General features: G+C 55.2%; 5 protein-coding genes across 11 annotated transcripts; 4 read left to right on the forward strand and 1 right to left on the reverse strand.

Moving 5' to 3' along the window:
* Positions 1-3,450: 3,450 nt before the first annotated feature.
* On the forward strand, positions 3,451-6,449 carry LOC128841094 (epidermal differentiation-specific protein-like). The gene is made up of 2 exons (XM_054035806.1): positions 3,451-3,517; positions 5,301-6,449. The coding sequence occupies exon 2, from the start codon at positions 5,321-5,323 to the stop codon at positions 6,440-6,442; it is 1,122 nt and encodes a 373-aa protein (XP_053891781.1). The 5' UTR covers positions 3,451-3,517; positions 5,301-5,320; the 3' UTR covers positions 6,443-6,449.
* Positions 6,450-12,973: 6,524 nt separating this feature from the next.
* QARS1 (glutaminyl-tRNA synthetase 1) lies at positions 12,974-30,090 on the forward strand. The gene is made up of 24 exons (XM_054035706.1): positions 12,974-13,102; positions 14,932-15,079; positions 16,252-16,361; positions 17,124-17,199; positions 17,786-17,850; positions 18,150-18,203; positions 18,670-18,727; positions 21,463-21,534; positions 22,011-22,096; positions 22,667-22,753; positions 23,143-23,242; positions 24,270-24,348; positions 24,526-24,634; positions 25,004-25,134; positions 25,517-25,609; positions 26,235-26,372; positions 26,460-26,547; positions 26,626-26,769; positions 26,893-26,997; positions 27,362-27,454; positions 28,057-28,184; positions 28,640-28,706; positions 29,615-29,740; positions 29,848-30,090. The coding sequence occupies exons 1-24, from the start codon at positions 12,983-12,985 to the stop codon at positions 29,896-29,898; spliced, it is 2,328 nt and encodes a 775-aa protein (XP_053891681.1). The 5' UTR covers positions 12,974-12,982; the 3' UTR covers positions 29,899-30,090.
* Positions 30,091-38,437: 8,347 nt separating this feature from the next.
* QRICH1 (glutamine rich 1) lies at positions 38,438-73,537 on the forward strand. Of its 5 annotated transcripts, none has more exons than XM_054033782.1 (11): positions 38,438-38,524; positions 40,333-40,393; positions 44,716-45,045; positions 53,193-54,206; positions 60,217-60,394; positions 61,543-61,697; positions 62,943-63,057; positions 65,486-65,594; positions 65,972-66,123; positions 66,917-67,007; positions 67,974-73,537. In XM_054033782.1, exons 3-11 carry the CDS (start codon positions 44,737-44,739, stop codon positions 68,164-68,166), a joined length of 2,316 nt encoding a protein of 771 aa, XP_053889757.1. In that variant the 5' UTR covers positions 38,438-38,524; positions 40,333-40,393; positions 44,716-44,736; the 3' UTR covers positions 68,167-73,537. The 5 variants fall into 5 exon arrangements, with proteins under 5 accessions (XP_053889757.1, XP_053889762.1, XP_053889761.1 ...); XM_054033787.1 differs by having other exon boundaries at positions 44,716-45,039; XM_054033783.1 differs by lacking the exon at positions 38,438-38,524 and adding an exon at positions 39,092-39,570.
* A 3,683-nt stretch (positions 73,538-77,220) lies between these two features.
* Positions 77,221-96,093, forward strand: IMPDH2 (inosine monophosphate dehydrogenase 2). Of its 2 annotated transcripts, XM_054035799.1 has the most exons (15): positions 77,221-77,376; positions 78,088-78,136; positions 78,489-78,590; positions 79,496-79,570; positions 80,104-80,310; positions 84,398-84,485; positions 85,189-85,388; positions 87,770-87,860; positions 89,079-89,174; positions 90,646-90,717; positions 93,482-93,625; positions 94,561-94,705; positions 94,821-94,964; positions 95,437-95,520; positions 95,877-96,093. In XM_054035799.1, exons 1-15 carry the CDS (start codon positions 77,279-77,281, stop codon positions 95,896-95,898), a joined length of 1,617 nt encoding a protein of 538 aa, XP_053891774.1. In that variant the 5' UTR covers positions 77,221-77,278; the 3' UTR covers positions 95,899-96,093. The 2 variants fall into 2 exon arrangements, with proteins under 2 accessions (XP_053891774.1, XP_053891773.1); XM_054035798.1 differs by lacking the exon at positions 90,646-90,717 and having other exon boundaries at positions 77,222-77,376.
* Positions 96,094-96,745: 652 nt separating this feature from the next.
* On the reverse strand, positions 96,746-100,013 carry NDUFAF3 (NADH:ubiquinone oxidoreductase complex assembly factor 3). Of its 2 annotated transcripts, none has more exons than XM_054035802.1 (6): positions 99,944-100,013; positions 99,149-99,238; positions 98,506-98,698; positions 98,061-98,127; positions 97,545-97,645; positions 96,746-97,006 (listed from the first exon to the last, which is right to left on the reverse strand). In XM_054035802.1, exons 2-6 carry the CDS (start codon positions 99,232-99,234, stop codon positions 96,911-96,913), a joined length of 543 nt encoding a protein of 180 aa, XP_053891777.1. In that variant the 5' UTR covers positions 99,235-99,238; positions 99,944-100,013; the 3' UTR covers positions 96,746-96,910. The 2 variants fall into 2 exon arrangements, with proteins under 2 accessions (XP_053891777.1, XP_053891776.1); XM_054035801.1 differs by lacking the exon at positions 99,944-100,013 and adding an exon at positions 99,413-99,517.
* Between the last annotated feature and the right edge of the window lie 20,957 nt (positions 100,014-120,970).

The raw sequence follows: 120,970 nt of genomic DNA on the forward strand, positions 1-120,970 counted from the left end.
TTTAGAGATACACAGTCTCCAGCTCCCTGGCTAATGAAGTCCAAGATGCTGCTGAGGTGCGGCTAGCCAGTATTTATGTGCTCCCTGACAATGGACTCAGCTCAGTCAGTGGCGGGACTTTCCACTGCCCCCTCGGCTGGACAAAGACATCCACTCAGGGATGCATTCTTATACGCAGGTACAAACAAGTTACACATCCCTCCCGACGCATCGAGGTACAACTCCTCTGCGTAGTAAGGTGCCGCCTCTCACCTTGTACATGTTGGTTTAAACAAAACAACTCTATCCATCATATTCCCCTTTTGGCCCTGTCATTGGGATGGGTCGGCCTGTGCCTTGTGTGTGGAATGTACAAGTGTGCGAATGTTCTGATATCTGCTGTCCAGGACCTTGTAGGTATGTCTCTTTTTGCAGCATCAGACTTTTCCTTGGCAGCTTCTGTGAGCAGGGCCTGCCTCTGGCTCACAGCTTAACTTTGCTTTATGTTAGCAAAGTCTTGACCATTACTCTAGTTCAGGCCTTAGTAGGGTTACCATATTTCAGCAAGCAAAAAAGAGGACGGGAGGAGCCCCGCCCCCGTCCTGCTCTGGCCCCGCCCCATCCTGCCCTAGCCCTGCCTCTGCCCCTCCCACTCCCCCCCCTCAGAATTCCCAACCCTCCCCCGGCTCCTTGTCCCCTGACTGCCCCCTCCTGGGACCCCTTCCCCTAACTGCCCTCCAGGACTCCACCCCCTAGCTAAGCCTCCCTGTTCCTTGTCCCCTAACTGCCCCCTCCTGAGACCCCCCCCAACTGCTCCCCCCCAGGACCCTACCTCCTACCTGTACCCTGACTGCCCAAAACCTTATCCACTCCCCCACCCCCAGAAAGCCCCCCCGAACTCCTGACCCCCCCTCCCCGTCTCTTGACTGCCCCCTCCAAAATCTCCCTGCCCCTTCTCCAACCCCCTGGCCCCCTTGTTGTTGGCCTTTGCCTAACGTCTCTGTGAACTTGCTCAGGAACGGCCTGAGCCGCTCGTCCCAGCAGGCTGGGCAGCAGTGGGGGAGGAGCTCCAGACTGCCGGAGGCGAATGCAGGGAGGGAGGGAGGGAGGGAGTGATCTCTGCTGCAGGGGAGAGGAGGGGGAAGTGGAGGAGGGGCTCTCTCTGGCTGAGTGTCGGAGCCCCATGTAAGTGGCACCATCCGGCCGGCTGCCCTGTTAGCCGCGTGCACTCTGCATGGGGGGGGGGAGTCCGGACATTTACAAATTCCCCCCGGACGCTATTTTTAGCTCAAAAAGCCGGACATGTCCAGGGGAATCTGGACGAATGGTGACCCTAGGCCTTAGGCCTCATACCGGGCCTCTGATACCAAGGTTTATATTATTAGGGTTACCATATTTAAAAAAAACAAAAGGAGGACACTCCACGGGGCCCTGCCCCGCCCCAACTCCGCCCCTTCCCCACCCAACTCCACCCCCTCCCCAAAGTCCCCGCCCCAACTCCCCCCCTCCCCAAAGTCTCCACCCCCTCCCCTGAACACTCCGCCCCCTGCTCCTCCCCCTCCCCTGCTTCCTGCAAATCAAATGTTTGCGGGAAGCCTGAAACAGGCAGGCAGCAGGTAAGCTGGGGCTGGAGCTGCGGCGGTGGCGGTGGCGGTGGCGGTGGCGGGTGGCGGGGGGGGGGGCGCGAGGAAGCGCGGCCCAGTCCGGCCCCCCCGGCCGAGCGGTTCTGCCCCCAGCGTCTCCGGCCCCGCCCCCACCCCGGCCCCAGCCCCAGCGGCCCTGGCCCCGGCGACTCCAGCTCGGCTCGGGCCTCAGGGCACTGGCCCCGGCCGAGCGGCGCCAGCCGGCAGCCGAGCACCCCCAGCCCCGGTCCCAGCGGCTCCGTCCCGGCTCGGCTCGGGCCCTGGTTCCAGCCGAGCGGCTCCGGCCCGGCCCCGGCCCTGGGTGAGCAGCGCCGGCCAAGCACCCCCAACCCTGGTCCCAGCAACTCCGGCCCAGCTCGGCTCAGGCCCCGGTTCCAGCCGAGTGGCTCCAGCCCGGCCCTGGCCGAGCGGCGCTGCCCAGCGGCTGAGCAATGCTGGCCCCAGCAGCTCTGGCTCCGGCCCCAGCAGCTCCAGCCCGGATCCAAGCCCCACGACCCCTCCCTATTTTCCCGGACATGCCCGGCTTTTTGGAATTTCCCTCTGGACGGGGATTTGAGGACCAAAAAGCCGGACATGTCCGGGAAAAGCCGGACGTATGGTAGTCCTAGTTTATATCTCAGGGCCTCCTCTTACTACAGGTAGCGGGGTTGGGGTCTGTGAAGCCTACCCCCATGGAGCAGAGCCCACCAGGGACCCGGCCCAGAGAAGTCCCTGCTCCCCCCCACAGGTCTCTCAACTCCCGGCCCCTTCGCTCTGCCCCGCTCGGGCTCCCCAGCGGCAGCGGCTGGGTGGCGTCTGCAGGCTCAGTGACAGTGCTGGAGGCCTGGGGAGCATCACCTGCACCGAGAACAGTATTAACCCAGCCCTGGGGGAGCAGGAGGCAGGTGCAGGCGGTAGTGGGTCAGCCCAGTGGTATCTTCTCCGGTGCCAGGCAGTGGGGGCCTGACGCCCCCCATGGGGCCTGTGGCTGCCTGGCAAGCCATCCTGTATGAGCCGAGCTGCCCTGAGCCCGCGGGGTGAGGAGCTGGCTGGGAACTCCCGACGCCCCAGGCCAGGAGCAGGGTAGAGGGCGGTTAGACCCCACGTGAGGGCCAGGACTATCCTTCCCTGAGTCCCTGGGGTGGGGGGGCCGGGACTCTGCTCCACTGAGCCAGCCACATAGGGGGGCAGCCGGCGCCATCCCCACTGTGCCGAGCTGTGCTCCGGGACTGGAATCGGGGTTTCTCTCCCCGGTCCAAGCCTGAGATCTCCTGCCCAGTGTGTGGCACGACAGGCAGTGCCCGGTCAGCGTGGTGGCTGAGTGTGTGAGCTGGGCGCCTCATGGCTAGTGCTGGGGACTGGCGGCCTGGCTGGGGCGGCTGCACCCTCCCCGGGGCTCTGGCTGGCCTCGGCCGCTGCCTTGCCGAGGCACCTGGCAGAGTCACTCCTGGCTCACGGTTCTTTCTGCAGCAGGTGCTAATTCCTGCCTCCCAGCGGCCAGGCTCCCGCCCTAGGAGCGTGGGAACGGCTGCAAAGCCAAGCATGACATTAGTGACTCAGCCGCGTCCCCTGACTCAAGCCAGCGTCACTGCAGCTGCCCCCTTGTCACACGCAGCGTTGCACAAGGGCCTGGTGTGTCTGGAAGTGTCAGGCTCTGGCCCGGCTGGCGCCCCAGTGCAGGGGGTGGCCAGTGGGCTCATGGGTGGTGCATCCTGCTCCCCAGGGCAAGGCTGGCAGCTCCCTGGGCCGCGTGGGTGGGGGTGTTGTCAGCAGCCCTTGATTCAGGTCCCAACAAGATCAAAGCCCTTCCTGCTCCTCTTAAAAGGGGTGCGGAGGCGGCTGGCGCAGTGCTGGCTGCGGGCACGAGGGAGCTGGGACTGGCTCGCTCTCACGGGCAAGGGCTGCAAACTCCCAAGGTAAGAGGTCTGGCTGGGGCGAGGTCTGGGGGTCAAGCAAAAGTCCTGGCAGCCTCTGTGGGGAGCAGCTGTCTGTGTTGTGGCTTTGTCCAGCGGCGGGGGGTCCCTGACGGTAAAACTCACCGGAGCCAGGTACTGTTAGCGGTGCCGGGGCTGGGGCTGGGAGTTAGCCAGTAAGAGGCCATGGGCCAGAAAGTCTCTAAGCCCCCGAGTTCAGGCAGGGGCTGGCGTGGGGTTAGGGCTGTCCCAGGGCACAGCGCAGCCTGGAGGGCGTCTGTCTGAAACGCTGCATCCGATCACTTCCAAGGGGCCAGGAAGGGGCTGGCCACTGGGAGCAGAACTCTGCTGAGCTGGGGGACAATCGCCGGGGGTGGGGGGGCGCATGGCGCCGCTGGCAGCTGTCGAGGGCACCAGGTACCCACCTTGCAGCAGAACAGTCCCCTGGCCAGCCCCATCCTCCCTGTAGCCGGGAAGCTGGGGACGCCCCGAAGGGAAGCAGCTCCTGGTGGTGCTGGGAGCCGTGGGCAAACGCCCAGCCAGCTGCGCCAACGGCAGAGGGGAAGAGGAGGCTTCCTTGTGTCCTGCCGCAAGGCCTGCTCCACGGAGGGGAAAGGGGGTGCCACGCGTGGGCTGGAGGGGGACGGGGCAGCCAGGGAGCTGCGCGGGAGGGGGTGTGTGGACAGATGCAGGGAGTCCCAGGTGTGTGCAATGAGCTCAGCCAACAGCTGCTACAATACCCCCCTCCCAGGTTTAACCCTGCTCTGGGGTGGGAGGCTGAATTCAGGGCCGGCAGATGGGCCCTGCCCAGTCAGCCCGGACAGTCCCAAGGGGCCCAGGTCCTTGCAGCCAGCCCGAGGCACGCTGGCCCGGCGCGCTGCCAGGGTGCAGGGGCAGCGTCGGGGCCGCTCCCTTGTGGGGACTCAGCGATGGCGGGAGGGACCAGCCCCATGAACCGTCCCGGGGAGCAGCCGTGCGGCAGGCGGAGCAGGACCTGCGTTACTCAGCAGCATTCCTGGCCTGGCGGAGGCTCCGGGGCGCCGGGCTAGCATGTCTGCCCGCGGGCGCCGGTGGGAGGGGGCTGCAGAATACAGGCGACAGCAATGGGGTGAGGGAAGGTGGCCGGAGCCGGCTGCCCCCTTCCCCCAGCGCAGCCAGAGGGGCCGTGGCCAGCTGCCAGGCCTGCGCCCCGGGAGAGTGACTTTGCAAGCAGGGCTGAGCAGGCGTCCGGGGGCGGCACCTGGGCTGGGTTTCTGGGCCCATTTGCTAACTGCACAATCCGGTAATTCCTCCTGTCCCAGGGGAGGGGCCGGGAGCTCCTGGCTGGGGTAAGTCCCGCCTGGCCTGGCCAGTGCCCTGGGAGCGTGGGGTACAGGCCCTGGGGGGCGCGGGGCCCAGGGGAGCAGGCCCAGGCCCGAACAGAGTGTCCTTCCCCGTCACAGCCCCCCCGTCCCTGGGGCCGAGCGCCAGGCATGACAGGTCTGCCGGAGCTCGCTGGCGCTCAGGGACTCGCCTTTGCAGGAACGTGGCGAGTCCCAGGCTGTGAGGCCTGAAGGGCTCGGTCTGACCTGCCCTGAGCCGGCTCCGGAGCCTGCTGCGTCCAGCCCAGAGCCATGGGGGGCCCCGCTGGATTCCTGCCCACGGGCTACAGGCTGTCCTGGCGGGCAGGCAGGGCATGTCCAGCCCAGGGGTGGGGTGAAATGGTGGGGGTGGGCCAGGGCTGGGAACCCCCCGCCCCCGTGCTCGCTGAGGCAGCAGGTGACGTTTTGCACCTTCCCCCCGGCAGAGCGTCCCCCTGCGCCGGCGATGGCCCTGCCCAGCATTCAGCTCTCCGATGTGCAGCGGAATGAGCCCAGCCCGGCCGAGCGGCAGCACCCCGCACAGCCCGGCGTCAACAAGATCGTCGTCTACGAGCACGTCGACTTCGAGGGGCTGAGCCGAGAGTTCACGTCCGACGTGCCGGACCTGCACGAGCTGGACTTCGGGGACTGCATCTGCTCACTGCGGGTGGTGGGGCAGCCGTGGATCGCCTACACGGCCCCCAAGTACGAGGGCGACGCCTACGCCCTGGAGGAAGGTGAGTACCGGACGGTGGAGAAGAACAAGGCGTTCTCGGCGCTGCGGCTGGTGCACCATGACCTGGCCGACCCACAGATCACCCTGTACGAGGAGCCCGACTACGCGGGCCAGAGCAAGGTGGTGACAGAAGAGACCAACCTCACCTACGGCTACTTCAACGACCGGGTCTCCTCCCACGTGGTGCAGCGCGGCGTCTGGCTGCTCTACAAGCACCCGGACCGTGGGGGCTGGTACCACATCGCCTGGCCTGGCGAGCGCCTGCCCAACTACAAGCCAGAGCTGGGCTTCCACAACTGCCTGTCCCACCTGCGCCCGCTGGCGCCCGGCCGCCCCGCCGTCACCGCCCGCATCCTGTGGGACCAGCGGAAGGTGGAGGACGAGCGGGACGTGCTGATTGACGAGATCGTGGGGGTGAACGCCACGGACCTGGAGCAGACGTTCACCACCTGCAGCAGCCGGGAATACGTCACCACCACGCTGCAGAGCTTCCGGTTCAGCAACGCCACCAGCCTGCGGGCCGGGCTCTCCTTCACGCTGGCCGTGGAAGCCGCCAACGTCTTCACCGTGGAGAAGGGGCGCAGCGAGTCCACCACCCGGCGGGATCGGGTGGAGGTGCTCCTGCCAGCCAAGATCCCGCCCCGCACCCAGCTCACCATCCACGTGGTGAGCAAGGAGGCCACCATCTCGGTGCCGGTGGAGCTCACCATCAGCCAGAACGAGCGGACCAAGACGGAGCTGGGGGAGTACCGGTGTGTGTCAGGGCGCACCATCAGCACCAAGTACACCATGAAACCCGCCCTGCCGCCAGGGGGGGAGCAGGCCCCCGCCCCCAGCGCCCTGGGCCATTGAGGAGCGTCCAGACCAGTTCCAGGGGGAGGGGTTAGGGTGAGTGGGGTGGGGGCGGGGGGGTGATGGAGGTGAGTGGGGCAGGGGTGATGGTGGTCATGGGGCAGGAGGGTTATGGGGGGGTCACGGGGTGGGTGGGTGATGGAGGTGAGGGGGGGTCATGGGGCGGGGGTGTGATGGAGGTGAGGGGAGCGGAAGTGAGTGGGGTGACGGCGGGGGGTGATGGAGCAGAGGGGTGGGGGTGAGGGGAGTCGCGGGGCGGGGGAGTGATGGAGGTGAATGGGGTCGAGGTGACAGGGGGGTGATGGAGGTGAGTGGGGCAGAGGTGGGGGAGGTCGCGGGAGGTGGGGGGGGGCAGGCCAGTGGCTCCCCTCCAGGCAATGTCGATGAGAAAGGGCAGCCTGAGCGCTAACCCTGCCCCATCACACGCTGGGCTGCTCAGGGGCCCCAACGCGGCTCGTGATTAGCCCCGCGGTGTCTGGGCCGGGCAGCGCCGTGCTCTGCGGAGCGGCTGGTTTCCAGACGGTGCCGGGCGTTGTGGTCTGATCCCGCCTGTGCCTGGTAGGGACTGGAGGGCTCTGTCAGTGTAGGGTATTCACAGCCCGGCGTGGGCAAGGCTGGGCTCTGATCACACACTGGAGGCTTGATGTCTGCAGACAGCCCTGGGAACCTCAGTGGGTATCTGCTTGGTGGGGGCCCCTGGAGATCCTTGGAGGCGGTTTTGCTTGCCTTCTCACCCGCCTGCTGCATTCTCTTCGGAGCGACGTGCCCGAGCTCTGGCCAGGGTGTGACGGAGCAGGGAGCAGGGCAGATTTGACCTGGGAATGTTGCAGGGGGATTGCAGTGGGGATGTGGGACTTCCCTTGAAGGAAGCTACCTGAGCTGTAACCTGAGCCAGGAACGGGGGTGGGGAGAATTAACACCTTCTGCCCGGGAGACTGAACAAAGGAGAGGAGCAGCGGGAGGAGTTTTGAGTTAGTTTCGGTTTGGGCTGGGTGGTGCAACGCAGGGAACCCCAAGCTGGGGTCTAAGCTCCCTGAACCTCCCAGAGGGACCTAATTGAGGGGGTCTGGTCGTACCTACACGCTCTGCTTGAGACTGTGTTCCTGTCCTTAAATAAACCTTCTGCTTTACTGGCTGGTTAAGAGTCGCAGTGAATCTCGGGAAGAGGGGTGCAGGGCCCTAACTCCCCCACAATCCGCAACACAGGGGTCAGGCTGCATGGGGCCCTGCGTGGGGCTGCCCCCTCCCCTTGGCCTGGCAGCACTCCGAGCACCAGCTTTGTCACCTCTGCATTGTCCTTTACATCTGTTATCCCCCGGAGAACGCCAGAGGGAGCCCCCAGTGCTGGCCAAGGGTCACAGCCGGGACCAGTTCTGTGTGCAAGTCCCATGCTGACGGCGTGCGTGACACAATGTACCTGAGTCGAACCCTGCGTGGTATTGCAGTCATCTTTGTACAGGGTGTGTCTTGGGTGGTGTCGTTTGAAAACTCATCATTTGCTCGCCCATGTTGTCCTGATAAGTGTGGCAACGTTGTATGTGAAATATTCCACTGCATGGTGTTATTAGCACATCCCAACCTGATGCTGGCAGACAGGTCTGGCTCAAACAAGGGAATGTCTTCTCTGCTTGATTTGCATTTTAAGCAATACACAGAGGCATCAAGCAGGAAGGGGAGACAAAGGAAGATCAAACAGGTGAGAAAAAAGCAGCAGGGACCATCCTTCCACATTGACTTCGTGTCTCCTGGTGCCCAGCGTGTGTGTGTGTGTGTGTGTGTGACATACACCAGGCCCATTGAGTCTCTGCACCTGAAGCAACAGAGGAAGCCTTCGCTGGATTCTGGGAGAAGGGCTCTGGAGCGAGAGGGTCTGGTCAGTAAGATGCTGAGATGATGTGCTGAGAAACGTTGCTTGACTCTGATATTGTTTGTTAGGCAGCAGTAGCATTTTAACTTGATTTTCTTGTGACCATTTCTGACTTTTACACCTCATGGCTCGTTCTCAGTGACAATCTCGCTCCGAGTCGTTAATAAACTTGGTTTTTTGTTTAATCTAATCCAGTGCGTTTACACTGAAGTGTTTGGGAAACTCTATTGGGGGGGGGGGAAGTTGTGTGCAGATTATTTCTATAAAAGAGACAACAGACTTAGTATAACTTGTCCAGGGGAGGGCTGGGCAGTACAGGACATACAGGTCTGGGGGAAATCGAAGACTGAGGGTGTGTTGGGGGTCACCCTGCAGTATAACCAAGGCTGGGGAGAGCCAGGGTGGAGCTGGCAGGCTGCAGTTACATAGAGACATTCAGGGTGTGGCTTGCACACTGGAGGACTGTTTGTGCGTGGCCCAGGTGGGAGCTGCTTCAGCCAGACATCATAAGGCACCCAAGGGCAAGGGTGGCACAGCTGTTCCTTAGTCTAGTTGTACCCTGGTACGGCACAGGGGGTAGAAGGACGTTAGTCTGTCTTCACTGCCCAGTCGGGCAGGGGCCATCCTGTGGTTCTGTGTCTGTCCAGCGCCTGGCACAACAGGGGCCGGCCCGTGGTTCTGTATGTCCCTAACCCTAACCCTCCCTGCTGCAACCTTCTGCTCTGCTGTCCTCACCCTCACCCAGCCTCCCCAAACCTCTCCTCAGGCTTCTTCCACTGCATCCCACTGCCCCGCACCCCTCACCGGCCTGCCTGGGACAACCTCCGGCAGCTGCCTCCTTTGCCCCAGGCACACCCAGCTGCTCTGCTCTCCGTTCTGGACCCCGTGCTTGGAGCCATCTCCCCCTCCTGCCTGCTGAGCACTTCCTCTACATCACACCCCTCCATGCAGGGCCGGCTCCAGGCACCAGCAAAACAAGCATGTGCTTGGGGCAGCACATTTTCAGGGGTGGCATTCCGGCCATCTTTTTTTTTTTGTTTCTTCTGGTGGCAAAAGCCTAGAGCTGGCCCTGGCAACAGCAGTGCCTCAAGGTGGGGAGGGAGAGCCCAGGGCTGGGGCGGCAGGGGGTGCGGGTGGAGGGGGAAGAGAGAGACCAGGGCTGGGGTGGGGTGGGGGGCAGCCAAAAATGTTGTTCCTGGGGGCAGCAAAAAAACTAGGGCCAGCCCTGCCTCCATGAATGCCATGTCTCGCATGACTGCTTCCCAGGCAACCCCCCCATTGGCTGTGAGCCCCCCACACACACACACTCAGCACAGCAGTATCCCCCACAGCGCAACCCCCCACTGAGCCGTTTCATCTTCTCTCTGATTGCACGCTCCCGCGACAGAGCCCCTGTTGGCCCTGTAAGGCCTGGCAAGATGCTAAGCAATAACCTCGGGACATGTCCTTCGGCTGCCTTGCTGATAACAGCTTGGAACAGAGCCGATGGGGTTTTCCCCACTGGGGGACCATGCACCTGGTCAGTTTCCAAGCCCCCAGTTCAATACGTTAATGATCTGGAAAGGCAAGGGAGCAAAATGTGCAGCGGATACCAAGTTATTGATGTGAGTCGACGCCTGTGAGGAACTTCAGGGAGACCTCAACACACTTGGTGAATGGGCACCAGGATGGCAAGGGAAGCTCAGTGTTGATCATTGCAAAGCACTGCCCCTCGGAGGGGAAAGTCAAACTCCGGCACACCCTGCTAACTGCATCCGGACCTGGCCAGCGCCAGGGGAACTCAACGGAGACCTCTGCTCTGGGTGCAGCTGCGGGCACAGACACTAACTCGATGTCAGGGGACGTAAGGAATATGGAAATATTCTCCTGCCTTAATATAAATCAGTGGGGTGGCCTGAGGAGGGTACTGTCTGCAGGCGGGCAGCCCATCTCCCATGGGATAGCGCAGAGCTAGAGGGCCCCAGAGAAGGGTGATGAGAATGATCAGGGGGCTGGAAAACCTCCCGTGAAGAGAGATTGCCAAGACTAGGATGGCTCCCTTGGAAAGGTGAGTAAGAGGGGACATGCTGGAGATTAAAATCTGATAAAAGAAAATATCTTTCCACACACCCATATTACACTGTGGAACTCCCTGCCACAGGATGTCATTGAGGCCACAAACACTGACTCCTCCCCTCCACCTCACAACATGTTCTAACTGCCAAGTGCTATTTGCTTTGTATTTATTTGGCCACAGAGAGGCTAGCATGGCTGTGAGTCTCAGCCTGTGTCTTGTATTGGGCACCTACCCAGCCCTGTGCCATCCTGGGCCAGTGAGAGGTGTCCTTTGCTCAAGACCTAAGGCCTGGTCTACACCACACAGACTCTGATGAGACAGCTAGACTGTCAGCCTGTAGCGTAGACGCTGAGTACAAAGAGAGAAGGAGTTCTGTCAGCACAGCACCACCTCCTCTCTGACTCCCATGGGCTAAGCCCCCCAAAGCATTCTTCTGCGGGCAGAGCTGCATCTCCCCTGCAGATTTGCCAGCACAGCTGTGTTGGCTGGAGTGACATAGCCATGCCAACCTGGCCTAAGGGTGGTGCCCAAGGGCGAGCGCTGTGTACCTCCACCCCGCAGCTCGCTTTGTGCCCCCATCCTGTCTGGGGCTGTCCCTTTAAGGGCCAGCCAGCCCTGTTCAGTTATCAGTCCCAGCCCAGGTGGGGTCAAGCACTGTTCCCAAGGGCTGAGCGCTGCAGGAGGGAGGCTGTCTGTGCGGGGAGTGGGCGGAAGGTGCAGAGTACAGGGCGTCCGGCCCCTGCAGCTGGCCAGGGGAACAGGCTTGTTACTCTGGGAGGTTTTTGTCTGAAGTATTAAATTGTGCCCCAAGGGAGGGGCCTGAAGGAGACTTGGGCGAGGCATTAGTCCCGCCTGGCCTGGGGAGAGTGGCCAGCAGCGGGCACCACGCCCTCTGTTCTGCCAACAATGCCAGCCTCTGCTTTCCCCAGGTGGCCCCCGGAGCTGCTCCTCTCCCCTCCCTCCTTTCCCTCCTGCAGGCCCATTTCTCCTTCCAGGCTCCCGAGGGGACGTCTATACTGCAACCCCCCAGCAGCGAGTCTCAGAGCCCAGGGCAACTGATTCAGGCTCAGGGGCTAAAAATAGCCATGTAGACGCTCCTGCTCGGGCTGGAGCCCCGGCTCTGAAACCTGGTGAGGGGGAGGGTCTCGGAGCCCAGGCGTCAGCCTGAGCCTGAATGTCTACAGTGCTCTCTTTAGCCCCATGAGCAGGGGTGAAAGTGGGCCAGTACGAGACGGGACGCCGTACCGGTAAGAAGTTACAGTTACAGCTGACGTTACAGCTCTGCCGCGCTGCTGGGGCCAGGGCCAGGGCCAGGGCCATAGCCAAGCAGGGCAAAGGCCACAGGCCTTTCTGAGGCAGAGGAAGGTCAGATCGGCCCCTGTGATGGCTCATCTTTAGGCTTCTGTTGATGCACCTAGTCTGCAGGGAGGCTTGGGCTGCTTTCAGGTTGTTGACGTGACACTGCAAGGTGCTGGCTCAGTTTCTTTTTGCTCTTTGGACCCAGACAGGCCAGTGCTTTGGGATTCCCCACGTCAATTATTGACACAAAAGCCCAGCTGGTGGCATGACCTCTTGCATAACTGAAGTCCCATAAATGCTGGTGAGGGAGTGCTGCAGACACTAATGCACCCACCCACCAGGCCGATTCAGCGCCAACACACCGACAACAGCAGCAACCCATTTGGCAGGCTGCAGCCTCCTCCACAGAGGCCATGGCTAGACGCATCCCAGTTGTTTTGAGAAATGGCTAATTCTGTTGTTTGCTTCTGGGAAAACAAGCCATTCCCGAGGGCAAGGAGGTGGGCATTCTGGTACCAGGGTGTCCCACAGCCCGCTTGCCCCTTCTGAGAATGCCACAGACCCCCACGCCCAGGTGCCAGCAGCTCCACTGTCCCAGGGGGTTGAGCTTAACTGCTGCCCTGAGGGGTGCAAGCAGAGACTGGCCCTGAGGCCTTGCAGAGAATCTGGCTTTGCCCAGGAAATGAGGCGATGCGCCCAGTGGCTGGGGGGTAGCCGGGGCGGGGCTGGGGAAACCCACGTGCAACCGTAACTCTAACCCTAACCCAGCTCACTTAGCCCCCCTGTGCCCGGGTCCCCCTCTGCCCAGCAGGGCACTAGCCCTGCCCTCCCCACGGGGGCCTGAGGACACCCACATCACAGCGGGAGGCGCAGGCCTGGGGCTGGGGAGGGGGCGCCCAGCGCAGACAGAGTCAAGGACAAGGGTGAAGCTGGTGTAGAGGGGGCTGCGCCCCAGCGGCTGGCCTGGCACTTGGGACCCAGCTGGGGGGAGACTAGGGGGGTCCCAGGGAGCTGCCCAGCTCTCTCCCCGCCCCCCAGGAACTAGCCCCGCCCCGTCCCCCACCACGTGGCTCCCGTCTTGCGCTGGCCCTTTAAATGATGCAACCGGCAGCAATCCTGGCTCCGCCCCCTCCGGCGGCTTCGGTCCCCATTGGCTGGGTTGCGGGGGAGCCAGATCCTGCCGTGCTCCTCCATTGGCCATCAGGGCCGTCCTCGCCGCTGATTGGTGGCATCCTCCGCAGCGCCCGCCTCCTGCTCGCTGATTGGGCGGTGCGGGCCCCGCCCCCTATCCGGGCGGGGCAGCGGCAGCAGCAGCAGCATGGCGGCGGGGCCGGACGCGCTGAGTCTGTTCACGGCCATCGGCCTGAGCGAGCCCAAGGCTCGCGAGACCCTGAAGAACGAGGCGCTGAGCGCGCTGCTCCGGGAAGCGGTGACCCAGGTAACCCGTGACCTGTGACCTGTGACCTGGCCCCCGCCCCAAGCTCCTCCCCGAGCTATGCCTGACCCCCGACCCCTGTCCTGGCCCGGCCCGGCCCCCCGGGCCTCGCAACCCCTCCCGGAACTGTGCCTGACCCCTGACCCCGGCCATGACCCCTGACCCATGCAAACCCTGACCTTTTCCCCCAGCGCGACCCTTCCTCTAACCGTCCTAAGCTCCTCCCCGAACCGTGCCTGACCTCTGACCCCTGTGCCTTCTGTCCCTTGACCCCTGCCTCCTTCCCTCTGACCCTGCATCCTCTCATCCTGCCCCTGTGCCTTTCCCCTTTGCAGGCAGGGGCTGTGCAGGAGAGAGCCCCACCCTGGTGCCTGCAGGCTCTGCACCCCCCGAAGTCCCTGGGAGCTGGGCCTGCTGACGCCAGGGCTGAGTTTGGCCCAGTATGAGCGTGGTTCATGGGAAGGGTCAGGGCCTGGGTGCGGGTTGCAGATCCAGGCTGGAATCGTTACCATCCGAGCCTAGAAGCAGAGAAGAGTTTTCCTCAAACTAACCACGTTGGCAACTTCCTTGCATGCCTTCCCCTCCCGCTGCTCCAGCTCACCCCAGGATGAGGGCACAATAGCGTAGGTGGCACTCTTTGTGGCCCAGCCGTGCTCCTCTCTTGAAACACCCACAAACCCGTTATCTTTGACAACTGAGCCCGGCTCTGGGTGTGTGAAACCCAAGCCCTGCAGCGCTGGGAACGGGCAAGTGACTGCGTCGGCTTTTCATTGCCACGCAGGGAAACTGACTGGCAGACTCAGAGCTGGATTTGTATCATGTGTGTGTTAGCACTGTAAGACGTGGTCCGTGACCCGTTGTTTACAACCCAGCAGTTGTATCTGGATGTGCCCCTTTCAGGGAGGTTGCGTCAGTTTCGGTTCCCAGAATGCTTCTGTAACTGCCATGGCTGAATGCTGTATGCTAGTGCTTCTCCCTAGTGTGTGACAGGACCCCTAGGTGTGGGGCTGGGTCTCGGGGAGGGAGAGGGTGGCCTTGCAGTGTTCAGAGGTTTGGTTTTACAATGGGATTCTTTGCAACAAACCGAAACCGAAACGAACTCCTACCATACAAATCAGATGCCATTTAAAACAGCACTTCCTGGATAGCTCTGTCTGGGAGTCCCTATGCTGCTGATAGCAGGGCTCGGGTAGGACATTTGTAATGGTCATGTGGCCTGTCCTGGTGGAGAAGCGTGTACTCCAGGCGGAGAGTGGGGGAGAGGGAGCACTGCTTACCAAGCTGTGACCCTCAAACCACTGGGGAGCACAGCCCCAGAGCCCCACCAAGGCACTGCTGAGTTTGAGTTCTCTCCTCTCTCACCACCCTTCCTAAGACAAGGAGAGGGGTTTGCCCTGGTTGCCCCACTCCTCTGCCCTAGGCTGGTTTTCATTCTCTTCCTACCACACTAACTTCACAGATTTTTTCCTTTTGTGGAAACATCCCCTGCCCCTTCCATGCCAGGGCCCTGCTCGGCTCCCTTTTCACACTGGCTCAAGCCTGGTCTACACCCAAAAGTCAGGGTGACCTAGTGTTGCTCAGGGGCGTGAAAAATTCAACGCTGACCACTGTAGTTAAGCTGACCTAAGCCCCGGTGTAGACAGTGCTAGGCTGACTGAATAATTCTCTCATTGACCTGGCTGCCCCCTCTCGATGGGTGGGTTTGCTACGGCCACGGAAAAATCCCGTCTGTCGATGGAGGGAGAGTCCGCGCCCCAGCAGCATAGCCATGGCAACACTGGTAGTGAAGAGATAGTGTCGCTCTAACTATGTTCTTCCTTCCTGGGCTTTAGGCACAAGGAATCCTGGGCCCAACTGTTGACAAGGCGACTGGTACCCTCTTGTACAATGTGGCTTCCCGGCTTAAGGACCAAAAGCGTCTTCCTTTCCTTGTGGGCTGCATCACCAGCAAGAAGATCGTCACAGACTTGCAGCTCAGTGGTATGATACGGGAGGCGAGCAGCTAGATCTGCTCCCCTGCTTTCCCATGTACAGCGTGGCCTCTGCTGACCCTGCCTTGGCCTGAGATCTCGCAGCTCCCTGCTTTGAATTCCCTGCTCCCTCTCCCAGCCAGGCTGCAGCCTGCTCGGTGCGTGCAACGTGCTAACCCAGCTCCCTTTGCTGCGGCTGCGCCTCACCCCCTGGTGCCTACAGTTCAGTCTGAGGGGTAATTCCCAGCGTAAATCGGACATTTCAACCCCTGCCCGTTCTCTCCCGAGCCTCTGGCTTTCCCTACCTCAGCTGCCCGAGTGGTCTATCCCACAGCTTAGCCTGGTCACTCCAGGCACAGGCGTCGGGGGTCAGCGCCGGCTCTGCCCGCCCCCGGCAGTCAGCCCCCGAGGCTGTTTCCTTTCGGTCCTGCTTGTCTGCGCCTGTGTTAACAAGGAGGAGCGTTTCCTCTGGAATGGTCTCCCCAGGGAAGGGAGGGGAGCACCCGGCACGTAGGTCCTTTAAACAGCGCTGGACAAAGACCCGAGACACATGCTGCAAGGAGCATCCTGCCCTGGCCTCTGCGTGGGAATAAGGAGCCCCAACAAGTCTTGCCCTGGATCCCAACCTGTGCAGCGGGCTGTGTGAGCTGCTTGCTGCAGGGCTCAGATGAGGGTGGGAGTGCAGGGCCCATATTCTGGTGACGCTGGCCCCAGCGTGGATAGCTGGGCATGCAGTCCCCCTGGACCACCGCATCCCGTGTCTCAGCTGAGCAAGCGCGCTGCGGTGAGCCTGCAGAGCAGACCCCGGGACCCAGCGGCACGGGGCGGGGGCACTCTGTGAGCTTGGCACAGGCATGAGCCCCCTTAGAGTTCAGGAACTGGCCCGGGTTTGTACCAGGATCAGATCTGGAGGGAATGTGTCAAGTCCAAGGCAGCAGATGGGGAATCTGATACCCGGGGGATGGAGCAGGAGCCAGTTGGCCGATGTCCTGCCTTGCCTTCTGCTTTGCCCGGTCCGGGCTTGTACTGTGAGAGTGGGGTCAGCTGCTGCTGCCTGGGTGCAGCCATGTGTCTGTGAGACCCTTGTGGACCAGCAGGGAGCCCCGTGGGGTCTCCTGGGTGAAGCAGCCCACAGCGCTGTGTGGAAATACGCCCGCCTGAGCTGCCTGTTTGCCTCCCCAGCTGCCCTGGAGTACGTGCGGAGCCACCCGCTGGACCCCATCGACACGGCAGACTTTGAGCATGAGTGTGGCGTGGGGGTGGTCGTGACCCCAGAGCAGATAGAGGAGGCCGTGAGTACAAGGGCCAGGTGTGGGGTGGGAGCGAGCCGATGGGACTCCCTGCGCAGAGCTGGGGAAGGGCAGCCCATGGTTTGGGGTGCCAGGAGGCCGTGTTAATGGCACCACAGGCAGCATGTCCTCAGCGGGGTGCAGCCCTGGGGGGCTGTGGCTGGTGTCCCTGCTCCTAGCGGCAGTGGTGGGGGTGTGGCTGGCAGGAGGCCGTTCCCGCTACCGCGCTGCTCTCGGGGGCCTGGGAGAGAACGCTCCTGTTTCAGGACTCGCCGCTGGTCCTCCCTTGCACCTGAGGCTGATGCCAGCCTGAGACCAGAGGTGCCCGCTGTACTCGCAGGGCTGCTGCGGCTGTGTGCCAGCGAGAGTGGATGGCTGGAGGGCCAGATGAGGCAGTCCTAGGCACAGAGCAGATAGTGCCCATTGCTGTGCATGTCAGAGCCCCGCCAGCGAGGATGGAGCCAGCTCTGCGGACGGGCCCAGGCTGGCCTAGAGCTCTTCCTGCCTGGGCCTCTCCCCAGAGGATATGAGGGGCCCTCACTGCGGTGGGAGCTCCTTGCCGGCATGGCCATACCGGTAGCTCTCTCGGGTGTCTGAGCCCAGCCCGTCTGGCCCGTGCGGTGGCCCTGCTCTGTCCACGCCGGTGCCAGTCCCCCTCTCCCGTCGCTGAGAGGAGTTCTTCAGGGCACCGGTTACGCATGAGTCTCTGCCTTGCAGCCCGTGCTCCCGCTCGGCTCACCACTTGCATTCCCCTGCTTGCTCTAGGTGGAGGCGGCCATTAACAAGCACCGAGCCGAGCTGCTATCGGAGCGGTACCGCTTTAACGTGGGGCTGCTGATGGGTGAGTCTGCAGCTCAGGCGGGCCGGGGGGCTGGGTCTCTGGCGGGGGGCGGGAGGGGGACTGTGTGCAGTTCTCCATGGCATAGATCAAGAGGTACCCCCCACACGTGTCCCTTGGCTCTGTTCCCTCCCCCCAGGCTGGGCTCACTCCTTGTGCTTCTAACAGACCAGGTGCAGCATCTGTAGGGAGCTGTGCGAAAACATCCCTGCCATGGCTAACCTCTGCCCAGCCGCCCGGGGGGGCAGCGGCCCTGGGAGCTCCAGTGTCGTACGTGTCGGTGCTCTGCAGCCGTGTGGACAATGTGGCAGTTAAAGGCCTGGCAGCCTGTTGTCTCAGGGCTGCTGGCACTTGGGGGCTGCACCAGCTCCCCGAATGTAGGCCGGGGAGCTGCTGCACCTGGTGGCTTCGGGGCATTGTCCAGATTGGCAGCAGAGAGGCTGCTGGAACCTGCCAGCGGCTGGTGGCCTGAGCGAGGCTGCGGCCCTGACTCGAGGGGGAGGTGCCGTTGCCTGTCCTGGGGAATCCCTGAGCTGGACCTGCCCAGCCTGTCTCTTGCCCACACCCGTCCCTTTGTGCTCACTTGCAGGCGAGGCGCGTGGCAGGCTGAGGTGGGCGGATGGCAAGAGCATTAAGAACGAAGTGGATCTGCAGGTAGGTGGGGCTGGGCCGGGCTGCCTTTGAGCCCAGCGGGCAATGGGGCCTGGCTTCTGAAGGCAGCACTGGCCCCAACGAGCCCTGTGCCTGGCTCCTGGCCCGCGCGGGAAGTGCTGGGCGCAGGCCCGTGGCCCAGGCAGGGCAGTGGAGGGATGGTCCTGCTGGCACTGCCGAGGACAGGGACCACGGAGATCCTGGCTGGGCGCCAGCCCGAGTTTGGTCATGGGGGGGGAGCATTACCCAGACTCCTTGCCCCCTGTGCACCCCTGTTCAGGCCCCACTCCCCTCTCCTGCAGGTGCTGCACTTGCTGGGCCCAAAGACAGAAGCTGACCTGGAAAAGAAACCAAAGGTACCGTGTGAGCAGGAGGTGCACCCTGAGCCTGGCTAGCCAGGGGGTGTGCCCCGGGGGATGGGGGGAGGGGCCGGGCGGTTGGCGGTGCCCCGGGCGATGGGGGGGAGGGGCCGGGCGGTTGGCGGTGCCCCGGGCGATGGGGGGAGGGGCCGGGCGGTTGGCGGTGCCCCGGGCGATGGGGGGGAGGGGCCGGGCGGTTGGCGGTGCCCCGGGCGATGGGGGGAGGGGCCGGGCAGTTGGCGGTGCCCCGGGCGATGGGGGGAGGGGCCGGGCGGTTGGCGGTGCCCCGGGCGATGGGGGGAGGGGCCGGGCGGTTGGCGGTGCCCCGGGCGATGGGGGGCACGTATGAGGTCACTGGAGCTGAAGGGGGCTGGAGCCCTTCCCCAGCACGGCTCAGGGGCCCAGGGACTGGGCCAGGCAGAGCCTTTTGGCACTGAAGGCTGCTCCCCTTCTGTCCCGGCAGGCTGGGAAGGCCAAGCCGGCCGAGGCGGAGAAGCAGCAGAAGGCAGTGGAGGAGAACGGTGAGCTGCTGAGGGGGTCTGATTGTGCAGGGTCTGGGGGCTCCCCACATCCTCGTCTCTGCCCTCATGGGTAGCTGCTGAGCTGGGGGCCGGAACCAGCCCGCGGCTGGGCCTGCTGCAGCGGGGCTGGGGAAGGTGCCGCCCGGAGAGCCCTGGCCTGGCAGGTGCAGCCAGGCAGCGGCCGGGAGAGCTCCCCTTGTCCCCGCCCAGGGGGTCAGTGCTGGGGCCAGCAGGGCATTCGCTCGCCCTGGGGCTGCTGTGGGGCACCTGACCCATCTCCCACAGCCCCTGAGCAGCTGTCCAGGGCAGGGACCTCGCCAGCCGGGGCTGGGCTCGAGGCAGCCTGGGGAGTCCAGCTGTGGGCTGGGCGGGGCTCAGCTCCGCGGGGATTGTCCGTAGCGCTGGTGGAGCAAGGCTCCCTGCAGCGCTCTCTGGAGCCAGACAGTGCCCTGCGCTGAGCACTGCTCGGGTGCCCCCTCCCGCCCCGGGGCTGCCCACGGCAAGGCCCCGGCTGGGTTTCTGTAGGTGACGATGGTGCCCTGATCTCGGGGCCAGCAGTGCCTGCGCTCAAGGCAGGGCTGCAGCATGCAGCGATCCGGGTGCCAGGGTCACGAGTCCAGCATCTGTAGTGCGTCCTGTCCCTGGAAAATGCTGTTCACCAATCGTGAACCTGCGTGTGCCAGTGTGTTAGCTGCGGGGGGACTGCGAGGACAGGGCCATCTAGTGCCTGGCCACACTGGTCGGTCCTGGGGAACTGCATTTCAGTGTGCCCTCCCTGCCCCCGGGCCTGGGGCAGCTCCTCCTGGGTTGTGGGGCTGCCCCCCACCTACCACTACTCCCCCCTCCCCCCCAGGCCTCAGAGAGCTCCTCCCAGGTCGTGGGGCTGCCCCCTGGCCTCAGAGAGCTTTGGGGCTGACTGCCGCCCCTCTCTGGAGCACTAACCGCAGACGCAGGGTCCTCTGTGGCTTTAGGCTCATGTGCCTGCCCCACCCCTGGAGCTGGGAGCTGCCATGGTCAGTGGCCTTCTGTCACGGAGTCCCCGGGCGATGCTCTGGAACTGCTCCCCACAAAGCCAGTCAGGACTTTGGGGAGCCTCCTCTCCCTCGGAGCAGACTGTCTCCAGGGCAAGAAGCTCTCACGGCTTCACCATCCTGGGTCTGACCTTGGAGCATCCAGCATCTTCTGCCCCACCGTGCACTTCCCACAGCGAGTCTGCCCAGGCGGGGTCCTGAGGAAGCCAGAGGGTCCTGCCCCCCAACTCCGCAGTCAGACGTGACTCTTGGCCAGCCAGTAACACAGAGGTTTATTAGATGACAGGAACATGGTCTAAAACAGAGCTTGTAGGTACAGCAAACAGGACCCCTCAGCCAGGTCCATTCTGGGGCCCAGCGAGCCAGACACCCACGTCTGCCCTCACTCCCCGTCCCCAGCCAGCTCCAAACTGAACCCTCCTCCAGTCCCTCCTTTCTGCCCTTTGTCTCTTTCCCTGGCCAGGAGGTCACCTGATCTGAGTCAACAGTGTGCTCTTGTTGCCAAGAAGGCTAACGGCATTTTGGGCTGTATAAGTAGGGGCATTGCCAGCAGATCGAGGAACGTGATCGTTCCCCTTTATTCGACATTGGTGAGGCCTCATCTGGAGTACTGTGTCCAGTTTTGGGCCCCACACTACAAGAAGGATGTGGAAAAATTGGAAAGAGTCCAGCAGAGGACAACAAAAATGATCAGGGGGCTGGAGCACATGAGTTATGAGGAGAGGCTGAGGGAACTGGGCTTGTTTAGTCTCCAGAAGAGAAGAGTGAGGGGGGATTTGATAGCTGCTTTCAACTACCTGAAGGGGGGTTCCAAAGAGGATGGAGCTCAGCTGTTCTCAGTGGTGGTAGATGACAGAACAAGGAGTAATGGTCTCAAGTTGTAGTGGGGGAGGTTTAGGTTGGATATTAGGAAACACTGTTTCACTAGGAGGGTGGTGAAGCACTGGAATAGTTTACCTAGGGAGGTGGTGGAATCTCCTTCCTTGGAGGCTTTTAAGGCCCGGCTTGACAAAGCCCTGGCTGGGATGATTTAGTTGGGAATTGGTCCTGCTTTGAGCAGGGGGTAGGACTAGATACCTCCTGAGGTCCCTTCCAACCCTCAGATTCTGTGATTCTATCTCTTTGTTCACCTTTAGCTATCCCCTTGCAGAGGGGAAGGGCCCTGGCCATTTGTTGCTAGAAGACAGATTGTCAGCCATTTATGCACACCTGAGACTTAAGAAATGCATAGGGGAAACTGAGGCACCCACACAGTAGTCAGAGGAAACATGAAGAACAGTCCCACTTGGTCACACCTTCGTCCTGGCATATTGGTCTCCCTGCCTTCAGCTGGGAGCTGGCGTCCTGGGCTGGGCCCTGATTCCTGCTGCTTAGCGCCCCATCCTCTGGTTTTTCCTGCTCCTACTGTCGATGGGCAGGGGGCAGAGAGGACCAAGGCCCCTCCCCTGCTGGCTCCATGGTTCCTGCTGCATGGCTGATGGCGTGCAAGCTCCGTTCCCCACTTCTGGGCGGGTCTTGGCTCTCGGGAAGGGGAGAACGTGGCTGGAGTTCCCAGGCTGGGAACCAGGCTGGGCTGTCAGGGCAGTGTTGCTGGGCCGGTGCCCAAGGGGAAGGGTCTTGGGCTGGGCGGCACTGGAGGTCTGTGAGTGAGGGGCGGGGTCCCTGGGGCAGAGGCTAACATACCTCGCCCCCCTGTTCCCACAGGTGAAGTGACCCTGGAGACAAAGTCGCTGATGGAGCAGCTGAGGGGAGAAGCCCTCAAATTCCACAAGCCAGGTGAGTGCGGCCTGCCTGCTCTGGGCTCCTGGGGCCTCGGCCTGGCTCGGCCCAGCGCTGCTCTCAGCCGGCTCTGGAGCCGCTGCTCAGAGACTCAGGATGGGAGGGTCCGTCCCACGCTGGCTGGGCAAGGTCGGTCCTGCCCCCGGTGTTCTGGAGCCTGTGCTGGAGGCGCTCTATCTGAGCCTGGCTTCCCTGGGGGCTGGGCGGGGCACTGGAGCCTCCCGCCCCAGCCTGGCTCCAGGGCCCCAGGTGGGCAGCCCAGCTATGGAGCCCTAGGGCGGTGGCTGGAGCAGGCCCTGTGCTGCAGCTGAGGCTGGGTCCATTAGCGGAGGGGCGTGGTGTAGAGTCCCATGCGTCCCTCCCGGCCAGGGGCTTGTGCCCAGCGCCAGGGGCGAGGGCCTCCCCTCTCGCTGCCTGGGGCACTGCGCCCCAGCCCTCCCCCTCCCCGGGCTCACAGCTCCCTGCTCCCCCAGGTGAGAACTACAAGACAGAAGGCTACGTGATCACGCCCCACACCATGGCCCTGATGAAGCAGCACCTGGAGATCACCGGCGGGCAGGTGGGTCAGGCTCTCCTCCCAGCTCCTCTGCAGTGCCTGGGGCTTGCTGCTCCTGCCACTTGTTAACCACGGCTCTGAGTGCTGCCCGTCTATTCATTAACCCTCACAATGGGCCTCAGAGGCTACTAGGCCACATGGGGAAACTGAGGCACGGGTGGGAGATGTTTGGTGGCAGGGTCAGCAGAAGAGCTGGGGATAGAACCCAGGGACGGGACAGACCCCTCCAGGTCCTCCCCTGCTTGGTTTCGGGAGGACGGGGCGTCAGACACCACAGAGACCCGAGCGGGGCTGGGCACAGCTTGGAGGGGGAGAGCCCAGGGCACCGCCCTGCCCTGGCACTGCTGGGAGCTGGTTTCTTTCTGTTTCTAGGCCCTTCTCGCTCCATCACGAGAGCCCACTGGCCCCAGGAGCCGGAGGCCGCCTGGCCTGTGGGCCAAGTCCCATTGGGGTGGGGTGGGGGTGCCCACGAGGGGCATGAGGCTGGCGCCTTTTCACCTTGCATGGCCTGACCCAGGGTCGGTAACTCTCCGGACGCTGGGCTAGTGGGGCTGGGAACTCCTCTGCCCTCAGGTGCGGACGCGGTTCCCTCCGGAGCCCAACGGGATCCTGCACATCGGCCACGCTAAAGCCATCAACTTCAACTTCGGCTACGCCAAGGTGAGCTCCCCCCGAGCTAGGCACACCCCCTGGCGCTCCCCGGCTACGCCAAGGTGAGCCCCCCCAGAGCCAGCCACACACCTCCAGCTACGCCAAGGTGAGCTCCCCCCCAGAGCCAGCTACACCCCCTAGCCCCGTCAGCACCTGGAGCTGCCCTGCCCCACTGCCAGGTCCAGGCCCCTGGCCTGTTCTGACCCTGTCCTCTCCCCAGTGTGGTGGGCGTGGGGGCTGGTGGGGGTGGGCTGGGCTGCGGGTGCAGGGGGTGCTGGGTGGGGGGGCAGGGCTGCGGGCGCAGGGGGTGCCGGGCACTGATGGGGGTGGGCGGGGTTGCGGGCACTGGTGGAGGGGCAGGTGCCAGGTGTGGGCTAACCAGGCCGTGCCCCCTCCAGGCCAACGGGGGCGTGTGCTTCCTGCGGTACGACGACACCAACCCCGAGAAGGAGGAGGAGAAGTACTTCACCGCCATCCGGGACATGGTGGAGTGGCTGGGTACGGGGCCGGGGAAGCGGAGGGGGCTGGGTTCCAGGCATGGGGGTGGGGAATAGCTGGATACAGGAGGTGGGGGCAGTGGCTGGGGAGGTAGCAGGCTGTGGGGTCAGGGAGTAGGGGGTGAGGGAGGAAGAGCAGGAACCGCTGGGTATGAGGAGTGGGGGGTGACCGGGAGGTGGGGGGAGCAGCTGGGGTGGAGAGGGGACCAGCCAGGTACCCAGGGGCAATGCCAGAGCCTCTCCAGCTGCTCTGGGTGAACAGGGCCTGCTGCCCTTGCCTAGGGGTTGGGGTGGGGGGCGGTGGCCTGGCCCCTCCCCATTTCACTCAGCTGTGTCCCAGGAGGTCCCTGCATGCTGCCAACGGGGGGCAGGGAGTCCCTGGGCGATGCTGGAGCTGCTCCCTACGCAGCCAGGCAGGGCTCTGGGGGAGTCTCCTCTCTCGGAGCAGACTGTCCCAGGGCAAGAAGCTCACACGGCTTCACCTTCCTGGGTCTGAGCTCCGAGCACCCAGCCTCCCCTGCCCCACCGTGCGCTTCCCGTAGCGAGTCCGCCCGGGTGGGGTCTTGGGGCAGCCAGAGGTCCTGCCCCCCAACTCCACAGTCAGATGTGACTCTCGGCCAGCTGGGAAAACAGAAGGTTTATTAGCCCACAGGATCACAGCGTAGGGCAGAGCTTGTTAGCACAGAAATCAGTGACTTTCAACCAAGTCCATCTTGGGAATCCTGGGCCAGGCGGCCTGGCCTCCCCTCCGCCAGTCCCCCCACGCAGACTGCCAGCCTCCAGCTACCCCACCTCCGCCACCCCCATTGTTCCTCCCCCTTCTCTTTGTCTCGCTGCACCTGGTCACATCCCCCTCCTGGGTCCCCGGGTACGAAGGGCATCAGCCATCACCTAGTGCAGCTCATGAACGCCGTAACTTCGTCACACGGGGCAGCCCCCTGGCTCTGTGGCAGAGCAGGGGTGAGGCTGGTGCTCCGGGTAGGGGGCGGGGAGGGAGGCACTCACTCATGGGCTCGCTCTGCCCATAGGCTACAAGCCGCATGCCGTGACGCATGCCTCGGACTACTTCGACCAGCTGTACGCGTGGGCCGTGGAGCTCATCCGGCGGTGAGTGTGCGGGGCACGCGGGGGCGGAGCCGGCCGTTCTGGGAGGCAAGGTGTGCCTGGCTGCTGTGGGGATGGGACGGGGCCTGATGGGGATCCCTGCAAGCGGTCTAGTCCCCCCCGGCTGCATGCCCAGTGGGCGCATGTGTGGGGCAGGCGTGACTTCTCTCTCCCCCCCAGGGGCCACGCCTACGTCTGCCACCAGAGGGTAGAAGAAATCAAAGGCCACAACCCTCCGCCCTCCCCGTGGCGGGATCGGCCTGTGGAAGAGTCACTCCTCCTCTTCGAGGTATGTGGGCCTGGCAAAGGGACTGGGCGCTCGCCCTGCCCCCTCGGCGACCCCGTCCCTCCGCTGGGCGCTTGTCCCGCCCCCTCCATAACCACTCCGCCCCCTCGGCGACCCCCTCCCCCCGCTTGGCGCTCACCCCGCACCCTCGGCGACCCCCTCCCCCTGCTGGGAGCTCGCCCCGCCCCTTCTGTGACTGCCCCACCCCCTCGTCGACCCCGTGCCCCCACTGGGCACTCGCCCCCCCACACGGGGCCCCCCGCTGGGATTCCTTTCCCACCGCCAGGGCCCCGCCGCACAGCGCCCCCTGTGTGCGGAGGCTGCCGGCACTGGCTGATGGTCCCCGCTGGTTTCTCCCGGCTGTCGCTGCAGGGGATGAAGAAGGGGAAGTTTGAGGAGGGGGAGGCCACACTGCGAATGAAGCTGGTAATGGAAGACGGGAAGCTGGACCCTGTCGCCTACCGCATCAAATACATGCCACACCACCGAACCGGGGACAGATGGTAGGCTGGCCCCCACCCTTCGGCCGGGGTGAAACGGGGCTGGGACCTGGGGGGCAGGGGCCTCGCTTCCCCGGAGATGCAAGGACCTGCCTAGAGCAGCGCAGGGGACCTGGATGCAGGGGTGGGGGCAGGGACCCTGGGCTTCGCTCCTGTGGTGGGGCAGGTGGTTTCTGCGTTGGGCTGGGGCCTGAGTGGGGAGCTGGCGCTGGCCAGGGGCTGGTGTCTGGGGAGGGCTGGTGTCGGGGGTGGGGGGGGGGCAGCGGGTGCCAGCGAGGAGCTGGTGTCTGGGGAGGGCTGGCGTCGGGGGGGGCAGCGGGCGCCAGCAAGGGGCTGGTGTCAGGGGGCTGGGCGTCCTGCCCTCAGGCCCTGCCTTGCCTTTCAGGTGCATCTACCCCACGTACGACTACACGCACTGCCTGTGCGACTCCATTGAGCACATCACCCACTCGCTCTGCACCAAAGAGTTCCAGGCCCGGTGAGGCAGGGCCAGCAGAGCTGTGTCTCCTCTGCGGCTGTGGGGAGCTCGCTGTGATTGGGGGGGGGGCAGTGCCTGCAGCCGTGGGGAGCTGGGAATGGTTGGGGGCCAGCGGGGCAGTGCCTGTGGCTGTGGGGAGCTCAGCGCAGCTGGGGCTGAGCCCAGCTGGCAGGGGGACAGCAGTGTGAGCGGCAGGGGTGATGGGGGCAGGGTGTGAGTGGCAGGGCCTGGGGCGGGTGGAGGGGCAGGCAGGGTGTGAGCGGCAGGGCCTGGGGGTGGTGGGGGGGCAGCAGGGTCTGGGGCGGGTGGGTGGGGCGGGCAAGGTGTTAGTGGCAGGGCCGGGGGGGCAGGGTGTGAGCGGCAGGGTCTGGGGCGAGTGGGCCGGGGGGCGGGCAGGGTGTGAGCGGCAGGGCCTGGGGGTGGGGGCAGGCAGGGTGTGAGTGGCAGGGCGTGGGGTGGGGGGGGCAGGCAGGGCGTGAGCGGCAGGGCCTGGGGGGACAGGGTGTGAGTGGCAGGGCCCGGGGTGGGGGGGGGGCGGGCAGGGCGTGAGCGGCAGGGCCTGGGGCGATTGGGGGGGCGGGCGAGGCGTGACCAGCTGTGTGATTTCCCCCCCCCCCCCCCCCAGGCGCTCCTCCTACTTCTGGCTGTGCAACGCGCTGGGCGTGTACTGCCCCGTGCAGTGGGAGTACGGGCGCCTGAACCTGCTCTACACCGTGGTCTCCAAGAGGAAGATCATCCGGCTGGTGGAGGCGGGCGCCGTCAGGTGAGGGCTGCGCAGGCTGGTGGGGCGGGCGGGCGGGGGCGGCTCCACGCTGCACCCTGCTGGTCACGGCTGGTGTTGCCGTTTCAGGGACTGGGACGACCCGCGGCTCTTCACGCTGACGGCCCTGCGCCGCCGAGGTTTCCCCCCCGAGGCCATCAACAACTTCTGTGCGCGGGTAGGTGCCCTGCGGTGGGGGTGGGTGGGCGCTGGCTGCCCCTCCTGGGCGCGAGCTGAGCGCAGCCTGTGCCCACAGGTGGGGGTGACGGTGGCGCAGACGACGATGGAGCCCCACCTGCTGGAGGCGTGCGTGCGAGAGGTGCTGAACGAGCGCGCCCCCCGCGCCATGGCTGTGCTGGAGCCCCTCCGAGTCACCATCACCAACTTCCCCACCCAGAAGGTGAGGCTGGCGGCGCGGGGAGGGGCGCTGGGGGCTGGTAGGCCAGGGGATCTCCCGGCCTGGGGCGTGAAGGGGCCCAGCATGGCCCCGCTGCTGGTGCTGACCTGCTTGCTTCCCCACCAGGCCCTGGAAGTTCTTGTGCCCAACTTCCCAGCCGACGAGACCAAGGGCTTCCACAAAGTCCCCTTCCAGGCCACCATCTACATCGAGCAGAGCGACTTCAGGGAGGTGAGCGGGGGCCACCTGCATTGCCCTGGCTCCAGGGCTCCTCCGAATGGGGCGTGGGGGGAACGGGCACTGGGAGCTGGGGTCCATGCAGGGAGTGGGGCTGGGCCGGTCAATCGGGGCACCTGCCACCCACCAAATGGGAGTGCCCAGCCGGTCTGCACAGGCCAGGGCTAGGGCCGGAGCTTGGCTGACGGGGGGTGAGGCCGGGGCTGGAGCCGGAGCTCGGCTGACGGGGGGTGAGGCCGGGGCCGGAGCTTGGCTGACGGGGGGTGAGGCCGGGGACGGGGACGGAGCTCAGCTGACGGGGGGTGGGGCCGGGGACGGACGGAGTTCGGCTGACTGGGGATGGGCTCTCCCCTTGCAGGTGATGGACAAAGGCTACAAGCGTCTGGCACCCGGCCAGCCAGTGGGGCTGAGACACGCCGGCTACGTCATTGCTGTCCAGAACGTCGTCAAGGTGGGCTGGGGCCAGTGGCCAGCTCTGCCACTGCCTTGGGGTCGCCTGCAGTTACACTGATGTGCCAGCCACCTGTCCTGGCTCCTGGGGGCTGCCCGGTGCTACCTGCCTCGTCACCACCAGGGGGCGCTCCTTCCGATCACCGTCAGCTACGTGGTTGGGCGGGGGGGGAGCCAGGACGCCTGGGTTCTCGGGTGGGATGGGGGGAGCCAGGACACCCGGGTTCCAAGGAGGGTGGGGTAGGGGGAGCCAGGATGCCTGGGTTCTGGGGGGAGGAGCAGGGGGAGGAGCCAGGATGCCTGGGTTCCGGGGAGGGCTCGGCTGTCGCTGGGTCTCCCCTGCGATAAGGAGACCGGAGCTGGCCTGCTCCCCTGCACTCGGTCCCAGCCAGGCGCAGCTGCTGTCCTGGAGCCGCGGGAAGCTCTGCAGAGGGGCGGGAGCCGGCACAGGCAGCCGGTGGCCTTGGCTCTCCAGCCCCCAGCCGCTTGGCATGCGGCAGAGCCCCCCTTCTCCCCAGGCTGGCTGTGTGGTGGGCACAGGCGGGAGGCCATGGGGCCCCCGGTGGGGCGTTGGCCCCTGACCTCCTCTTGCTCTGTGCTCAGGACGCCAGCGGGCAGGTGATGGAGCTGGAGGTGACCTGCACCAAGTCGGACGCTGCGGAGAAGCCCAAAGCCTTCATCCACTGGGTGTCGGAGCCGCTGGTGTGCGAGGTGCGGCTCTACAAACGGCTGTGAGTACGGGGGGCGCTGGCTAAGGGCTGTCCCGGAGCGCGGGGGCCAGGTGCCCCAGCCCTGCTGTGTGGAGCCACGCGCTGGGCACAGCTAGCGGCATCCAGCTCCGCTAAGCAGGTGAACCCGGAGCTGCCACTTCAGCAGCTTTGCTGCTCTCGCCAGCTGCCCTGGCAGCCACAGGCACCTCGGTGCCAGCCCCTGCCTGCTGGGAAACACACCAGAGATCTCGGCACTTCCCAGGCCGCTGCGGGGGCAGCCCTGGTGGCTGCTGCTAGGTCAGTGGGCCCCCCGGCACGGCAGAGGGTGGCTGGAGGGTTGGCACAGGGTAGGACCCAGCCAGGCTGAGCAGCTGGTCGCCGCAGGGGGCTGGGGAGGGAGTTAAGGGATTCCAGCCCAGGGACTCCTGCCCCTGGGGCCCCCGCCCCGGCCCTGACTGGCCCTGTCTTATTTTCAGGTTCTTGCACAAAAACCCCGAGGACCCTGCAGAGGTGCCAGCTGGATTCCTGAGTGACCTCAACCCCGTGAGTGCTGGCAGGTGCTGCGGGCTCGGCTCCAGCGGGCCAGGCCTCGCTTCTGTGCCAAGGTTCCCCGCCAGGTGCCCCGAGTACAGCCCTGCAGCCAGGCCACTGCCGCGGCTTCCCTCCTCTGGCTAGGGACGTGCTGCCCCGTGTGCGGACGTCTCCGCTGGGAGTGCAGGCCCAGCGGCCTGGGGCCTTGCCGGGGGAGTCCTGGAGTGGGAGAGTCTGAGTGGCGCTGAGCACGACCCACTGGGCAGAGCCGGGGCGGGTTCCACCCAGCCGGCGAGTGAGGAGAGCCCCCCTCTCCGGGGGGCCATTGGCACAGGGGATACAGACACACCTCCCCCGGTTCTCTGCACGCCGGCAGCGCAGGGCTAGGGACAGGCCGAGTGAGAGATACCGAGCTGGGCAGCCTGCCCTGCCGGCCCCCCAGGGTCTCCCTTCCCTCTGCCGCTGGGCTCTCCCCTGCCACTCCACTCAGAAGGTCCCGGCTGTGGGGGGGAGGGAGGTGCCAGCAGGGCTGGGGCCATACATGCCTGTTGCCCAGCCGCTGGGCGGTGCCCCTCTCCCCCGGCTGTGGGGTGAGCCGGGGGCCCAGCCGCTGGGCGGTGCCCCTCTCCCCCGGCTGTGGGGTGAGCCGGGGGCCCAGCCGCTGGGCGGTGCCCCTCTCCCCCGGCTGTGGGGTGAGCCGGGGGCCCAGCCGCTGGGCGGTGCCCCTCTCCCCCGGCTGTGGGGTGAGCCGGGGGCCCAGCCGCTGGGCGGTGCCCCTCTCCCCCAGCTGTGGGGTGAGCTGGGGGCCCAGCCACTGGGCGGTGCCCCTCTCCCCTGGCTGTGGGGTGAGCTGGTGCCCCTCTCCCCTGCCTGTGGGGTGAGCCGGGGGCCCGGTCGCTGAGCGGTGCTGCTCTCCGCAGGACTCGCTGCGCGTGATCGACGGCGCCCTGGCTGACAGATCCGTCTGCTTCGCCAAGCCCTTGGACAAGTTCCAGTTTGAGCGGCTGGGCTACTTCTCGGTGGATCCCGACAGCACGGAGGGGAAGGTGAGTCCTTGGGGTCTCTGGCGCTCGGCTCTTGGGGCCTGGGCCGGCTGGTGTCCCTGCCCCGGAGCTCCCAGGCTCACTCAGTGCATCTCTCTCTCCTCCCACAGATGGTGTTTAACCAGACGGTGACGCTGAAGGAGGACCCCGGCAAGGTGTGAAGGAGCCGCTGCCGCTGCTTTGATGGCTCTGGCTGTGCCCAGTCCCGTTCTGGGAGCGCCTGGTCCCTCCGGGCACGGGGAGAGTGCGACCCATGAACAAAGGGCCCGGCCCACGCACGAGGGCCACAGCTGCCTTAACCAAACCCCGTGGGGCTGGCGCATCTCGCTGCAATAAACGAGCACTGGAGCTGCCTTCCCGCCTGCGTCACTGGGGCGGGGACCCAAGGGCCTCTGTGCTGGAGGCTCCCCCAACCTCACTGCCCCCCAGGCCTGACCATGGGGAGGAGCCTCAGGCTGGCCCTGTGGGGGGAGCTGCCCTTCCCGCCTGCCCCATGTGCCAGGCTATGCCGAGCTTTATGGGCTGGAATCCTGTCCCTCTCCCCCCACCCCGCCCCCCAAACGGCTCATGGGCTCAGGCGCAACCGGCCCTCCTACTGCCTGTCCCTAAAGCCAGCATGAGGGGACAGCCAGGCCTTGGGCCTCTTCCTGGGGCAGGATGCAGGGAGTCCTGGCCCCTCTCTCTGGGGGAAGGGGGCTGCAGCCAGCTGCCTGTTGTGGGCGGGGGCGCTGGGGTCAGGGTGCTGTAGTGGGCACGGGTTGGGTGTGAGGTTCTCTGCTGCCCCTCACTGGAGCCGGGCCTGGCTGTAGAGTAGGGTTACCATTCGTCCGGATTTACCCGGACATGTCCTCTTTTTTGTACTAAAAATAGCGTCCAGGGGGAATTTGTAAAGCACTCACAATGTCCGGGATTTCCCCCCTCCCCCGGCAGAGCAGAGCGAGCGGCTGGGAGGGCTGCAGGAAAGTCCCGGGCTGGACTCCGGAGCAGCTGTAGAGGAGCTCCGCCCTGCATTCTGAGCAAGTGTATCAGCACAAAGTGCAGCCCTCCCCTTTTGCAACTGGGAGCGGTTTCTGCCATGCAGCGTAGCAAAACGGGAGCGAGAGCACTTTGTGCTGATACAAGGGCAGCTCTCCCCTGCAGCCCGGTCCGGCAGCACTGTGCAGGGCCAGGGACCGGGTTTTGTTGTGCTGGGGAGCTCAGCCACGTGTCCGGCTCGCACAGAGCCCAACACCCTGTTCTGAGCAGCAGGGTAAGGGGGCCAAGGGGCAGGAGAAGGGGCAGGAAGGTTCTGGAGGTGGCAGTCAAGAAACGGGGGGGGGGGGGGGCTTTTTGGGGGGAGTGGAGAAAGTTTTGGGCAGTCAGGGTACAGGTAGGGGGTAGGGTCCTGGGGGGCAGTTGGGGGGGTCTTAGGAGGGGGCAGTTAGGGGACAAGGAACAGGGAGTCTTAGGTAGGGGGTGGGGTTCTGGAGGGCAGTTAGGAGCAGGGGTCCCAGGAGGGGGCAGTCAGGGGACAAGGAGCGGGGTGGGGGGCTGAGAGTTCTGGGGGGGGCTGTCAGGGGGCAGGAGTGCGGAGAGGGATCGGAGCAGTCAGGGGACAGGGAGCAGAGGGGTTTAGATGGGTTGGGAGTTCTGGGGAGGGCTGTCAGGGGGCAGGAGTGGTTGGATGGGGCGTGGGAGTCCCAGGGGTCTGTCTGGGGGTGGGGGTGTGGATAAGGGTTGGGGCAGTCAGGGGACAACAGGCAGGGAGGCTTAGATAGGGAGTGGAGTCCTGGGGGGCAGTTAGGGGCAGGGGTCCCAGGAGGGGGCAGTCAGGGGACAAGGAACGGGGGGAGGGTTGGGAGTTCTGGGGGGGCGGGAAGTGGGCGGGGCTAGGGCGGGGCTCCTCCCGTCCTCTTTTTTGCTTGCTGAAATATGGTAACCCTACTGTAGAGCTCAGCACGGCCTGGGCGAGGGGCTACTCCGGTCAAAGGCGAGGTCACGGCCACTCATGCAGCCTGCTGGGGGCCCGAGATTAGAGGCAGGTTAACCTAATGTCCCTGGTTTTATACGGGACACCACACAGCAGGGCACCTGGCCACAGCCCTTGGGCTGGCGGCAGAGCCACCCCTCATCATCCCTGGGCACCAGGGCCAGAGGGCTCGGGGAGGCGGAGAGCACCCTCGAAGGGCCAGGCCAGCCCTGGATCCCCACCCCCGGGCTGCTCTGTCCACTGCAGGGCCAGGCAGCAGCCACGTGAGGGATGGAGATTTTCAGGGTACGTCCACACAGCACCCGAGCTGCAGCTGGCCCAGGCTACGGGGCTATAAAACTGCCGTGTAGACGTCTGGACTCGGATGGAGCCGGGCTCCAGGCCCCTGCTCAGGCTCCAGCCCAACCTGACCATCCACACGGCAATGTTTAGCCTGTAGCCTGAGCCCGTCCCCGTCCCTGCCCCAGCCCCCCCGCGGGACTTACACTCCCTCAGAAAGCAGCCCCCAAAGGGGCAGGGGAGGCCCCTCGGCTTAGCCTGACGCTGCTGGGAGGGCACAGGTGCCGTCCGCAGTTCCCATGAACGAGGCTGGGTCACGTCTTCCCGCTTGCTCAGTCTCCATCACGTGCCACAGCAGCCCAGCCAGCAGGACCCAGCTCCAGCCAAGCAGCGGGCTGGCCCCCAGCCCCTAGCTCTGCCTTCAGAGTCACTTCCTGGCGGGTTTGGTCGCATCCCACAGGAGGCTGGGAGCTAACGCCACCGTTCGATCCAGGGCCGGTCCCTGCTGCGGCGTGCCCAGCCCTGCCTGCTGGCAGCAGCACCTCCTCGGAGCCGGCAGGGCCCTCACGGGCAGGGCAGGGCGGGACATGCCTGGCTGGGGGGAGTGTCTGGGCTCCCGGTCAGAGGAAGCAGCCTGGGCTGCCCACATGAGCCTCAGTGGGGAGCAGAGTCACCCAGGGCGCCAATCCCCAAGTGGGGGTGGGGGTGTCCCAGCAGCACCCAGGTGTGCTGGCCCAGGAGCCAGGCACTGCCTATGCCATGTGGCCTGGGGGAGTGAAGATGGAACCAAGCAGCTGTCCTGGGAACGGAGGGAGACCCGGCACCCTGGCTGGGAGGAACGGACTATAAACCCTGCATGGGGTCAGAGCTGCAGACCTGGTGCCCAGGAGTGAGGGGGAACAGCATGGGGAGGAGCTGTGGGCAGCCTGCTTACAGCACTGGGTGAGGGTCACGGGGTACCAGGCTCTGCTGGGGCGTGAACTACACTGCAGCGATGCCCCCCAGGGCCAGGCCTTCGCCAGGGGCAGCTCTCAGGGTTCTTGGGAGGGGAAGGATGTGAAAGGGGGAGGAGGAGCGGGGTGAAGCCAGGGGCCCTGCAGCAGGACAGGGGTGGGAGGAAGGGAGAGGCCAAGTTACTTAGGGTGGCATTTACCTGTGTCCTGAGAGCCAGACGGGCCCAGCCTGCTCCAGGGCTCCTGTTAGATGCCCCAGGCACATGCAGGTTGGGTCCAAGCCCATGTCTGGCCAGCGGCGCCTTGGGGCCATTCTGGAAGCTGGGCAGAAAGCTAATGTGCCTAGTCTTCAAAGGGGTAACTGGGGTGTCAGCCTGACAGCGACCCCAGGCAAGGTCATGGAACAATTGCTCCAGGCCTCCATTACTAAGCAACCAAAGGAGGGTAATGTAATGAATGCAACTCAGGATGGGTTGATGGAGCATATCTCAAGTTTGTCTGACAGGATCTCCGTTAGGATGAGACGGCAAGTCTGACGATGAAGGTAACCGTGTAAGGCTTTGAGGTAGCAGCACGTTAAAACGATAACATTCCCATGGCCCCCGCATCACGGGTTATGAACTGGCTAACAGCTGAGTCTCCAGATGGAACTATCTGGGGAAGCGTCACAGGGCAGGTCTGTTTCCCGGGGGTCCTGCAGGGATCACTAGATTTTTGTCAATGACCCGGAAGAAAACATAAAATCATCACTGATAAAGTTTGCAGACAACACAAAAATTGGGGGAGTGGTAACTAGGGAAAAGGACAGCTCATCGCTACAGAGCGATCTGGGTCACTTGGTAACACTGTTTGAATACAGCTACATGCAAGTGTTCACGTCTAGAACATGAGAACGGCCAGACTGGGTCAGACCAATGGTCCATCTAGCCCAGTATCCTGTCTGCCGACAGTGGCCAATGCCAGGTGCTCCAGAGGGAATGAACAGAACAGGGAATCATCAAGTGATCCATCCCCCATCGCTCATTCCTAGCTTCTGGCAAACAGGCCAGGGACACCATCCCTGCCCATCCTGGCTAATAGCCACTGATGGACCTATCCTCCATGAGCTTCTCTAGTTCCTTTTTTGAACCCTGTTATGGTCTTGGCCTTCACAACATCCCCAGGCAAGGAGTTCCACAGGTTGACTGTGTGTTGTGTATGTCGCACTGATGTGCTGCGGATCTGGTGCCCACAATGCCAGGAGGACGTTGATAAATGGCAGAGGGCTCAGAGCAGAGCCACGAGATGATGAAAGGGTTAGAAACTCGCCTTGTAGTGACAGGGGCAAGAGGCTCAGTCTGATTAGCTCCCCCACGAGCCAGCCCGGGGCGAGGGAGCCCAGCCTGTCCCTGCCCCACGGGAACAGATCGTGGGCGATGGGCTGTTGGGTCCAGCAGCGAAGGGGAACCCGGCCCTGGGGCTGGAAGCTGATGCCAGGCAGACAGGGAAAGAGGCAAGTTTGGACAGGGAGGCGAATTAACGCTGGGTCAGTTTCCAGAGGCCGCGGTGGGATCTCCAGGCCGGGCCATGGTTCGGAGGGAGTGGATGATGCTAACGGGGGCAGGGCTCAGGACAGTTAACATTTACAACGGCAGCCCTGGGGAAGGGGAGCCCGGCTCAGGCTCGGTGCATTCCAAGGATCCCAGCCCCGGGGCCCTGCCTGTGGGTAACGGGGGTGGGGTGAGGAGAGGCAGGGAGCAGCCTGGGCCCCAGCTGGTGTGGTGGGACCTTCCAGCAGCCCTGGCCCTGCACCCAGCGGGGCGGCTGCACTGGCCAGAGCAGGATGTGCCTTAACAAGCCCCCCATCTCCTAACAGCCTCTGCCTTGCTCAGCTCTTCTGGGCGCCCTCACCCCGGGTCACCCGCTGGCACCACAGCCAGCAGCGGTGGCAGGCTGGGCCTGCCGCAGAGAGGGAGTAAGTGCCCCACTTCCAGTGGCAGGAGAGATCCTGGGGGAAGGAACAAAGAGAACAGGCTGCCAGGCACTGCTCTGGAGAAGGATGGCTCCGGGTCCGGGCACTCGCCTAGGACTGACCTTTCGGTTTAGTTCCCGGCTCTACCCAAGGCCTTGCGTGGCTGGGAAAGCGGCTTAGGCCCACATCCTTGAGGCCGGGAGGTTTTTCTTTAAGCCAATGGAAGGCTCTGGGCTTCAGTCCCATCTGTCAGTGGGGATGATGCCCAGCCTGACCCGGGGGCGTGAGGTTCGGTGCGTTGGAGCGGGAGGTACCCAGGTACCATGGCGATGAGGCCATAGAAGGACCTTCGATAGCGTCTGCACAGGTCCAGAGTGGCACAAAGCTCCAAGGCTGCTGTGGGCATCTCCCTGCCATGGCGTCGCTAACATCTTCCTGAGCCTGGGCAGATGGAGTGAATGCGCCTGCTGGAACCGGGAGGTGACTCCCTGGGCTCTCACTGCCCAGAACTAGCGCCTGGGCCCAGCTGTTTACAGTTAGCCCTCGCTTTCCCCACTGGGTCTGTGCGGGCGTGAAAGTGAGCACAGGGCCTACATGGGGAGGGGAGGCTCATTCTCCCCTGGTAGCCTCTGGGTCCTGTACTTAGCAACTGACTGCTGGAAGATCCTCTCGTGTGGATGGGGTAGATGCCATAGGCAGGGCCTGCTGTTCCATTTCCTTTTGCCAGCTCAAAGTCTGTCCTCTGACTCTCGGGTCGGCTGTGCTGGGGGGTAAGTTAAATGCTCTACTCTGCACAGCCATACCCAGGGCTGCTGTGTGTGTGTGCAACTCCCAGGCTGACACTGGGGCAGAAATTGTTCTGCTGGCCTATAGCTCGGCTGTAAGGAGACTTCATCACTGTGGGCTGCCGGTGAGAATCCCTTAGGGCTTCTGCTCCTTGATAAGGAGAGTCTGGATTTGCACAGGGCCCTGCACAACTCAGTTCTCCAACCCCAGGCAGAAGTACCCACAGCCAAATTCACTCTTCCTGGCCTGCTCTAGGCCACAACAGCTGTGCTGAGCTCCCTGGAGCCGAGCTGTAACAAAGGGCAGGAAGGTGTTAGCAGGTCACCGCCAATGGAAACCACTGAACAGATGCTAAACAGTGGGCCAGTGTAATCCCTGGTGTAACTCCATTCAGTTAAAGGAGTTACTCAAGGGCTGAATTAGCCCTGTGTTTCTCTTCATCTCTGGGTTACCCAGTCTCACTTGCTAGTCTTTAAACTCCCTCGTGTGTGGGATGTTGCCTTGTGTTTTAATGAAGCAATTAACCATTTGCTTTCCACTCACCCAGCCTGGCTGCCTTGTAGCAGGGAAGGGAGTTAAGATACTTGGACCAATCAAATCCCTCTTTGTGATTGTCCTTCCACATTCTGTCCACGCAGACCCTGTCTAACTCATTGCATTGTGAATGGTCAGGCCTAGTGCTGCCTTGCAGAGCCCAGGGTACTGCTCCCAAAGCCCAGAAGCAAAGGGAAAGCATGCTAACTGCAGGGCTCCAACAGGTGATGCCTGGGAGACAGGGACAGTTTTCAGGCAGCTGCATGTCCCCCTCACAACTCTGGGCCCACTAAAGATAATACCTGCTAGGTGGAGCACCTCCTGGCTTAGCTGCTGGGGGGACAAGCCCTTCCCAACCCCACTGCAGTGCCTGGGGTGTGTGATGGAAGTTGCTCCTGTTCTGTAACACTAGAGTTTTTCCTGAGGGGGGAAGAGCTCAGCAGTGAGAGGAGAGGGCATGACAAAGTCGCTTCCCAATCATACAAACCACACAACGCTCTCCTCCAAAGCAGCATTCCGAAGGGCTGTGAAGCAATGTTTGCTTTTGGAAAGGCCGGAAGCTTCTCTGATGCATTCTTCTGCCCCAGGCGATTTGATTTGACCTGTCAGTGTTTTGTTTCCATTATTGACAGTGATTGTGAAATCCATGTATCCTTCCACTGCTCAGCTGTGAATATTCTAGACAGAGCAGTCTCGCATTTCTCTCCAGCAGGTGTGGATGTTATCTCTAAGCCTTGCTAATATCATGGCTGCTTCAACTGGTAATAGAACTGTGGCTTCCAAAAAATCCATTCATCTTGTATTTCTACACCTCCTGATCTTATTCCCTTTGCCTGAGTGCAGCCAGAGCTGCTCTTTCTCTCCTGCCAATGGGACCCAGTATCTCCAGCTCCATCCATAGTGGTCAGCACTTTTCCTTCTTCCTCTCTGAATTCCATTCACAGCTACTCTCCTAATTGTCAAAACTTTCACAGGGCATTTTCTTTTACTGAAATAAAAAACTGCTGCCAGAAGACCTCTGTGTTGCTCTTTTTAGACCACAAAAGCTTATGCTCAAATAAATTTGTTAGTCTCTAAGGTGCCCCAAGGACTCCTGTTCTTTTTGCGGATACAGACTAACACGGCTACCAGTCTGAAACCTGTCACTCCTGGACTGCATCACATTGGGCCCTGCTCCTGTTGTCAGATCTGTGAGGGCACAGGAGACTGCCTCTGTAGTTGGGGGCCTATTATTTGTTTGTAATTCTTCTTTCATCGTCCTACAGGCTTGACTTCATCTTAAAAGAACAGGATGTCACTTGACTTTATGGGGGAAAAGTCAACTTTCAGTCTGCATTTCTCACATATCTGTCTTGTCTGCCATGAAGGGTGTGGGGAGGTGGTGTTCAATCATAGGCCTTGGCTACACTTGGCAATTAAGCGCGAGTGTAGTCGCGCCACCAGCGCTGTGAGGGGGGCGTTTTCACACCCCTGAGCGCAGCACGTTGCAGTGCTGTACAGCACCAGTGTAGCCAAGGCCATAGACATGCAGGGCTGGAAGGGGCCTCAAAAAGTCATCTAGGCCATTCTGCCGCCCCGGGGCTGGCAAGCAGAACTAAACATTTAGTTACTACCGAGCATCCCATGTACGCTGAGACCAGTCTGATCCCAAGAGCAAGAAACTAAACCACAGGCAGCCTTCTGTTCTGGGTAAGAAATGACATTCCCTTCCCCCGCCTGCCTTTCGCTCGGCCGAGCCACACGGTCAGGTTCTCCCCTTTGAAAGCTCTCTGTGAACATTGGGTTAAAAGCGTTCACGGGAACCGGAGCTGGGGGGTGGCGGGGGACGGGCTGAGCTCGCAGCCACCTGCCCACTGTTGGCCTTGTCTCGGGGGCCTGGGCCGGTGCTTTCTCTAGGGCAGGGTGGTTAATGACCGGGCTGTGTCACATGCGGGTGCAGGGGCTGTGCAGCGCCGTGCGCGGGGCCTGGCCCAAAGCCTGGAAGGGGCCCCCAGCCCCACTGCGGTGAGGGGGGGTTCTGGATTCTGCCCCACGCTGGGCGGGGCCCAGGGGCCCACGGGCGCTATCAGCAGGCAGAGCGAAGCCCAGCGCCCCCACCCACTGCCAAGAGCCCAGCCCCGGCGCACGGCCCCTTTAAGGCGCGGGGCGGCTCCGGGCGCGGAGCTCTCGCGGGGCTTGGCGGCCGCGCTCTCGCGAGGCCGGGGCTGAGCGCTGATTGGCTGCGGGGGGTTGAATGTAAGATGGCGCCCAGGGAGCTGTGAGGGGAAAAGAGTCGGGCCGAGGCGGTGGCGGAGCGAGGCGGCGGCGGGGCCAGGGTGAGGCGGGGCCGGCCCGGGCCGAGCTGCGGCGGAGCGGGCTTTGCCGGGCCGGGGGAGACGGGCTGTGGCGGCTGGGCCGGGCGGGGCCTCCCCTCACGCGGGGGGAGGCGGCGGTGGTTCCGGGGGCGGCGCGGCCCCGACGGGGAGGCGCGCGCCCGAGGAGTCCGGCGCGGGCCCGTTTGTTGTGTGGCGCTGCCGGGAGCGCGCAGCGCACCGTGGGCCCGCGCGAGGCCCGTTGGCCTCCCGTGAGAGGAGGGGCGCGTCCCCGCCCTCTCTTCGCCCCGGGCGCGTCCCCGTGTCCTTCCCCCTCCCCTCTCCCAGCCGCGGGGCGGCCCCTTCCTGCGCCGCTGTTGCTCCCGGCCACGCGCACGGGGCCGCTCGCTCCCGGCGGCGGGGGCGCGCTCGTCTCCCTGCGGCTGGGGGGGCTCCCCGGCCCGGGCAGGCTGCGGCCGGGCGCGGGAGTGTCCCGGCCCGGGGGCGGGCGGCTGGGGCGGGGCCTGCTGCCGCCGCGGCGTGTCTCTGCTGGGCCGCTGCGCAGGACCCCCCGGGCCGGCCGGCCCCCGGGAGCGCCGCCGAGCCTGGCCGAGGGGTCTGGTCACCCCTCCGCGAGGGGCTGCGCGAGGGGCTGTCATTTCCTGCTCTGGCTGTCCCAGCATCTTGCCCCGGGCCTGGGCCTGGTCACTTGCCCGTAGCTCTGGCTGACCCCGGGGCTGCTTTGGCCTGGAAGTTGTGTATCCACACCAGGAACTGCTACCGTGCAACTGGGCCAGCTCTTGCTTTGAAGGAACTTCAAGCGGAGATATACAGATATATATAGATCTTCAGACCAGGCCTTGTATATTCAGAGCCTTGTAAAAGCGCTAAGGCTCCTGTGTCCAGAAATCTCTATTTTAGAGACAAAGCAAAGGTCGTAGTTGCTTAAAAGTTGCTTATTTGCAGTGAAAACTGTTCACGAGATCAACCTTACTAAGCAATCTCCTGTCCTAGGAGACCTCTGCAAATTGAGTACAATCTTGCTGCTCATTTATTGGAAAACCTCTCCAGTAAGCACCTGATGTGTCAGGCTCTTGAGTGGTCTCTTAAGAAAGTTTTGCTGCATTGCACAAAACCTTAGTCTATTTTGTAAAGTGGGTGAGTGGTTCAGTAAAGTACTAGTCAAGTCTGTTTACAGTTTTGTTTGTTAGCTGCAGCAAGAGAAGCAGGTATTTTACATAGCTAAATTAAGAGGGTTTTAAAAAATCTTGAGGTGTAACCCACCATTTAACATGTGTATGGAGTTTAGCCTTCTTCCCCTTCAACACTGACTTTTTTTTAGTTTTTGTTATCTCCTCAGAGAGCCTTAATTGGACTACTGGTCCCCAGCTCTGCCTAGATACTCTATTCTACCTTGAACACTTGTGAGGAGAAAGGAGCAAGAAAAGGCTTCTGGACGTTATGGCAATATTTCCCCCCCCCCACTGCTGCCTTGTTCTAAGTTTCAATAACTCCAGTGTCCATTGAAAAGTGTTATGTAAGTTCCAGCACAGGTCTCTGTCTCAGAAGAACCTTCTGAACTGTACAAAAGATGTACATGGAGATCTGTTTGTTTTAATACATGTTCTTAAGATCTGGAAGTAAAATAAACTGGTTAGGAATTGGGCATGTCTTGTAATAATTAGTTAGGAACTATCTATTAAGGGTGTAGTATTATGATTATATTCATTTTGTGTTTTCATTTTCTTAAGTCTCTTTTTAAAATACAATTTAACTAAAAAAACAAACAAAAACTGGGGATAGAAAGGGCTTCTTTGTTCTGTCTTCTCCAGAATGTTACAAGTCTAAGAGCTCAGGACAAGTGCAGCAGAAATACCTGCAACATGGTGACTGGTGAGTCCAGATAGTCCACCTGCTGCAAATCTGTGTGTACATTTTCAGTATCTTTAGTCTAAGTTTTATGAACTAACCACTTATGCTCATGAACTTGAACTATTTTCCAGATCCTATTTAGTGGAAAATGCAATTAAGCTGAAAAGGGAGGAATTATATCCATGTATCCAAGCAGCAACCTTTGCTGAACAGTTAAAAAATGCGTTCTGCCAAGTTTTAGCAGTGATGAGTATTCACTTCATTTTGAAATGGACTATACATAATGGATAAACTGAGTGCATAAACTGATCCATCCTGATATTTTAATAGCTAATGGTAAAGGTGTTTGCCTGCCTGCCATTATAAATTTGTGTACGTTGTAGTATAAAATATTTTTTTTGCTGTTGAATGCAATACTAACTTTCCATAAAGAGAATTATATTAAGTGTGTGCTTGGAAACCTGTACAGGTTTTTATTTAAAAAAATAAAAATCTATTTGTTGATGCTGAGTAATAAATATGCCTGAGGGAGGTGGTATGTTAGGTGGTCGAGGGGGGGGGAGGCTTAGTCCTTTTTGTACTTCTGCTCATTACAATGGAAAAAGAAGGCTTCAATACATGTTACCTTCCTGAATCTACAACCAGCACTAATACCTCTGCTATTGCTCATACTTTTGCCAAGGGGAAGAAGAGGGAAACTAACAAGATCCTGATCAGTTTAACTACTGCAGTTCCATATTTCTGTAGGTACCCTTGAAATTGACAAGAATTTGGTTAGGTCAGTTTAGCTCGGTCAGTTTAGCTCGTCTGCTGCTTAGAAAAACTGAGACTTGTTTTTAATTTCTCTATATAAATAAAAAGGGAGACTAGGAATGGAGCACTTGAGATTCCAGTCGGCCTCTTTCCCAATCTCTCAGAAGGTTGGGAGAGGTAGAATAACAGAGACTCTCCTACTCTTTGGTGCAAGGACCATCTTTGTTCTGTTTGTACAGTGCCTAACATAAGGGGGTCCTGGTCCATGACTAATGCTATGCACTCTGGATAATATGTATATTAGATAATACTCCGAAGGTGCTTAGATACCACAGTGATAAATGCAGTGTAAGAACTTAGTAGAACAGCTGTCAGGAGGCTCTGGGATTGGGAGGGAGAGGAAAAGGAAACTTCCTTGCAGCTGACTGTAGAGGAAGTAAAAGTGGGCTTCTGATTTCAGCTGACTACTAGTCAGAAACTAATTGAGAGATTGAACACCTGAGTCAGGTCAAGGGACAGTAAGTAAGAATCCCAGCACTTGTTCTACTTCCTCAGCTGTTGGAAGTAATGGATGGCACCTTGGTTCTCAAGCCCCTAGACCTCAGTAGTGGTGGGTCCCTCCTTATTTTTTATCTGCCTGTACCTAGTAGATCTAGATTTCTGGGCTGTGGGTTTTTTTGCTTTTGGTTTTTAAGCTCTGCCACAGAGCAGTCAGCTGTATATGTGAAAACAGCTTCCAGCATGAGGATCAAGATTTTTCACAAGTAACTAGAGATTTTTTTTGTGTGTGTGGGGGGGGGGGGATTGGTTTTTGGGTGCCAACCTTGAGACATTTGAGAGGAGTCTCTCAAAATTGCTGAGCACCTGCCTTCTGACAGTTAGGCCCGTTTAATGCATCTCAAATTGGGCACCCAAAGTCGCTATTCATGTCTGAAAATTTTAGTCAAGGTACTCAGGCCAAATATCTGCAAACTTCAGTAGGCTTAAATTCCAACCACACACACACACACGGAAAACGTAACAATTCTCTACTTCAAAGTATCATCCTGAGTTTCTGTTTTCTTTCAGTGAGGTTTAATACTCATTTTAGAATTTGTTGATGAAGGCCTGGTGATCTACTGCAGCACTGAAAACATATTCGCAAGGCCAGGGTTTCTGTTGGTTTCAGCATGGGTGTAGATAGACTCTAAGGTCAGAAGGGACCATTATGATCATCTAGTCTGACCTCCCGCATGATGCGGGCCACAAAAGCTGACCCACCACTCCTGGAAGAATTCTCTCCCTTGACTCAACTGTTGAAGTCCCCAAATCATGATTTAAAGACTTCAAATCGCTGAGAATCCTCCAGCAAGCGACCCCTGCCCCATGCTGCAGAGGAAGGCGAAAAACCTCCAGGGCCTCTGCCATTCTACCCTGGAGGAAAATTCCTTCCCGACCCCAAATATGGCAATCAGCTGAACCGTGAGCATGCGGGCAAGATTCTCTAGCCAGACCCTCTGGAAAAAGTTCTCTGTAGTAACTTTTAATATCCCATCACATTTGATGGTGTCAAATGTGTTCTTCCTGAGAGAAGGTAAACCGTTTAAAGATGTTTGGAGTGTGTTCTTGGTGGCTTCTGGGGAAACTTGTCACTGAGTCAGCAGTGACATGAATAGCTTCATTAGTTGTGTGTCACGTGTAGAGCTGGTTAGAAAGCTTGTCCAAGTGTAACTTCAGTGAAAGACAGATTTTTATTTCTTTTAATCTCCCCCTCTTTTCTCTTCTCTCCCCTCCCTCCCCCCCGATTATCAGATATTTGTATGGAAGCTTCTGCATGCTGGGTTATAAAACATTGTGGCCAAAGTACGGTGGCAAATGCAGCTATTCTGTATTAACATCCTTCTCTTAAATAAGTGAATAATGTAAGCTTGTACTTTTTATTTGTGTAAGCACAACAGTATAGTTGAGTTATTTTTAAGGTCCCATAAGTTTTTTGCAAGAATTGCCTCACACACATTCTCTGCCTTTGAGATCCATACCTCTTTGACTGCAAGCCTGACCCATATGCTAGTAGTGACTTGTATCTGAGTCCCTCCTGCATGTAGTGTCATGAGTGTGGTGCTGCCTGACCAGATCGGAGTGGGATTCAGACCAACAATGAGAAACGATTTAGGGTCTGATCCAGCTCCCATTGCTAGAACTCTGTTGCACTTAATGTTGACAGCTATTACTAAACCTCCTTTTGCTTGCACACTGCTTTAGAAATAACACTTTGGGCCACCTTGTTGAACGAATGTAGTCAGTCTCTTGTGACCAAATCACAGTGCTGAAATGTAGTACAGGTTCTTTTTTCTCATCTATTATTTCTGTAGTCCCAATCACCATAGTGTGTGTGTGTGTGTGTGTATAGTGTTATCTGTATGTGTCCCTATGTCGTCTTCTGTGTACATAATTAGGCCCAGTCATCGAAAGTTCCCTATCCCTGTAATTGTGCCTGCAACCCCATATCTCCACACAGCATTTCATGACCACATCAGTAGTGGTAAGGTTACCATCTAAATGTGTTTACCCTTCACCACAAGTTATTACTGCCATAGAAACAAGAATACACTCACAGAAAAGGTGATAGTGAAATAGGAATACTACTTGTATTTAAACAAGATAGGTGAGCAATTCAAACAGTATCTGAGATAATACCCCAGATGTTAATCTTGTTCTTGGGTGGGTGATTCCTCATTTTGTTTTTTTCTCTGTGCTCTTACTTTCTCCCTGATCTTGTTGGTTTCTTTTGCTCTGTTTTCCTTTCTTCACCTTACATGTATGTCCTTCCTACTATACCCTGCTTCATGTTGATTTTTTCCTCCTAATATTTGCTAATAAGAGTGTGAGGCCTACTGTTGCCCACTTTTTCAAGACCTTCTTTCCAGGTGCACCAGGCCCATTTAATGGAATCTTTGGATTCCAGCATTCTGTCCCCTGTCCTTTTTAAAGAAGTCTGAAAATTCTGCTCAGCAAAGAGAGAGAATAATCCCAGTCCTACTCCCAGTGTAAATGTAGAGATACTATCATTTCATACTTCCCTATCTCCTCCTTCCCATTAGTTACCACAGAGTGTTATTTTGTTGCCTAATGGGTTATGATACTTGGTTCTATCACTTCTGTAGCTATAAACCAATCCCTTAGGCAATAGCTTCTCAAATGTTCTTGATACTATATATAGTATTCCATGTTGTAAATGAACACATACAATTCAATAAGGGTTAATTTAGCCTATTCAGCACTGGTCAGACCTGAGACTGAGTGCATTACTATACGTCATCAGCAGGAGACAACACTCTGGAGAGAGCTCTTTATACAGGGCAAGTAAGCCTGAAGGGTGGATAGCAGTGTCCAGTTGTGACTCTTAACAAGGGATTAATTAAAGAAATGCTTAGCTGCATAAAATGGCATGTAAAACTACAGCATTTGTCTCTTAAGGCTTCTGGCTGGCTGTGTTTGTCACACAGAAATCCAGTGTGTGTAAGATGTTCTCCATTGGCTTCATGTGTACCCTTGTACCGTATGACTATGAAAGTTGTGAAACAAGAGTCTTAACTTTCTCCTTTGTTAAGGAATCCTAAGGACCTTGCAATATGAATAATTCTCTGGAGAACACCATTTCCTTTGAAGAATACATCCGTGTGAAAGCACGAACAATCCCTCAGCACAGGATGAAGGAGTTTCTCGACTCTCTTGCTTCCAAGGGGCCTGAAGCTCTCCAGGAGTTCCAGCAGACAGCCACCACCACCATGGTATATCAACAAGGTGGAAACTGCATTTATACGGACAGCACAGAGGTGGCCGGATCTTTGCTTGAGCTTGCCTGTCCCGTTACAACCAGTGTCCAGCAGCAAACCCAGCAAGAGCAACAGATACAGGTTCAGCAGCCACAACAGGTCCAGGTAAACATCTTTGAATTATCATTTTGAATGTATGCATTAACTTGTAAGTCAGAGGTACAGGTGTCTACATTTGGGATGTGCAACATGCAGGTCAGAATTTTAAAAAGTAAGAATAATTTGAACACTAGTCTGTGGACACCTAGCTTTCCATGTATCAGAATTATTTTTTTCCTATGAGAAGTTTGGTAGATAATGTCTCATGGCATTACTTCTGCAGAGCCCCACTATTGGAGGAGTTCCATACCTAGCAATGAGGTGGTGTAAACTTTCTGAGAAATAGTTGGCAGTTTTGGTGTGTGTGCAACTCCCTCAAACCCTACATTTCATAGGAAGTGGCTGGAAATACCCCTTCCCCTCTAGTGGCCTATTCATTTCTCTTTGCTTGCTGGAATAGTCATGGAACCAACCTCTCATTTTTCTGTTCTTTTCATAGAATAGTTCAGATAGGTGTAGGATACACCTGATAATTTTGGCTTAATTGTTGTAGTTCTTGGGCTGTTTTGAAGTTTTGCTGGTTTTGGGTCACCTTGTACCTTGCCCAAGCTGGTAAGATCCATCTAACAAAAGTGAGAGACATTCTCCTTGCCCTGCTATTTTGTTTCTTATGGGCCTGAGAAGTGTTTTGTGCCTTGGGAATGGCCCCTCAAACCCAGGTTGTGATATCTGCAAGGACTTCTCTGAAAGCCTGAGGAGAACTCTGACGCTTTCCGGGGGTATCTAGGGTTGTGAGGCACCTTGCTAGCCCCTGCCCTTAGCACGAGGGAGCCTTGTCTGTGCCTGCCAGGGATCAGCTCCCCAACAAGCCACAGGGTAAACCAGCACTCCCCTCCAGACCTGCTCAGTCTCTACTCCCTCTCCACAGGTTAGCAATAGGCACACTCCAACCCTTGAGCCTTCCAAGCAGCCCTCTGGAGTGACAAACCCCTGATGCACCAGTCACTCACTGAATTCACAGACCCACTGCTCCCAAAGAAACACTAGACGCTAGCTTACCAGTTTCATTGTCAAAGCACTCAGATCTGTATAAAGTGAAAGTTTGTTTAATGAAGTACTGTACAGAGCTTCAAGAAGTAGCAAGTTAGAGTATTTGAAACACATGGTTACATGTACAATAAAATCATTATATGCCTTCTAGAGCCTAGATTTAGTTAACCAGATACTGTCTTGTCTAATGAAGTAGCTTACCTGATCTTTGCAGTGTTTTCCAGCCAGGTTGGTTGTGACCCTCATTTCATAAGAAAGAACATGCGGATAATTCCTCTCTTCTCAGTGAAGGATGAAGGGTGTCTTTTTGCACCCAAAGGTATACCCCCAACAATCCATTGTCTTTACTTGTAAACAGGCTCCCCCCATGCTAACGTTTTTTCCCATGTGCTGCTTTCTAGTTATCTTTACCGAATCAATTAGTATTCGACTCAGACTATAGATATGCATATGCATATTGTCCGGTGGCCTATGACCAGCCAGAGAGATGAGCATCTCTTCCCTCCTACCTGACAGGAGAAAATTTATCACCATTTGGGGACTTGCCTTAACTTGCATATCTTAAGAACATAATTTTCAGCACAGAAATATAACTTCTTGAATATTACCTGTATATGCGTTTCACAATGACTACTGGTTCTCGATAGAGACCTACATGCCCCACTCTGGTGAATTATTATGCCTATAAGTGACCCGGAGGATCCCTGTAAAACCTCATGCATCCCCTTGGTGCCCTCTGTCAGTTGGCATCAAGAGGTTTCTGGGTCACAAGGACTATGCAGTGGACTTTGTCCCTGCAAACGGCTGATTAGCCTGTGAGTGTAGGAGACCTTTCCTAAAATAGACCCCCTGGCATGGCCCCTGTGCAAAACCTCAATGCAAATCCCAGGCTAAAAGGGGCCATTCTCTTGTAATGATATCCTGTAGGGAATCCTTGAAACCATTTCCAGGGTTCCCTAGAGGATATTTTCAGGGCTTGAAGCTGGGGTCAAGGAAACCCCTCTTGTCTTTTGGAAACCACTGATACAGTATGGAAGGAAGGAGGGGCTCCAGCAAGGATCCTGTTGAGACTAACCAGACACCATGGAAATGGCTTTCCAAGATCTTGATAGTCCCAAGAAGGGTAGGATTGTCTTATGAATGGTCCAACTGACCCAGATACATACAGAGGGGTGCCCACTGGTTCACCCTGGCCAAAGCACCAATAGTCAACACTTTTTGAAGGCTCCGGTGGAGGGAATGTCAATATTTGAAACCATCAGTGCTAAGCCTACTCATGCTATGTGGAGTCACTCTTGGTTCCTTTTTCTCCTCCTCAGATGTTGTCTTAACCAGTTCCTTCTGTGCTCTGAGTGACACGAGGGCCGTTCAGAACACAGTGGGCCAAACAGCATAGCTCTGGGGATTCCTTTGGCAGCTTTACCCAGAAAGTCATACGCTGACAGCTTGGAACCCACCCACCCACCCACCCCCGCTTCCTGCACCTATTGCTCCTCAGCTGCAGGAGGGAGGGATCTCTGTATAGGGATCTGCTCCCGCATCCGCCCAGAACACCCCCCCCCCCCCCGATGAGCCCCATTGTACCTGGACCACCCCAACAAGCCATCCTGATCCAGGCCCAACCAGCTTCATTTGGATGCCCCCCCAGACCCCGCTTCCGAGATCTGTGATCTCCCACCTCGGTGCAGCCAGTGGCCTGTGCTCCCCAATGCCATGCTAGAGCCTCCACATTTTGACACACACAATTTTCAGAATTTTAAAATATTGTGTGCAGAATTTTTTAATGGCACAGAATGCCCTCAGGAGTAGAGAGGTTTGGGAATGCTTTGAAGTATGGGCCAGGCATTGCTCTCTAGCAACTCCTACTGGAACACTTAAGGAGTGGTGTTGGTTACACTAGCAGGGAGTGGCTTGCTACAATGTAGGGCTGTCGGAAGGATAAAATATTGAAGATTTATTATTGGAGGGAGTGGGGGGCAATGGGGATAGGAAAGCAAAGTAGGAATAGCTTCAGTATCCCGTTACTGGGGTCCTCCCTCAGGATCTCCGTTCAGATTGTCGGTTTGGTGACAGTTAAGGATGTTGAAGGTTCCTTTGGTTCTGGAGAAGCTGTAAAGAGTTAGCAGCTCATTAAGCGTGATTCTGTAACTGTCGTCCTCCCTTCTTCCTGGGGTTGCCTCTGACCTAGGTTCTGCATCTACGGATAGCTGGCATAACGGGTACACAAACATCGGAACAGTTCTACAAGACATGCTAGTATATTAGTAGTTAGGATTTAGCTCTTGGAGTAGCAGGTTGTCTCAGGCCTTGCCAATGAAACTCCTTTCCTCTTCTTCCCCCTTGATTTCAGTAGGTATATGATCAGAATCTAAAACCAGGGTTAAAATAGGAAAATGCTGGTGGCGCTGCCCTGGCTGTTTCTAGGAATGGAGATGGCTTTTGCTTTGAAGTAACCAGTCTTGCCACCTTTCTAGCTGCACTTTCCTACTGTTGGAGATTGTCGTCTTAGTATGTAATAGAGAGCCTACTCCCCTCCAATGAAATAAGAAATAAAAGTAGTGCCTTCTCCTGGGGACTAACGGCATTTTGGGCTGTATAAGTAGGGGCATTGCCAGCAGATCGAGGGACATGATCATTCCCCTCTCTTCGGCATTGGTGAAACCTCATCTGGAGTACTGTGGCCAGTTTTGGGCCCCACTCCACAAGAAGGATGTGGAAAAATTGGAAAGAGTCCAGCGGAGGACAACAAAAATGACTAGGGAGCTGGAGCACATGATTTATGAGGAGAGGCTGAGTGAACTGGGATTATTTAGTCTGCAGAAGAGAAGAATGAGGGGGGGATTTGATAAGTGCTTTCAACTACCTGAAGGGAGGGGGTTCCAAAGAGGATGGATCTAGACTGTTCTCAGTGGTACCAGATGACAGAACAAGGAGCAATGGTCTCAAGTTGCAGTGGGGGAGGTCTAGGTTGGATATTAGGAAAAACTTTTTCACTAGGAGGGTGGTGAAGCACTGGAATGGGTTACCTAAGGAGGTGGTGGAATCTCCTTCCTTAGAGGTTTTTAAGGTCAGGCTTGACAAAGCCCTGTCTGGGATGATTTAGTTGGGGTTGGCCCTGCTTTGAGCAGGGGATTGAACTAGATACCTCCTGAGGTCCCTTCCAACCCTGATATTCTATGATTCTAAGAGGTGCAGAGCTTTGTACATGAAGGCAATACAACAGACTTTCTGATCTGAAAAAGTGAATATAAGGAAAGCAGTGGATACCCTGAGACTATGAAGCACAGAGCAAAATATCTTTTTAAATGTAAGGGACCCTGTCAACCTGATCAGGTCCCCCTTTGTGCACTGATATCTATCCAGCATTCTGGGAGTGGTTTCTAGTGTCGCAGAGGGCAGCAATTAAAGCGTACACCCCTTCATTGTGTGGCGGTCTCTGAGAAATTGGAAGATTCTTGTCCTATCAGCTTTTCATTCACATTCTTCTTGTTTTGTGTGAAGCTGTGAAAACAACATTGCTTTTTTTGTTTACTTCCTATTTGTATCTCTGCATCACTGATATCTGGACCACCCTAAAATGAGGGCTTGAGTACAGTTAGTGTATTTTAAGTAGCTGTGCAAAAATACTGCTGGGTGGTGGGTTTTTTTTGTCCAGGTATCTCTCATTGTGTGTTGAAAATCCAAGCCTAAAGAGCGCCTGAATGACTTAAGCATGAGTCCCATTGAAAGTGCTTCTAAGACACTTAGGTGCTTCTGAAAATCCCACCCAAATTTTTATCTGTTTCCTTTAAATACGGGACAATAAAGACTAATTTTTGTAGGTGAGATGAATATTGGTGAATAAAGGAAAAGAAATTACAAACTGTGAAACATTAGCCCATGTGTGACTTCATCTATTTCAGTTAACTGCCTGGTCAGATCATTCATTGATGCAGCTTTAAGTTGTGTTATTGGCAAGAGGCCAAATGATTCTTGTTACCTTGTAGGAAATTGTATCAAATCCACATCTGCATTACAGTGTGGTGCACGCTGCTCTAGCCCTGCAGTAGGAACGATTAAAGTTCGTTGTATTTCCTGTGAGTAGAATCCGCTCTTTTCAACAGGAGGTGACTTAAAAAAATGGTTCTGTGAATGATGCCTCCTTGCCTACCTCAGTTTTCCTTGGCAACTTTTAAGTTATTGCAAATGAATCCTTGAAACATTTTAATAAGACCTTTTGGAAATCTGAGCTTTTCAGGGAATGGGCGTTTTGGGTAAGGATCACTGTTTGGGTGCTACTGCAATACACACAACATAAAAGTGAGAAACAAAGTCCCCAGTCAGTGCTAGATCCCTGTTTTGCAAATGGAAGTCCATGCCCCAAAGAGCTTACAGTATAATTTTGAATCCAATAGGTGGGCCAAATAAGAGGGGAGGGAAGGAAAATAAGAGCATGCAGTTACATAGCTTAGCTCTTGGTTCTAGATGGCTCCAGATTGTCAAACCTTTAAAATAAATTTGCTACCTCCGACTAATGTGTTCCATGGCCATCATTGGTTCCCTGGTTTCTTCTAAACATCGTAGAAGTGGGATTTGTGGCAGAAGAGAATGGTGGCCTTGTAGGTTAACTCATGTGAGGAGTTCCATGCAGCCCCTTGTGCTGGGAAAGAATCATGTGGATGTTTATGGAACAAGCAGAGAAATGGCCATTCAAGGCTAGTATAATTGGTAGAGCAATGGGGCGGGTGCAGTATGGTAACAGGAGCAGATGAGTATGGAGGGACAGAGTTGTAAAGGGCCTTGGAGATGAGGACCAGTTTTAATTTGGTGTAGTGCGGAGCCAGTAGAGGGATTGGAAGATGGGGGGGGTGACATAGCTTCATAAAAGTATAGGGTTGGAAGGGACCTCGAGGTCATCTAGTCCATCTGCTTCAGCAAGAGGGGGACCAAGTAAACCTAGACCATCCTAGACACACGTTTGTATAACCTGTTGTTAAAAATCTCCAAGGGGGATTCGACAACCTCCCTTGGTAACCTGTTACTGTTCTTAACTGTCCTTATAGTTGGAAAGTTTTTCCTGTCATCTAATCTGAGTATCCAATGTGACCAATGACAGGCCTGGAAGAATATTTATAGCTGTTAAAATCAGAATAATTGAATCTTGGATTCCTGTCGGTCCGGAGACTGACTGTCTGGTGATACTGGCAGAAGGAGTTAGCATAGACTCTTTTGGGCTTCTTCCAGATACGATGGTGACATGTAATGTCATCCGTGTGTCTGTGTGAAGTTGCTTCTCCGTGAACCTTAGTGATACCTTGGGGTAGTTTTGACTTCATAGCTTTAGGAGAAAGAGGAAGGTAGGATTCTTTTTTCTTAACTAAAAATCAAGATTGTTCTTTGGGTGTAAATCTTCCCTTGCATTATTTCAAACCAAGACTATGCAATGTGGTGTTAAATGCCTGAGAACCTGAAAGTGAAATTGAGCATGTTCTTCTTGTCTAAGCAGAGTTGAATGGAAATGACGAACCGGTAGCTAGACTCTCAAAATTCCTCCAGTTCTGAAAATCTGTGCCAAAGTTTACTTAATTAGGAAAACCTCAAAAAGCCATTTTTAACCTAATAGTGTCCTTTTCATTTAAACTACAATATGTTCGAGGTCTGCAGTTCCTTCCAACATGATATCCATTCATTAGTGTCCAGTATCAGGGGGTAGCAGTGTTTGTCTATATCCACAAAAACAACGAGGAGTCCGGTGGCACCTTAAAGACTAACAGATTTATTTGGGCCTCAGCTTTCGTGGGTAAAAAACCCACTTCTTCAGATACATGGAGTTTCCATTAATTAGTGCTTCTCTTAGTCCCAAGGTTAGGTAAAAGTCAACCTTAGTTTCGATGTATAAACACTATACCCCTCCTCTAAGAGAGTTATCCTAATTTACTTTAGTTAATGCCCATCATGTGTGTGAAGTGACATGATTTTGGGGAGCTGAGTGGGAACGAAACCTATTGCCTCATTCTTGAAGCATCCTACAGATGGAGAAACTTGTGAGTCAAACGTTTGCGTTTTGTAGCAAGGTGAATATTAAAGAATGTTAACACAAGCATTATGATTAAGGCTACGTTTTAGTCACAGGTATTTTTAGTAAAAGTCATGGACAGATCATGAGCAGTTTAAAAAACAAAAACACAGCCTGTGTCTAAAACTTGGGGGCCCGGGACCCCCGCTGGTGCTGGAGCGGGGCAGGTGGCAGCGCACGGCCTGGCTCCGCTCCTCCCTTTTCTTCTATCCCCCCCCTTCCCTGCAACAACAGTTGGGGTACGGTATGGAATGAGGGAGCTCTGGGTGGTGCTTACCTGGGGGGCTCCCTGGAAACGGCAACATCTCCCTCACTCAGCTGCTAGGCGGAGGTGTGGCTAGGCAGCTCTGTGCGTTGCCTCCACCCAGAGCACCAGCTTCGCAGCGCACATTGGCGGGGAACCGCAGCCAGTGGGAGCTGCGAAGCCAGTGCTCTGGGAGGAGCCAGCGCACAGAGCTGCCTGGCCATGCCCCCAGGTAAGCAGCACCCCAATATCCTATCACATGTCCCTCCCCCCTCACACTCTCACTCTGCTGCAGGGGTGGGGTGCGGTGGCCCAAGACTGCCCATGGGGCTGCCTGAGCCACATCCGGTGCAGGGGCTGCTGCAGAGGTCACGGAAAGTCTCGGAATCCATGACCTCCGTGATAAACTTGCAGCCTTCATTATGATTAATGTGTTTGCATCAGGTGTGACTTTCTGTTGATTTGCTATGAGGTAGGCTGGGTCTCTAATGGTGCACGTTCTATCAGTGCTGACAATTCTGAAGGGTATTCTCAGCTTCCTGGGATGCCCGAGGTCTGTTTTATAGACTGGAGTTGTTTGGGAAGTGGTGTGTGATACAGTTTGTGAATTTCTTCAGTTGAGAGGTGCAATGAATTGTGCTGAGGAAATCCAGCATTCACTCTGCCTTCCCTTTGTCAGATAGCTTTGAGATCTCCTTAAGCAAGATGCTTCTCTATCTTGTTGATCAGGATTAGTATAATAAATTAATACAGAAGTGAGCACCTCGGAGAGCTCTAGAATATAGACCATATTGTCCATGGCCTCACCATTGAACTAAAGTTCTTGTGGTTTGAGCACTAACTATTGAACTTTTGCTGTTCTAGGTCCAGGTCCAGGTCCAGCAGTCCCCACAACAGGTCTCTGCCCAGCAGCTCTCTCCCCAGCTCACTGTCCACCAAGCCTCAGAGCAGCCGATACAGGTCCAAGTTCAGATCCAAGGCCAGGCACAGCAGCAGGCGTCCCAGACGATACAGAGTCAGTCTCTTCAGAGCCCTAGCCCATCTCAGCTGCAAGCGGCTCAAATCCAGGTGCAGCATGTACAGACTGCCCAACAGATCCAGGCCACTGAGATCCAGGAGGAACACATACAGCACCAACAGATCCAGGCCCAGCTTGTGTCTGGACAGGCCATTGCTGGTGGCCAACAGATCCAGATCCAGACAGTTGGAGCACTGTCACCTCCACCTTCTCAGCAGGGCTCACCACGGGAAGGCGAACGGCGGATTGGCACCGCTAGTGTCCTTCAGCCAGTGAAGAAGCGTAAAGTAGATATGCCTATTACTGTGTCATATGCTATTTCAGGGCAGCCAGTTGCCACGGTGTTGGCCATTCCTCAAGGCCAGCAGCAGAGTTACGTATCTTTAAGGCCGGACTTATTAACAGTGGACAGTGCCCACCTATACAGTGCCACTGGGACCATTACTAGCCCCACTGGAGAGACTTGGACCATCCCTGTTTACTCAGCTCAGCCACGTGGTGACCTTCAGCAGCAAAATATAACCCACATCGCCATCCCCCAGGAGGCCTACAATGCTGTCCACGTCAGCGGCTCGCCAACAACACTGGCTGCTGTGAAGCTGGAGGATGACAAGGATAAGATGGTGGGAGGTGCATCTGTAGTGAAAAACTCACAGGAGGAAGTGGTGCAAACTATCGCTAACTCGCTCTTTCCAGCACAGTTCATGAATGGCAACATCCACATTCCAGTGGCAGTGCAGGCCGTGGCAGGGACATACCAGAATACAGCTCAGACAGTGCACATATGGGACCCGCAGCAGCAACAGCAGCCCACACCCCAAGAGCAGGGGCAGCAGCAGCAGCTACAAGTGACTTGTTCTGTGAGTAAAACTGCTTCTGTTATGCATGCCCTTGATTTTAATGACCTGTTGATGGTGTGAGGGGAGAGATGCTGTCAGGTATCCTGTGCTTCACAGGATCCTTCTAGATATTACATGTCTACATTCCAGTAATCTACGCATGTCACTGAGCATTTGACCAGTCCCCAGCTGTGCATCTGTGTGTCATGTCAGTCCCTTTGGACAGAGGCATGATTATGGGGGGCAAGAATCAGAAGGTGAAACTGCTGTTCTGGCCTCTAGTGTAAACAAGGCAGTATACTTGTAGCAAATTTTATAATAGGTCTTTTTAATACTTCAGTACTCTCCTGTGCTGAGTTAATGTTCTGAGCTGTTCTTGTTACTGTATTGGAATAGAGCCCCCGCTAGTGGAACTAATGTGATGCACCAGATGCTAGCCACTTCGCCAGTCACTTTGAATCACTCCACTCAAAGTAGCACCAGACACTTGACAGAAAGCTGAGGGTTTGTCAGCTCATGGAACACATCTCACTGATGATCAGATGTACCAGTCTGTCTCTACACCATGTCCAGTTTCTAGTAAATGCCTGGTGTGCGGGAATACAGACATAATATAAATGAGTACAGGAAACTAATTTAAACAGCATCTTTTTTTTTTTAGAGTGCGTGGTGTACACAATGGCCAAATATCTTGCTGTCTTTACAGGGAAATAGGTAACTTAGGGGCAAATCTCTTTAAAAACATTTTACATTTTAGCTTTTTAAATTTCATAAATCCTTTTGTATGTAAATGTCTGTTACTACACACATAGGCATGTCAGCTCTGAACATTGTGCTAGTCCACGAGAACAAGAAAGTGACTAGTATGTCACTAACGGAATGGCAAAACCCATGCCCCAAAATCCACCAGCATAAATGTTTTTAGAGAAAAGATTTTTAAAACTTAAAATGCTAGTAACAAATTCATAGAGTCTAGGACTGGAAGGGACCTCGAGAGGTCATAGAGTCCAGTCCCCTGCCCTCATGGCAGGACCAATACTGTCTAGACCATCCCTGATAGACATTTATCTAACCTACTCTTAAATATCTCCAGAGATGGAAATTCCACAACCTCCCTAGGCAATTTTATTCCAGTGTTTAACCACCCTGACAGTTAGGAACTTTTTCCTAATGTCCAACCTAAACCTCCCTTGCTGCAGTGTAAGCCCATTGCTTCTTGTTCTATCCTTAGAGGCTAAGGTGAACAAGTTTTCTCCCTTCTCCTTATGACACCCTTTTAGATACCAAAACTGCTATCATGTCCCCTCTGTCTTCTCTTTTCCAAACTAAACAAATCCAATTCTTTCAGCCTTCCTTCATAGGTCATGTTCTCAAGACCTTTAATCATTCTTGTTACTCTTCTCTGGACCCTCTCCAATTTCTCCACTTCTTTCTTGAAATGCGGTGCCCAGAACTGGACACAATACTCCAGTTGAGGCCTAACCAGCACAGAGTAGAGTGGAAGAATGACTTCTCGTGTCTTGCTCACAACACACCTGTTAATACATCCCAGAATCACGTTTGCGCTTTTTTTTTTTTTTTTTTTTTTTTTTTTTTTTGCAACAGCATCACACTGACTCATATTTAGCTTGTGGTCCACTATAACCCCTAGACCCCTTTCTGCCGTACTCTTTCCTAGATAGTCTCTTCCTATTCTGTATGTGTGAAACTGATTGTTCCTTCTTAAGTGAAGCACTTTGCATTTGTCTTTGTTAAACTTCATCCTGCTTACCTCAGACCATTTCTCCAATTTGTCCAGATCATTTTGAATTATGACTGTCCTCCGAAGCAGTTGCAATCCCTCCCAGTTTGGTATCATCTGCAAACTTAATAAGCGTACTTTCTATGCCAATATCTAAGTCGTTGATGAAGATATTGTACAGAGCCGGTCCCAAAGCAGACCCCTGTGGAACCCCACTTGTTATAACTTTCCAGCAGGATTGGGCACCATTAATAACTACTCTGAGTACAGTTATCCAGCCAGTTATGCACCCACCTTATAGCTGCCCAATCTAAGTTGTATTTGCCTAGTTTATCGATAAGAATATCATGCGAGACCGTATCAAATGCCTTACTAAAGTCTAGGTATACCACATCCACTGCTTCTCCCTTATCCACAAGACTCGTTATCCTATCAAAGAAAGCTATCCGATTGGTTTGACATGATTTGTTCTTTATAAATCCATGCTGGCTATTCCCTATCACCTTACCACCTTCCAAGTGTTTGCAGATGATTTCCTTAATTACTTGCTCCATTATCTTCCCTGGCACAGAAGTTAAACTAACTGGTCTGTAGTTTCCTGGGTGGTTTTTATTTCCCTTTTTATACAAGGAAGCATTTATTTAAAAAAAATAATTTAAACTTGACTGCAGCCTTAGTTCCATAATACACATGGTGGTGGGAGTATCCTCTCTTGCTAGGTGTCAGACTAGTAGCCATATCCCTCGGTGGTTTTCATAGGATGAAATTCAGGTTCTGTTAAAGTAAATGTGAGTTTCCACTGACTGCAGTGAAGCAATGATTTCACCCATAGGTTTTAAGGTCTGAAGGGATCATTTTAATTAATCCTTATCAGACGTCCTGCATAACACAGGCCATAGAATTTCACCAAGTGATTCCTACATCAGTCCTATAACTTTTGGTTGAGGTAGAGAGTCTTTCTTTTTAAAAGGACGTCCAGTCTTGATTTAAAAGAACCCACCACATCTCTCAGTAAGTTCTAGTGGTTAATTACCCTCATTAAAAACTGCCTTATTTCTGGTCTAAACTTGTTTAGTTTCAGCTTCTAGCCATTGGATGTTCTGCCTTCATCTGCTAGATCAGAGCCCTCTGATATCCAGTCTCCCCCAGCCTCCCATGGAGGTAGGTACTTTAGCCCATGATCAAGTCACCTCTTAATCTTCTCTTGGAGAAACTAATAGGTTGACTGCTTTAGCCTCACTGGAAGGCAGGTTTTCCAGACCTCCAGTCATTCTTGTAGCTCTCGTCTGAACTCTGTCCTATTTGTTATCTTTTGGAAGTGTGAACCCAAGAACTGGAAGCAGTATTTCAGTAATGGTCTGAGTAACCCCTCATACAGGAGTAATGATCCTTCCCTGCTTCTGCTTAGCATTCCCTGCACAGCAGTACAGCACACCTATAGCATCTTCTTGGTTGTCTAGTGCCAGGAATATCTAGGCAAGTTGAAATTCAGTCTTCCATTTTAGAGGAAGGTGATAAAGCTGCCAGGATAACTAAACCTCTGTCCTTCTGGGCCTGTCCCTGTGCCCACCTGTAGAGTTATCCTTTTGGATTATTACTGAAAAGGAAAGGATGGGTCCTTCTGACCCCCTTTGCTGCTGTAGGAGTATTGTGAGGAGTTTGACCTGCTACTGCTGTGGAATGAGCGTCTCAAAACCCAGAGCTTTTCCCAGTACTTATTGATATGTGCCCCTCCTCGCCCCCAATATCCATCTAGCTGCTGGCTGTCTGGGCAGGTATGTTCATGAGTAAGGAAAAGTAGAAGCATGTCAATCAATTCACTGCACTGGGAATTGCTTCTCCAGCCCAATTGTCAGCCCTTAGACTGAGAGTGATTGTGAGGTACTTGCAGGAAGATAGGCAGTGCTCTTCTTGTGCTAGACTAAGTGTCAGTGAAAGCTTTGTCATTTCATGGGGAGCAAGGAGACTGCATTCATGAAGAGTCGGTCTGCAAATGTGGGGCCATGCCTCACCCCTGGGCTCTGTCTTTCCCCAAGACAGTTGTTTTTGTCAAGTTAAGCTTCATCCCTGTCTGCCCTGATGGTAAAAGCAGAGCCCCTTCAATTAAAGGACTTGGTCTCAGATTCTGCCCTAGCTCGACTTTCTGTAAGATAGGTGCTGTTCTGTAAACAGCCGCTGGCAGGTGATGAGGAGAGCTGATGCTGGGATGCACTCAGTCTGTGTCTAAAAACTCATGTCTGAGGTTATTACAGGGTTTGTGCCTTTAGCAGACTTGCTTTTCATTGGTCAGTAATACTGTGGACTTCTCCCTTGTAAACCTTGCATTGTCTTCACCATAGTTCTGTGGGGCTTCAGCGGAAGGAGACTTCTAAAGGAAAGTGCTTCCTCAAAGATGTGTTGAGTGATATATATATTTACTTTTTGGGTGATACCAAATCAAGCAATTTATTATCGTAATTGTAGCAACTCTTTTTTTTTTTTTTTGGATGTGCATGTGGCTCCCCCTTTTGTTAACTTGCCTTTTACCTTCTCTAATGGGAGTGGATGTGAAAAGGGGGCCCTGTATTGGCTAAGAATCCCTCACCTTGAAAATTTACAAGTAAGTGAGATGAGAATACAGCCCTTCATCAAATGAACAATTAATCCCATTAGCTTTCAGTTCAAGTAAATACAAAAGCTCTGTATGAGGAGGTGGAAGTGTAGAAGGGGATTAAGTGTGTCCCTTCCTGTATAGCTTGTAAACAACTGGTCAGCCCTCATAGGTTGTGCTGGATGAACAGGTTGGAGTGGCTGGCTGCATAGTGGGCACCATGTTGTGAAACAGTGTTTGCAGCTTGAGGTGACAAACTTTGACTCTGGGGCTCTGTTGTCAAGGGAAGACTCCTCTTGCCGTGTTTTTGTTAAACTTCCCAATAGATAATGTGACATTAAACATTTTCCAGAATACTTGCATAGATTAGCAACTAGTTTTTCAGTAGGTTGGGAGCAGTATACGGAATTGTTGGTGAAATTGACTGGCATTTTAGTATCTGTGATTTGAGCAGTCACTAACTATGAAAAAACCTATTCATAAGCTAACAACATGCAATTCTGAGACACTTGGCAATTGACAGCTCAAATGGAGATTTTCACGTTCTCTGCTTTTTTAAAGAGGGACTGTATTAAAGGTGGTAGAGATCACTATGTAGATTGCATGGTATCTCTGTTCTCTAGCTCCTTCATGTAAATAGGTGAAACTGACATTTACAAGCATCCTATTCTTGCAGGATAAGGATGGAGTAGGCTATCAACAGGACACCACAATATGCATGTATGTAGTAACGTACTCAGAGCCTGGCTTATCTAGTGGTATGTTGCTCACCTGGGATTATAATAGTTGCAACTGTTTTTTGTATGTTAATTGCTTCAGAGTAGGGTGAGCCTTCGTGTCTTTAAACTGCAATGTTGGTACAAGTGCCGTTTTATGAAAGTTCGTTTATTAGCGTAATTGCCATTGACTCTACTGGCAACTGTAGTGTCACCACTGGTAAAGCAGAGAGAAGATGCCCTTCTGATAGAATAGAACTTAAGTTTTTTTTTTTTTCTTTTTTTAAAGTGTTGCCACCTTGCTACTGTCTCCCACTAGAGGGCAGCCTTTCTCTCTAAAAGCTCCAAATACCTGGCTCCTGAGACCAATCTTCAGCGCGCATTGTATTGCTGTTAACTCTATCTAATACAATGGTTTTTGAAACACTGTTTAAGCTAATTTTCCCCTGTCAACCAGGGAAAAAGTGATGAAGCTAATGTGACCCGATAAATCAATAGATTCACCCATTCTATTCATGAATACAGAAAAAAATTACTCTGATGTTCTGTGTCCTGTAAAGTTCTTTACCTCTGGTGAAAATTATTTGCCTCTCTGTGCATGCGTAAGTAAAATATAAAAGGTCTTCATGATCTGGATGAATGGCTGGGAACACTTCTGGAAAATTTTGCAATACTGGGTTTAAACTACCCACATGAAATGGACTGGAGGCTTTTCAAAATACCTGCCTGCAGTGAAAATGTAGCTGGTCTTGGGGAACAGGGAATATTTTGGATTGTTCATGCATGATCACTGATATGGCACTAAAGTCCTCCTTTTATGTTCATATATCATGCCTGTTACTGAGCTATGAGTGAGTTGCTATTCATCATGGCAACATTTACTACGGGGAGTGGGGAGATGGTGCTACAAGACAAGAAAAATGAGGCAAAAAAGACATGTTGCACCTCGAAGGAAATGTGACTAGAAGTGGTTTTCTTTCTCAGGCTCAAACTGTTCAGGTAGCTGAAGTGGAGCCCCAGCCACAGCCTCAGCCTTCACCTGAACTCCTGCTTCCGAATTCTCTGAAGCCAGAAGAAGGGCTCGAAGTGTGGAAAAGCTGGGCCCAGACAAAGAATGCCGAGCTGGAAAAGGAGTCTCAGAACAGGCTAGCCCCTATTGGCAGTAAGTGTCATGGGAGGGAGTTATCTGGCATGGTATATTTTACTCCATGTTTTCACCACTAGAAATTTGGTTTCAAGTAGGGATCAGGTAGCAAATGAAACAAGACTACACTTGGTTCAGACTAGAGCTACCTACCTAGTTTTCCTAAGCTCCAAATCCCTCTCAACCCTTCTATCTACCCTAACTTCGAGGATCATTTTCCTGTTCAGCAGAACCACTGCAATGTTCCATCCCTTTTGTTAGGAAAACTCCCTCCTGGTTTGAGTGGTGATTGTAGTTTGGGATCTCAAGTTCAATTTGTCACAGTGTGATTGTTAGGCTTGGAAGAATTGAACTTCTGTATCTATAAACCTTTAAAGGATAATATTATTTCCCCTAATTTTATCTTAATTTTCACAGTTGTAAGAAATCCTGGGGGGCACAGCCTATAATTATTTAATGACAGTAGTCATTGAGATTCAAAAAAATATCTTTACAACCGTTAAACACACACGTTGAAGCATACACACATAAATATACTTAAAGCAAACTCAAAGTATGAAATGCTGCTTATCTGTAAATTTCAATGATTATCAGTGGAAATCTAGTTTCTGTGTACAGTGAAATCGACACTGACCGACATTTACCAAATAAAAATCTAATCCTTCCAAGCCTAAGAATGGTTTGTCTTTGCCAACTGCATCATGAAACATTCCAAGAAGTATTTCTGTTCCACATTGAGCTACTAGCCCAAGAACGTAGTTTGGTGGCCACAGAAAAGGCCATGTAGGACTGTGATGGACGAGTGCCAGTTACAGGAACAAAATAGCCCCATACACCAGCTACTTAATGAATCAGCAAATGCTGTTATGGGTTTGTTCTGGCTTTCCCATTGCTGCAGGGAAAATGCTCCATTGCAGAGAATGGAGAAGGAGATGGTCTCTATATAGAATGGGTGGTGGTGTCAGTTTTCTCTAAATGTCTTTCCCTGCTTCTCGGATTTGATTTATGAATGCTAAAGGAGCTGTTCGGAAGTGGGGGAGCATAGTGGGAGGGAGGGATGGACAGTGGTGAAATGGAAGATAATGCTTGAAAAACTGTCTGTGGTGTGTGGGTTTTTTTTTGTTTTTTGTGTTTGAGCAAATTCATCATGACATTTTGCTTTGCAGGACGCCAGCTGCTGAGATTCCAGGAAGATCTCATCTCCTCTGCTGTGGCTGAGTTGAATTATGGGCTATGCTTGATGACACGAGAAGCTCGCAATGGTGAAGGCGAACCATATGATCCAGATGTACTCTACTATATCTTCCTATGTATTCAGAAGGTAGGAGGGGAAAGCCCTCATCTCTTACTTTATGCTGTGTGCACACAACAAAACTGTGCATATGCTGTGATCAGACAGTATTTGTAGATAGCTTTCTCTGTGTAAGACCTAGAACAGGTGGCCAACCTGAGCCTGAGAAGGAGCCATAATTTACCAATGTACGTTGCCAAAGAGCACTTCCAGTGCCTCCCTCCCTGCACCTCCGGATCAGCTGTTTCGTGGCATGCAGGAGGCTCTGGGGGGGAGGAGGAGGAGCGAGGGCATGACAAGCTTGGTGGAGGGCGTGGGAAGGTGTGCAGTGGGGGCAGGGCTTGTGGCAGAACAGTGAGCACCCCCGGCACATTGGAAAGTTGGTGCCTGTAGCTCCAGCGCTGGAGTCGGTGCCTAGACAAGCAGCCGTATGTGGCTTTGAAGCCACAGGTTGGCCACCCCTGACCTAGAATGAGGGTGGCAGTTGCTATTCGTATCAAGCTCTCCAGCTTTGTTTATATATGGAAAAGTGAATGAAGAGGATTCTTGATTGCTGACAGAACATGCAGCTTTAAGAATGGACAGTTTGAGACCTTAATTAGTAGATAGAATTTTTAGAGGGATACTAGCTTGCAGTTAGAAACAAAATAGTTGCTATTAACTAAATGAAATAATGTGGTGAGAATTTAATGGGAAAGTTCCCCGCCCCCTCCCTCCCCCCCAAGGAAAGTGTAATGCTCTAGATCTAGTCTGTCCTGCTTAAAATCCAGTGTTTCAGCTTTGACTTGCCTGAAATGTGAGTGGAGGCCTATTACTTGGTGTAGAGAAGAGAGAATCTGGGTTTGCAACAGTATTTTCTTTCCTCAATAATGTGAGAGGATATTTGTATCCTAAAGAAACAATCCCAGTGCACGCAGGGCAATAATTGAAATGTAAATTTCAAATAAACTCATCTGTCTGTAAATAAAAGCAAAGGTAGCTGGCCCTCAGTTTAAGATTCTTCCTCTTCTTTGTTATCCACTCATACCGCAGTAATTATGATTATTCCTGGCACACTGTCCTCTCAGTACAGGGGTATTTGTATTCTCCCAGGTGTACCCTATGGAACCTCTCCAGCAAACAATGACTACAGCAAAGCAGGAAATACATAAACCTGACTAGTGCCTGGGCCTTGAGCCTGGGAGGGGGCTCATTCCATCCCAAAGAGAGAGGTCCTCTGATAGGAGCTTGCTTGATGCTGTTATATCGGACTATATTGTGAATGTCTCTTTGCAGTATCTCTTTGAAAATGGACGAGTAGATGACATTTTCTCGGATCTCTATTACATACGGTTTACCGAGTGGTTACATGAAGTTCTCAAGGATGTACAGCCCCGGGTCACCCCTCTTGGTAAGAGCTTTTTCTCTGCTTTAGGAAGAGGCCTCTCAGACATGGTGGGGTAGGGACAGGATGCAAGAGAGCTTTAAGCTTGCTGGTGTCATCTTTCTGAAAGCTGAGACTAGAAACGGATCTGAAGAAGCACTTGAGCAGAAGAACATCCCTTAACTTTCACTGAGCTGGGGAGGGAAGTTCTCCAGAGCCTGCAATAAGTACAAATATTTCAGAGGGTTTTGTGCACCAGACTCCAGTCCTGACTTCTGTTTTAAGGGTTTAGTTAGGCTTGATTCTGTGCACCATTTAACTTACTCTCTAAGGGGTTCTGAGAACTTGTTAATCTTTAGGACATCAGGAGTGTGGAGTTGATGCCCCTTCTAAGGAATGCATGAGTTGTTGAGCAGAGATGGATTCATAAATGGCAGATGAAATTCAGTGTTGATAAATGCAAAGTAATGCACATTGGAAAACAGAATCCCAACTATCCATATAAAATGATGGGGTCTAAATTAGCTGTTATCACTCCGGAGAGAGATCTTGGAGTCATTGTGGACAGTTCTCTGAAAACATCCACTCAATGTGCAGTGGCAGACAAAAAAGCGAACAGAATGTTGGGAATCATTACGAAAGGGATAGATAATAAGACAGAATATATCATATTGCCGCTATATAAATCCTTGGTACGCCCATGTCTTGAATACTGTGTGCAGATGTGGTTGCCCCATCTCAAAAAAGAGATATTGGAATTGCAAAATGTTCAGAAAAGGGCGACAGAAATGATTAGGGATATGGAACAGCTTCCATATGAGGAGAGTTTAATAAGCTTGGGACTTTTCATCTTGGAAAAGGGACGACTAAGGGGGGATAATATAGAGGTCCGTAAAATCATGACTGGTGTGGAGAAAGTAAATAAGGAAGTGTTATTTACTCCTCCTCATAACACAAGAACTAGGGGTCACCAAAGGAAATTAATAGGCAGCGGGTTTAAAACAAACTAAGTATTTCTTCACACAAAATGCACAGTTAACCTGTGGAACTCCTTGCCAGATGATGTTGTGAAGGCCAAGATTATAACAGGGTTCAAAAAAGAACTAGAGAAGTTCATGGAGGATAGGACCATCAATGGCTATTAGCCAGGATGGGCAGGGATGGTGTCCCTAGCCTCTGTTTGCCGGAAACTGGGAATGGGTGACGGGATGGATGACCGGATGACTTCCTGTTCTGTTCATTCCCTCTGGGGGGGCACCTGGCATTGGCCACTGTCAAAAGACAGGATACTGGACTAAATGGACCTTTGGTCTGACCCAGTATGGCCATTATGTTCTTCTTCTACCTCCTAGTGGCTTACCCTTGGTGTCCATGAGGCAAGCGATCTGATTTGAATTGCAATGCATTTTGCTTTTAGTGTTCTGTGCCACTGATGAGCGACTAGAGCAGCTTCAAGTGATAAAACCAGAGATTTTTTGGGGGGAGAGATAGCTCAGTGGTTTGAACATTGGCCTGCTAAACCCAGGGTTGTGAGTTCAATCCTTGAGGGGGCCATTTAGGGAGCTGGGGCAAAAATCTGTCTGGGGATTAGTCCTGCTTTGAGCAGGGGGTTGGACTAGATGACCTCCTGAGGTCCCTTCTAACCCTGATATTCTAAGAGTCTAAGAGATTTGCCCTAAGGCGTGGCTTGTTCTGAACTTAGTGCATTTTGGAATCCATTTGTGGGTGGTTTTAGGTGGAGTCTTGGAGATGTTGCAGCCAAAAACTTCTGAACGTTAAACCCTTCATTCAGAGTAGGGTCGGGATGTCTATGTGGGCTTTACTCTGTACATGTGAGTGTCCAATAAAGGAACAGACCTTGCATGAACAAGTTATGCTATTGCTGCAGTAGGGAAGATTACACCTACTCGGATGAGAACTAAAGGGTCACATTTTCAGGGTACAGAAATCTGTTTCTTCAGATTTTTATTCCCCTTGCTCTTAGTTTGGTCTAATCATCTGTCAATCCATCTTACATTTGTGTTCAGATACTTCTGCTTAAGTAGTGTGATGGGTTTCAGATCCTTTTTTTCCCTCTACCGGTTTGATTTATGCTTTGTTCTCTGTGCCATTGCATGAGCTCTGGGGTTCATACTGTTTGTTGTATTGCTGTGTATCTAGGTGTCTGGAGTGTAGAATTACTCTTCTGCACAAAGGAAAATCAAGAGTACACCTATCCAAATAGTGTTTGACCCTGTACGTTGACTGAAGATGCACATAGGGCCAACCGCTCAATTTGTTCCATTCCATTAGCTTGCTTATTAAAGGTTGATATCAAAATGAGCAACTGTGAAATGGGAGAATTAATCTGTCGTCCCTTCCCCAAGGAATCTTTCTAGTGTGTATCCCTGGAAGTGCCTCTCGTGTTCATGTTGTAACTGCCTCAGCGGGTGATGCTGACTTCTGATTGTTGCAGGTTATGTCCTCCCCAGCCACGTAACAGAAGAGATGCTGTGGGAGTGCAAGCAGCTGGGAGCTCACTCTCCTTCCACCCTGCTAACTACACTGATGTTTTTTAACACCAAGTAAGTATTTGAGACCATTGATTTAATGGCCAAGGAACTTGCAGCATCCTTGACAGGACTGACAGGAAACTGCTTTGGACTAAGATGTGGTCACTGCTTTTTAATGGTTAGGGACATGGGAGCAAATCCCAGAGCAGTCCCTTTATACAAGAAATTATATGCAGCAAAACAAGGAAGTGAACTAACAAAGAGAAACCTGGACTTGCATCTGCCTTTTCTTGTGTTATGCTGCTCAGAATACCACCTGACTCTCGGATGCTGGTTTGAACTCTGGCTGGCTCATAGCGAGTAAAGATCGCCGCTTCACTGTCAGATGAGAGGCTAAGTAAGGCTTTGATTGCCCCATAAATGTCCTGTGTCCTATTCTCACTGTTCAGGTACTTCCTGTTGAAAACGGTAGACCAGCATATGAAGTTGGCCTTCTCCAAGGTCTTGAGGCAGACCAAGAAGAACCCTTCCAATCCCAAGGATAAGAGCACGAGTATCCGGTACCTGAAGGCACTTGGCATACACCAGACAGGCCAGAAAGGTAGAGTGTACATGGGGAGAGGAGAAGCCTTCTTGAGAATGTCTCGGATTGATGGACCTGGTCTGTACTAGTCTTATAAAGAGACTTGCAGGTGCCTTCAGGTGGGGTGCAAGAAACCAATGTCTTTGACAAAAAGATCCTCCCCAAGTAGCTTGGTGATCAGAGATAAAGCATGTCTGTGTTTCGTGAGAGCATGATGCCTTCTGACATAGGGTTGAGTGGCTGGTAGCTGATATTTATCTGAGTCACACTGGCCGCCCATCGGAAGAGTTGGGGATTAGTTTCCAGTCTCATTCTCCCAGGCAGAGGCACTGTTCTGATGCAAGGGCCTCTGAGCAAGGAGAGGAATATGAGTGGAGCTTGTTCTCTTCTCTCAATGGAAGCACTTGACTCCTGGGAACATTCATGGAGTTTAGAGGTAGAATATGGCCTGTTGACCTAAGCTTCCACTGGCTCAGGTACTGGCATTTCATTTAACCAGACTTCCTGCCTTTCAGGGCTTGTAGCTAGATGGCGGGTTAATGAGTGGGTCTTGGTGATAAAGCAGATAGCCAGAAGCAATACCTGGAGGTTCCTGGCTGATAACAAGGGAGCTGTGCTTTGGGGCAGTGGTCTGGCTCCTTTTACCTTTCCTGCAGCTGGTAACTCATGAGATGATGTATGATGACATAGGATTTGCAAACATTGAGGCTGCTTGACATTGCTTATTTTATTATCTACTATTGTTCTACTACAAACAGTTTCCTGTACTCAGTTTGACACGCTGTGGTTTTTTGGGGGGGTTGGTTTGCAGTTACAGATGACATGTATGCAGAGCAGACTGAGAATCCAGAGAACCCCCTGCGGTGCCCCATAAAGCTCTATGACTTCTACCTCTTCAAATGGTGAGAGCTCCTGTCACGTGGGGTTGCTTATCTTCTATAAATGTGTACCTAGATTGCATTTTATAGCTGCAGAAAGATAGCTAACTTTGTCTTTGGGACGGTATTTCTCTCTCCGTACTATCGGTATAGTTTGTATGTTAAATACATTAACTGTGTAGGGGACTTCAATAGGAGGTGCATGCCCAAAGTAGAGGGTAAACTTTGGTCCAGAGTTGCATTAATTTTTTTCACTAAAATCCTGTTTTGCTCACTATTTGAAGGGGCTAAATCATGAAGTGTGAATTGTAAGTGTTTATCCCAGGGTTTACTTGTGATAGACGTCAGAGCGGTTGAGCTTGTGCAGTGGCCCCTTAGCCCACAGGTGCACTGACAGCACATCTGATGGAAGTGCCCTCTGCTTTGGATGAGATGTTGGAGAGAGCCAGGTGGTGGCAGCCACAAAAATGGAAGTGTGTTTTGAATATTAGACGAGAGAGGTCTCTTAATAGCTGAATTTGTGTAAACTTCCCTCCTTCGTGGACAGCACCACAACTAGCTTTACTGAAGTGAAAATGGAGTCTGAGAAGAAAACTGACTCTTAAAAGGCTAAATGGTAACCTTTGGTACCCGAGTGAAAGGAGTTTAATCTTTCCTAGTGAATATAGGTCCACTATATAGCTGGGGGGGACTCTTTGTTGTTAGCCTTGACTTAGTCCAGTGGCTGAATGAGTCATTAAGACAGAACTCCCCTCTTTCCCCTAGTGGAGAACTGTCTAGGGCTGGGTGGGACCCATTGGTAGGAGAAGCTTGTCCTACCATTGCCCATAATTGTACCTGTGTTTCCATGGCTTTTCTAGTCTTGCACCTTTCATCAGCCCAACATTCACTGTAAGGATTCTTAAAGCCCCAGGGGGAATAGGGTGAGGTTACCTGTTCCAGGACATGTTACTAGCCTGCCTGTTTCTGATTTTGTTTCCCCCCTTGCAGCCCCCAGAGTGTGAAAGGCCGGAATGACACATTTTACTTAACTCCGGAGCCGGTGGTAGCCCCCAACAGCCCGATCTGGTATTCCATCCAGCCAATCAGCAGAGAGCAGATGGAGCAGATGCTCACTCGGATCCTGGTGATACGAGAGATTCAGGAAGCTATTGCTGTGGCTAATGCCAGCACCATGCACTAAGGCACCCTGCCCAGCTCCGAAGGGGGTGGGGTGGTGGGGGGATGACGAGCAAGGATAAATTGTACAGACTTTTACACTATAAAGGAGATGCCTACGTTTTGTTTTTTATTGGTGTAGTTATGAAGCCCTTTTAGGCTTCTTCTGTTTAAAAGAATCTAAAAGGAAAACCTACCCATTGTGTATCCTACCAAACACACTGAGCTGTTAGAACCATTGGAGGCTGCATTTCTCTGCCAGCTCAGAGCTGTTGAAACTGCTGGTTGACTTTGGTTTTTTATGATGTAGAAAACAGAACATGAGCTATGGGATTGGCCTGGATGGCTGGGGCCTCTGATGCCTCCTCAGAGCACGTGCAGCCTGGAGAGCGCAGAATGATGGATGGACCTGCTCAGCCAGCCAGAGAGAGGCAGGTGTCTCTCCTTTGTGCTCAGACATTAATTTGCTGTTGTCCTGGAAGAAGAAGGAGGAGGAGAGTGAACTGCAATTATGATTTCTAAAAAACAATTTCTATTCAGACCTTTAAGTGACATTTTTAGATGTTAAAAGTAAAAAAAACAAAAACAAACAAAAAAAAAAACTTTACCACACTTTTTTTTTGGCCTGACATTGAGGCCTTAAACCTTGAGGCTCCTGTGCCTGCTGGAGTTCTTGTACCATACACTTGTGTATCATATAAAGATACCGCCCTGTTTCTCTTATGTATTCTTACTCTAGTTGTTTATTAAGAATGACGAGCACGTCTTTTCAACATGCCATTGAACAGTGTGTCTTTATTTGGGGAAGAGCGCAAGAGCTGCAAGAGGGAGCATTTTAAAAAGATCAGTGTAATTGGGTTGTTCTCATCCCCCCACATATGCTTTTCAGTGTGATTTCCCCTGGACCCTTTTTCTCTTTCCCACCCCTCCAAACTTTGAAGGTCTGAAGGAATTCACTCCTGTTAGGATGTCCAGGTCCTTCTTTATTGTTGCACATTGGGTCAGCTTTTTTCTTCAGTGTAATAACTTACCGTTGAGAGAAACCAGTTTGCTGATAGAACTTCGTGTCCAGCTAGGAACGAGGGATTTGCTGTTGCACCAGATCAGCTTATTGGTCCATTCAGACCAGTGTCCTGTCTGCAGCAGAGGCCAGTGTGTGGGGCTTCAGGCACAGGCAATACCTGCCCCCAGCCTCAGCCCCAAAGCACCTGACCAGTGGCTAGAGGGTTAGGGGAGAAAATGCTTTTCAGGCTGTTTGGATGGCTGGCTCGCATATCGGTTTCATAGTTGTATAGTTTCAAGAGTTGTCAAGGGTTGTAATTCTTTTTTAAATCAGACCCACGGCACTTGCCTCACTGCATCTTCAATGGCTGCTGTATTTTGACAACATAACATTTCTGGTGGCTTCCGAAGAGAATAGATTGTCCGCTGTGCTTGAAATCGGAGCCCACTCTAGCGAGGCTTGAGGTTATTGAGCTACCAGCTTCTTGGACATGAGGAGGTGACGCTTCTTGAATCTGCCTTCTCCTCTTCTCCCTCTATTGCAGTCCTGTAACTGGAAGCTCCTCCATTACTGTACGAGAGAGTCTTGAGGCTTCCATTTGTCACCTCCCTATTTACATTTGCAAGCAGGATGTGTCCTCCCTCTGATCTGTACATGTGCACCAAGGATCGACTCTGCCCCTAAATCAGGACTGTCCCTAATGTTACCTGCCCGTGTGTCGTCCTGTTTGATGTGGAGGCGTGTCCAGTGAAGACTTCTGGTCCTAGCATGTGATACTTGGGCTTGGTGGAAGGCTTCTTGTGTCAAACCGTTAGAATGCAGATATGCCGGAGTATGAACATGAGGAGGGATTGGCCCCTGAAGAGAACTTTTCGAAGCATAACTTGGTAAGAAATGTTTGGGTAACTGCTGCGGGAAGTCGTGCATCCCCTGTGCGGTGGGTTTGATGCTCCCTTGCTCCCTCTGTTCCTTACCGACATCAACACCCAGAGTGGTGAGCTAAGCAAAGTCCCACCTCAACGACTGCTGGCAGTATCTGGCTGATACTCTAGTCTCTGTGGGGCAGGAAAAGAGAATGGGGACAGGTGGAGTGTAAAGCTGCCATCATACCCTCAGCTAAGTGCAGCAATCAGGATTATCAGCAGCACTTTTCCTCTGGCAGGGAAGTGTCAGTGTTGGCTATTATCTGATGCCATAACCTTGTCACTGTGTTCCAATGACCGCAGTATTTTCCAAGCGCCAGTTCGATTATTCAAGGATATAGTTATGGGCTAGGTAGCCATTGCTGTGCTCAAGGGAGCAGAGACGCATGCGTATTGTGCTAAGGGTGTCCAGGCCTGCATGGAGCTAAACTCTAGATCACTTGGGTAAACAGCTGCCCTGAATGTTGGATTTGAGAGGGGAGCATCCCGCCTTCTGCTCAGAGAGCAAGTGACCCTGAGAAATAAGCATGTGCAGGCTAAACACCCATCCTCAAGTCACTGTGCCCTAGAATGCCGCATAGGAGCCTAAATCCAGCCTTCCCAGAGGTCGGAGTGGGCCCATCCACTGTTAATTAAATCCGAGCGCAATATGAAAATGGAAGCTGACTGGCTGTTCTTTCCTTCGCCAAGTACTAAGTGGATGGAAAGGTTTGATATATGGCTTCACATAACATTTTTGTGTAAGTATAAACTTGCCAGAGCTTGAAACAATTTGGCAGACAGACAAGACCCAGCAATGGAATAACAAGGGATGTTGCAGGTTTGGATTGAGTTGAGGTACACTGGCAGAGCTGTGTGGTGAAGCTGTATGCCATGTTGCTTAAAAATATACTTGATTCTCCTGTATTTATTGCTGTTCACTTGCTACTGTAAAGAGCAAATGAATCAAAAAATGTAACTGGTGGAGAGTCCAGTAATTCTTTAGGGTCTCCACTCAGCCTGGAGAAGCACAACTCACTTGAACAGTATTGGGAGTTTAGCAGGCACAGAGGGCCACATAAACCTCTAAATCTTTATTGGGTTTGCCCTAGCAAACACTGAGGATTTTCCATCCCTGGCCTGTCTTTTTGCTTTCTCCTGTGTATGGAAGATGAAGGTGTTGACTTGAAGATGTACAGTGTTCTGTACTGTCTGGTATCAAAATGTCTGATACCAGTTTCATTTCTTAGACTATCCAATATACTATGCTTTACAGATGACTTCACAGAACTTGTTTCATAGAGCTGTGCAGACTGAAACAAGTTTAAAATGTCTGTAATATTTCTGGAGTTTAAACCCTGTACGCTCTGATAGTGAAGAGTGATCCGACCCTTCCTTTCTAGAAAGGTCACCTTAAAGCCTTATTTGTAAGGACTCCTGGAAGGAACTCTACCCAGATTAGACAACAGCACTCTGTTGGCCTAAGGTCTTACCCAGGTCATTGGCAAATCTGCTCCTGGTTAAATAATGTAAAATAGCTCTCTTTAGCACGGTCTTCTATATCCAGTTTGTTTCCACTCCCTGCTTGAGTTTCAGTGATGGACATGCCACCTAACACCTCTTGAGTACCAAACACCTTGCTGTTGTACATATTTAACCCAGAATGTACTCCCTTCCTTTGCCTTGTATGTGCCACTGATACAGGGTTAGCCTTGTCTGTTCTGTCTCAGCTTGGTTAGTTATTTAGTCTGAGGCCCCCCCTGCATTGTTTGTTTTTTAATTGTTCTATGCCAATTTGTCTCCACAGAAAGTGTAGCATGATTGAACATGGCGGCTTTGTGAAGCTTCTTGTGTTCTAACCTCTGACCTCCATGTATTGTCCTGTGTCTCATGAAATTGCAATATAACTACTCTCCTACAGGAAACTTATAGTCTGTTACATAGACTTGGTGTCCACTGTGCTATCATGTCCATATTTCCTTTTTTTGGAGGTGGTCACTACTGTAAAATTGGAATGACCAAAGCAGTGGAGGACAGCCTGTGGAAAACAATCATCCCTTGGCCCCTTACTGCAGGGGGAGGGAGGAAGAGGACAGTCTAAATGTAACTTAATATAGTTCATTTTCTAACTTCTTGATTCCTAGACTCTCGTGTTTCTGGGAGAAGGTAATCTCCTGTATGTCTGAAGCGGTTTCCAAAGCATGCTGCCTTGGCCTGATTCGTTGTGGGAGCTAGAACTTCCATTTTAGGATCCAGAACCTGAAAGTGACTCTAAACAGGAGTCCTCCCTTGCACTGATCCTCACCGGGTGGAAATGAGACACATTGCTCTGACCTAGGAGAGAACAAGTCCATTTGCCTGGTCAACTTAGAATTGAACAAAAGCTGTGTCCACCACCCCAAGTTCTCTTGATCAGTTGCCAAATAAAAGAAAGGTGACAGTGGCTGAAAAGAGCCCTTTTCTGTCTGTATGGGACAGAGGGTTTTACTGCTACTTTTCTGTTTGCTGGACTGTCTGAGGGGTTGCATGATGGCTGTAACCTATTTAATAATGAAATGGTTAATCTTAACGGTCTGACTCTTACATCACTGTTAAAATGGGATAGAAACTGCGACAACCTCTGATATGGGGCCCTTCTCCCAGCCGCGCATCCCGAGCTGCTAGGTTCCAATAGCAGCCTACGGAGAGATTTTTCCTTCCCCAGATATTTTAAGGAATGCAACTTGCCCTGTCACTTCAGCCTGTTCCGTTTCCTTGGAGCCAATGCATAGAAAACATCTGACAACACTAACAAGCATCTTCCTACTGAAAGGAGCATCTCGAACCCTCTTCCAGGAGAGAATTGTTAACGTTCTGGGGGTGGGGGGAGACATGTGACACAATGGCTGAGGCACTCTGCCTGCCAATCCCTTCCTCCAGTGTGGCTCTGACACAGCTCTCAGCACTGCAGTAGACATTTTTGCCCAGATGCCCTGTGCGCAGCCCCCAAGTTTCCAGGTGCCTGCCTCCATCTGTTCTTGCTACTGAGTTAATCAGGAGGGTTAGGGCAGGACTGAGTCCAGCATAAAGCAGGAATAAACTGGGTCTTGGTCTCTGAGGGAATGTAAGAAAAGAACACGGGTGGGTAAGGGATGCATCTCACTAAGGCTGGTTCTAGTTGCAGCCCAGATCTCCCTTGGTAATGGTGCAGCCTGCATGCCAGAAATGTCTTGTCCATCCTCCCACATTGAACCCTAGTCTGAACAGCATATGTCATTGGCATCCTGCAAAGTGACCTTCCAGCTCTCCAGTAGCTTTTGCCCCCTGTGAGTTACTCACACTGCAAATCATTTTAAAGAGATGAACTCAACTATTTTTTTAATTTAACTTTACTCTTATACCCTCTGATCTTTGTAATCCCCTTGGAAATGAAATGTCTTTCCCTGCAGCCTTTGTAGTCTGTTTGACAACCATTAAACCTTGCCTTGTGTTTCTAATGGAACAGAAGCTAACTTGCCTGTCTGTTTACTACTTTGTGCTCTAGTATCACTGCTGAGGTTAGCGTAAATGTGCCTTGCATTGGAATAGGGCAGCTGTACCACCATCGTCTTGCCTGCTTAAGAGCTTTTGTTTATTTTAAAGGAAAGACATCCTCACTTCTGGCACTCTTACAGTAGGCAACATTTACTGTTGGTGGAATGTGTCACTCTTTTTTTAAAGTCTAAATGCTCTTCTGCCTGAGTGCTCAGTAAGACCAACTGGAACAACTGCCTTAATATCACTACTCTAAGTCACTTTTGGTACATCAGTCAGGACATCAAATCCTAAACTGATAGCACCTGATCTCCTTCACTGTAGTCCAAGAAAATTCTAAATAGGTGGAAATCAGCATGTGGGTGTATGAATTCTGTAATGCTACCTATAACAGTTTTAGCTGAGAAATGACCAAGAAATGATGCACAGATGTATAAAATCACAGCCAGGGATGTTATGAAAGCCAAGGGCCATATTTCTCAACAGGTGCCACCCTACAACACAAACTGCAAACTTAACATTGCACAACCGGAAACAATATTCACTCCAGGGCTGAAGAAAAGAAGTTTAATTTTCCTTCTCTCTTGAATGAAATGATACCGTTCTGAGTACTAGGTACAGCTAGCACAGACTGTGTTGTACCTGTTAAGGAAAAGTGGAAGTCACTGAAAGAAAACTGCAGTGATCAATTTCTGTAGTGACGACAGCCTTAAGTTATAAGAGCAGCTTAACAAAACAATCACTGAGACACCATGCAATATGTAGTATAAAAGATGTGGTGCTACCCTTCAGTATCAAGTTATTGGAATAAAGTAAACAAACAATCAACCAAAAGATTCACTAAACTCAATCACCCCAATGATGAGCTACAGGCTGGGAGAGCCCTGCGGCCAGAACTGCAGAATCCCACCCTGCTGTGCTGTCATCAGAAGAATCCTAACCAGATTCACGTGGTAGCAAAAGGAGTGGGACTTTCAAAACCGTTCACCCAACGTGTTGAGCTTTCTTGAAAATCTGGCCCCAAAAGAGAGACCCTCTGTTGATTTAAACTGAATAATATGAAACTTGTGATTATTTTTCATAAACAGATGATGCAAAGTCCAAAAAGGTGTGTCTTAATTGTATATGTTTTCAACTACCCCATCCTTCACAGGAGCTCCAATAGAATTATGCAACTATATAATTTTACAACTCCCTGCAACACCAGACACTACTACATAGCCATGTTTGGGCGAGGGGTAACCATAACAAAACAGAAACCCTACATGAATCGGAGGTGAAGGGGTTAGGAGGAATGGAAGTCTGGGGGTGATTGAGCCATCTCAATGTTGTTGTTGTGTGGTTTGTTTTTAATAATCCACATGTATCTAGAAATGGGGTCAAAATTTCTTCAGCTGCTAACTCATGCAGGTCTGAATACCACGTCAAAGGAGGGTGTAAAATTGGATAATCTGCCCCCTACGTTAGCTCTCATTCTTTTAAATCCTAAAGTCTGAGGTTTAATATCCCTTCCAAAACACATCCTAAGTAGACATTATTTATATAAATGTCAGTCCCTTTTGGCATCTTCAGCTCTTGACCTCAGTGGCTGCCTGTGGCAATAAGTTACAAAACGTTTGAAAAGCTGTGGAACTGACTGACACTGTTCCTTTTATCCAGTTTGTTTCCCACCTTTTTAGTTGTATGTGCTCTTTTAAGATGCAGGCAGAACAGAAGTTTTTTATAGACTTTTATTGTGTCCCCCCCTTATTGCTCTGGTTTCTAAGGTAACAATCCCAAACTCCATTAATCTCTCTTCATGAGAGAATTTTCCTAAGCCCTTAATCATCCTCAATGCTTCTCCGAACACCTGTAATATCCTGTCTGAGATGGGGTAACCAATCCTGCACACACAATCTGGCTGAGGCTGTGCTGTTGAGTATATAATGGTGTATTTGCCACCTCATTCCTTAGGCATCCTAAAATCTTTGGGGTTTTTTAGCACAGCTGTACAATGAGCTGTGTACTATGAGGGCCAGGTTCTTTTACTGTGTTGATACAGCTTACAGAGTCTAAATTAACTGTGTGAGTACTTAATTTCCCCCTACGATGTGCATTGCTTTATAGTTACCTGATTGACTTTCGTTTGCCATCATGTTGCCCATTCACCAAGTTTGTTTAGGACTCGTCGTTCCTCACTCTCCTCTGTCCTGACTAACCTAAATTACTTTGTCATCTGTAAGTGTTGCTACTTCATTACTCACCCTCCTTTCCAGAAAAATATTGAACAATATGGAACCTATCACGGAACCTTGAGCCCCTGTGCTGTTAACCTTTTGCCCGGATGAATATTGACTATTTAATTTGTTTTCTGTTTCCTAGCCAGCTTTTGATCTATGACAACAGTTTGCCTCTCACCCCATGACTACTTCATAGTCTCTTGGGTGGGACTTCGTCAAAGGCATTTTGGAAATCCAAATAAATTATGTAAACTGGTTCTCCCTTAGCCCCTACTACCTTGACACAGAGAATTCTAAGAGATTACTGAAACATCATTTTCCCTTGCAGAAATCATGCTGATTAGATGCTCTCACGATGTTTCAGGTGTTCTGCTTTTAATTATAATTTAAACCGATTTTTCCAGGTACACATGTAAAGTTCACTAGTCTGTTGTTCCCAGGATCACTGCTTAAGACTTTTTAAAAAATATTGGTACAACATTTGCTACTCTCTAGTCCTCTGGAATAGTAGCAGTTTTTAATGAGAAACTGCATATATTGTGTTAGCAGTTCAGCTATTTCCTACCCAAGTTCCTTCATAACTCTTGGATATACTGTCTGGGCCTGGTTACCTGTTAGGTTATCAGTTTGCTTCAGCACCTCACCTGGGTCTCTGAGGGCACCTCATCTTTATTCCCAGAGCAGGGCCCAGGGATGGATGTCCCCAGTGTTTCTGGCAGTGAAGACTGAGGTAAAATAAAATTTCTCAGTGGTGTCCTAATCTTCCTCATTGCTCCCTTCTTTATCCCTAGTGCTTCAATGGACTTATCTATTATTTTGCACGCTTCCTGTTCTGGTATCGTTTAAAAAAACAAGGAGGCCATTGGCACCTTAAAGATTACCGGACTTATTTGGGCATAAGCTTTCATGGGTAAGAAAACCCTTCAACTACAGCTAACGCAGTGGGTTTTTTACCTACGAAAGCTTATGCCCCACTAAGTCTACTGGACTCCTCGGTGTATCCACACAACCAGCCTGATCCTTGGTCTCGTTAAAGACTCTCCTTGGCTGCTGGGCGTTCACCCCTTAGCTGTCTGAGTTTTAAAATTCATGTTGGCCCTTGTCGTTTGCCCCTTGCTGCGGCTGTAATGTAAACCCGTGTTTCTCAGAGGGGGCCACCAGGGGCTTTCCTGGGGGTCCCAGCCGGGGGCGGGTCCCTGGGCGCCCCGCCGTGGTGCTGCTGGCTGGGCCTGGCCCCCTCTCCCCGCCGGAGCCGGCTGGGGGGCAGCCCGGGAACTCCCCACCGGCCAGGGCCCCTGGGGCTCGGGCGGGGCGGGGCGGGGCTCTGGCCCCCGGGGCCTAGCGCGGACCCCGGGGCGGGGGCGGGGCGCGGGCTCGTGTCCGCGCTCGGCCCCCGTAGGGGGCGGGGCCCGGGCCTGCGCGGGGGTTTATCTCCGGGGCGCGCGCGGGGGGCGGCTCTTTCTGGGCCACGCGGCCGCAGCCGTTAGCCGCGGAGCCGCCATGGCCGATTACCTCATCAGCGGCGGCACCGGCTACGTGCCCGACGACGGGCTGACGGCGCAGCAGCTCCTCAACTGCGGGGACGGGCTGACCTACAAGTGAGCGGGGGGGGCCGGGGGGTCTGTGCCTCTGTGGGGCCGGGGGGGGTCCCGGGGGGGGTCTGTGCCTCTGTCGGGCCGGGGGGGGGGGTCTGTGCCTCTGTCGGGCCGGGGGAGGGTCCCGGGGGGGGGGGGGTCTGTGCCTCTGTCGGGCCGGGGGAGGGTCCCGGGGGGGGGGGTCTGTGCCTCTGTCGGGCCGGGGGAGGGTCCCGGGGGGGGGGGTCTGTGCCTCTGTGGGGCCGGGGGGGGTCCCGGGGGGGGTCTGTGCCTCTGTCGGGCCGGGGGGGGGGGGTCTGTGCCTCTGTCGGGCCGGGGGAGGGTCCCGGGGGGGGGGGGGTCTGTGCCTCTGTCGGGCCGGGGGAGGGTCCCGGGGGGGGGGGTCTGTGCCTCTGTCGGGCCGGGGGAGGGTCCCGGGGGGGGGGGGTCTGTGCCTCTGTCGGGCCGGGGGAGGGTCCCGGGGGGGGGTGTCTGTGCCTCTGTCGGCCGGGGGGGGGGGGGGGGTCTGTGCCTCTGTCGGGCCGGGGGGGATCCCGGGGGGGGGTCTGTGCCTCACCCCCCAATTGCCCCTCATCTCCCCCGCACTGCCCGGTGCCAGGTAACCCGGTCTGAGACCGCCCCGGAGCCAGGCCAGGAAGGGCTGTGGCGGGGGTCGGGGTCGTGTCATTGGCATGCAGGTGATTTCAGTTTGTCTCTTTCTATCCCATCTTCCAGTGACTTCCTTATTCTTCCCGGCTATATTGACTTCACTGCAGAGCAAGTGGTGAGTATGAAGGTGAAGTTTGCATTCTCTGGGATTAATGACGACAGGCTGGTGCTCCCTGACCCCAGGGCTTTGCTAACCGGCTGCTTAAGTGGCCATTGTAGAGGGAGAGAACGATCTTTATTTTTACTATCTTGGCTGCCCTTGGAGCTAAACTCTTGGAGACATTGATGCCCCTTTGAAGATCATGGGAACTAAGAAAAACACTTTGTTGTACAGCAGTGGTGTGTGGCATATGAATCCATGTGGTGTGTGGCAAAAATCCATGCTGGCTTCCCTGGTTCACAGGCCCAGGTAGAGTTGCTTTGGGATGAACTTGCATATCACCACAACAAACCTTTTCTTCTTTTAGGACCTAACTTCAGCGTTGACCAAAAAGATCACCTTAAAGACTCCCTTGGTTTCCTCTCCTATGGACACAGTGACCGAGGCCAGCATGGCCATTGCAATGGCGGTGAGTGCCCATGGACAAGAACATTAGAAAGTGGGAGAAATGACTCCTGTAAACTGAAGAATAACTTTAATACCAGTTCCCAAGAGTGATGACATCATCGGTGTTAAACTTAGTTTAAAATAATGTGCGACAGTGTTAAACCAGCTGTCGCTAACTAGGCTCGCTATTGCCAGCTGCTGTTTTTTCAGATCTCCTTAAGCTGGTCTTGTTGTTAGTGGGTTAGATCTTATTTCTCCATTGTATTGGAGCTTTATCAATGTGTTCTCTGAGCAGGAGAGCGGGAGCCTCTCAGCTGCTGTAGTCCTACTCTTAACTCTATAAGGGAAAACAAACCGTTTGTAACATACAACATTTGATGTTAAATCAACTTAAAAGAAAATTGGAGCGTGTTTTGGGCCTGAATATACTCCTTACGCTGGTATCCCATAAGCAGCCATGGGGGTGGGAGGCAAGTCATGTCTTTGGATAAGGGAATCCTGGCATTTCTACTGTTCAGATCCTGCCCTCAGGCCTTGGCTACACTGGTGCTGTACAGCGCTGCAACTTGCTGCGCTCAGGGGTGTGAAAACGCGCCCCCCCCCCTCCCCCCCCCCGAGCACAGCGAGGGCAGCGCTGTAAAACACCAGTGTGATCAGAGCCTGCAGCGCTGCACGCTCGCTCACAGCGCTGCAAGCTACTCCCCTCGGAGAGGTGGAGCTCTCTCGCAGCGCTGGCGGCGCGACTACACTCGCGCTTCACATTCCCAAGTGTAGCCAAGGCCTCAGTGTATCTGAGCTCCCATTAGAAGTGCAGTTTGCTCTGCTACAGTAGTAGTCTGCTGTCTGTACCTGGTTGTTGAATTCACCAAATAAAGTTTAGGGTCCCTATCGTTGCAGTGACTTACTGCTGCCTCTGTGTGTTCTCAGCTCACAGGTGGGATTGGATTCATCCATCATAACTGCACACCGGAATTCCAGGCCAATGAAGTACGGAAAGTTAAGGTAAAGAACAGCTGAAGCAGGAAACTAGGAGATGGGCAAGTCACTAAATGTCCAAAGGGATCTGGCTCCAGTTTGAGAACCATGAAACAGGCTTAAGCAAAGGAGAGCTGGCAGGGACTCACTCCCCCCTGTATTCTAGTCTCTTAGAGCAGTGGCACTGGTCAGTGCAGGTGGCCATATCAGCTCTTCTGTCTTGCCATATCCCACAACAGCTAGGGACACGAGAACCTGCTTACTGAGTGTGGGGGAATGTTGGCCAGGATGCTGGGGTTAAATCCCCACCTGCCTGTTTTGAAAAGTGTCAATGAATTTATCCCCAGAGATGGGCAGAAAGGAGCTTGACTTGGTTGATGCAGCATCCTTGCTACTGTAGTCACTGACCCCAAATACCTGTGTGCAACGGACTCTGGCAGCTTGGGGAGAGTGACAGACCTTCACCGCTCTCGTACCCTGAGGAGTGTTAAATGCCCGTCACATTACAGCTCAGTCTATCCAGGTTGTTTACTCTGCTCTCTGAATGTGCTTTGTTTCAGAAATATGAACAGGGCTTTATCACAGACCCAGTGGTGCTGAGCCCCAAGCACAGAGTGAGTGATGTGTTTGAAGCAAAAGCCCGTCATGGATTCTGTGGCATTCCTATCACAGACAATGGAAAGATGGGGAGTAAGCTGGTGGGGATCATCTCATCCCGAGACATTGACTTCCTGAAAGAGGAGGAGCACGACCTGCCCCTCAGTGAGGTTCGTTACCCGAGGACCCACACTCCTGGTGGGAGAGGGAGGGTTATGTTAGGAAGTGCTACAGCGTGTGCTGACGACAAAGGCTCAGTGCTTGAATGAGGTGTGTGAACCAGCCTGGCGGGAACAGGGGCCTGGCTCTTTGTTTTATTCCAGGTTTAAATTAGTCTTTCTGTTGCTTAGTTGAACTGCTCACCTCTGGGTTCTGTGCCTGCTGCTTCATTCTGTAGCTGCATATTCTGTGCCTATTACTAGCGTGTTCCAATGACTGCTGGCTCGGGTTTACCATTTGGCACAATCTGGCCATGATCCTTTTTGCTTCCTGTCGCAGTCATCAGGGGTGCAGGAATGCAGGGGACTGGGGGGCCACACATGGCCTTTCCACTTTTGAAAGTGGACAGACCTGGCCCATCTGCTGTTCGTCATGGGCCCTGTCCCTTCTCTTCCTCCATAAGACTTCCATCGCCAGGTCCAGGTGAGAGCGGCCCAGACAGCTGTGGGGAGCTGCGGACCCTTTACGTGCCTGGGATGGGGAGGCCCGAGAGCCTCTGGGGAAGAGGAGGGGCAGGGGCGGGGCGGGGCCTCGACACCCACCCTGGCAGACATTCACTATTGGCTGTAGCCATCATTTCTCTCCTGGGTCTGTATTGGCTACTGCTGCTCTCCTGTAGTGACCTGGCCTTTGGAAAAGTGACATTGTTTGTTTGAATGCAGAGGCCAGAGTCGCCAAGCTCCCATTCACTGAATAGTGCTTTCAGGCTCCTGGTATAATCCCTTTGTCTGGGACTCTCTCAGTGCAGGGTAACCCCTGGGCTCAGTAAAGTCATACTTAGCACGTCCACAGTGCTTCATTAACAAACTTTCCTTTTCTTCCTCTTGCTCTCTCCCTTCAGCCTGCAGCATGCACTCTGTGTGAGCCTTCTGGTGCTAATTCCGTTGGTACTGGTACTGGGGAAGGGTTGTGGTAGCTTGTAATGATAGATCTTCGGTGTTGTCAGATGACAGCATACAGTAGTTTTTAGTGCTGCTCGGCCAGTGCCGCCCTCGTGACTTAGGTCAGCATGAGCTAAAGATAGACCCAGCTTGGCATTGCATTCATGTCCCAACTCCATTTTCAATCTCCCGTTACTAGCCAAAGAGACGCTGACAATGTCACTTCAGGAATGGTACCAAAGAGGCTTGTGTTTCTTCAGAGATGCTGAACCATTCAGAACATCGAACGGTCATAATGGGTCAAACCAATGGTCCATCTAGAACAGCATTCTGTCTCTGACGGTGGCCAGTTGAGATTCATGCCATATCTCCTGCTTAGGCCTCTTAGCATCTACGCTGCAGAGCTGGAAGCCCCTTTCCTATTCTTGTTTCAAACGTTGATTCCTGTGCATGCAACAATAGGCAGGAGAGTTTATTGGCCTTTCTGTAACAGCCCTGGTTCTCATCCCACTTATGATTTAGCTCTAATGCCCTGCTCATTGCTCTCATAGTCTCTCCAAGTAATTAGTGCTGGGTGTTATTTTCTCCCCCCCGCCCCTTTCTGGAATTCTTTTCTGTGCAATCTGAGACCTAACAAACCAGCCCCCTCCACCCCAATTTTGATTAGATGTTACTTCCCTGAACTCAGGGAGAAGAGATCTTTCTTGAATATGTACCTTATGAGCCTTGTACAGGTGCACACTGGTGCTGGTTTGTCAGAGTGGACACAGGCAGGCATGTTAATTTAGATTAGGCTGTCAATCGATCAAAAAAATTGATCGCGATTAATCGTGCTGTTAGAATAGTATTTATTTTAAATATTTTTGGATGTTTTCTACATTTTCAAATATATTGATTTCAATTAGAACACAGAATACAAAGTGTACAGTGCTCACTTTGTATTTTTTATTACAAATATTTGCACTGTAAACAAAAAATAGTATTTTTAATTCACCTCATAAAAGTACTGTAGTGCAATCTCTTTATGATAAAAGTTGAACTTACAAATGTAGACTTATGTACCAAAAAAACCTGCATTCAAAAATAAAACAATGTAAAACTTTAGAGTCTACAAGTCCACCCAGGCCTCCTTCTTGGTCAGCCAGTCCCTCAGACAAACAAGGTTGGTTACATTTGCAAGGAGATAATGCTGCCCACTTCTTGTTCACAACGTCACCTGAAAGTGAGGACAGGTGTTCGCATGGCACTGTTGTAGCTGGTGTTGCAAGATATTTACGTGCCAGATGCGCTAAAGATTCATATGTCCCTTTATGCTTCATCAACCATTCCAGAGGACATGCTTCCATGCTGATAGAATCATAGAATATCAGGGTTGGAAGGGACCTCAGGAGATCTAGTCCAACCCCCTGCTCAAAGCAGGACCAATCAATCCCCAGACAGATTTTTGCCCCAAATCCCCAAATGGCCCCCTCAAGGATTGAACTCTCAACCCTGAGTTTAGCAGGCTAATGCTGTGGGTTCTACTTGATAACAATCCAAAGCAGTACGGCCCGACACCTGTTCATTTTCATCATCTGAGTCAGATATCACCAGCAGAAGGTTGATCTTTTTTGGTCGTTTGAGTTCTGTAGTTTCCGCATCCGAGTGTTGCTCTTTTAAGACTTTTGAAAGCATGCTCCACACCTCGTCCCTCAAGATTTTGGACAGCACTTCAGATTCTTAAACCTTGGGTCGAGTGCTGTAGCTATCTTTAGAAATCTCATATTGGTACCTTCTTTGCGTTTTGTCAAATCTGCTGTGAAAGTGTTCTTAAACCAAACATGTCCTGGGTCATCTGAGACTGCTATAACATGAAACATTTGGCAGAGTGTGGGTAAAACCGAGCAGGAGACATACAACTCTCTCCCCAAGGAGTACAGTCCAAAATTTTATTGACGCATTATTTTTTTAACGAGCATCATCAGCATGGAAGCATGTCTTCCGGAATGGTGGCCAAAGCATGAAGGGGCATACAAATGTTTAGCATACCTGGCATAAGTGCCATGCGAACGCCTGTTCTCACTTTCAGGTGTCATTGTAAGTAAGAAGCGGGCAGCATTATTTTCCATCAATGTAAACAAACTTGTTTGTCTTAGTGATTGGCAGAATAAGTAGGAAGACTGAGTGGACTTACAGGCGCTAACCATTTGGCACAATCTGGCCATGATCCTTTTTGCTTTTTGAATGCAGTTACGTAACCAAAAAAATCTGCATTTGTAAATTACACTTTGCCGATAGAGATTGCAGTACAGTACTTGTATGAGGTGAATTGAAAAATACTATTTCTTTTGTTTATCATTTGTACAGTGCATATTTGTAACACAAAATGTGAGCACTGTACACTTTGTATTGTGTGTTGTAATTGAAATCAATATTGAAAATGTAGAAAAACATCCAAAAATATTTAATAAATTTCAGTTGGTGTTCTATCGTTATAAGTGCGATTAATCACGATTAATTTTTTTGAGTTAATTGCGTGAGTTAACTACAATTGATTGACAGCCCTAATTTAGATGTGGCCTCTTCCTCCCATCCCCTGCCCTTATTCTGCAGCCTCAGGCACTGCCAAGCAGAGTCCCCCTAAAGCCAGCGTGCTAGGGAGCGCTGTCTGAAAACAATCCCAGTGACTGGTGGAGTTTCTGCCAGAACAGTAAGAGGCTGGGATTATATCAGGCAAATGAGTGCTGGAGCTAGGTTCCTAACCTATTAAAAGTACTTTGGTCTGCATTGTGTAGCTGGTGATGTGAGGGGAGTCTGTGCTGCTGAAATCCCAAGTAGAGGGGGTGAGGTTCTTCCTTCTCTCAGGGTGATCTCCCTGGGTTGGCCGGTGGTATGGACATACAGCCTATGGACACAGCTTTGTGCCGGGCTCCATGTGGATTTGAGTGGACTGTTTGAATGGGTATAGAGCGCTGCAGGCTGAGGAGTCATTTTCATGGGCTGCTCCACGCTATCGCGTGCTCCCTCGTCCATCCCATATATAGCGTTTGTTGGGACCCTCTGGCTCCTAGCAAGTGGCCACTGAAGCATCTTTGCTTGGCAGTTTGTTTCCTGTCCTGGATCAAGTGGGAAGGAGCTCACTCGTGTGACTTTTCATTCTTTGCCCCTTTTCTATCAGATTATGACAAAGCGGGATGATCTCGTTGTAGCCCCTGCAGGGGTAACGTTAAAGGAAGCAAATGAAATTCTGCAGAGAAGCAAAAAAGGTACCGTGACTAGTTGTGTTGCGTGGGTGAACAGTGTCTGGGGTAGAGCAGGGGTCGGGGGGGCGGATGTGAGTGCACACGTGTGCACATCTGGGAAATGCTCTCGTGCTCCTCTCTCCACACATTCAGTTTGTTTCTCAATGCAAATGTTTTTCCCTACAATAAAAGACTGATGCCAGGTGTCCCATGGGCTGTTCCTTCCAAATCTCCCTGGGGAGAAGGGATGGTAAGGACAGGCGTGTCCTGGAGCCCCAAACGAGCGTGAAGACCTGCCAAAAGACTAAAACCTTCACCTTCATCTCTGAGTCTGCTTAGAACTTCAGGGATTCCTGCCAGTCAAGGTGCTGAAAAGCTGTAAATGCCAAGAGCGCACTTGGCTGCAGGCTTTTAATTTTGTATCCAGTTTCTAGTGTGTGGTTTCAGAGGCTTGTGCCCAGTTCAGTTCTGGGGGGGGTCTGGAGTCACTTGAGTACAAGTGCCCTTTTTGAATTCAAGGCTGTGCAGCACGATCAGGATCCTAATCCGGCGCCCTTTCCCAGTCCTACTGACTTCTCAGTCTGCCAGCTGGGCTTCAAAAGCAAGTCCTGCTCAGGCTGCCGGTCACTCTTTGCATCTCTGGCATACAGTGTGAGCCGGGTTCCTGCCCTGAGGGCCAGGCTGGTGGGAGGTTCTGACATGATGGTGTATTTCTATTTATTTCAAGGCAAGCTGCCCATTGTCAATGAGGAGGATGAGCTGGTTGCTATAATCGCCCGCACGGATCTGAAGAAGAACCGGGATTACCCGCTCGCGTCTAAAGATGCTAAGAAGCAACTGCTCTGTGGCGCTGCCATTGGAACCCATGAAGATGACAAGTATCGTCTGGATCTCCTAGTGCAGTCGGGGGTGGATGTCGTCGTCTTGGTGAGCACCAGGGTTTGGCTTCTCTTAGTTGAGTGAATTCCACACATCCTGACCAGTTTTTGATTAGCAGCCCTCTTCATAGCATAGCTTCATCATGGACTTTGTGACTGGCCCCCTTGTGCCAGTGGCCTAGCTTGGACCTGCAGGGCTGGGGCAGGAGGGAGACTAGTCTAAATGGCCAGTCTGTTCATGGTGGGGCATTCTGATGGCATGTGTGTTGATACAGATACTGGTCTGCTAGCATGTGGTGATTGGTGCAGCTCGATATAGTGACGTCAGGCTAGATGGCTGTAATTACAAAGGTGCTCTGCTCGCTTGATGTCTGTCACTGACCATAGGACTAATGTACAAACACGTGTTGGGCTCCTTGTGTGAAATAACAGTACTGTGTCCTTTAATTACCTGATTATTAAAACAAATAACACAGAGGGACCAATATGGAACTTCTCGGCAGTCTGTCCTGTCAGCCCCACGTCTCTAATCATTTGGGCACAGCAGTTTGCACGTGCCCTTGCTGTCGATAGGTTAGTCTGAGAGCCCAACTAGAAAGGAAATGGGAGATATTGGTTATACAACACTTGTTTCACAGGCCATGTTAGTTAGCTGGATTAGTCATAAGCACCTTCTATCTCCCATTCCAACAAGGGGGCTGGTGCACTTAGTGTGGAGCCTCCATAAGCAGGGACTGCTGCTGCCGCCTTGGGAAAAGGTGACTAACTTTTCCTGTCCTCTTAGGGTGTCTTCACCACACAGGGAACTTGAGTTCTAATCCGTCTTACCTCTGACTTGACTCCTGTCCACATGCAAAATTCTCTAGCTGGAATTAAGCAGTGCTTTAAACTCACGCTCGCTAGCTCATGAGGTGGATGGGGAGGTGGCGCTGACTCTGCAGTGGGGATCTCATCAATAGCTAATCCAATTGCTCTGTGCTGCTAATGTGCTCTCTGTGTAAGGCCAGTGGTGTTTTGAAGTGTGGTTGCTGTCAGGCCTGGCCTTAAAACCTAGCTTATCATAGCTATGGTGTTCAGAGGTGTGAAAAGTCCCACGCCTGAGTGCCGTAGCTATGCCAGCTGCAGTTAGTTCAAGGGAAGAATGCTGCCATTGCACGGGGAGATGGAGTTCCTGTGGCGACAGAAAAACCCCTTCCATGGCTGTCGTCTGGCCTACACTAGAAGTGTAGGTCGGTTTAACTACATGGCTCAGGGGTGTGAAAAAATCCACGCCCCTGACTGGTGGTGTTGACCTGAGTCCCAATATAGACCGTGCTAGGTTGATGAAAAAATTCTTCTGTCGACCTAGCTACTGCTTTTCAGGGAGGTGGATTACCCCATGCCAAGGAGAGAACTCCGCCTGTCAGCATTGGTTGTGTCTACACTGAAGGGCTCCAGTGGCGCGGCTGCAGCGTTCTGTGTCTGCACTACACTAACAGTGCTGCAGCTGTGTGCCGCCCTAGCGCTTGTGGGGTAGATGTGGCCTCACCCAAGGCAGGCTAGCTACAGTACAGTAACCAGAGTGTGAACTTGTCAGAACTGGAGCTGACTGTGCTGTGAAGACCCACCCAGAGTAAAATGAACGACAAAAACCGAGCTGTGTTCATGGGAGTTGGGAAGAGTTGTCCTTGAGCATCTCTGGGGTCTGTTTGAATTCAGTATTCGGGGGGCCCATCACCGTAGTAGCTGAGCACCTGACAATGTTCACCACCCCTCTGAGGGCAGGCAGTCCTGCCATTCCGGTTCTAGGGGTGGGAGACCGGTCTAGTGACGTTACCTGACAAGGTATTTGTGGCAGAGCAGGTACTGAACTCTGGTCTCCTAGCCCAGGTCAGGGCTCTAACCACGGGACCATCCTTCCTCACTCATATAGACTGTACAGTGGACACATGCGTTTCTTGGGGGTAGGACAGGACCATTTGGACGATGAGGACTAGGCAGGTGGCTAGCTGCTGTTCCAGTGCTAAGGGCTCGGACTGACCTTCGCCTCACACCCTTTCTTTCCAGGGCAGTGTTAGTGAGCCCTCCTCTTGTCCTGGGGTTCGCAAGGCAGCTGTCTCTTGGCAGTATGAAGTTGAGGCCCCGAAACTCACAATTCTCTAAAGAATGCAGCTCTTAGATGTTTCTCTTAGCCCTCAGCGTGAGCTGTGTGTGTGCGTGTGCGCCCTGCACTCATTAGGCTGAAATGTCCTGTAAGATGGAAGTTTGTGGTGGTTTTCTCTTGTAGCTCATGTCTTCCTGGCCTTCTGAGCCTGGGCAGTGGGGTCTTTCCGTACTGACGTGAATTAATCACCTGTTTGCAATGTGCTGAAGTCTCTGTGACTCTCCTAGGGCTGGATTTAAAATCCTTTGTAGCTATTTCGGTTGATTTTGTTTTTCTTTCTCTTCTAGGATTCCTCTCAGGGCAATTCCATTTTCCAGATCAACATGATCAAGTATATCAAGGAGAAATATCCTAACCTACAGGTCATTGGAGGCAATGGTAATCTACTAAATGCAATTTTAGCTTCTAGACTGACAGTTTTCAGTTGTAGTGAGACATGTTGACCTGCTTTAAATGAGCGTCCCTGTCACCTGCCCAGTGGGACTTTGCCCTGTGTGTCAGGTGTATAGAATATGGTACATCACCTGACGGACACTTCTGTTCTGTGTGAAAACTTCTCACTCAGGATTAATGCAGTGTGTGCAATCCCCAGCCTTGACCCGTTGCTCTCTGGGCTCTGTAACATTGGTTTGAAATCCTTCTAGGATTTCAGGGATCTGGTTCTTGGAGGACTCCTACCTTGTGTGGAAAATAAACAGCAACATCCATCAGAATCTGGCAGAGCAGAGTTTAACTCTCTTCCTCTTGTCTTTATCTGCGTTACCAAATATGTTGCTAACGCAGCATAGTGCCTCCTCCAGCCTTTGTCCCCTGCGTGGCCCTAAGCATGTCTCTCGCTTCCTCTGCCATTGTACAATGCATTACAATGTCTCGCTAGTCTAGCTGCAGCACGGACTCCCCTGCGCCATTGGGTTAGTGGGGAAGCAGGGGAACATCAAGTGCTGTTGTGGATTCAGCAGCCAGTACAATGCCAGTGAAAAGGGCAGTGGAGAAGCATGGCCCTGGGAAATCAGTCAGACACGAACCACGTTGGGAGGGACCCAGTCACAGGCTAACCCCACCCCCACCCAGGCTCTGGCATCAGGCTGATCCCGCCCAACCCCCCAAGGGGTGGCTGTGTAGGTGTAAAGCTAACCCCTGGTCCCTGCACACCAAGCTGGCAAGGTCTCTTCCTAGAGCAGTCAAACATCCAGGCCTGGCTTTCACCCTGGTTCAGTGTGCACATGCCATGGCTGTGGTGACTGGTGCCTGCACAAGAGCAGCAGGGAGATGCGCGCACACTTCTCGGTTGACTGAGAACCAGCCGTTTGGTGCCGGGTTGCTGTTGAGATTTGAAACTGACTTTGTGCATGACCTGTTGTGTTACCATGCACAACAACGCAATTGGCCTGCCTCCAGAAGGGAGCACTCTCCATCCCTAGATCCCGGGGCTGTGAAGCTGAATCAGGTGCTGTTTGTGGGACCCGCTGAGATGGCCGAGTGGAAGGCGCTGGGCAAGTGCAGAGAACCCAGCTCAGGGAGGAGGGCAACTGACTAGCTACTAATGGTGAAAGGAGACAGCGTTCTCATTTAAAAACCTTCGTCTGTTTGCTTCAGTGGTGACGGCAGCTCAGGCGAAGAATCTGATCGATGCAGGGGTCGATGCTCTAAGGGTCGGGATGGGCAGTGGCTCCATCTGCATCACGCAAGAAGGTAAAGAAAATTTTTAATATCTTCTCAATAGCTAGAAGAACAAATATCCGCAAAACATTCCTATCCAGAGCCTGCGATAAGTCTGCAGCGATGCAGTCCTCGAGTGGTGGTGACTGTCCTGCCGCAGGTCCGGTGTAATGGGGATATGATTTTACAGCTGTGTAGTGCCAAAGACACTCCAGGGCTGGGTGTGGGAGCATAGACGTGTCACTCGACCTGATCTCCACCTAAGTGAGCAGGGCAAAGGAGAGGGCATTGGGTACAGACGTTGGGGATTTCCATTTGCTCGGCATAGCTAGGAGGGCAGCAGAGAGGATGGTGATAGAACTCCCAGGGTTGTTTGTGTGGCCCTGCCCTGGGACAGCTGCAGCTGACAGTAAGATCCTTGTGTGTTTGTTGGTCGGCTGGATTGGTGCCAGGGAGCAATTGCCTGCCAAGATGAGGTTTTTGAATGCAGCTATTGCAGTTAGCAGGATTCCAGGGGCGCCTGTGCCAGGCAGGCAGCGTTCCTAGGCACAGTCTCTAGCCTGGCTACTAGACTCAGTGGCCGGGCATGTCCTGGAATGAAGACTGGTTTTAAAGCTGCAACTGGACATCACTGTTCCAAGTGCAACAAGCAAGCAGGGGTGTGGATGCCTTGTGAGGGGCCATCGCTGCGGCAGTCTGGCTGCAGAGCCCCTCTCTTGAGCTTTGCTGTAATGGACCTGAAACAAGCCGCTGCCTAGAGAAGCAGCCCTTTGCCATATGCATGCAGGGTCTTCCTGCAGATCCCAGCAGCAGTACTTGGGGCCCTACGAGGACACACCTTGGGGACAGCCCCCTGTACCAAGGATCTGTGTTCTCGCTCTGCCCGCTCAGGGAGCACCTGCTGCTTGGAGACTGGCCCAGGTGTTGCGCTGGAGAAACTGTTGTGTCTTTTTTGTGTAGAATGTTTTATTGAAGAGCCGCCCTTCCCCACCCTATCCCCTGCTGTACCAGCAGTTCCTGGTCTGGGCCAGGCCATTCACGCACAGTGCGTTCCTGCTTCTTTTCATTCTCACCCATGGATAACTGGAGGAAATGATGGCAGATTCCAGCACTACAATGTGATGAGTACAGCCAGACTCTGGGAGCTCTGCCCCTATCTTGGCAGCAGAGACCGAACATCTGTACTTCCCAGTGGCTGTTGTGTGGCAGCTGTTTGTGCCAGGAACACCAGGAGCAGGTAGAGGAGCCAGTGTTTCAGCGTCAGATGGATTTCTCCATGAAATGTCCCTGGAGTAGGGAGAGCACATGCTGAGTGCCAGGTTGTGCTCCCCTGGACATGGCCTTCAGCTTGGCATCCTTCTCAGTGGCTTGGACTGAGAGGGACCCCCGACGTCCGAGTTCTGGCTCGGTTATCCCAGGCTCAGCCTGGTAAAGTCACTGCTGGGGGGCCCTTTATTCTGCTGCTGCTGTTTGTTTCTAAATTGTATTTATTTGTTTTGTTTAGCTGCTCCACAGATCCCTCCAGAACTAAAGTCCCACAGCCCCAAGTGCCCGTCTTCTGTCATGGGCACCTATAGTAAGTCACTTGCCCTGTTCTCAACCTTAATTCTGTCTTGAAGCAGGACCCTGATTGGCTGCACATGGCCCCTCCGCTTGTTTGAGAATAATTGAGTTGTAGATGCACTTGGGGTTTTGTGGCTTTGGATACTGGTAGTTGACCCAAAAACTGATGCTGAGAAGTCTTTCTGATTTCTAAAGCAGGGTTCTGAATTGTCCTAATTGAGGCCAGCTGGGCTCGTCAGTGTCTTTAATCCAACCCAATTAAAAAACCTGATTGAGCTTCCTCATGGGGCACTGCTGAGCCTCTAACTGGAGGGTGGTGCCTAGGCAGAGCCTGCAATTCTGCTCTGTGTTGGGAGAGGTTACACATCAGCTACATTTCGCCTTGTGTGAAGCTAGCCGTGCTGTGTGAACGGGACTTTAACAGGGACTTTCACCCTGTGGCGAACCTGGAGGGCACATCCCAGAACCATGCCCTTTGCCAGTGATTCTGATCTGCGTGTGTGAGGAAGGGCTCTTCTCCCTCTCACCTTGCGAGCGCTACTTTTTGAAGTTACAGGATCAAGTAGGTGACGAAGATGAATCTTGGCTTTTGCCCTATTTGCTATTTGTGAAGCACTTCAAAGGGAAAGAGGTTTCTGGTTTGGATCCTGGGTTGTACCCACTAGCATGACAGTCCTCTCTTAGCGCCACCCTTACAAGCGTTTGCTCTGAATACAGGTGAAGTGTGCCTACATTTTGAACCCTGCTTTGGAAGCCTGCACCCCCTGTTTGTCTTGGCACTGGGAGCTGGGACAGCCAAATACAGTCATGTGATGGTCCCATGTGCCCTGTGCCAAGAGGTGAATTATAAAGGGCTGGTCTCCGTTATTACTTCTCTAATATAGCGACAAACTTCTGTTCTTTGTAGAGAATAATGGGACCCAGAGGCTTGGGGCCCTGGGTTTCTTTGAAATCAGGCTGTTGCACAGAGGAGATGGTGCCGTCAGATGTCCGTACAGGAGCTCCTCACTTAACGTTGTTTGAGTTACATCGCTGCTCGTTTAAAGTTGTGCAGTGCTCCCTTATAATGTCATTAGGCTGCCTGCTCTGTCCATTGCTTGTAAGATTCTGTGGAAGAGCAGTGACTTTACAAGGGAGCGTCCTCTTCTCCGCCTCCTCCCCCTCCCTCCCAGCGCTTCCCCCACTGCCAAACAGCTGTTTGGCGGCACTTAGGACTTTCAGGGGGAGGGGGGATACGGTGTGCTCCGGAGAGGAGGTGGAGTGGGGGTGGGAAGAGGTGGGCTGGAGTGGAGTGGGGCGGGGACAGGAAGAGGTGGGCCCGGAGCATTCCCGGCAAAGTCAGCGCCTGTTCTTCTCCAGGGAAGCTGCCGCTGCGAAGGTGCTTCCTAGCGTCCTTGCCTGCAGCACGCTGTGCCTGTGTGGGGTAAGCCAGGGGCACTTCCCAGCCACAGCACAGCACAGTATATAATGCCTTTTGTCTGACCCAAAAAAATTTCCTTGGAACCTAATCCCCGCATTTACCTTCAATCTTATGGGAAAATTGGATTCGTTTAACATCGTTTTACTTAAAGTTGCATTTTTCAGGAACATAATTACAACGTTAAGTGAGGAGTTGCTGTACGGGCACCCTCAGTCTCTCCTTCGGCAATGCACTACCAAGTGAGACCATCTCTTAACACTAACAGCATTCACGTTATTGCTAGCAGACACTTCTTCATAGCTGGCTGGGTCCAATTGACTCTTTCATGATCGCTACCTGGAATTCTCCTCCCAACCTGAGCTGCTGGTGTGAGCACAGGGAGAAATGTGTGAGCTGTGCAAAAAGTAGTTTGTAAAGGCTCCCTCTTCTGGCAGAGCACCAGTCACTAGGAGTTGGCACACTTGGTGCTGCTCCCAGGTGGCAGCTTGAAACCCTGCATCAAACATGATGTTTGCACCCTGAATTACTAATCTTGCATGTTCATAATCTCATCTGGGTACTGTGCTAATTGTGATTGGAGGAAAGGCCTCCTGGTGATTATGTTGCTGGGGGAAATCTGAGGGATGGGAAGGTTACTGCAGTGTATGTGCATGCACTTGGCTGGTAAATGTACCCGAATACGTGTCATTCAGTGGTTTCCCTTCAGGTGTTTTTGTACAGTGAAAAGCCTGTAGTTGCTACAGACTGGTCTCAGATTTACCAGCGCTTTATTTGCCCCCACTGATGGCTAAACTTTAAGGAGGCCCTGCTATGCTGGGGAAACTTACATTTCCAGCACCACATCAGTCCGCCCTGTGTCTGTTTCCTTTTCTGTTGTTGCTTATCAATAGAAACTCTCTCCTTTTGGTCAGATGCCTCTTCCTGGCTGCACATTGACATCCCATCATTGTGGTGATCAGCAGTGCGGGGAACACAGCAATCATCTGGGGACTCATTGGTCTTGGGTTTCTTGGGTCTGGCCCTATTTCCTTCTGTGTCTTGCTGGACACTAGGTGGTGAGTGAATCAGTGCCCCTAAGGACTGAGCAGCTGGCGTCCATGATTTCACCAGGGCTCTTGGTCATTCTGTAACCACTGCAAAAGCTGCTCTGTGGCATTGGGGCAGCAGTTACTTCATAGCCCCCGTTCACCTTCCTTCTGGGACTTGGGGCCAGGGCTGCTTGATTTCGTGTGGCTTATTCCAGGGGAGAAGCAGACTGGGAGGTCTGTGTGTGACTGAAAGCTGAAGGACCTTTAACCAAGGGGATTGCTGCAGCGCCTGGTACTTGATGGTTCACCCTTTCTCTTCCTGGATCTAGTCTTGGCCTGCGGCAGGCCCCAGGCCACAGCAGTGTACAAAGTGTCTGAATATGCCAGGAGATTTGGGGTCCCGGTGATCGCAGATGGAGGGATCCAAACCGTAGGACACGTTGCCAAGGCCCTGGCACTCGGTGCTTCCACAGGTGAGGGGGATGGGGGGAGCTTAAGGCATTCTCCTTTTTGGGGGATTTGCTTTGCCATTGGAATATCAACCCAATGAGTGAGCTTCTTATTGCCTGTAGACTGTTCTGCAGCGCTCACTTGGCAGTGTTACAGGAGCTCTGCAAAGCCCTGACCGTGTCTGCATGAGTGCCAACACGATCACAGCCGGGCCGGGAGTGGGAGATTGCTGGTGTATTTACATTGCCCAGGCTGCAATGTAACAGCAGTGAACGTACATTGTGCACAGGGCATTGATCTACTCTAGTGTCAGGGCAGGGAGACTCTGCCAGGACAGTGCAGCATTCTCCAGACAGGTCTGCTGGTGCCACATGCCCCGTGCACTAGTGTGAGGCTTCTTCCAAGCAGAGTGCCACTTGTGCCAAACAAACCTGGCTCCTTCGTGATCTAGGCCTTTTGCCCAGAGGTACAAGGGCTAACCACAAACCCAGTGAGCCTCTAAGCAGTTGTCTTTCTCAGTCTGTTCTTCACGTCTACATGCTCTGTAGGGTCCAGACTTACCCCTTCCTCAGGGTTTATCAAACAAAGAAATGAATGACTTAAAAGATCAGCTGAGCCCTTCTCCAAGTTTGTCTGTTCCTACGGTTCCTCCCTCAGGACTGCTCAGCCCCCACCTCCCTTAGAGCCAGGTGAGGGTAACACCTCCTCCTCCTGGGGGAGTTGTCAACGCAGCAACACCTGCTAATGGGGGCGGGGGCCCAGCAAACAATGGCAACTGGGTATATTCTGGCCAGCTCCACTTTCACCCTGTGCCCAGATCACAGGGTCATGCTGCCCCCTCCGAAAATGCAGGCTCTGGGGCCCACCAAGTGGCTGAACAAAGCCTTGCTCCAGTGTAAGCTCCCCTCCTGTGCCCTGTGGCTGACTCAGCTGTCACTCATCTTCTCGCTGGCTTTAGTGATGATGGGCTCGCTCCTGGCTGCAACCACGGAAGCCCCTGGAGAGTACTACTTTTCGGACGGAATTAGGTTGAAGAAATACCGGGGAATGGGATCATTGGATGCCATGGACAAGAACTTGGGCAGCCAGACCCGATACTTCAGGTAGGAGAGACTGGCATGAGGGGCGGCAGGTCCCCGAGTCGGTGAGATTACTGCCTTAGCTTGCCAGGTCTGGTTTGTTCCATGGACTTTTTTTTTCCCCCCCAACCATCCCCAGTGAGACAGATAAAATTAAAGTGGCCCAGGGGGTGTCTGGTGCAGTGCAAGACAAAGGTTCTATCCACAAGTTCATCCCGTACCTGATTGCTGGGATCCAGCACTCCTGTCAGGATATCGGTGCTAAGAGTCTGACCCAAGTCAGGTAAGAGACTTCCCCGTGTGCGCGCTCAGCTAATCCTCATCTCGTCATCCCTGAGCTAGCGTCTGGTAACTGGCTCCTTGCAGCTGGTAGCCAAGGCCCACCATGTCTCAGACCGCGATCTCTGGTGCAACTGAGCTGTAGCCCCTGCTCCCAGCCCAGTCCCCAGCAGGCACACCCTGAAGGAGGAGTTGTGCGTTGGGATGGGATGGGAGAGCGCTGCCTGGGCAGTCTTGCTGAGGGAGGAGCTGGAGCTGGCCGCCTGGCTCTGCTCCTTCCAGAAATGGGCCCAGGGGCGGGGAAGCATGTGGCAACCCCTTGCTCGTCCTGTGTTGCAGTTGGTGTGAAATCTCCTTGCCCCACTGCACAGTACAGTCTCTCCCCAGGCCTGCAGCTCCCCATGGCACACTGAGGGCCAGAGGCCGCCTAGCCGCGGCCTGGGGAGCATGACCCCAGATCTGCTTTCCCTCGGCAGAGCCATGATGTACTCAGGAGAACTGAAGTTTGAAAAGAGGACGACGTCTGCCCAAGTGGAAGGAGGAGTTCATGGCCTCCATTCGTAAGTCCCCTGCCAGCGCTGCCCTTCACTGGGCTCTTAGCGGCTCAAAACACTGTTGGATGTGGCCCAGCCCAGCCCACTAGTCTAATGCTGTAGGCCCTGCAGGCAGTGGTACAGGCTGCATCCCATTGGCTGGCAGGGAGCCGGGGGGTGGGGGTTACTGGCTTACCTGCTGTTTTTAGCAGCTGGAGCTGTTCCATAATAGCACTGGCCTTGGATTCCCCAGACACTGCAGATCTACGGCAACTGACTGCCCCAGCCCAGCGGACCTAGGGCTGGAGAGCAGGGGCTGCTGGGGGCTGGGCAGGCCGGGAGGTGGAGGGGCCAGGCCCATGGCAATTTTCCTGTCTGTTTAGATATGAGAAACGCCTCTTCTGAAGGAGGGTCTGTGCCTGTACTCAACGCCTTGCTGCTCTGCAGCCCTCGGCCACGCACCTGAGCTGCTCCTGTCACAGAAGTGCCATTATCCTGCCAGCACCTGCTACTCCCCGTCCCCGTGAAGACACCATGCCAGCGGGGCTCAGGCCCTGCCGCGTGTTGGCTGTGTTTTACAATAAAAGAAAAGAGGGTGGGGCTCCTTGTCTGTCTCAGTCCCACCACCTCAGGCCTCCTGTCCCCTGTCATGCCCCCGGGGTCCCCTTAGGCTGGTTTTGTTGCTGGTCCCAGGATTTGCTCTGGTGCAAGATTGTGAGAGCAACTGCTGTCTCCCCATGCTTCAGTCCCTGTGAACCTGCAGCCTGAACACCACAGCTTGCTGATGTGCTTCACAAGGGTTAGTCTACTGCCTGTAAGTCAGCAAGGGCAGAACAGACCTGGGGGAAGTGGAGGAACTTCTGCTGCAAATGCCCCTTCAAAACCCAGCTGCCTTCTCTAACCCCTGCTACCTGGCAGGGCACAATCCAGCTGTGGCCTGCTCGGCTGCCCCAAAGTGGAGTGGAAGGTGCAGGTCCTAGTAATGCCCAATGTGGTTAGGTGAGTTTCAGCCCCACTCAGGGCCCTGTAAGGGGCAGAAAGCCCCCCCAGCAAGGGCGGCATTCACAGGGCTCCTCTGACAGGAATGCTGCAGGGGGCCAGGGGGAGAGAGAGGCCAAGAACTGGTCTGCACAAACATGGAGGTAGCTGCCCCTGCTTTCCAAGGGCTGCTGTAGCCCCTTGTCTTCCTTTGCCCCCTCCCCTGCTGAGTGAGTGACCAGGAGGAAGGAAGCATTCACAGCTGGGCACCGGCTGCCTTTCCCAGGAAAAGCAGCAGTGAGGCTGCTCACCATTTATTCTGAAACATTTTCTCCTTCCTAGTAACAGTTCATGTTCCCCTTCCAGGCCCTGTGAGGCGTTTAACCCTTTGTACACAGGCTGGGTGTGAGTCCCAAGGGCCAGACGGGCGGAGCTGCTTCTACATCAGGGCACTGCCAGCACTGGGGGGGATGAGGGCAGCCGCGGTCGCACGACGCTCACTTATCAGGAAGTTGAATGTTGCACAAGCATTAGGCTGTGAAAGAGAAGGCAAAGGCCCAGAAACACTCAATGACTAAAGCAGAGCCCTTGGCCATGTGGAACATTTACCCCAGTCCCCACCTGCCTTTCGCTGCCAGACACATGATCTGTAGCCCAGGGACCAGAGTTCCTTGCCTGGCACCTATCAGAAAAGTAACATTAACCTTGTGGTGGCAGGAGTACGTCTCAAGCCAATAGCCACCAAGGCACCGTTGGCCTGTCCCAGCGTGTGCATAGGGTACATGGGGCCCTTCACATTCCCTGCCCTGCAGGGTCATGCGTGACCTCCACCCAGCTGAGCAAGGGGCCAACGCAGAGGGCAGGGCCTGGGGAGGGTTGGGACACCAGGCCATCCCCTCTGTGGCTGCACTAGGAGAATCTAGCTCCAGCTGCCTGGCTGGGCGGGCACAGACAGCCGTTACCCTCGCCTCCAAAGGTGCCCCTTGTTCTGACCTGCTGCAGACAGCCCTGGGACAGGGGCCTGGCAGGTCTGCTCAGCTTCACCCCCATGGTCCCAGCATGTCCCCCCTTACCGTGTCCTGCACCTCCACAGCGATCCCACATTCCCTCATGAACTTCAGGATACCAGGCTCCAGCCGCTCCACCTTGTCCCCTACGCCCAGCACCAGGATTTCTAGCAGCAAGAGACAAGCCCAGCTGAGTGAGGCTGTGTTGGCCACATGGCAAAACCCAGTCCCGCCTCCCTCCCTTCCCCGGCCACAAGGCCTGTCCCTCTCCCAGCCACACCCCCATCCAGCCATTCAGACTGCAGTGGCCAAGGCCTTGTGCATAAGACCCTAAGTAACCCCAGCTTGGCCGCCCCGCTCCCGACACTCATTGCTGGGCAGTGTCTGGGGAAGGGCAAGTTCTGCTTTGGCTCAGACAACCCACATAGCCAGGGTAGCAGGACACGTGCCAGCACACGCCAGGGCAGTCCCTGCTCCTGGCTCGCTCTGGGGACTGCTACACCCAACCAGTGACGGCAGAGCGCTGCAGGGAGCAGCAGAGTATTCCCCAGTGCCCCGCTCGTCTCTGCGCCTCCCACCTACCTATTCTCGGCTCCAGCAGCCGGAACAGCACCAGGCTCTCCTTGGTTATGTCCTGGTAAGAGCCAACCTGAAGGAAAGGAAGGACACTCACCTCTCCTGCCCACAATGCCACCTGGCTTGCAATGCAGCCTGTGCCCTGCATGGGGGACATGCCCCTGGAGCTCGCTGCTGCCTGGACTGGGCAGGTTTCAACATAGCCAGGGAGGCTCAGGTCAAAGCACCTGCATTCCCCCTTGTGGGCAGGGAAGAGTCAAAAGTGACTAGCTCCCTGGGTCTCCCACACACCCACCCCCAGGACTGGACTGGCCACGCCACCTGGGCATAGGGAACTCCACTTCCCCAGGGCTGGGAGCTCAGCACAGTGTGGAGTTGAAGGCCCAGGCCCTGTGGGGAGGGGGAGGTCCCCCGGGGCCAGGCTCCAGGCCCTGCCAGCTGGGGCACTCACATTCCACTGCAGGATGGCGCGTGGGATGATGGCGCAGGGCCCCACCACCTTGTCTCCATTGATGGTGAAGCCCCAGCTGGTGTAGCCGTCTATGAGCATCATGCTGGGGGATTCCCGCTCCATCAACTTCAGCGTTGTCTTCTGGTAAAGCTCGTCATCTGCAGGGGTGAGGCGGTGACCCCGGCGTGGCTGCCTGTCACAAGAGGGCTTGACTGAGACCCACTAGCCAAAAACCCCAGGACTTAGCTTCCTCGACAGTCCCCCTTGAGCAGAGACCTCCCCCCACTGGGCTTGGGTTAGGGTTAGCCAAGGCTCCCAGGCAGTCTTTGAGTGGCCAGGTCAAGCCACACCACACAGGGACCAATTACAGGAGCAGCAGCTGGGCCTGGATAAAGGGGGCTATGGGCACTGCTGGCCAGCTCTGTCTTGCTGCTAGAGCACCGGCCAGCCTGGACCCGGCCTCATTCCACACAAGCCCCGTTCGGAGAGGGGGGGTTTGGCCCGGAGCAGCCAGGCTCTGCTACCTGCTCATGAAGGCTCACTCTGCCTGAGAGACGGTCAGGCCAGTCTGCACTGGGCCATGGGAAATCCAGGGAGAGGTGGTGCTGGGGCCCTCAGCTCCGCTGGGCTCTCCCGGCCTTACCAGTCAGGTGCTCTCCTGGCAGCTGCCAGCCTCCAGCTAGGAGTTAAGCCCCCGCGGCAGAACATCTTCAGTGAGGCCAGAATCATCCTGCTGCAATGACACGGAGAAAGGGTTAAAGCCAGAGCTGCTGCCCACGGGAAGCTGCTGGGCGTGGGGAGTCCCTGTGCATGCTCACAGCCCACCCGCCCTGTGCCACAGCTGAGCTCAGCCCTCTGCTGCCGCACGTGTGTTACCATGGCCCACAGCCCACGGGCTGCATCTCACTTAGGCTGAAGGCAGGGGCATGATCCCATCTGTAAAGTACCAGGCAACCCTCATGCACCGGAGAAATCACCAGTGCCAGGCTCAGTCCAGGTCCAGCACCAGCTGCGAGGGAGAGCCCTGGGCTGAACCACAGAGGGCTGCGGGTCGGGAGTGAGGGGCACTGGCGGGGGGGGCGGGGCTGGGGGGGGCAGGTCGGGAGTGAGGGGCACGGGGGGGGCGGGGCTGGGGGGGCTGCAGGTCGGGAGTGAGGGGCACTGGCGGGGGGGGCTGGGCTGGGGGAGGGGCACGGGGCGGGGGGGGCAGGTCGGGAGTGAGGGGCGCGGGGGGGGCTGGGCTGGGGGAGGGGCACTGGCGGGGGGGGCTGGGCTGGGGGAGGGGCACGGGGCGGGGGGGGCAGGTCGGGAGTGAGGGGCGCGGGGGGGGCTGGGCTGGGGGAGGGGCACTGGCGGGGGGGGCTGGGCTGGGGGAGGGGCACGGGGCGGGGGGGGCAGGTCGGGAGCGAGGGGCAGCGGCTGCACGAGCCCCGCTTACCAGGCCTGGGGACGCTGCCGAGGAGCGGAGCGGCGGGAAGAGCGGCCCGCTGGGCCCTGCCGCCGCTCACGCTGCCCCCTGCTGCCCGGCGCTGGGAGCGCCCCTGTGCTCTGTGCCGCCCCCACCTGCGCCCCCAGCCCCACGGCTCTGTGCGGGGCCAGCGCCCCCAGCGCCCCCAGCCCCCCGGCTCTGTGCCGCCCCCACCTGCGCCCCCAGCCCCCCGGCTCTGTGCTGCCCCCACCTGCGCCCCCAGCCCCCCGGCTCTGTGCCGCCCCCACCTGCGCCCCCAGCCCCACGGCTCTGTGCGGGGCCAGCGCCCCCAGCGCCCCCAGCCCCACGGCTCTGTGCCGCCCCCACCTGCGCCCCCAGCCCCCCGGCTCTGTGCCGCCCCCACCTGCGCCCCCAGCCCCCCGGCTCTGTGCCGCCCCCACCTGCGCCCCCAGCCCCCCGGCTCTGTGCCGCCCCCACCTGCGCCCCCAGCCCCACGGCTCTGTGCGGGGCCAGCGCCCCCAGCCCCACGGCTCTGTGCCGCCCCCACCTGCGCCCCCAGCCCCACGGCTCTGTGCCGCCCCCACCTGCGCCCCCAGCCCCACGGCTCTGTGCGGGGCCAGCGCCCCCAGCCCCCCGGCTCTGTGCCGCCCCCACCTGCGCCCCCAGCCCCACGGCTCTGTGCCGCCCCCACCTGCGCCCCCAGCCCCACGGCTCTGTGCGGGGCCAGCGCCCCCAGCGCCCCCAGCCCCACGGCTCTGTGCGGGGCCAGCGCCCCCAGCGCCCCCAGCCCCACGGCTCTGTGCCGCCCCCACCTGCGCCCCCAGCCCCCCGGCTCTGTGCCGCCCCCACCTGCGCCCCCAGCCCCACGGCTCTGTGCGGGGCCAGCGCCCCCAGCCCCACGGCTCTGTGCCGCCCCCACCTGCGCCCCCAGCCCCACGGCTCTGTGCCGCCCCCACCTGCGCCCCCAGCCCCACGGCTCTGTGCGGGGCCAGCGCCCCCAGCCCCACGGCTCTGTGCCGCCCCCACCTGCGCCCCCAGCCCCACGGCTCTGTGCGGGGCCAGCGCCCCCAGCGCCCCCAGCCCCACGGCTCTGTGCGGGGCCAGCGCCCCCAGCGCCCCCAGCCCCACGGCTCTGTGCGGGGCCAGCGCCCCCAGCGCCCCCAGCCCCACGGCTCTGTGCCGCCCCCACCTGCGCCCCCAGCCCCCCGGCTCTGTGCTGCCCCCACCTGCGCCCCCAGCCCCACGGCTCTGTGCGGGGCCAGCGCCCCCAGCGCCCCCAGCCCCACGGCTCTGTGCGGGGCCAGCGCCCCCAGCCCCACGGCTCTGTGCCGCCCCCACCTGCGCCCCCGCTCCCCCCGCCCCACGGCTCTGTGCCGCCCCCACCTGCGCCCCCGCTCCCCCCGCCCCACGGCTCTGTGCGGGGCAGCGCCCCCGCTCCCCCAGCCCCACGGCTCTGTGCGGGGCAGCGCCCCCAGCCCCACGGCTCTGTGCGGGGCAGCGCCCCCAGCCCTCTGGCCACGCTCCCAGTCCCTTCCTGGGGGGCGGTGAGCCCCCAGGCCCGGGCGGGGGTCGCTGGCGTGGCCGGGACGCGGCAGCCAGGGCAGCCCCAGGGCTGCTGGCCCAGCCAGACGAGGAGCCTGGAGTGATTCACTCGCCCCACCGGGCCCTGAGCCGAGTGCCAGGGCTGCTGGAAAGCACCTGCCCCTGGGGACCGGGGGCTTTTCCCGGGTGTCAGTTAATTGACAACGAGTCGCGGCTGAGCGGTGCCGGCTTGTCCCCTCCCGGGGCGGTGCTGGCAGATGGTGGCACAGATCACTTCCAAGCTGGCCTCGCCATCGCCAGAGGGGAGACGGGCTGGGGGCTCCCACCCCCGGCCCCGGGCTAGTGCCCCGCCTCAGGGACAGTCACCTGAGGAGACCTGGCACAGATAAAGACAGCCAAAGCGGCTTTGGAGGGGGGCTGGGGGCTAGCCGGGACCTCTTGCACTGGGGAGGTGGGGCAGCAGATTGGGGCACAGCTCCGGGAGCCGAGCCCCTGAAGGCGGGGGCTGCAGACGGTGCGGCCAGGCGCAGGACCTGGCCACCAACTCTGCTCACTGAGATGGTGACAGAACTCCAGGACGTTCCAAAAACCAAACCTGGTTCCAACGTCAGGCCAGGCTGCGAAATGAACCAGCGCGGCCTTGGCACGGGCTGAACACGCTCCTCACCGAGGACAAAGAAAGGCTGATGGAGCCTGGCTCACGCTGCTCCGGAAAGCCAACCTCCTCTCCCTGCTGCACTGCACTGCACACCGTCCGAGCCCCCGGGCTGCAGCCTCACCACCGGCCTGCACTGCCTGACCGCACTCAGCTGGAGGAGGGACGGACGCTCTGACCTGCAAATGGCGCCATCACACCGGCTGAACCACCGTGTCCAGCATGAGGCCCCTGGGGTGTGGGTTTGCGGGTGCTCAGCACAAGCCCGTGGGCCGTGGCTAGGCAGGCAGGCAGGCAAGCTGCCCTTGTGGCTAAAACGCTCTGGGTTCAATGCTGCGTTCTGGCCCAGAGTCTCTGTGCTTCACAGACACCCCCACCCCTCCAGAAGCAGGCAAGCTATTTCCCCTGCCTCCCGGGGACGGAGGGGCATCGCTTGGGCTCTGTCGGGACAAAGAGGGGATTACAATGACCTCCATGATGCCCCTCCCCCTAAGATGTCTGCAAGGGGCTTGGACTGGATCCAAGTAGCCTCGGGCTGCTTTGGGAAAACAGGAAAGTGGCTGTGGGTGAAGCTGGAGGCAGACGCCCCTCCCCACCGAACACCTGCAAGCTGGACCTGAGCCACTGCAGAAACCAAAGCCAGCTAATCCGCTTGGATTTCGGGCTCAGGTTTCCCTGCTTGTCCCTGTAAAACAGCAGCAGGGCTGGGCTGGGCCAGGCCCCATGTGCCAGTTTCCATCCCTCTCTGCCAGTCAGTGTTATTCAAGACGCCTCCCCTGACTTGTGCGGTTCAGGCATCTCGGCGCCTCCTGGCTACACCCCACCAGGGCGGAAACATCGCTCCCAATGCCACGAGTTGCAATTAGCCAGCCCTGAAAGCGCCGCACAACGGGGGCTCCGCGCGCCAGCTGCTTTCCCTGGCGCCGTATACAAGAGGGCTCAGGGTATAGTTATTTCTAGGCCTTTCCATGGCCCCATCGCTGTGGTAGCCTCCCAAAGGCCACATTTCTGCAAGTTCCCTGTGAGGAATGCAGCTCTTCCCCCATGTTACCTGGGGGGCCGCGCTATGAAGGGACCACCACAAGGTTCCTTCCTGACCCCAGATCTGGTGATTGGTTAAACCCGGAGCACATGGGCAAGACCCAGCAGCCAGACACCCGGGAGAGAATTCTCCCTCCCCAGCCAGTCTCCCATCTCCGGCCGGCCCGGGGGATCCTTGCTGCTGGCAGTCGCAGATCGGCTACGTGCCATCGGAGGCAGCCCCATCACACCATCCCCTCAAAAACGTATCAAGCTCAGGCTTGAAGCCAGTTAGGTTTTCTGCCCCCTCTGCGCCCCTTGGGGGGCTGCTCCAGAACGTCACTAGAAACCCTCTCCTAATTTCCAGCTGAGACTTTCCCTTAACTGAACTAACTCTTCTTCCTGCCTGGTGTTACCCCTCGGCTGGATTTATACCCAGCGATCAGCTCTCCCCTCACCTGCGTTTGTCAGGCTAAACAAGCCAAGATCCCCTCTCATGAGGCAGGTTTTCCATTCCTCGGTTCATCCTAGTAGTCCTTCTCTGCACTTGTTCCAGCTAGAAGTCATCTTTTGTAAACACGGGAGACCAGAACTGCACCCAGCATTCCAGGTGAGGTCTCCCCAGTGCCTTGTACAAGGTATTAACACTTCCCTGTCTCTGCTGGAAATACCTCACCTGACACATCCTAAGACCGCATTAGCCTTTTCCACGGGCACATCCCACTGGTGGCTCCTAGTTGTGGACAAGGGGAGCGAAGCCAGCCACAGAGCATTCAGACACCAGGAGTGGAGTGAACCATTGGGTCAAGTCCAATGTAGACGTCCACCTAGATCTGTGTTCCCCTCTTCCCCACGCGTGCTCCGGCCCAGCCCAGCCAAGGGCTCACTTTGCCTCTTGGGAAGGAAGGTTCCTGACGGGCACACACACTGCAGCTTCCTGGCTGACTGGTAAGTGGGGCCCCAGCCTCAAAGCCTGAAGGCCCAGCGACCCTGGCAGCACCGGGGGGTGGCACCAGGGTGTACAATGGTGGTAGGTTCATGGAGCTCAGCAGCCCAATGGCAGGGTCTAGCCCCCCCAGAGGGTGGGAGGCCGACATGGGAGGGGGATTTCAGCCGTGTGCAGGATTGTGCCAGCACAGTTTGAATACTTGGCAGTGGCCATGATAGGGTTAAAGGAACGTCTCAGCCCAGCTCCATTCCCAGGCTGAACACGGGGTTTAGACGGGGTGTAACCCAGCTTGGCGCTGTTATCACCCGAGCTCAATGCTGCTGAGGCCAGCTGCAGCTCTGGGGAGACAGGCCCATGTGCTCCCAGCAAAGGGGCAGTGGGAATCACAACATTCAGCTAGTTTGGTTTGTAAATGGTGCGGCAGGTGGAAATCCCCAGCCCTGGTGCTGGCTAAGGACCCAAAGTCTGGCACTGGCCACAACTGTGCCAAAGCCATGGAATCATAGAATCATAGAATCATAGAATAGCAGAGTTGGAAGGGACCTCAAGAGGTTATCTAGTCCAACCCCCTGCTCAAAGCAGGACCAATTCCCAGCTAAATCATCCCAGCCAGGGCTTTGTCAAGCCGGGCCTTAAAAACCTCCAAGGAAGGAGACTCCACCACCTCCCTAGGTAACGCATTCCAGTGTTTCACCACCCTCCATGGAGAGACAGTGCCGGCAACACCCCTGGCCTTTGGCCAGATGCCCCAGGACCCCTGTGGCCGGCTGGCCCCTCACTGCTCACAGGGGCAGCAGGGCCCCCCGCGCGCCCTGAGGCAGCGGCTAGGGACTGCGGAAGAGCTGGGCCCTGCACGAGGGGCAGGCAGGATACGGTGACCAGACAGCAAGTGTGAAAAATCGGGATGGGGGTGGGGGGTAATAGGAGCCTATCTAAGAAAAAGACCCCAAACTCGGGCCATCTGGTCACCCCAAGGCACGGCCAAGGCTGACCAGCCCCCAGCACTGCCAGCAGGAGGGAGACAGGGCGAGGGGCTGCCCTTCTGCCAGGCAGCACAGGGTGGAGCGGGGCAGAGTAATAGCAAAAGTGAAACTGCTGCTGCTTGAAAAGGGGAAGTTTGGAGGGGGGGCGCTGGTCCATGATTGGCTGCCCTGGGCTTCCCGAGGGGGAATTGCCTTGGGCGTCTCTGCATAAAACAGCCAGAGCTGGAGGGGCAGCCAGGCAAGCGAGGACGGGCACCGGCTGGAGAGGGAGGGAAGGAGCCCGGCTTCGCCCCCGCTCCCCCCAGCCCTGCCTCTGTCTCTGGGCAGCCTGGGGCCACCCAAGTGGACTCCACGCTCAGCTGGCAGCGTGCACAGCCCTGTCCCTGGCCTGCCCGGCTGCCTCCTGCCCAGTGCAGCGTTTGGCTGGGGCTGGGGCACAGCGGGGGAGCCTGGTGCCCAGAGGACCCCAAGCAGCCCCCAGTCCGACCCGGGGGGCCGGGGAAAGATCCCGAACCCGGCACAGGCCGAGGATGGCGGCACAGGACAACGCTCCCGCCCTCAGGACTGGCAGGTGAGAGGAGGGCGCTGTGCCCTGGCTGGGAGCGCTGCACTTGACTGGCACAGCCGGGAGCTGGCATTCGATCCTGACCCTGTCCAGCCACTTGCTGCGGTGCAGGTTTGAATCCCACCCAGAGGTTTCCTATTTGCTCCCTGTCGCCCGGGGGTGTTCAGGGCTCCTGACCGAGCGACCAACCGAGGGGTGGAGGAGCCAAGTGCCCCTGGGCTGGCCCTGCCATGTGTCTGGGGGCAGGAGAAAGCTGGCAGCACCACAGCTGGGGTGTGGCCCCCGGCGGGGAGCCCGGGCGGAAATGAATCGGAGCGCACGGGCAAGGCGCGCACAGGCTGCCCACCCACCTGTGCCCAGGCTGGGAAGCCAGTGCCCTTGGCCAAGGGGACAGGAGGGCTTTGGTTCACCCCTTCTCCTCTCCTCTGCCCCTCCCTCCCCCCAACTCTCACCCCCATGCAGGAGGGCACTTCCCCCAGCTGCGACCACCCACGGTGAGCCCAGGCCTGCGCCATGGGTGGAATGGCCGAGCGGCAGGCGCTGGCTGTGCTGAGCACGTCTCTTCTCTCCCCGCCAGACTAGAGACCTGGGGGTAACACGCTGGATCCCCAACTGGTCACTAAGGCCACTCTCCAATGGCAGTGTCTGCAATCCACCATCCCATCCATGCACCCTCCGCCCCGGCACCCCACCCTTCGGCCTGCACACGGGTTAATCCAGCCCCAGACATGGGAACCCCTCTAAAACCTTCTTGTGACCCACCGCTTGGCATACACAGGCTAGGGGAGACACCACTAGCTTAGTCACTCCTCCCTTGGGCTGGAATTCCCCCCAGCCTAGCCCCACTTCTGACCCATGGCACGGAGGGAGGGACCTGCTGAACACTTTACCAACACAGGCACTTGCAGTGCTTAATTTGTGCCTGTTCAGAGCCCCGGTGCCTCCCACGGGCCTGGCGGGTCAGAGCCCCGGGCACCTCCGGGCCTGGCGGTTCAGAGCCTGGCAAGTCTGTGCTTGCCGCGTCAGTTATGAAAGTAAAAAAATTGCTTGATCCCCGGCACCTCTTTCATTACAGGCGAAACACTGGGCATTGTCTTTCTCAGGCATGCCCTGCTGGGACAGGCTGGAACTGGAGTAGCCAGCAGCTGCCCCCACAACCAGAGCTCCTGCCCCACTCCCCCGAGTGCCCCCCATTAGGAGAGGGTGGGGCTAGAGTATCCAGGAGCTCCCCCCACGGCTGGCACTCCTTCCCTGCCTCCTCTCAGCACCCCCTGCTGGGAGAGGCTGGGGCTGGAGTAGCTGGGAGATCCTCTCACAGCCAGTGCTCCTGCCCCGCTCCCCACGAGAGGCTGGGACCGGCGTGGCCAGGATCTGCCCACACAGCGAGCACCCTTGCAGCCCGTGCTGTGACTGGTGCATGCTGCTGAGCTGGGTGCATTGCTCTGTCCCTGCAAGCTGTTGCTCGCTAACATGAAAAGAGTGGCAAAGAAACTGTTGCTGGTCTGAATTCCCCTCTGCCCCACACACCACCAACTCTCCAGTTCCTGTTTCCCAGCTCCCCAGCTCCCCACAAGCATTTCCTCCTTGCAGTTGCTCTGCCTGCCAAGAGCTCTCAGCCCCGCCATGGGGAAGGGCCCAGCCTGCAGAGGGCAGGGTGGGGGCTTCGAAGCCAGGTGACAGAGCATGCACCGTGGAGGGGGCACGGTTGCCTGGGCCTGTCGCACTGGGGCAGGCAGAGATGGGGCCCAGGTGACGATGATGTCTTATTTATACAGCACTCCAGAGTTGCAAATAGACGGCAGAGCCCCTGCTCCAAAGAGCCTGCAGCCGCACTGACGCCATTGGGGGATTAGATAGGGAGCGGTGTATGTGTGGTTAGCTGCCGCCCCATGTCCCACCGCCCCTGGCCTGGGGTTCCTGCTGGGGTGGGGAAGGGGTTACAGGGAAGGATCCTGGGAGGATCCAGTGACAGCTGAATAACACTTCGGTATTTGCAATTTGACACTCGGCGCTTTTCAGCCTGGCTGCGCTGGGCTGGGCTGGGCTGGGTGGCCCGGGCTGGAGGTACTGCAGCAGTGGGCCAGGGCACAACGCAGACCAAGGAGACAGGCTGCCCCGCTTCACCTCGCCAGGCAGGCCCTCCCCACACCGGAGGGCCAGGCAGCACAGGCTTGTCAGGGGAGGGAGCTTGCAGACGAGCTTCACTAACAAGGCAGCTTCTCTGTCTGGCGAGCGCCACCTGGGCAGGCCTGGGCGTGGTGCCCTCTCCTGGCAGGGCGGAGGGAGTCCTGGGACAGAGCAGGGAGCCAGGCAAGGACTGGGCTGTGCCTGACGAGAAGCAGGACTGGACAGCTGCTCCACCCCACTGAGCTTGCTAACATTTGCACTAGAGCCTGCCCTGCCAGTGCCTGCGAGGGGGACAGAGGGGGAGGGCAGCGCCAGGGGGCCTGGAGAGAGCTGAGGGGGGTGCAGAGAAGCGGTGGCGCGGTGGCAATGGTGCTGGCAGAGAGAACCTTGGGTGTCTCTCCCTAGGTATCTGCGCCGTGCGCTCATCTCCAGCGAACACCTTCACCCAAGTAACAACCCATGATTAGCATGGCCACCAGCCTCCCCGGGCAGAACCCACTGCCCTCACCTGCATCTTTCACACCAACCGCAGCGCCCAAGGTCTGCAGGAGGGGCCCCCGCCCTCATGCTGACAGTGCTGCTGCTAGTGTCAACCCCAGGGCAGCTCTCACCCCCAACGCACTGGGATTTGCACTTGTAGCATTGCCCATTGGCACCGCACCCCAGTCACTGAGCCCAGGGGACTCGCCCCTTACATCACGAGCCGCATGGAGGCCAGCCACAGTTCACAGGCCCCAGGGCTCGGACCCAGGCACCTGACATTCCACAGCCCCTTCCACCGCCAGCACCTGCCACCCACAACCCACGCAGAGGCAGAGCCTGAGCCTTTGGGGTGGCAGACGGTCCAGGGCAGAGCCGATTCCAAGCTCCATCTTTCCCAGAGCCAAGCCCTGCCTTGTGCGCTTGTGGCTGTGATGTCCTGCTGAGGAGTCCGGGCACTGGTCACAGCTGACTTTGTGCCAGTTTTCAGAGCCTGCCCTGGACTTGCCCTGGGCACGTGGGGGAGGGGGAGCAACTTCACTTCCTGCTCCTCCTCCCATCTGCTCTGATCCAGCCACTCCATGCGCAGCAGGTGACCCCAGAGCCCCGAATGAGGGCACAGCCACTCCTGAGTGGACGGCCAGTGATCCGCAGGCCAGAGCAGCATGTGGTGTCAGGGCTGGTCACACCTGGCTAGCGAGGGTCTGTGAAACGTTCAGAGAGGCGCAGAAGAGATGAGAGGCCAGGTCAGGAATTCCTCTGGGATCGTCACCCCCCTTTCCCTTTAATCCCCCTCACAGATCCTCCCTGGGATGTCCCCTCCTTCGACCAGCGCTGGTGCTGCTCCCTGCAATTGGCACCGAGCCATGACTCCTGCTCCCCCGCTCAAACCAGCAGCCCTGCCTGTTTCTCCCCTCCCTGCGGGAGCCCAGACGGCCTGTGGGAGGTGCTGAACACCTCCGGGCCCCTCCCTCGCTGGCAGCAGGAGCCGCAGGTGCCTAAGCCAGGACAAAAGAAGGGGGGGCAGGGGGCTGTCTCGGGTTTCCAGTCATTAAACGAGCCTCTCCTACAATGCCTAGGAAAGGGCTTGCCCACCCAGCCAACCTCCAGGTGATCTCTTTGTTCTCCGCTGTCTGGCTTTGCCAGGCCAGCAGCCCCGCTACCAGCCTCTTCTTACCACCTACACACTGACTCCCTCACCTGAACCATCTCCCAGCACTGCACTGGCTGGGCTCCGCCCCAGAGCCAGTGATTCGGCCCTGTTCCTTGTAGAGCCTCCTGCTGCAAGATCCCTCTCCCCCCATTATAATTGTATCTCTACAGCTCCTTCCCTATGCCAACCCCTTACAAACCATGCATGTACTCACAGAGATCACTACACCCACCATCAGACTGCAGCCCTCTCTGGGGTGGAGCACAGACACTCTCTAACAGCGCCCAGCACCAGCTTCGGAGGGGGAAGTGAAGAAGAAGGGCATAAGGAATTTAGCAGAACATAATTACCCAAATGGTACTTTGGCCAGGACACGTGCCAGGAGATCTTTAAGAACCCTGTGTGGCCAGGCCCTTGGGCAGGGCTTACTGGAAAGAGGCCACCTCCAGCAGCCCAGGCCGCAGAGCACCGAGGTCACGCATTGGGTTCACTAATGACCCCGAGGGAAGAGCATCACTTTACAGCAACACTTCTTTTAGCTGCCTGGATTTCTAAAACCCAGCGGCTGACCCTGCGCAGAGCAGCTTAGCTTTTGAAGTCTGAGCAGCTCACAGCTCCAGCAGCAAGTGGGGCAGCTCCATTCCTCAGCCCCTCTGCTGGGGTCAGAGGTGTCTCTGCTTCTATGGCTAGTTTGCATGACGGTGATGGGTCTGCAGCATTAACTACCTATGCTCCTGAGGGCTTGGTTCTGGAGGGGTTCCTCTTCCTACAGTGATCTGCTGCACGCTCATGGACCCTGGGAAGAGGCTGCTGGGTGAGTTCAGGACGGTCCCACCTCTCCCTCGTGTGGGTCCCGCTGTTGGCAGCTGTGGTAAGTGATCGTCCTTTCCTGGGTGTATCTCACTAGGGAGTCTCAGGCTGACGGTCTGACTGTTTGCAGTGTTGTTGTAGCCTTGCTATTTTATGGGGTGTTAGTCCGTCTCTCTACACCCACCCCAGGAATCTGAAGATGGACTTTCCTGCTGGGCCTGGTTCCTGGGGAGTGTGGCACGGATACCCACCTGCCCACTTGATGGCGCGATAGCGGGCAACGGAATCCCAAAAGCAGCTGTCTTCCTCTGAGCATTCCAGCTGCGGTTGGATTTCGTTACCTGCTCTCCTGCCCGGGCATCTGTCAGCCCATCCCGCACTGGGGCAACCTCACACCAAGGGCTCATGGCATCATATGCACGTTCAATCTCTCTGCCGGACCCAAAGACACTACTCCAAGGAGCATTACTGACAGGTAGGTAAGGTAGGGTAACCAGATAGCAAGTGTGAAAAATCAGAACAGGAGGTGGGGGGTAATAGGCACCTATATAAGAAAAAGCCCCACATATCAGGACTGTCCCTATAACATTGGGACATCTGGTCATGCTACAGATAGGCACCAGGTCTTCCTGGGTTACAGAATGCAAGTCTCTTCCTTTGGGATAATGGTTTGTTCTAATGGACTAGAAGTAACTCCTTCCCTTAACAGTCTTCTCGGAACAAAGGGCCCTTGGATGGTTTGCTGGTCTCTGTGTATCCCACAAGAGCCAGGCCAGTCTCAGGTAGTTACACAGCCAGCTACTTGGCTGCTTTAAACAACAGGACAAGAGGTGGGTGGGATGGAGGCGTAGTGGTGACAGGAACACAGACCACACACGTTCCTGTCACGAGCTAGGGTGAGAGCACTGGGATGCACCAAGCTGGGCAGTGAAGCCAATGGCTTTACATGGTAATCTCTTGGATTGAGGGGAGTTTGGTTATTTCCATTTTGCAACAAAAATCTCTGCAGACAACTGGGGCCAACTGCTCAGGAGTGGGAGAGCTGGAAGAGCTGGGGTCTGCAGGCCAGGGCTAGGAGGTGGCGGTAGAGCTGGCCTGGAAGAACAGGGGGCTGCGGGCTGGTTTTAAATTCTAAATGAATGGAGATATCCCATCTCCTAGAACTGGAAGGGACCGATCATTGAGTCCAGCCCCCTGCCTTCACTAGCAGGACCAAGTACTGATTTTGCCCCAGATCCCCAAGTGGCCCCCTCAAGGATTGAACTTACAACCCTGGCTTTAGCAGACCAATGCTCAAACCATTGAGCTATCCCTCCCCCCATTTTTTTTCCTGCACGGCAGCAGAAGGAGGGAGACTGGGATACCCCAAGTGGTGGGCGTCAGGAGTTTTAAGCTCTGCTCTTTAACATGCCCGGGCTCCTTCCTGCTGTGGGGCCCCTGCGGCTCTGGGCAGCCACTCCCATGAATGAGCCCAGCAAGTGCTGCACTGTGGCGTGTGCTGGGGAAGCAGAGAGACTGCAGGCGGGAGAAACAGGAAGTGAAGGCAGGGCCTGAACAAGCGAAAGAGAAACCTCTAGTCCCACCCAACGGTTACTGCAACAGGTGCTTGGCTGCAGACAGGTCTTCCAGGGAGCTTCAAACAAAGCCAAGAGACCCCACTCCTGGGGAGGAGGGGACGGCCAGACAGGCTGGCACTCAGCACTTTGCTGGATAAAGTGGCCAGTTCCCCGCCCTGAGCTAGGACCTGCAGAGGACTCCGCGCAGGGTGCACTCCCCCCCCCAGGCACTGCCTCTCCAGTGTAGCAGTGCTGGGTGGGGCAAAGCGGGCACCCCACAAACTGAACCTAGTTGCAGTTCAAAGGCAGGTCCCAGATCGCATCTGGGCTTGCTTGTGTGGGGGAGAGGCACAGTACATGTCTCCCCACCCAGCCGGGCTCCCCTTTGACATGAGCGAGGTCTGGCTGGCCCCGGTTCCTCCCTGCCTGCACGGAGCAGCGGGAGCAGCGGGAGGCGAAGTCCACAGGGCTCCCCTGCAGTCTCGTGCTCTTGCCAGCTAAAGATAGCTGCGCGCTTCCTGGCGAGAAACCACCAGAAGAGGCTCTGCAGAAGCAGCAGCCACGAGCTGCCGGCCACAATGTGGATGTGGCCACCTGCAGCCGGCCAGAGGGGACCCCAGCAGGAGGCTGAAGTCACAAGACACATGCACGGGTTTCCTGCTGCTGACTGTAACGCAGGCGGGGGGAAGGCGGGTTCTTCCCCAGCTCTGTGCCACAGGCTGGGCCTTGCACTAGGTAGTGCTCCACAAAGGGACATAGCAGGAGGGACCCGGCCAGCCCAGCACTGGGAGAGAGAGAACTCCTGGGCAGAGCCATGGGGGCATGTGGATGGGAAAAGCCCAGGGTCGTGTCTACAAGGACCTGCCCATTATCTCCTGGAGAACGGACTGGCCTTGCCTGCTAGTGGGTGACCGCACAGTCTGTAGCAGTTCCTCTGTGCAGGTGGCACACGGGCGCACGTGACGTGGCAGACCCCCGAGGTCCCAAATCAGGGGATGCCACAGGGCTCAAGTAGGCACAGGTGAGTCCAGACTGGAGAGCAAGCGCACAGTGCCTCTCCCCCGAGAAACAGCATCAGCCTCAGGCAGGAGGGATACACCCAGGGCCAATTCCTCTTCCCCCAGCTGGAGGCTCCCTCCAGCCCGGGATGGAGAGTTTGGGCAGGAGGACTTCAAAGCGGCCTGGCCTCGGTCCCCAGATGGACAAGCAAAGAGCTGAGGGCAGATGAAATGTTCCTGGACAGCAACTGAACGAGGTGCTCACAGGCATTGGGTGGATCCAGGTTTGGGCTGGAAGCAGCAGTTGAGAGGAACAGGAAACTAAGGCAGGGGAAGACCAGTGAGGTCCTGAAGCTCCAGCCAGAGCCTCCAGGCTAGTGCCATGGGTAGCAGTGAGATGCAGCAGCAAGCCGGCGGCGCTAGCATGTTTGTCAGATTCCTCGTCCCTTCTAAACGGGGCTGGGGAAGGGGCGCTCTCTGCTCTCAGAGCGCCAGACATAGGAACCAGGGTGACACTGGAGTCCCTGTCAGGACAGCTGGGGGCAGCGTGGTGCTTCCATGGAGAAGCAGCCATGGGGGTGATTTCAGCTGCAACATGACAGACTCCAGGGACCCTGCCACCAGCCGGCCGCTGGAGAGAAATTGCTTTGGAATGACACGATCACTCCCGCTGAGCAAACACCCAGAGCCATCGGGAATATCGTGTCCGTCCAAAGCTTTTTCGGCACCTCCTGGAGGAAGATTGAGCCCCATTAGCCCAGCATGCGATCCCGAGGATCCCACCCTGCCAGCACGTAGCTGTGTGACTGCAGGCAGACCGCTCTCTCCTGCTCTGTGGCTAGGGTGACCAGACAGCAAGTGTGAAAAATCGGGACGGGGTGGGGTGTAATAGGAGCCTATATAAGAAAAAGACCCAACAATCGGGACTGTCCCTATAAAATCGGGACATCTGGTCACCCTATCTCTGGCCTTCAGGCCAAGTGTGCCTGCCTCTGGAAAAGCTCTCAATACAGTGTGCAAAATGACTTGATACGTGGCTCATCATTTCCCGCCAGTATTACCTAGCGGGCAGAGGAGGGCTGGGCTAAGGACTCCTAGGTTTGGTCTAGCAGTCAGAGCAGGGGACAAGGGCTCTATTCCAGCTCTGCCACTACTCTGTCTGGCCCTTCGTTTTCCTGCGTGTCCTTTGGAGATGATACATCCCTCCCTGCCTCCCGCAGGGCTGGCAGCCTTCACTACTGACCCTGCAGAAGGGTCTGGATCCAGGCTGTGTTGGCTTGTTGGCCTAGTGCCCCCCTCGCTTTGCTGTCTCAGCAGGAAGTGCCCAGTCTGGTTCTGAGTTGGTTCCAGTCCATGACAGCCCACACACCCTCACCACATCCTGCGTCAGGGGAAGGTGAGCAGATCTACGTATTGGGGGAGACCCTCAGGATGTTCTGATCACCACACCCCAACGTCTCCTGCTGAGCCATGTGCCCCCAACTCCTAATAATGCTGCGTCTCCTTTGCCTGCCCTGCCGAGTTCCCTGAACCGGGGCTGCCTGCTGGGGTTGGAGTGGTTCCTCCCTGCTACCGGGCCACTTGGCATTGGCACCCGCAGAGTCAGAACAAAGTCACCCTCCTGAGGCAAGCCCTGCCTGGTCTCCCTGCTGCACTGGGGGCCAGCTGTTCCTGCAGACTCCCCAGGGCAGGGGAGCAGCCCAAGCTGGCTCCCACTGCACTGAGCTCTCAGAACTGCGCATGCGCCCAGGGGAAGCAGTGATGGAAGCCCCAGTGCAGATGTCGTGCTGGAGGTTCCCCACTGAGATGTTTAACCCTGCTCAGAGCAAGCCCAGACCACGCAGTGGTTAGTGCAGCGCCCCATCTATACTAGAGCATGAGCGCTGTCGCCAGCTGTGGTGCTGCGATGGTGAAAATGTGTAGACCCAGCCTCGTGATCGCTCTCTCCTGCTTCGCTTCTCTTCTCTTCTCAGGTTGGACACGGCTGGGCCCGCAGGCTGGAGAGCCCAGCGGAGCTATGCAGGAGCAGAGGAACCCCCTGAGGCACACAGGTCTCTTCCTGTCACTGCAGACAGTCAGTAGTTGGTCTGGCGAGAGCAGGAATTCTCAGATCACCTCTTGGCTGTGAGTGGTGGTGCAGAGAACACTGCACCTTTGCTGCACGTCACCCAAGGGAAGAGGAAATGGAGGGGACGGCAAGGTCTCTCCCATCTCTAGTCTGTCTGCGGCTACAGGGGGACCCAGCGGGACCCAATGCCCAGAGCTGGCTAGTGGCCAGACATGCAGAGCCTTTTTGGTGCCAGCTCTCCTGCGAACGCCACTTCATTCACGTCTCGTTCCTAACAAACCCAATGTGATCAGCTCTCCCGCAGATTGCCTATGGGAAGCTGCGCCCCAAGATGCCCTTCCCCCTCCGTGGCTTACTGATCTTGGAGTGTGGGTTTGGCCTAGCGTTAGCTTAGACGCCCTTTGGGGCAGGGAGCTCATCCTTCCACCCACCTGGCGGCACCAGGCCCACCGAGAGCACTACACACCTAACAGTATCTCCAGAGCAAACATGGAACCCCGTAGGGCACTTCCCAACATAGCAAAGAGAGCCAGACTGCCAGCTCTCACCGGGGCTGGGAAAGCAGGGCAGATCCCCAGGCCTCAGCACACAGTCTGCAGCTCCATCTGCGGGGATATGATAGAGGTCTAGAACATCAGGAACGGTTTGGAGAAAGTGAATAGGGAAGAGATATCTACCCCTTCACATAACACAAGATCCAGGGGTCACTGATGAAATTGACAGGCAGCAGGTTTAAACCAAACACAAGGCAGTACTTCTTCACACAACACACAGTCACCCTGTGGAACTCATTGCAGGGGATGTTGTGAAGGCCAAAAGTATAACTGTTCAAAAACGAATTTGATAAGTTCAGGGTAGATAGGTCCAGCAATGGCTATTAGCAAAGATGCAACCCCACATCTGGATGTGCCTAAGCCTCTGATTGCCAGGTGCTGGGGCTGGACAACAGGGGATGGCTCACTTGAAGCACCTGGCGGCAGACAGGATACTGGGCTAGATGGACCTTTGTTCTGACCCAGCATGGCCGTTCGCATGGTCTGTGGCCCAGCGAATCTCCCCAAGTTTCTGCTGGGAAATGCTCTGTTTGTGCATCAGCTACATGTCACCTATGGGGGAAGAGAGCTCAATGGCACTTTGGGCACCTATATCAACGCCAACCACCAGTGCCGTCGTGGCAGGAGAGACCAGGATGCAGGGAGAATGTGACAAAGGCGGCTAAGCTGATAGGCTTCAAATCCCCTTGGCCTGCCTCTAGAGCCTGCTGTTGGAGGTCCTTGATTTGCTTTGGGCCTCTAGACACTACTGTACCACACAGCAGTCAGTCTGCTGGAGGGAAGAGTCGAACAATTCCAGCTTGGGTCGTGACATGCCCCCTTCCTAAATGCCCATCTCATCTCAGTGGGTACTGCCCGTTTTCTGCCGTTCGCAAAAATCCCAAACGACTGCACCACAAACAGCATAGGGCCTAATAACAGTGACTTTGAGATCTAGAGTTCAAACTGCTACCAAGGTGCCAAGTATGTTAACAACTGTTACAGGCAGCAAAGGACTAAGGGTTTGATTTCCTTTAAGACAGGGCATATATACCTTTCTTTGTCCCATCACCTAAAGATTCTTCACTGGGAAGCAATGGATAAAGTTATTAGATACTGCTCCCTCTGCCCCCCACGGGCTCTGCTCTGCCCACAGACTGTTAGCCCAGCGGGCAGAGACGTGGGGACGAGGAGAATGGGGTAGAGGAAAAAAGTGGAAGTGGGGTAGGTGAATAGCTCTAGTAGTTCCAATTTTTTTGGAAGCCACCTGTTGAGCAAATTCAGCCATTGCCCACGGCCTTCAGTTGTGGGCTTGAACTGGCCTGAAGTCTGGGCTGCCCAAGTTCCATCCCAGGACTGAATGAGTTCTGGTAAGTAGGAAGTGGGCTGTAGCATTGTGCCAACGCCCAGCACAGAGTCAGAGTAGTAGACAGGGAAAGCCAAGAGCAGCAGACACAGCACCCTGATGCGTCATGACCTTGGCCATACTGATCACGCTTGAGAGCAAAGGTAGCAGCTCTCTAAGGCTGCAGAGAGACAGCTGCAGGTCTCTTGGTGAAACAACACAGCCCGTGTATGCGGGAGGTCAGACTAGCTGCTCACAATGCTCTAAGGCCTTCAGGTCTATGATGCTGTAAACAGGCCCTTGAAATGATGCCAGGAGGAACTTAGCGGTGTAGATCTAATGGAGAGTGACGGCACACTCTGATTGCTGTCTCTATCTCCTTTCCTGTCATGCCTGATTAACGAGATGTGCTGGCTCTCCCCCTCCTCACCAGCCCTTCCCGTGAGTGCTTGCCACCCACCCATGAGAACAGGCCAGCGGAGAATATTGGAGAAGGAAACAGGCTTGTGATTGTGTGGAGGGAGCTGGCGCAGGTTTCTCTTTGCAAACAAACTCCTTTATGGCTGAGCAAGAAATAGACCTAATGGGGTGTCAGTAAAATCCAGAATGGGTTTACTGGGCCAGCACATGGGTCAAAGGCCCAAGCTGCGGAAGCCCACGCTCAGAGCTGTCAGGATCACAACAGCTGCGTCTGTCCCCAGAGCAGGTTCCCCTTAGATCAGCAACTTCAGCACCTGTTCAGTCACATTCCAGCCACCTACCTTCCCCAAGAAGTTAAAGATTCCACCCCCCAGCGTATCTCCCACATCTATTGCCATTAACCTCCGAGAGCCTGCTCCTGCGAGGTGCCAAATGTCCCTAACTCCCAATGACTTCAGGGCAGTTATTTGGTCTGTAAAAATGCTCAGCATCCCTTTGGGTGCCATAAATAATAAATTAACCCAGAAAAAAGGCGATTTCCTGGCCACTGTGCTGCACTTGCTGATTGCATTCCTTGCAGCTTGGACAAGGAAGCTGATTAGTCCCTTTCACTTTTGTTTCTGGTCAGTTTCAAACTGTTTAATTTTCTGAATTGCAAACACCTCACGATCCAAACAAATAACTGTCTGTACTAGAGTCTAAGAAATCTGTGATGGAAACATTTCAGCTGGTCTTTGGTGTCCTGGCATGTTCCTTCAATAAAACCTACATGTGCTGCGTTGAAGCACTGATGACAATGAATGGACAGGGTCCTGCCAATTCAGACAGGCTAGTCACCGGGTAGACTTCAGGTGTGGCCGCTGCACCTTAGAACCCAATTATTTATGGTCAATTCTGTCAACAGCAAAAAATGAAATCGCAGACCTAACCCTGAACGACTGAGTTCTGTACATGACAGCGCCTGCCACATTCAGCAATTTGACTTCACTTACATTACAGCTCCGTTAAGGAGGGGAGGGGACCCCAAAATTCATGACACAGAACTATCTGAAGGGAGCAGCACAGCCCCTCTTAGTAAGAGCCTGGCCTTCATGTCCTAATACGTCAGCAGCTCAGAGACACACATTGCCTGACTGATGCTAATTCCAAGAGTTGTGTTTGTCCCCTAAGTGAAGAGGTCACTGGGGCTATGAAAGAAGTCCCGACCCTTGTGGGACTGAGCTCCATAATCTCAGGCAGTTACAGCCCCTATTGCAACGGAGCTGGCATCTATTCCCATCCCAAAATGTTCAAATAGCAGGAGCAGATTCCAACACATCATGAGATGGTTTTGAAAATCACGTGGTTTTTAATCTTCCCCCTGGATTCTGAGCCCTTAGGTGGAAGCTGCCTGCATTCAAATTGTGTGCAGGGCCTGATTAACCTTTTGTGGGCCCCTATGGGGGGCAATGGAGCATGGTGCAGGGAGGTTAGTCCCCGGAGCTAGGGGGCAACCAGGGGAAATAGGATATGGCATGGTGGGGGTGACTCCCTCCACCCAGCCCAGTGTGAGGGCACTGTTTTACAAACTGGCAGACACTGGCCTGCCCAGCCCTTCCCCTCGGGGGCGGGCCTGTGCTGCACCACACAGCCCCGCTGCCCAATACCCCCCGACTCTCTATGCCCAGCACCCCAAGACCCGCTATGCCCAGTGCCACCCCACACAGGCCTCCTCACCACAAATACACAGCACCCTGCACACCACCATCCCTGCCCAGCGCTCCCCCACCCACAGCCCCACCACAACTTCCCAGGACTCCACACAGAACCCCCCGCTCCCTAGCACCTCAAACACACAGCTCTCCCCCACCCGCCACTACCTAGTGTCCTTCCCCACAGCTCCACCACAACTACACAGTGACCCACACAGACCCCCCCTGCTCAGTGCCCCCCCAACAGATCCCCCCCCACTACCTAGAACTCCAAAACACACAAACCTCCCGCACTGCCCAGCACCCCGCTACAGCTCCCCCCAGACCCACTCCCCCACACCCTGGCCCTGCGGAGCCAGAGCAGAGCAGGGATCCCCCCTCCCAGAACAGTGCTAGGGAGCACAGAGCAGCCCCGTCCCCCAGGACCTCACCCAGCCCTGCCCGCCTGGCGCTGGTGCCCAGCTGGAGGTGACTTTCCCAGCCTGCGGCTTCTGCAGAGAAGCAGGGAGAGGCGGGTCCTGCCCCTGGGAGACAGAAGCAGACAGTCACTGGGGGGAGCAGCAGAGCCTGAGGGCTCCTCTCTGCCACTGACTGGGGGGCAGAGAGGAGCACTCAGCCTGTGAGAGCAGTGGGAGGGGGCCCAGGGCGGCCGAGAGGAGTGAGCAGTTCGGGGCACAATGCAAGTGGAATGGGCCGGGCTGGGGCCCCTTTTGAGCATGGGCCCAGCGCCATGGTAAACCCGGTACTGATTGTGCATGAGCATTTCACATTCAAAATTCACACACACACACACACCCCTACCTACCTACCTATTGGCTGCTTGGAGGGGTTTCCATGTGCACTTTCCTGAACCTGGGGAGAGGGACCAGCTAGGCTACTCTGCCCCTCTCCGTCCCTCCCTCTTATCACTAGCCTGTCTCCTCTTCCACAGTGTGCTGGCCCTACCTTTCCCTTCGCAGTATCCTGCCCCTACATCTTTCCTCTGCCCTTCATTTGCTGGCTTCTCCCCACATTCCACTGCAATACTTCAGCCTCACCTCCTGCACCCCCATCTGAGTCCCCTCCCCCTCAGTCTCCTGCCATGAACCATGGCTCCCCTAAACGCACTTCAGTCTTCCCCCTGCATCCCCATTCCTCTCTCCTACTCCCCACACCCCCATGCACACTTCAGTCTCTCTCACAACCCCCTGCACCTTCCTGCAACCTACATACTCATCGCCTCGGTTTCCTTAGGAGCCCTTGGCCAGGGAGTGGCAGCCCCCCAGGCCCGGCTAATGATGTTCTGTCTCCAGTTTAACTGGAAGCAATGAGATGGTGGCCGTAGCCATCTTCACTTGGGGCTGCCTCACTTCCACATGCAAAGACTATAGGGAAATTGTGGTCAGCTCGACTCAGGCCAACTTGGCGTCAACCCTCTTGAAAATACTGTACTAGATGGCAGCCATTTTGATTGGGGAAAATTCTGGAATTTGACACCAGCAATCCTGAGATCGTGGGCTACTTAAAACCCCACCAAATATCATGAGTTGGTGACTGTGTTTGAAACAACTCACACCATGAGTCTCTCTCATGTAGACAACGGTGCCCTCCTCTGCAGCTGAAATGACTGCTGCTTCCCACAGCTCGGATCTTGTGCCCTTGTCTCGCTGCTGGCTCCCTGCCTGTGCATGAAGATCAGGTTCACAGTCCTCATCTGAGACTCAGCTTTGCCCTCGGCCCTTCCCCTCCCACGGCGCTGAGGTTGTCGCACCCGGACCTTCCCCCCACCATGTGCCCTCCCTCTCCCCCTGCAGACCCATGTCTCTGGGGCTCAGCCCCCTCCCCAGGCTGTCTGACACTCCAGCCCCTGGCACAGGAGCAGGCCGGCTCTGTTGGGCACCGCTCACCCTGCGCCCCAGCCCGTTTGGCAGGTGGGCATCGGGTGAGCAGGACACTGGGAGGGATGGGAGCCAGCACTGAGGGGTGGGGTGGGAATGGCGCCAGGCCAGCGCTGGGCCAGTGCTGAGGAGCAGGGAGGATTTGGGTGACGCGGGGGTGGGGTGGGATGGGCACTAGGCCAGAACTGGAGCAGCACTGAGGGGCAGGGAGTATTTGGGTGCTGGGGGGTGGGATGGGCACTAGGCCAGTGCTGGTGGGGGCAG

This window comes from Malaclemys terrapin, chromosome 7 (assembly GCF_027887155.1).
Source record: "Malaclemys terrapin pileata isolate rMalTer1 chromosome 7, rMalTer1.hap1, whole genome shotgun sequence".
Lineage (NCBI taxonomy): Eukaryota > Metazoa > Chordata > Testudines > Emydidae > Malaclemys > Malaclemys terrapin.

Coding starts and splice junctions, on each gene's coding strand:
- NDUFAF3 (XM_054035801.1), bottom strand. CDS start 99,441: ATGGGATCATGCCCCTGCCTTCAGCCTAA. Junction 98,699..99,148: donor GCCAGGAGAGCACCTGACTG/GTAAGGCCGGGA, acceptor CTCTTGTGACAG/GCAGCCACGCCGGGGTCACC. Junction 97,007..97,544: donor CTGTGGAGGTGCAGGACACG/GTAAGGGGGGAC, acceptor TCTCTTTCACAG/CCTAATGCTTGTGCAACATT.
- QARS1 (XM_054035706.1), top strand. CDS start 12,983: ATGGCGGCGGGGCCGGACGCGCTGAGTCTGTTCACGGCCATCGGCCTG. Junction 22,754..23,142: donor TCAACTTCGGCTACGCCAAG/GTGAGCTCCCCC, acceptor TGCCCCCTCCAG/GCCAACGGGGGCGTGTGCTT. Junction 26,373..26,459: donor GTGGAGGCGGGCGCCGTCAG/GTGAGGGCTGCG, acceptor TTGCCGTTTCAG/GGACTGGGACGACCCGCGGC.
- IMPDH2 (XM_054035799.1), top strand. CDS start 77,279: ATGGCCGATTACCTCATCAGCGGCGGCACCGGCTACGTGCCCGACGAC. Junction 78,137..78,488: donor ACTTCACTGCAGAGCAAGTG/GTGAGTATGAAG, acceptor TTCTTCTTTTAG/GACCTAACTTCAGCGTTGAC. Junction 95,521..95,876: donor GGAGTTCATGGCCTCCATTC/GTAAGTCCCCTG, acceptor CTGTCTGTTTAG/ATATGAGAAACGCCTCTTCT.
- QRICH1 (XM_054033782.1), top strand. CDS start 44,737: ATGAATAATTCTCTGGAGAACACCATTTCCTTTGAAGAATACATCCGT. Junction 60,395..61,542: donor CAGGCTAGCCCCTATTGGCA/GTAAGTGTCATG, acceptor TTTGCTTTGCAG/GACGCCAGCTGCTGAGATTC. Junction 67,008..67,973: donor GACTTCTACCTCTTCAAATG/GTGAGAGCTCCT, acceptor CCCCCCTTGCAG/CCCCCAGAGTGTGAAAGGCC.
- LOC128841094 (XM_054035806.1), top strand. CDS start 5,321: ATGGCCCTGCCCAGCATTCAGCTCTCCGATGTGCAGCGGAATGAGCCC.